Raw genomic sequence first — 144,179 nt, forward strand, 5'->3', positions numbered from 1 at the left:
AAAATCATCGTTCACATGAGTAACAAAAAAAAGTATAATGGCAAATCAAAGGAACTCTGTCTGACAAGCATTATATATTCTCTCTTCACCTGACTTTCAATCCTACCATTCTACCTTTTGGGGGGTATATACATATTTTTACAGGGCTTACCTTCCTTCTTTTCGCGTCCATCACAATGATAGGGTTGGAAATAACTTCATTTTGCGGCAATTGGCAACATCGAAAAAAGCCGAAACTTAGCTGAATTTACTACTTCCGGTTGTCTCGCAAGACTCAATACCGGACTTCAAAGGAACACAAGAGCAATAAAAATCTGAAAACTTTTTTTCCCATTCTACCGAATCCAACACATCACACCGTAATTATACGATGCTCGGTGAGAGACGCTACTCTTAAACTACCGCCTACTCTATTCTTACTACCAGTATTTCGAAATTTCATGAAACAATTTCAGCACCCGGAAACAAATGACGCCTTCATGTTATCGCCGACAACGGATTAATCGCGCTAGGCGATGGCTAACTTTGTTGATAACAATAAACAAATCATCTCGCCCCGTGCTGCTTCGACAATTTTTCCACTCAACGGACGAAAACAAAGAGATGCCAACACGATGATCCTGAAGCTGCACCATTAAATTGGCGCCATCCTCTCAGAAATGAAAGTACGCACTGACTGTCAATCATCTTCGCTATCCATTTATCGGGTGCGCTCATGGTAACAGCATCCGTGGTTTGACTCAGTGCAAAACTCCTCTTTTTTTATTACTATTTTTTTTTCAACATTTCATCCATACCATTGCTGTATATAATCCTCCACCTTCGCAGTGACGCGCGACTAGCGGAACGAAAAACCGACGAAAGGATTGGGGAGCTGCTGCAGACGGGTAGGACGCGACAACGTGCAGCTAACTAAAGTAATCAATCATATCCTGATCTACATGGAGATAGCAAAACCTGACACTGCTTCATGGCATTTGGGGATTGCTCTTCTGCTGCCCCCAAACCAAAACTGGCGAGACAGCACCACACCTGGTGCAGTAGCGTCTCTGGAAGTGGTAGCGAAAGAAAGGGCAATATTCTAAGATAGAACACGTTGACCACCACTGTCAGTAGGAATGCCATCGGATGGCTACGGCAGAGGCTGGGGATAGATTATATTTTCATTTGTTTTACCTTAGATCATTTGTGCGGATCCGTCCAGAAAGGCAAACACAAAAAACGGAACGTGGGTTCGGGGCATCATTCATCATAAGACGGACCAGCCCCCGGGGACAGACCGAGGTGACACAAATGTGCTTTTGATGATTTACTTGCTAGTCTATCACCATTGGTCAAAGGGCACCGTTGTAATGGGCGGAGGGTTTAGGAGTCAACGAGTTTATAGAACTAATAATTCCTCCACTTAATTGTTGACATCTAGGGAAGTCCTAGATATATAGTATGCAATAAAACGTTCGACCACTCCGCAATTTACATTTTTTTTATTTTTCTGGTGAAAATCAGGTTATTTTGATGAGTGTTCCTCCATGATTAACAATTTATGTTTATGTATCACATTGCCGTTGAAAATACGGCGTTTATATCTTTTTTTGAGATTTTATGTAATGAATTGTGAGAAAGGGTAAAAATATACGCAAAATAAGTTTATTTACCCTCAAACGGATACACCAAGGTTTTTTTTACGCGGGGGATACGTACCTCGTAAAAAAACGCGTTAATTGGAAAATCCGCGTAAAAAAACCATGTTACCTAATGATCGATATTAAATGGGACTATCCTTACGTAGAGCGGAAGTAAAAAATTGAGTGTTGCTCGCTTCCGAAAACCCGTAGTTTTTTCCTGCAATTTCGTTGGTTGCTGGTAGCTATAGTTCGGTATCCTCACGAATGAGGTCATCTGCTGTTGCTAGGAAATTTTTTTACAGAGTTTTAGTGTGTGGTTTGCAACTTTCTCGAATGTAAACATTGTGTTCAGCTGTCATTTAGTGCTATTGACGTTTTCGTGCTCAAAATTTTAGTTTAGCGTTCAAAATTAGAAGATATTTGTTGCAAAAAGCACAAAAAATCTCAAGCGTCGATCAGCATCCGAAATTTTGATTATTGAACATCACAAAACTGGCAAAAGCTACAGTGATATGGCCGATATTGTCCAGCTTCACAAAGATACGGTCGCTAGGATCGTGCAGATGTACAATCCGCTGGTTTTATCTCACCAGCTAAGCGATCGGACGTCCTTCAAAGACAACTGGCCGAATCGACAGAACTACCGTGAAGAAGGTGGGTGGGGGACTATCAACTCCGAAAACTGCGAAACAGATTGAAAGACTAACTTTCAACTGACATCACAATCCGTAAGAAATCGTCTTCATAAGAAAAGTTTTAAGGGCAGAGTAGCACTTAAGAATCTATGGTTGTCCACAAAAAATATAAAAAAAAGAAAAAGGCGGACCCAGGACCACATTTCATGGACCAGTGATGGCTGGAATAAGGTGATTTGGTTAGGCGAGACGAAGGTAAGGCTATGTGAGCCTTATGGTATCACAAGAAAATAGCGGCGAATCGGTAAAAGTTTGAAAAAGGAGTGTTTGTGGCCTACAGCCAAGCATGGCGGTGGTGAGTTACTTTACCAACACTGATTTTTTTTTAGAGTCATGGTGTGGAGATCTATGGCTACATCCGGCGTTGGAGAATTTAAGTTCATCGATGGAATCATGACCAAGGAGGTTTATTTGGACATTTTTAGGCGAAAACTACCAGCGTCTGCTCAAGAGCTAAAGTTGGGGCGCAGATATACGTTCCATCAAGACGGAGATCCGAAGCATACCCCAAAGCTGGCTTCGCAGAGGTTCAATGAAAAACTTATAAAGGTTTTGGAGTTGCCAGCACAATCTCCCGACCTTAATCCGATCGAGCGTCTCTGTTCAATTTTGAAAATTAAGCTGCAGGAGCAAAAACAAGCATCCAGCAATTGCGGCAGGTAATCTCAACTGAATGGGACAAAAAACGGGAAAAAACTACTAAGGTTGTTGAGTCGATAGTACCTAGTACCCAGAGGGGTGGATATACTTTGTTTTTCTATCTGATATCTGAAGCTGTTCCAGCTATTTCTCGCTTATCCCGGTCAGAGAGCTTCGATTTACGTGGAGCTCTCTCCGTCTTACAGTATCCTTGAGGATTCGTCAAATAATTGAGCACTACTTGATGGGATCGTCCAATCCGACGAGCTTTCATGGTAAAATGCATCTTCATGGTAAAATGCATCGATTTGTCTTCCTTCTCTCTCCGTGAGAACTTTTCCCTTCGGCATTTTCCAGATGTTTTGATCGAAACAACTTAAACAACGGAATATCTAACTGGTCTTACAGAAACTTGACACTTAAAAAAAAAATAAGAACATTCATTTACGCTCAGCGCTTGCACACACACACACATATGAAAATCATGCAATGTATGGTAGTCACCAATACCTACACACTAGAATATAAATTGAAGCATTGTTTGTTTACAATGACACAAAGCAGCAATATCATGCCCTGGTCTTATAGAAGATCGACAGAGTGTACATTTTTAAATTGTTCTGAAAACAGAGATTTTTTTAGTTGTTCCTTTCTTTTCAACCACAGTACAAAATTATTGAACGCAATGATGATGGGGAGTCATATTCGTGTGATATGAATGAACGAAGTTAATGCAGATACCAACTGAATACCTGAATAACTGAATACCAATTCAAAGAGAATTTTCCGAACAGTGCAAAGGTCGAAAAGGTCTGGTTGGGTTGGGAAACTGTGGGCCTGTTTCGGAAGCAAGATCAGCATTGGCTTACGGAATGTATGAACAAACTCATCACAAACAATAAACCGCCCGTTTTGTTTCGAATGAGAAGGTATACCAGTCACGCTTACGACTACACCACCGCCGCAGGCAACTGATTACTCGTGATGGCCTACGGTATAAAATTTTATCTTAAAGTTCTCGTTTGTTTCGCCTTACAGAGTTCCAGGATGAACAATTCTATGTTATGTATACTGAATGTTTCAGAATTTCAGTATTATCATAAATACAACAAATCACAGATTTACCGCAAAAGATTATGTCCAAGATTTAAGATGTTTCAGAAATTTCCGAACTACTCTTTCCTTCAGGTCAAACAATCTGTTTGATATAGTGTCCTTTGCCACCGAGTAAATCTAGGTTCTGCGTCGTACTCAAGGACTACACCAAATCGTAGCAAGCCGTCGAAATGTTGGCAATCTTCTAATTGGCCTTTTCCAAGGCTACAGGCGAATGAACTTAATGGTCTAAGACCTCTGAAAGTTGTAACAAAAAACACTTAATCTGTGTACAAAATCAAATCTCGATAGTCACCCCATAAAAGTGGGAGGGACCTCTTTGGCCCAATTTACTCGTCAAACCATACGGAGGCTGGATTCGTGCTGGCATCTCTTTCACATATTTCTTTTTCTGGTAATTTGGATCAAAAGTCAGCAATATGATAGCTCTTCTAACGTGTGTTTATCTTCGTGTTCGGTTTATCAGTGAAGCATCCGTTATCTCTCCAGTGTGAGATGTGTATCTACTGTTTTGTAGTTTTGTATAAATATTCTATGTATAAGTATATGTTTTTTTTTGTTTTGTTTTTTGTGTCGTAAATATCGGCGTATTCCCCTTACTCAAATATAATTATTTTTTCTATGGATCAGTGTTTGTCAGTGTGTTTACGTTATTTTTTCTTTTTCCTATCTGACCTTCCATTAGCAGCTTGTTTCGCCGACTTGCGCGCTCGTATATTCCTAAATTTTACACTAGTTAATAATAATAGGTTAATATAATCATAATAATGATAATATCCTTCAACAATGTGTTTCACTTTAAAAAGTAAAAAGTTTCAACAGCTCACGTGAGAAGCACATCTTCCCGCGCGATCACATCGGTTCAAATACACTTTTTTTTCTCTCATTCTCACGATCTAAGTTTTTTTTTCATCTAATTCTTACGGAATCTGTCTTTTTTGTCTATTCATTTACCCCGTGCTCCAATCAACATTACTTGACAACTAACCAAAAACAGTCATGCACTTTGCTCTTCTCTCCACCCGGTAAAAGCTGTTTGTGCTCGCCTTCTGTATCTTCTCTTTATCGTGTCGACAATCTTCATCTTCTTAATTGTTAGGTCATTTATTCGCAAATGGATATTTTTAGTGCTGTTTCGCATCGCTCTCGCCCAAAGCGCTTGGGTAATGTTAGAATGACGTATGTTTACATCTTGGAGTGTGCCGAAGAACTACCAAACAGTAGTAAACGAAACTTTACTGCCCCCTTCTGTCGAAATGCTGAATTAATATTTTTCTTGATTGGGCCATCTCATCAAATGGTTCACCACCACATTGATTTTCCTTCGCTCTTACATTGCTTGATTGTTGTGAAGTTTGGTTACTGCAGGTATCTCTACATAATATAAATATCGCTTTCTTTGCGCTGCGCTTTTGCATCCTTGCATCCTGGCTCTCCCGCAGCCAGTGGCAGTCCCGCGACACATCCTTGCATCTTCCTGGTGCGTGCGTTGAGGCGTTCCACCCTAGTTTTCGTCTCGTTCTGCGACCCGTCGTCAGATGCGAAAGTGTAATTTATGAAAAAAACACGGTTCCTCGTCGTCTTCGTTGCATTAATACCACTAAATTTGCTCTACATCCGCGCGCTCGGAGTTTCGCTAATTATACCTTCACGCTGCCCCCGCTTGCGCTTGGCGGTGCTACTTATTGCATTTATTTTTCCTTCCTTCTTGTTTAGTAGATTTATCTTTTATGCTAATGGATTTCTTTTGTCTAATTTATTTATATATATATAGATGTGTGTTTTTTTTGTAGTTGTTGTATAAATATTACTCATGATAATAAATAAGTTTCTGTTTGTCTAGTTTGTTCTCTTTCTTTTAACAAGGGTAGATTCCTGCAAGAGAGAACGATAGTCACGGGGAGAGAGGAAGAGGAAGCGTGGGAGGAGAAAAAGAAAAACAATGTAAATCGAATCCGAATGGCCAACTCTTGTTCCGGCTAGATGTGTGCTTAGGGATGCTGCCAAACCGCCGAGAAGATATTTTCATCGTTTGGGTGACACATGCACGATTGGAGCAATTAGCAAACACGGAAGTATCTTCTCCGCTGGTACGACGCGTCGGCATTATTGCTTGATGGAAAATTTTGCTTGCATTGGTTATTTATGTATTATAACAACGACTGATCTTCTATCTTCAATCCATGCGTTGTGAATAAATCAATAGTGCGAATTCGGAATAAAATGAAGCCTGATGCGATGTTGGAGTCAGGGTTGAAAACAGATTTATATCAGTGTAACGTGTTTATTTCTCTTATCGCTACTGCTGCCATTCATTGGACGTCAAACAAATTTACTACTGTGTTCATCCATATTCATTCTGTTCTATTTGAACTTATTTCAAAGTTCGAGACATGAGACTTCGTTTACATTTCTCCATTGCCATTGAATTGCCAGCAATATTGCGACTGTTTATTTTCAATATCCCGACAAGTGTGTAATTTTCTCATTGAGACAGTGTTTTGTTTATTCTGAACTTTCGAAGTTCCTCCGAAATGGCAACGCAAATCAGTAGTTTTAGTGGAAATGCCAACAAAAGAGCAAAATCTGCACGCACTTTCACAGAAATTGCTAAAGATTATGGGCCCTATTCCAGAAACCGAAACGAGCAATTCGTGTCGTTTCGTCTAATGCTTCTGTCACTGCCGAGACGAGCAACATATCCTATTCCAGTACACGAGTTTCATTGAAATGTTTTATTTGGTAGACTGGAGAGCCTTCTGTCACTCATTCTCGGTATGATCAGTGATGTCAGATGTGAAGACATGTTTTTATATCGAGAAAAACAACAAACATTTTTAAAATTGATCAATCGATACTATCTTTTCTCAGTACCAAAATACTAAAACATGACCAAAAAGAAAAAAAGGTTCATATATCTTTTGGTTGCATTGATATTTTTTCTACCAGCATAAGGTTTCATCACTCAGACGTTTTGTTATTATGGATTTATTGGGGCCAATGTTTGTTCACATAATCAACGATTCATCAAGAAAGGTTTCAAAATCTATATGTGCAATGTTTACGTTTGGGTGTGTTGTTTGGAAGGGGCCCATTTGAAAATATGTAAACTTTTCAATTACTGAACTATATTTGATGATTGCAGTTGAAAACTTACATTACTCATGCAATTCTAGTTTAGCCGTGAAACAATTTCTGCATATGAAAACGGAACGAAAGAATACCGATGTTTAAATAAACAAGGTGAACAATCACATCAAAACAAATTAGACGACGACGACTCGACTGATTCATCGACGAGCGCGACCGAACGGTCGAGTCGGACGAGCTTCTCCTCTGTTTTTAGTCGAGCTCGGCCTCTGCAATATAAAAACAATCGAGACGAGCGCTCGTCCTCCGGAATAGGGCCCACTTACACTTAGACGACAAGGAAGCACTTTGCAAAATCGACCCGACTAGCGAAAGCGTTCTTCGTCAATCGAAGCAAGATGTTGAAAATTTCATCCGCCATCTTCAATCTGATGTTGAGTGCTTCTGTATTTTTTTGCATCACACCATTTCTGCATCTGTACTGGGGTGTATGTTTAAAATTTCGAAAACGAGGGCCTTACGTTTGGGATGCAAGCAGGGTTGCCACATTTAATTCTGTAAAATTTTATGAAAAAATCTGTATCGATCAATGAAGGAAAAAATAAAAGTTTATTTCCATTATGAATTTATTTTTCTCATTGATGGGTTGTTGAAGACGCTAAAATACAACAAAATAAATCATAAAAAGATTTTCTCATAATTCTCTGATTGTATGATGTTTATATAAGGTTTTGTTGAACTTTACCTTAACATTTTTCATCAATTTCATGCTTGAAGTTGATGAAATGAGCCGATACATAGTTCTTCACTTTCGAAATAGAGTCTATAATTGTGGGTTCTAAGCGATTTCCGGACTTTGTTTTGTTGCGAAAATATTCGCTCAACACACGCTGATGAATGTGTCTTACAAATGACCTTAGCAATGGATACAAAAATTTCTCATCACGCCTTTTGACATCCAACAGCTGGGAACAAGCTGTGTCTGAGTTCAATTTCTCAATTCCTGCCTCATAAAATTCCTCTTGAGTAGCCTAAATTTGTTATGCAAGCCTTGTCTATTACCTGCTTCAACGAATTGAAAAAATTGGCGCATCAAATCGTTAAGGTTTGGTAGCTTGCGGGTTTATCAAGGCCGCAGTTTCGATGGCCGGATCGCTGAAATCATATCGCTTTGAAATTTGTTTCGCGAGTTCAATATAGAAGTCACGACAAATTGATTTGAATGTCAGCTTCCTAGCTAAAGGATTGGATCCTTTTTCAACTTCTTCTATATCGAAACCAACGTAGACATCCTTAGGCTTCTTCACAAAGTCTTCAAAACTTTTCATGAGTTACCCAAGTTATATTTATAATTTGATTGAACGTTATTGATGAGCAGTATTGATTAAATTTTTGATTGAATGAAACAATTTATGAACTCAATTGGATTCAATGCACGTCGAACGCATATTGTTTAATCAATAGAAGTTATCGTTAATTATCAAATGGTATGCGTAGAAATTCAGTGAGAAAAAGATATGAAGTCATATCCTCCAATGCAATCTTGAATAATCGAGCCAGAGCGTTGTGTTCGTACCCGATTTCGTAATCCGTGTTAGGAAAACACTTTCCGGAGTGCAAAAAAAACATGCGGGTACAGTAGGACCCCGGCTTGCATGAATCATTTACTTCAATTTCCACTTTTTTTACTATAGAGGCTAGAAACTTGAAAGTTCATTCGCCTCCAGAGTCTGCAAGATTCTCCCTGGTTTTAAGTTTAGAAGACCTCATGAGGGAAACATGACAAAGGCAAGCGAGTACAAAAGTACTCGCAGTTTGCATTTATTTGCAATGCCAATCACCCCACGCTCCATGGATTTGAAGTGTGTTAGGGAACACATTTCAGTGAGAATAAAAGTCCCCCTACTTTCATGCAGAGCTGCAATTTGTCACAGTCACTGCATAAATTTGGGCTACTATGACGACCATTGCAACATTACCACCAAACGACGTGCAATAAAATATAAACCGACAAAACAATTTCCTCACTCTTTGATGCTAGACAGTTTGTCAGAGTGTTTTGACCATCAAAGCATGTTGCAAGTCAGTGCACTATGATCGTCAAGACAAGACCATGTCACCTAATGAAAGTTTACACGTTTACCAGGATGCATTTGTTCACGTTGCTACCTGAATACCATTCTTATATAAAATGCTAAAACTTCGAGGAGAACAAATGATATAAATGAGTCTAAACGGACTTTCAAATGCGTGAATTTTGATATCGGGCAGAAATTTCAACGAAAAGAGAAATTTCGTCATTATTTCAGCGTGTGGAGATTGTTCAAGCTTTGGTCAATTATATATTCAGTTGCGCAATCGCTCACACGTTCTCGCGTGTTCGACATAGTATTTACTTCAGAAAATACAAGAAACAACAACCGGAATTAAAACCGAAGTTTTGCTCGATGAAAATAAAATGCAATCTGCGACAATCATCAATTCATTATGGACAATTTTACCGCCTACTTGATCGGTCAAAGCGTATTGACAAAACTCAGTAACAGGCAAATTGCTGCATCGTACTCTGTCAGTCACAATTTGATCGAGAATTTTGTCAGTAGGAAGTGACTAACGTGCCTCGTCAGTTGTCAGTGACATTGATGAAAAAATGCAGCTCTGCTTTCATGTATTTGCAATGCTGATTTCCTCAATGCTGCTTGGTTTTGAAGTCTGTGTTGGGGAAACCGTAAACCGGGCCAATCAAAACGAGGGAGTTTGGGCGTTTAGATAACGCTTAACATTTTACAGTTATTCAATTATTTATCTAATGAGAAATAACTTGTTATAACATGTTTATAAATCATGCATGTATGCACTGTAATAAATTAAATATTTCAAAATTAATATTCAAAAAATTTATAAATTTTATATTTTAGCTGAAAACCTGTAATTTTAAATTCTGTATCAGAAATTTGGCGAAAAATCTATGAAATACAGAATATTCTGTATATGTGGGAACCCTAGGTGCAAGGATTTGAGCGTTTATACCTCTGAACGAAGTGGTATAAAAAACTTCAGAATGATAAATAGTACACTTGGATTGATCAGCGGTTAATGCAGGGATGGTCGTGAAAACACTATAAATATTATGATCGTCCTGGCCAAGATTAGTTTATATTTTACATTCTCAGAATATGCGCGAAGTAAGCGTAGTGCAGAGCTTACACCGACGGCAAAACAGAAAATAAATATTAAATATGAGCTGCACCGTGTCTAGCACGAGAAAAATATTCACGATGCATACTGAGTGGAGATCTCGTGTCTTGTTCTCGCGAGCACAACAATGAATCATGAATCACAAATCTTCAACTGGAGGTATATTTCAGCGCTGAGAGCTGTGTTCCTCGGTGGAAAACTGAAGGTGAAAATTTGTAGGGCAGTGTTTGCTGTCGATGCCGCCATCCCACCACACTCCTGACTCGGTTCGGATTTCCTGTTACCGTTCTGAGTGTTCTATGTAGTGCTGTTTTTGGGAGCGTTGGAAATGTAATTCTGCTAAGAGGCACTGAAAAACTACTTGAATATTCAGTTCAGTGTTTCAGTGTCGCTCCAGACGGCGAGCAATCAACAGTACATGTTACATGAGTTAGTTTGAAAATCTGCTCAAATTGTCGTTTTATTGCTTCGCGAAACATTCGTGTCGCTGACTTGGTGAAAGCATTCATCGGCCCTTGTCAATGCTACCAAATAAAAACTAAAGATTATTGAATTTCTATGAAGTTCTGTTCTTGTTTCTTGAATATTTTCGTTTCTCAGTTTTAAAAGCATTCGGTTCAAAAAACTAATGAATAACTCTTTCATCGCTGGAATCGCACATTATGATTGATCGAAACACACGCTGGTGATTATTGTCTCTTTTGTCGAATCGCATTTAAAGAATCTCACATAAAATATGCACTCCCGCGGTCAAACCCAGTCAGGCAACATTTTCCATAAAGCATTCATTTGCGGGGCAATCATGCATAGCTGTCGCAGTTACTTCTTCCTTCCCAACCATCTCTGGGGGGTGTTCAACAGTTATCATCCCTGGCTAAAGCTTGTATATACACAGAAAAAAATTATACTAGATACATATACGTAAATTATAATATAATTTGTTTTTTTTTTTGCTTCTTTCTTTTAGCTTTGTTACACTTGTACAATATCGTAGCTATCGCGCGTGAGAGAGAGGAAACCCCAAAATAAATATACAGCTCACTAACCCGCTACACACAGTTCGCGCAGCACTGTCACAAACTAAAGGCAACGCAGTTGCAAAACGACTAATTTCAACAAAAGAGTGAGTTAAATAAATGGCTTGGCTGTTCTTGCTTGCTTTCATTCTTTTTTTTTGTTCGCTAGCGCGGCGAGCTCTTCTGATTCTTAATCTAAATCCTCACACAAGCTTCCTGTCTTCCCGTATTGTAAACTGCTACTACTTCGACACAACGAATGCGTTCTCCCACACATTTCGGCACACCAAATTTACATACCTTGGTAATTCTGAGGCCAAATAGTCGGAACATTCTGCAAGAAAGATAGTGCGTTAGTAGAGAACCTGTGTTCAAAGAAAGTATCATATGATACGGGGAGGGGGACCCTTACCATTGGCACGCTGTAGTACTGATAGAACGGCTGATACGGCATCGTTGGCGGATAGATGGTTGGCACTCCTGGCGGATAGACTGTCGCGAATTGCTCGATTGGGATGTTGTTGATCGTGGGGGTCGGGGGTGTGGCTGCGTAGTACACGGCACCATTCGTTGCACAGATTGTCTAGAAGTACACACACATAGCACACACACGAGACGTGTCAGAAAATGGCTGGCTCCGAAACATCAGTAAAACTTTTCCGTCTTTTCGGATACTAATTACTTCGCAAGGTTTATACAGTAGCTGATGACTTACTTGCTTCTTAATTGCAGGCGCTATGTTTAGCTTACGATCTCGCAGCACGATGCAGTCTCCCTTTTTGGGGGGTGGAAGATGAGTTATAATATTGTGGATGGCAGTCCAAATGCGCGGTGGTGGCGATGGTGGTAGTGATGGGGAATAGAAACAAGAAAACAGATAACGAAATTAAGCATCCAAAGTTTTGCGGAACTCTGTACGTCCATTAACATAATTTGCAGTTATTTCCTGGGGCGTTTATATATATACACATATTGGAGGTGGGGAAAAGTTCACAGCGTTTGTCCGATAGATGGCTTCAATTACAAGATGCACACAATCATCTATGCTTATCGACACTACAACTCTTATTCAAAATAAAAAGTTTGACCCCATTGTGTCCATGTGACATTGCTCATCTACGGCAATGGAGAGCGTAAATCGTGTTCAGTAAGCCGTCATATATCTCTGCGAAGCCAGCATAGTCATCGAGGAAGATGATGATGTTTGTAAGATCGATTGAGAAAGGGAATTTGCTGAACAATTTGTATTTTTTATGTTTTTGACATCTGTCTACAATATCCAATTCAAAATATCAGAAGCTTCTTCACAATGTTTGTTTTTGGTGTTAAAAATTATGTATTTTGTGTCTACGGACCATACTATACCATACTATGACTTCATTTATTTTCCCTATAATCATTCAAATACCGACTTCCGAAAGTTGCATAGAATGTAGATGGAAGCTTATGACGAGCATGCTCACTCGGCAAATCGCAATGTCGCTGACGGCCAAACTCAACAAGTATCAGAACAGTTAAATTTTGACCAATCTACCATTTCCCGACGATTTAAATCCATGGGAAAGAAGCTGGAAGTTGCAACATGGGTTCCACATGATTTGACAGACAGCAAGAAAACCGAAAAAACATTTGTGAAACTTTGCCTGTCAGGTACAAAAGAAAGTCATTTCTGCATCGGATCGTGACCGGGGATGAAAAGTGGATATATTTCAAGAATCAAAATCGCAAAATATCATATGTTGGCCCAGACCAATTGGTCACATCGATCGGAATATCTGAAAAAGCAACACAAAGTGATTTTTTTCTTGATGACAACGCTTCGTCAGTATCAGGATAAATCGAATGCATTCAAAGCTTTTCGGGAACGCGGAACCATTAAAAGTTTTCAAACGTATTAGGACCTTGAAAATCAATTTAAAAACATGATCAATGGGAAAAAAACGTGCTTATTGGCGAAATTTCGTGGGAGGTTTGTCACGAGAAACGTCAATGAAAAAATTATGGAAAGTGGCTCGAAACATGAGAAATCGCTCTTCAACGATTGAAAGCGAAGAATATTCACAACGATGGATTTTTAATTTTGCGCAGAAGGTTTGTCCCGATTCTGCTCCCGTGCATAAAATTGTTCGAGCTATACCACAAGATAGGTGCGATCTTGATTCCGAGTTTTCGATGGTAGAATTCTCTCTAGCTCTCCTTTCTTGTAACAATTCGGCTCCAGGAACGGATAGAATTAACTTCAACTTTTTGAAAAACCTCCCTGATGTGGCGAATTTATTCAGTCGGTTTCTGGAACATAATATTGCGACAGTGACAACTGTCTCACACAGAACTGCAGCCTAAGACAAATTGCAGATGATGGAGTGGTGTCTGTCGTAGGATCAAACGAATCCGACCTGCAAGGACCCTTACAAGATACTTTGAACAATTTTTTAACCTGGGCAATCGGGCTAGGGATTAAGTTCTCCACGGGGAAAACAGAGATGGTCGTCTTTTCTAGGAAGCATAGACTAGCAAAACCAAAACTTCAACTTTTGGGTAAATCGATCACTCATGCCATGTCATTCAAGTATCTCGGGGACTGGTTCGAATCCAAATGTACTTGAGGGGGCTATATTAGGTATCTGAGTAAAAAATGTCCACAAAGAATTAACTTTCTCCGTACAATTACCGGCACCTGTTGGGGAGTCCATCCCGAAGATCTTATAATGTTGTATCGAACAACTATTCTCTCAGTGATGGAGTATGGCAGTTTCTGTTTTCAATCCGCTGCCAAAACACGCTTCATTAAACTCGAGCGCATCGGTATCTTTGTCTCCGTATTACGTTGGGGTGTATGCCCTCAACGCATACCATGAGTCTCGAAGTTTTGGCTGGCGTACTCCAACTAAGAGATCGCTTCAATGTATTATCTCTTCGGTTCCTCATCCGGTGTATGGTTATGAACCCATTAGTGATCGGAAATTCTGAGCATCTGATCGAGCTAAATTTTCACTCTGGATCCATGAGATCATATAATTAATTCATCTCCATGCAGGTTGATCCTCCTTCGTATATTCCCAACCGTGTTTGTTTTCCTGACTACATCAATTCCTCTGCGCATTTTGATCTGTTTATGAAGGAGAAAATCCATGGAATTCCAGATTACCATCGATCGGGGATCGTTCCTACGATCTTCAATGTAAAGTATGGGTGTATCAATTGTGATAATATGTACTTTACTGATGGGTCCTCTATGAATGAGTCCACAGGATTTGAAATGTTCAACGAAATTTTCAGCAACTCCCAGTCTTCAGTATCCTTGCTCAGTGTATATTGCTGAATTGGCAGCAATTCACTGGAGGCTGGACAGCATTGCCTCACGACCTGTTAAGTACTATTACATTGTAACGGATAGTCTTAGCTCTGTCTAAGCGTTTAGTGAGGCCGGAAAAGCACTCGCCGTACTTTCTTGAGAGAATACGAGAAATTTTGAGTCTTTATCCAGACGCTGTTATGTAATTACCTTTGTCTGGGTCCCATCACATTGCTCAATTCCGGGTAATGAGTAGGCTGACTCATTAGCAAAGGTAGGAGCAATTGAAGGCGATATATATTAGCGTCAAATCACCTTCAATGAATTGTGTTCTTTAGTCCGTAAAAATTGTCAACATATCCTTATATCCCTTCCTTTTACTAAGAAAATATGTCACCCTTCTAAACTCGAGTAGACCGCAAGTAATCGGTTTTCTACATTTTTAACATTAGAATTAAGGAAAAATGTTCGTATATACTAGTGACAATACAGTTAGGAGTTTGGCTCCTTTAAATATATGTAAGTGAGTCTGTAAAAATAAACGATTAAAAAAACGCTCCGTCACGCCCAGCAAAACCGGACAGGGAAACTGTTGAGCTTTTCAACTGAGTTCAATTTCTGCAAGCGGCTTATCCACCAGACTTGGTTTTTTTTCCGATTAACGTTTTGTCTCAGATTCCGAATTTTGTTGGACATTCAACAGTGTCTCATTGCCCACTGATTGGGACTGTTTCAAAAAAAAAACTTACCCTCCCCTAAAGAGCTCATACTAGCTCATTCGGGCTTCATTTACTGGTGTCATAAACGTTAAAATTTGAGTTTTTTTTTTGAAAAACGAAAAAACACCAAAACCCGAGGTTTTAAAAAAAAATTGATGCCAAATGTCTTTAAATTGCATTACTCGTCGAGATTTACAGTTATCTCGAAAAAATTTTTCTGTCAATAAAAAAATGTTTTTTGGCCCTTGGTCCTTTTTTACACCTGAAAAATCGATTTTTGATAATTTTTTTTATATAACTGTAAATCTCGACGTGTCATGCAATTTTAAGACATTTGGCGCCATTTTTTTTAAACCCTAATTTCCGGTGATTTTCTCGAAAAGAGAATGTTAGATGCAAATTACATTTCACTACTTTTTAATAAAGTTGTTGAGAAATCGATTAATTATTTCGGTAAAATTACATTTTGTAGTAAAATAACAGTGATAGTGGGTCACTATCCGTTATCCGACCGGATAGCAAATATTGGCCGTATACCGGATATCCGTTTCATCTCTAGTTTTCATACAGTCAGATAAAAAGTGCTTGTGTATTACAAATTACAATTACATGTACAAATTGTTGTTATTTTTATACCTTGTCATGGATTGGTGGTGGATTAAAATGAATACCATCGGTCGCGTATAATTTATGAGACATGTAGAATAATGGTAATGGTAGAACAAATATATACCCGCTTGTGACCGAGTGTATGTGAGCTGCGAAAACACCTGTCTAACGTCTAATGTGTATCTTCCACTATTTGTTATTCAAAAATCGATTAGTTGAACGCTTAGAAAGATACTGAGCAATGTTTGGGTTTTACACAGTACTGGAAAGGTCCTTGGATTCCAGTGGAAGTGAATATCGGTAGACATTTCGTAAGTTTTCTTCCATTTTTACTATTTTGAATGATATTTCAAGTGTAAATTATTAAAAAATCATCCAAACCACTTCAATCTACCTGTGACAACGCATAAAACACACGTTAGATCTAATAATACACAAACACTTTCCATCAGACGGTATGAAAACCGACATGGTGGATCATTTCATCGAGCCATTTTGGAAGCAAAACCGCTGTATGGGACATCAGAATTCTGCTCCCGTGGCCGAGAGTTTAGCGTCAACCATCTTACCGGGGTTAGGATTAGATTTCCCATCTTGAAAGGGGGGGAGGGTTTTTGTACCGTCAAAATATTACTAGTGCTAATTACACATATAATATTTCAACGTGGAGGCGGGAAAAGTTCCTCTGTGAATGTTAGTGCCATCCAAGAAGACATCACCATTAAGGACCGTTGGCTGTTCGCTGGAGTGAGGGTATAATGAAAATAATCGCAAATAAAATTGGATTTATACTAAATAAAACGAAAGCCAAAGTTTAATTTCTCTTCTGATTTCCTTCGGCGCTTCCGTGCACTCTGCACGGAGTTTACTTCGTGCATATTCTGAAACGCATTCTGAATCAACAAGTTTACCAGTCCGTTCATAACGGTAGCACAACAGAAAATCACGGTTTGCCGCAGCAAAAGCAGTATTTGTTGGGCTACTTCTTATTCTAGCTATGATTGGGTGCTCGTTCAGGTCGGCACAGTTTAAAGAGCACAGGTTGGACCAAATCAGAACGTGGGAGTTTTGTTCCGGTAAAGCAAAAGCTCTTTGAGTGTTTTTTTGCCTCCAGATTTTACTTCCCGTAACTTGTACTTTCAAACTTCTCCAACCCTCACCGTTTTTAGAAGAGTAATTATTTTAGAATGAACGATTTTTTTGCCATATCCGAAGCACAGAGCATGTAACGCTTACAACTCAGACACAGGAGCCCCAGTGTTTGAGATTACCAAATATAAAAATAATAAATGAATATGGGAAATGAAATGGACTGATATTTGGACAGCCAAATACGCATCAAACAGAAAAATGACAACCCATTTACGAATATAAATATGGTATATATTTGGAACCAAGTATCACAGTAATTGATTTCAACAGACAATTGAATGTATAAAGACGCTTCGAACTTTTCCCCACATCCAATAATTAGAGGTCGCTTTGGTTGTGTTCAGGATGTTGACACAGTGATATGATCAATAGTTCGAATATGTTCAAATGTTGTTTGTATATCAACCCGGGAACAAAATATAACCATATGTTTTACAGAGTGTGTCGTCAATTGAGTTTCGGGACAGGTAGTGAAAATGACATTTGAAACAAGTTATTTTACCATTTGTTGATTTGATTAGTCAAAATAGTTTCCTACAGCTTCAATGAACATTTCATATCGATTTAACAATGAACCGAATTAGTGCTCTAGTGGAGAGTTCTGGTCGAGAAATGGTGTTCAACGCATCGGTTGAAACTGTTCGAATAGCCTTAATTAGTCGTCAAAAATGTCCCTTTTAGTTTTTCCTTAATTATTGGAAAAAGTTGCAGGATGTAAATCAGCTGAATCAGCTTTGAGCTAAAAAGTAACGTTCAAGTGATTCAGCGCATTATCATCGAGTGTATTCCTCGGCAAAAATGTCCCTTTTAGTTTTTCCTTAATTATTGGAAAAAGTTTCAGGATGTCAAACCAGCTGAATCAGCTTTGAGCTAAAAAGTAACGTTCAAGTGATTCAGTGATTCAGCGCATTATCATCGAGTGTATTCCTACCTTCCAAAAAAATTTTTTTTAATTATTGGAAAACTCTTGTCTTAGACAATCATTTCCGTACACGTTTTTAATCATAACCTACAATGTTTTTGATACAATTTTACCAAATTTCGCGTTGAATTTTAATACTTTCTCTTTCTTCTATGTTAATATTTCAACAATAAAGCAAAAATTTTGTTCCGAGAAACAGCCATATGTTTGTTATTTGCCAAAAGGAAACTTGAAAGATTATAAGGGAAGTGGAGGCATAATGGTCACCCTAAGGAATATGTCCATTTCCAGCGTCCACATACCGCTATAATTCCCGTTTTTCTAAGAATATTATAGTTCAACTCATTTTATTCAAGATAGCATACGGCTTTTACTATAAAAATTCAAAATAATACATTTTTCATCATTAGAAAAAAAGGTGAAAAATGAAACTTTTTTTTTTGCTTGGAGGTAAAGTGGTCACCTAGTGGGGGCAAAATGGTCACTCGCACATATCAAGCTAAATGGGATAGATTTAAGCGTTTTTTCGTCCTAATTTGTTCAAATCATATTCGATATAGTAGGTACATGTATGAAATAAGCTTGATCTATTCACCTAGAGTCTCAATTCAAATTTTCTCATGCATACAAAAACGTTGTAAGAAACACATAACGTTCTGCATAATGAGTCTTGATTTAGTTGGAGTGGCATATTTTTCCAGGGTCAAAGCCACAAAAGGAACCTTTTCAAGAGCAGAATGTGATGAGGTATATTAGCTTTAGTAAACAGAACATTTTTGTAAGTCGTTATGCACCTATGACCACTTTGCCCCCAAACATCTAAGTAATTTCTATTAGTAATTAATCGCTGAGATTAAACAATATATATGTTCAGCTCTCCTAGAATATGTGAACAGTCGTCCAAACTGATGATTTCTCCAACATATCAGATCAAATAATCTAAATTTCACGAGAAATTCCTTAGATACCATGCGCACAGAACTACGGCCGAATGACTATCGAGAGAGCAATTTCTGTTTTTATTTTTATTTCGACATGAGACAGCCCTACTGAAGTACAGGGTGTCTCAAAATTCATTAAATTCTTCAAACATAAGGTGCCTATCAATACGGTTTCAATAGTCAATAGTCATACTACTAAACAAGCAGGTGACCACTTTGCCCCCCATGACCAATTTGCCTCCACTACCCTTAATCTTACCCGAATAAAATCTCAATGACTAATGTATCAACACTGTAGCAACCCTAGTCAGTGAGCGATAATCCAGGATCTTGGATTCTTAATCCAGGATCTTGGAGAAGTAGTGTCAAAAATTTCAGCTTTTGTCACAAAATACACCACAAAATGTATGTGGGAACTCGGCAAATTCTTCAAATCGGTACTTTTTCAGAGTTTGCTTTCAATTGCTGACAGCAAATCTGACATCAATCCTATTTTGTTACATCCTGAACACTACCCACAGCTTGAGCAACACATATAAACCTACTCATACGCACATTCAAAAGAAAAGTAACAGTAAAATACAAGAAGGAAATAATAACCATACACACAGAGAAAGTGCTATCAAGGGATAGACAGAGAGAGCGGAGGAAAAAGCTTAGATCTACTACTGCAACTCTACAGCTGGAACGTTTCAACTGCTGCATCATACTTATCGGGATGGTCAGTGATTTTTTTTGGTTTTTCTTTCGGGCGGTGGGTTTTTGGCTTAATACATATATACACAGTATATAATTAATTGAATGTGAACTTGCGATTTCGGGCCGTACCTTCATACTTACATCGCTCTGCAGTCTTTGAGCTTCGTGCTCGGTCTCGAACGTCACGAATCCATAGCCTTTGCTGACGCCCGCCCGGTCGACGATGATCTTCGTTGATTTGACGTTGCCGTACGAGGAGAACAACCGGCACAGTTCTGCTTCCGTCGTGTCGCCGCTGAAAGATATGGGACGATAGAATCAATATCGACAAGAATATGAAAGAATCTAATTTGTAAATTGAAATACAGTAAAACCTCAATTATCCGCGTGTAGATGATCTGCGGTGCGGATTATCCGCGAAAACGAGTTCCGTAATAAATATATAGGCCTAACCGAAAATTTTCAGTGAGTGGTAGACTCTTGCTCTTTTGTTTTGGTTTAGTCATGGTTTTCACAATATCTGAACATTGATGTTCACGATCTTACATATGGATATTTTAATGATTTCTGCATTGATAAAACATAACCTATTTAGTTTTTTTTAGTTGCACCTCATTTTTAGTTCCTGATAGAGTAATCCGCGTTGATCTTTCCACTTGATTCCATCGATAAACGAGGTACTGTATTATAATCGTTATAATCGTTTTTTTGAAAGCTGAGATTTTTTTACATAACATATCCCAAAATTATATTATTTTTCGTTTTAGAGTTATGATTTCTCAAAGCTAACATGTTTGCAGTCCTTTAATATTTGCATTTGCTACGTCGATCATCTGAAACGGTTCAGTGGTTCAAAACTAATAAATTTATGATAAAAGTCATTCTTGATTGATTTGATTTTTCGAACAGCCCTAAAATAGAAATGGGAACCCTAACGAAAAAAATAAATAAATAAGGGTCTCATATTTTGCGATAAGGAGCAAAACTATCTCTTCTCACGAAAATCCGAGAATCACTATATATAAATCACTGAACTTGATTTTGTTTATTACCGAAATAAAATCTATAATCAAATGCTTCGAAATTATTGTCTAGTACAAGTGCAGGGTGGCTGCGAAAATGGTCATGTCAAAATTCAAAAACCGACCTTGTACATTTTGTTTATTGGTCCAAAAAAATTACCTTTGCAAAGTTTTAGCTCAATCGGACATGATTTAGGTGTGCCTCAAAGCGCTCAAACTTTTGATTTTATGATCCTCGAAAATCTTCCAAGAGGGGGAGTAAAGGAAATTTGGAAAATCGAATTTTTTTTTCGATGCCAAATTACTTAAAAATGCATGAAACATCGAGATCTGGTGTCATCTCGAAAAAATAATTATCGAATTTAAAGAACCGACCATGTACATTTTGTTTTTTGGCCCAAAAAAATTACCTGTGCAAAATTTCAGCTCAATCGGACATGATTTAGGGGTGCCTCAAAGTTTTGATTTTTTTTATCCTCGAAAATCTTCCAAGGGGGGAGAGTAAAGGAAATTTAGAAAATCCAAATTTTTTTTTCGATGCCAATTGACTTAAAAAAATGTCAAGATTTGGTGTTATCTCTAAAAAAAATTTTGGCCGAAAATCACCTTATTGGGACTTGAGTGGCCAAAAAATCAAAACTATGAGTGCTAAATCAACTGATGAAGCTCTCTATTCCGAAACGCTAAAAATCCATAGGCCGCTGTTTTTGTGAGATCAAATTAATATGCATTATTAGAAACAACTTTAAAACGATCTATTGGAAGAATGTGTAATCCAATCCAATTTTGGAGCAATCTTTATATAAGGTTTGGAGCATTCCAAAGGTATAAAGATCAACAAATCAACAATACATAAGGAAAAGTTGAAATTTCTATTTCTGAAATTGCGCGATCCTCGACGAATGAACGATTTCGCCTAGCGAAGCAGTCAATCTGTCACATTTTACCCAAGAAAAGCGTGTTTTCGTTGAATTTTTAAAGCAAGTTGATGAAGATGTTCCTGTGGGGGGAATTGGTCATAGAGCTTTGAAATTTTTCTTTGATCTAATCGATTCCAGATGCTGCGGAAATAGAAAAATTATAGGAGGTTGTGTCCAAGATACGACCGCATTGTTGACGTAGAACTACTCTGTTATTTTATATAAATCGCTTGTTTATAACTTCGGATATTATTTTAGAATGCTGTGAATTTTCAGAAATAACTGTTCAGTAGAATGTTTGACGACCCTTATATTTTTTTTATTGTAGAATCAGTTGACGATAATTTATTGATGATTCATTCTTTCCCTCGCAGAATAACACACTAGCTGACTGGCACGTGAACCCAAATAACTTATAACATCCCAGCACGGCATTCAAATATTCCCCGAATAATTTTTTGGCGCTCAACCTTAACGCCTGCTTCGCCATAGCGTCAGTTCAATGCATTGATGCAATGTCAAAGGCATTAACGAAGCCTTTATGATGCCGGAAAACGATCAATGTTAACTGCTTGGAAAAAGACTGAATATTTGCCTCAGCAGAGATTCATTACTAGTATCCCAGTGCAAATATTTCCCTCCCGCTATCTCCCATCCTTGTTTTATATTTATCATTACGGCTGCATAATTTACATCACCAAACAATCGTCAATCATAGCATCAAATTGGTCGCGTCCTAAACGAAGACATGTGATGGCGCAAAACAAGGAAGAACAAGCGATGTTCATTGCTTTGAATACAGAAAGACTGAAAGTTTGCCTCAGCGAGATTCACTGTTTATACTCTAGGCAAATATTCCCCTCCGTTCTTCTTCTTTTCCTTTGTTCATGAAGACTTTGAATCTCACCATTTCCCCTTCGTTGCTCGTCGATAAGTTGCTCGTTATAAACGGTACGGGTAGGACAGCTCACAAATCAGCAGAACAAATGTATGGGAAAATGGAACGCTTATAGTTTTCATGAATTTTGACCATTTACACACCAGGGGATTGTAATGTATAGCATATCAAACAAATCTTAGGGAATTTCCGATTCGTTTGGTACGTGAAACGCCAAAATCCGTTGGCGGCAAAAATAGTTATTACCGTTAACTTTATTTCATAAAAACGTGACCTGTTTTCAGATTTGGCACCCTTAATGAAAGACGTAGTTCTACGTCAAAAAAGGATAGACAGACAACGTTTGAGGAAGGAGGAGCTTTAAAGAGCAACGTAGGCTACCAGGAACGGATTTTTTTTTTGTATAACATTGATCTACGGGCAGAGACGAATACAACAAAATAAAGACGGCTCAAATCGGACCATTCCTTCCTCGTGTTTTGCGCTTGCCAACACATTTGACTTTCCTTTTTTTATTTTTATAGATAGAAGAAATAGGAGTGCGTTATTTCACCAGAAAATCCAATTTCACTTTCGAACAAAGATTAATTTCGTTAATGTAAACATCGAATAGCCTAACAATGCTTATCATGACGTAATTGCAGAACATATGGGAATTCAGTTTTTCGATTTTTCCAACCTTCGTTTATAATTTTCCGCTAAATTGATCTACAGAAAGAGACGGATACAACAAAATAAAGACGGCTCAAATCGGACCATTCCTTCCTCGGGTTTTGCGCTTACCAACACATTTGGCATTCCGTTTTTATTCATATAAATTTGGTAGTTTGAAGCTTCATTTAATGATTGAAAATTATTGATTGAAAGAAAACAAGTGTAGTTCAGTGTACAATGTGATTTTTTAGAGCGTATTGGTTTAGAAAAATTAGGCAATTTGCTTGGGGGTCCAAATTGCCAAAACTTACGCTACTACTTTTTTGATTATAAAAAAAATGACTTACAATATTTCAAAACAATGTTTTTAAGCTTGTTTAAAATTTTCTTCATAAAGAATTGAAGCAATTTGAGATTTTTTGACGTAGAACTACGTCTTCCAGGAAGGGTGCCAAATCAGAAAACAGGTCACGTTTTTATGAAATAAAGTTTACGTTGAAAACTATTTTCAATGTGAACGAATTTTCATGATTTGCATACCAATCGAATCGGAAATTCTCTAAGATTTGTTTGATATGCTATTCATTGCAATTCGCTAATCTCTAAACGGTTTAAATTCATGAAAACTAGAAAGACTTCCTTTTTTCCCATACATACTTCAACGTTAATTTGCCTGGGGGGAATCCGCTTTGCAAATACATGCAAGTCGGGGGTATTTTTTGGTGTTGAGTACTTTTGTACTCGCTTGTCGTTGTGCAGAACGGAATACGTTTCCCTAAAACGTACTTTTAAACTAAGAAGCCTGGGAAAATCGTCATTTTAGATACTAGAGGTGAATGAACTTTCGCGATTCGAGAACTACGTTAACATGAGATGTGCAATAATTTCACAGAGAAATGTAAAATACCATGATCGTTTGATAATTCTTCCGTTCACATATTTTGTTATTAAACAAGTGGATTGCATAATATAATTGCGTAGTTCTACGTCGAAAATATGCGGTCGTGTCCTAGATACAACCCCTTGCAATTTTTTTTTGATGAAAAAGATAGATAAAAAAATATTTTGCATGAACTTTGTAGGGCGAATTTTTATGAATTTTTGAAACTTAGAATTTGTGCATATGTGATGAAACTGAAAGGGACGTCGAAGCAATTTTTGTGGAAGGCCTAATAAACGTAGGATTTATGGAAATTTTGTTCTATTTAATTATATGTATACAAATTAATGATATTCTATTCCATTTCCGGAACTTTTCAAAAATAATTTTTGTTACAGAGATATTTCCGTTTGAACTAACAATTACTCCTACCTCTTAGATAATGAATATTTCATGAAGTAATGATCGCACAGTAAATACAATTCTGATTTTATTTTCTATCACTCTCGTATTTTTCACAATTTTATGGAAATCTACGTTTCGAATGTTAAATTTCGAGCGTTGAAGGATATCACCAAGGATGTCGGCCAAATCGTCAATTTTTGACCATCCTGTAATCGCGCACGGTTTCACAAACTGTGCGTGTCTCTGTAATATTGTTATTGTGTTATTTTAGGCGTTATTGGTATTTATTTAAAGAACAAAATATCATTGAAAGGAAAAAAACTCCAGAAAATATGTGTTCTTCAACTTCATTCAGTTTTAATGCTATTTGAAGAATGAATGAGTCATTTATTTCAGCCTCCTCAAAATAAAATGATTGATTCTCGGTCTGTGAGACCATGTGCGCGAGTATAGAAGGGTTAAACGGTTTTGTTTAGCTTGACCTGTTAGTTTGTAACGAGTTTAACGAGTTTGTCCGTAGCGTTTTCCTACATCAATAGAAACTTCAACCACCTTCCTGTTTTATTTTATTCACAAATATCAACAATCTTAACATGTTTGCAGGTTTGTTGACCGATTGTAACACACATTTGTCTCTGTTGTCATTATAAAACTACGTATTCCATCATCTTGAAAAAGATAGCGGCCGCTACAAAATGACGGATTAAATATTTTCTCGAAACCTCATCAACATGAGTATCAAATGAGAGAGCTTGACTAGTAGAACATGGTCTTGAAAAACCCAATTTGGCCGCCGCTAAAAGATGGCTGATTTCATATTATCTCAAAGAAATGTTGATTGGAGTATGTGCAACAAATGAATGGACTTGACTTGGAGAGCCGCCTCAAATTGATCGACTATGTATGTTTAGCAATCCCCTCTTTATCGATATAAAATGGAATGATTTGACTTCAAACAAATGATTACTAAGCCAACGGTAGTCCACGTCTATCTTGTTGTTTTAACACAGATATAATCCACATCTAGTTTTTTAACGTAGGATTACGTCTTTCGGGAACATATTGAGGGTACGAATTGAAAAAATAAATATTGGTCATGTAACGAAAATTGTTCATTTTTGAGCAATTATTGCCCGCTAATTTCTTGGTGGATCTACGAGATCAATTAATATCTCTTTTTCGGCTTTGTCGGTACCAAAATCATTAACAATCTATTGCAATATACATAACTAGCTGATCCGGCAAACTTCGTCCCGCCCAAAAATTTTTTTTGTTATCGATAGCAATAAAAAAAAAATCAATAAAGCAAAAGTTACCTCTGATGGGACAGATTACAAAAACTGTCTAACAGAATATAACAAAGAAATCCGTAAATGTAAGAGAAGGGATTGGAAGTTCACCTGTGAACAGGTAGAAAGCTTACCTGTTGTAGCAAGGCTTCATAAAGCCCTTTCTAAGGATCAACGGACTTGGTAGTCTGAAAAGAGGAAATGGTCAATATACAACCGATTCCCATGAAACATTTAGTATCATGATGGAAACACACTTCCCAGGCTCAATCCAATTGGTTTCCGGACACGCACAGGTCTTCAATACAGCTCAATCTTGTATAATCAGAGACGAGAATAGAGCTAATGAATTGGCTAGGGCGGTCTTTACGAAGTCAAGAGTTGAGTGGGCAGTGGATTCCTTGAAGCCCTTTAAATCTCCAGGACCAGACGGGATTTATCCGGTGCTGTTAGAAAAAAGCAAGGAATTCACTGTCCCACTTCTAACGGAGATGTTTAGAGCTAGTATGGTACTGAGCTACATTCCTAGTAAATGGCGAGAAGTCCGGGTTCTATTTATTCTCAAGGCTGGCAAACGTGACAGGACGACTCTCAAAGCGTATAGACCAATTAGTCTAACATCTGTCATCTTAAAAATGATGGAAAAGGTCATTGATCTCCATATCAAATCATCATATTTTAACAGGAGACCATTGAGCAAATTTCTATTTGCCTACCAAGCAAATAAATCAACTGAAACAGCGCTTCACACGGTAATTTAAAATATAGAGAAGTCTTTTGATGCTAAAGAAATTTCACAGTTTTTCTTAAGGGAGCATTTGACAATGCATCCTACAACTCTATAAATAAAGCTATGAAAAAATGTAGTTTTGACATGTGCATCTCCAACCGACTAAGGTAAATGATTTTGGTTTGTCCAGTCGAAAATACGATCATAGTTTGTCCACTGTTCTAATTCAGCACACCTTTGTCGAATCAGGTATTCGAATGTTTCAAACATATAAATAAAATAGTCTTTTCCATGACTTACAGTAGTTTTATAGTATATTTTTACGGATTAACATGCTTTAAAGGATAATAAAATACACTTTCTATTGATGTCAATGCGCCCCTCATTTGAGCAAACTTTTAATCAATCACCAGAAGATTATCTGGCACGTATTCCAACCTTTTTTTTAGAACACTCACAAATATTGTATACATCATGCTTGTACACCATTTGTATCAGATTTTCATAGCTGAAACATTAAATTAACACATTTCGATGACCTCAATTCTGATCATGAGTTGTCCAATTAATTAAAATTTTGTCCACATGATTTCTATGGCAACCGCTTGGCGCGCTGTAGTTTGGTTTATTGTGTCCTTCGCATATAGTAGAAATAAAGTTTCTCTATGGTGAATGTGCTGAGGTGAACACTTTTAAAATGCCCAATAAAAGGTAATATTTTGAAGGAAGCCTGAATTATGAATGGATCAATATGATGACAGTAAACTCAAACAATAAAAAATACAACATCTTGCAAATTCGAATTTTTTCATTCAAAAGTAGTGATTTCTAAAACCGGACAGACCATGATCATTTTTGGGACAAACTATGATCAGAGGTGGTCAAACCATGATCATAATTTCTATTTGAGGAAAATCGATAAAAAAACATAACAATTTGAATAATTTCAACGCCTTATGGTAGTATTAGCAACTAGAGACTTGGGTCTTTTCAGCAAACCTAAACTCGTATCGATTATATGTGATTTTCATGAAGAAAAATCGATTTGCATTTACTAGTGGCGTAAAAACACCCTAAATTGGACAAACCAAGATCATTTACCCTAATAACAGCTAAATTAGGAGGATCTACTCTAACAATGAAACCAACTAGAGGTTGACCTCAAGGAGGAGTTCTGTCTCCTTTGTTGTGGTCCCTAGTTGTCGACGATCTTCTTAATAACCTAGCCAATTTAGAATACGCAGTCATTGGTTTTGCTGATGACATAATCATCTTAGTGAGGGGTAAATCTAGGTATACTATTTCCAGTAGAATGCAAACAGCCCTAATTTACACACTCAAATGGTGTAACTTGAAGGACTTAGTGCTTATCCAGTCATGATTCCATTTACCTGAAAAAGGAAGTATAAGAAAGTATGAGATGGGAGATGTACAATTGGAGCTTTCAAAACGAACCAAATATTTAGGTGTCATGCTTGATCAAAAACTAAATTGGAACGATCAACTGGATCATGCAATATCTAAAGCCCAGACTACGCTCTGGAGTTGTAGTAGTATATTCGGGAAAAGTGGGGACTGAAACCGAGAATAATTCACTGGATTTACTCGGCAATTGTGAGACCCAGACTACCATTTGCTTCGCTAGTATGGTGGCCTAAAACTACACAAATATCAGCTAAGAAAAAGCTCGATAAACTACAACGTCTGGCATGCTTATCAATAACTGGAGCAATGCCCATCGCACCTTCCAAAGCCCTAGATGCTCTTTAATACCTTTACCCTTGCATCAATATGTGCAACTTGAAAGTGAAAAAGGTGGAAAAAGATCTCACAGAGCATTTACAAATCCTGAAAGATTTTCAACTGAACACTATAGTAAGCATTAATGAAGACTGGATGGAAACGAAGACTAACTTCAGTGTTCCCTTCAAAGTGATTGAATTCAATCGCAACGAATGGGAAGAACGAATGGGAAAATCGGTAAATCTACGGGATTACTGGACCAGGAATCAACATGTCAACTCCAATGGGACAGTGGCCTACAGTTTTTCAAGCAGAATTACAAGCTATTCTAACATGTACAAATATTTGTTTGGCTAGAAAATACAGGGATGCCGAAATCTGTATCTTCTCAGATAGCCAAGCTGCTCTTAATGCAGTAAAAGCATACACATGTAAGTCAAAGCTAGTTTGGGAATGAATTTTATCCTTAAAACAACTAGCTGCTACTAACGAAGTTAACCTCTACTGGGTGCCTAGTCATTGCGGTATAGAAGGTAATGAAAAGCCGATCTCCTAGCAAGATTGAGATCTTCAACTAAATTCGTCGGGCCTGAGCCATTTTGTGGATTATCTACATCATGCATGAAATCTGAGCTCAAAATTAGCAAAATTAGCTTTTTGCTCTAACTTTTCTGTTTTTGACGTAGAACTACGTCTTTCATTAAGGGTGCCAAATCAGAAAACAGGTCACGTTTTTATGAAATAAAGTTAACGTCAATAACTATTTTTGTCGCGAACGGATTTTGGCGATTTACATACTAAACGAATCGGAAATTCCGTAAGATTTGTTTAATATGCTATACATTAGATTCCCCTGATTTGTAGATGGTTGAAATTCATGAAAACTTTAAGCATTTCCATTTTCCCAGACATTTGTTCTGTCCATTTTGTGTGCTTTCCCAAACAGAGCTGTCAATAACGAGCAACTTATCGACGACCAACGGAGGGGAAATCGTAGGATTTAAAGTCTCCGTGAACAAAGGAAAAGGTAGAAAAATGAAGGGAAATACTTGCCTATAGTATAAACAGTGGATCTCGCTGAGGCAAACTTTCATTCGGCATCGGACTGTTGAGCAATCCTGTTCACTTTGCTTTCGCTGCGCTTCGATCTAAGATTGGACCCCACCAGTGGTAATCCAACTTGGATATCGTCGGTCGGTTTTTCTGTTCGTTTTTCGCGTTATTCACATCGTGTTTTTCTTTCCGCGTCATGAATTGGACGCTTCGCGTAGTGTGTGATGAGCAAGAAGAAAAGGAAGGCTGGCTCGAGTCCTGCAAAAACGAACGCATTGCCAGGGGCAATAAAATTCCGAGGCAAGCGTCATCTAATGCTGCACGCGATTTTGGTGCAGTGAAAAGCGCTCGCACTGAACCGAGCCTTCGCAAGTGACACCACATCGAATAACATCGAAGTAGGCGATTTCGGCGCGTCGGTCGAAAATGTAAACGCCGTTACCCAGGCAGCAACCAAAATCAACCCCCCGCTGGTGGTGAAGGCGGTCGCTCTTGACAAAGCCATCAGCGAATTCGCATCGATGGATGATACAGCAGAGAACAAGCTGTGTGACATAATTCAGTCTTTTTCCAAGCTGTTAACATTGTTTGTTTTCCGTCATCAAAAGGGCTTCGTTGGTGCCTCTGAGAATGCATCAATGCATTAAACTGACGTTATGGCGAAGCAGGCGGTAAAGTTGAGCGCCAAAAAATTATTTGGGGAATACCAAGCATCTTGAATGTCTTACTGGAATGTTATAAGTTGTTTGGGTTCGCGTGCCAATCGCAAAACTGCCTTCAACTAGGATTGCATTTGCACCAATATTGATCATAATGAAGCATGGCTACTGTTTTCGAGGTTGTTATTAACAAAAAAAGTTTATTTCGCTTGTTTAGTCACCAAGAAAGTAAATGTCGTTCTGGAATTTTGTATGTGATTAGGTTTTGCTTTCCAGTAGCAAAACCTCCTCTACTAAGGGTGAAAGCTGCGCTTCCCTCGCGCATGAAAAAGTAATGCCAGCAATATTAACATAAGCGTTTCTTTTGAGGATAGCGCAAAATGATGAGAAGTGTTTATATTATGCCTAACGAGATTTGGTCTGCTGAACCAAAACAGGTAAGGAACTTCATAAAGGAAGTCATACCTTCGTGGGGGGATATGCAAAGTCCTGGTGCGACTATCACTTATTCCCTGAGTGATAGAACGAACTGACACTGCATACATAGCAAACTGGAGTGCATTACAATAGATCAAACTAATGGTCGCAGTGGTACAATGCTCCTACAGAAGAAGAAGAGCTCTAGCAAACCATACTAAATATCATTTAAAACTTGAATTCAAACCGAATAACTAACAAGTTGTTCTAAGTGGTCGTAGTATGTTAGATGGCATGTACAGAATAACAATTCGCAAGGAGGATAAATTACAACGCTAGTTTCTTTGTAACAAGGGGTAATAAGGGATCCCCTTGTACTCCGATGTGTAATGAGTGCTGACGATTAATCGGATTAAACATTTTGCACTGCAACTATAAAGCGAGATCACATAACCCAACACTCTCCTGGACAGCTGCGCATGAGTGCGAAACCAACCCCTGTTGCGGTATCTGGTCCTAATCGTAATATTAAACAGAAGCATTTAAGTACAAACGCTGAACTCTGGAACCTACCTGATGCCACCGACGAAGACTCGATTTGGAATGAGCGTTCCGTATTTGGGCGCCGCCAGTGCGCCCTCGAGCTGCCCAGCAGCGTTTGGTATCGACATCGTGCCGTGGTGTGCGACGGCGAGCGATTCCGAGGGGTGTATGTGGGTAGCCAGCTTGCCCGCGATAAGTTACCTACAGAGGACGACGATTGAACACCAAAATCCACAACACCGACGAGAACCGGTGCTCCGGTGCTCTTTTGTGCTTTTTTTAAAACAGGTAAACTGCTGCTGCTTATGAACAACGAGGGGTGGTCAGGGGCGTTTTCCTTCGCCAAGTCACAACAGTTTGGATCCTTGCGACGCACCACCAATGTGTGTGTATATATAAGCGGGATACCTTTTTACTTGCGTAGCAAAATAACACTAAATTATCACTCCCACCTCCAGTAATGTGTGGCACTGCTTTCGTTTGTTTGTTTTCAACTATCACTTGTAAACGATCTTGTTTGCTTGAGAAACACGATATAACAACACACAAACAGTAAAAACACAGTCTTCTTATTCTTCCTTGTCGCCCGAGTGTAGCAGTTTCGGTTACGTAGCCGTTACCGCAGTTGATGTGGTTCCACTGTCACGCTCGGATGCTGTGCCTTGAAGATTCAGTAACCTTTTTCTTGAATTTTCCTCCTGCTTTTTCCGGGGACTCTCCCTCTCTCTTTCTCTCGAAAATACTTCTATCGATTATTTGGGAACACCATCTGCGAAATCAAAACGAGAAACAAGAGAAAGCAAATAACGGAAATGAGATAAAATGTCAATTTTCTTCATGCGTGGAAAATATCATCGATTGCTCCGTTTTTTGTTTGTTTGGTATTTGTGTATAAATTGCGCCCCATTTTTGCACCACTCATCGCACCGTGGGGTGGAAGGCACAAAGTAATAAATTCCAAAGTACGAGGTATTTCAGTGGCCTTTTATTGGCCACCGCTGCCAACCGCCGAGTTTGGTTGTCACGTCTACCAAAAACCGCTATACCCCAGGATAACAATAACAACAACTAGGAGAGAATAGGCGAGGGATATTCAGCGTAAAATGTCACGAGCGCGCGCGTTGCTGCTTCATCCTAGCTGAAGAGGAAGCTCTTTTTTCACACCGACCGCGACCAACATGAGCGCCCTAACCTCAACATCGAACGCAATAAACTAGAGCATTTTATGGGCTATGCTTGTGAGTAGCACGCTCGAGAAGCGAACCGAATGGCCGATTTCGATGAAAAGTGGCGGGAAGACCAATATCGGAGATATTGGACCGGAAACGTGATTTGCGTCGCGTTACTGTTCGCTAGATTTAACAAAAACCAGATACTGGGATTCGTGTATCAATAGCAAAACGGGGTGAAACAATTCATTTTACTGAAAAAAACTGAGAAAAATGGCATCGTGATATCTACGCGATGCAGGGACGCAAATTGATGGAGAAGCAAGGTTCTTGTTGATTAACGAACGTCTCCATGTCTATGATCAACGTGATTGAATCGCCTTAACACTTTCGTCGCCCAGCGCAATTCGGTCGAGTTTCATGCGAGACCCAAATTTAACTCTCGGTGCGTTAGAGAAATAAGCGGCCAATGATAATAATGAATTCGGGTTCGATTCAGGACTACTTTTCTGTTGAATCCGAATGAAATCAACCGACTGTTGATTAGATAACTTATAAAAAACAATTTTTCAGCCAATTGTACAGTGGTGCCAATAATAATAAAAATGAAATTCAACCGAACATGCTGGCTCTATAAACTATATTCGATGACAATGATTAACTACAATTTTATTGGAGAATATAGAATGTTCTGTTCATCCGATTGCGAAGATTCTGTGAATACATCATACCAAGAACATATGTCACTTTTGTGGAAAAATAATCGTCATAAACTATATCACATTTGGCAACCCGGCTTTTCACGTGATTCGTTTTCATTGTTCTTTGCGCTTGGTAGATAAAAAGATAAAAGAAGAAGCAAGTTACAAGTTTTTTTTTCTGAGAATGAGAATAACAATTGCACAACTCGGATAGGTGCCTATTTATTCCAAAAAAATTTTTTCTCTTAGACGCACGTGTTTCTTTTTTCATCCTCAAAATGTTCACCGGACGGCGTAATAGTAAATCTAAGAGCGAGGGAAGTAGTGACGACGAAATAGTGCGAAGCGTTAGAAGAAAAGTTTCATGTATTATCTCATCGAATTCCGATTCGGATATTGAGGAACTATACGCAAGTGAAGCCTTGAACGATATGTTAGAAGAACTCACTATAAACGACAAAAAAATAGTTTTGACATAGGACTACGTCTTTCATTTCTATACCGGGGTGTAAAATCAAAGTTTCGAAAACGAAAGCGTTACGCCGGAGACCGAGATTTTGAGCGTTAATAGCTCCTAAACAACTGAACGAAATGGTATGATAAACACTTCATTCGAAAGATAAAATGTCTACGCGTTCTATACTTGTTACTTTTTGATCCAAAAACAGGAAGTGGGTTATATCTATGGTATAACCGCAAGGGTGACGTAGGACTATCGTTGATTCAGAGATCATTTGTTGAATCTGAGTTCATTCTGAATGAATGAATATTTGAGGGACTTCGAAAACGAGAGCGTTACGTTGGAGGCACAAGGTTTTATGCATCCAATATTGGATACGGAAATATCCTACTGATGGGGAAGAATAATCTTCAGAAGCTATCCTGTTAATTGCGATTGATTGAAAAATCACAAAACCAAATGTATTTGGTCACAGTGTTACATGGATAGAAAACATTCAAATAAACTCCTTCACATGAATGTATTTTTAAATTCCCAGAGGAACTGGCAGATTATTTTCAGTAACGATTAGATATTTCCACATTTTTCTCGATACTGGAAGCCCACCAGTGGTTTATGCTAACTCGATAACCATCTGTTAATAGCACTTGATTGAAACATATTTGGTCACAGTGTTACATGGATAGAAAACATTAAAATAAACTCTTTCACATGAATGTATTTTTAAATCCCCAGAGAAACTGGCAGATTATTTTCCGGATCTTTCTAGATGCTGAATGGCATCCAAACGGAAAGAATTCCGTGCGTGTATGGGTGTGTGTAGCGGCTGCTTCGATGGTCACTTTCTCTTCTCCTGAAGGATCGGCTTCTCTGTGCTCCCTCACAGGATCAAACAAACTGCTTGCGTTTCAGGGCAGATCTCGATCTTTCGCCGTCCAGCACCCTCAGCAACGATGTTGTTTTGTCGATGTCCTCACGAAAAATGAATGCATCTCACTACCAGAATATCGCTTAAGTATGCTTCTTGTGCGTGATTGAATCGAGAGAAGGCGTGGTTTACGATGGCAATTTGGAAGGCAAACTAGAGGGGAATGAACTCTCTGAGCTCGGAACTTTCGGCGACTGAACAATAATCGATTGCGGGCGCATACAATATACGGAAATATCCTACTGATGGGGAAGAATAATCTTCAGAAGCTATTCTGTTAATTGCGATTGATTGAAAAATCACAAAACCAAATGTATTTGGTCACAGTGTTACATGGATAGAAAACATTAAAATAAACTCTTTCACATGAATGTTATTTTAAATTCCCAGAGGAACTGGCAGATTATTTTCAGTAACGATTAGATATTTCCACATTTTCCTCGATACTGGAAGCCCACCAGTGGTTAATGCTAACTCGATAACCATCTGTTAATAGAACTTGATTGAAACATATTTGGTAACAGTGTTACATGGATAGAATACATCCAAATAAACTCTTTCACATGAATGTATTTTTAAATTCCCAGAGGAACTGGCAGATTATTTTCAGTAACGATTAGATATTTCCACATTTTCCTCGATACTGGAAGCCCACCAGTGGTTTATGCTAACTCGATAACCATCTGTTAATAGCACTTGATTGAAACATATTTGGTCACAGTGTTACATGGATAGAAAACATTAAAATAAACTCTTTCACATGAATGTATTTTTAAATTCCCAGAGGAACTGGCAGATTATTTTCCGGATCTTTCTCGATGCTCAATGGCATCCAAACGGGAAAATTCCGTGCGTGTATGTGTGTGTGTAGCGGCTGCTTCGATGGTCACCTTTTCTTCTCCTGAAGGATCGGCTTCTCTGTGCTCCATCACAGGATCAAATAAACTGCTTGCGTTTCAGGGCAGATCTCGATCCTTCGCCGTCCAGCACCCTCAGCAATGATGTTGTCTTGTCGATGTCCTCACGAAAAATGAATGCATCTCACCACCAGAATATCGCTTAAGTATGCTTTTTGTGCGTGATTGAATCCAGAGAAGGCGTGGTTTACGATGGCAAATTGGAAGGCAAACTAGAGGGGAATGAACTCTCTGAACTCGGAACTTTCGGCGACTGAACAATAATCGATTGCGGGCGCATACAATATTGGATATTGGAAATGTCCTACTGATGGGGAAGAATAATCTTCAGAAGCTATTCTGTTAATTGCGATTGATTGAAAATCACAAAACCAAATGTATTTGGTCACAGTGTTACGTGGATAGAAAACATTAAAATAAACTCTTTCACATGAATGTTATTTTAAATTCCCAGAGGAACTGGCAGATTATTTTCAGTAACGATTAGATATTTCCACATTTTCCTCGATACTGGAAGCCCACCAGTGGTTTATGCTAACTCGATAACCATCCGTTAATAGCACTTGATTGAAACATATTTGGTCACAGTGTTACATGGATAGAAAACATCCAAATAAACTTTTTCACATGAATGTATTTTTAAATTCCCAGAGGAACTGGCAGATTATTTTCCGGATCTTTCTCGATGCTGAATGGCATCCAAACGGAAAGAATTCCGCGCGTGTATATGTGTGTGTGTGTAGCGGCTGCTTCGAGATCTTCCCAGGGAACCGTTTGTGGCATCACTCTCCTACTGATGGATTCCCTTCTGGCCTAAGGTGCACAAACAGGCTCTTGGTGACACCGTTCATCCGTGCTTTCATGATAAACGAAGACTTTCACCACAACAGCGACAACATGCTCCAATCGCTGTTCAATTAGAACTGAGTGGATTTCCGAGCGGCGCTTCACCACAACAGCGACAACATGCTCCAATCGCTGTTCAATTAGAACTGAGTGGATTTCCGAGCGGCGCTCGCTTATATACCGATTGGTGATTTCAAGAGCCTGTTTTGAAAACAATTTTAAGACTATTGAAACAAGTTTTTGGATCAGAAAGTAACAAGTATAGAACGTGTAGACATTTTATCTTTCGAATGAAGTGTTTATCATACAATTTCGTTCAGTTGTTTAGGAGCTATTAACGCTCAAAATCTCGGTCTCCGGCGTAACGCTTTCGTTTTCGAAACTTTGATTTTACACCCCGGTATAGAAATGAAAGACGTAGTCCTACGTCAAAACTTGTTTCAATAGTCTTAAAATTGCTTTCAAAACAGGCTATTGAAATCACCAATCGGTATATAAGCGAGCGCCGCTCGGAAATCCACTCAGTTCTAATTGAACAGCGATTGGAGCATGTTGTCGCTGTTGTGGTGAAGCTCTTCGTTTATCATGAAAGCGCGAATGAACGGTGTCACCTGTTTGTGCACCTTAGGCCAGAAGGGAATCCATCAGGAGGAGAGTGATGCCACAAACGGTTCCCCGGTGGTTATCGAGTTAGTATTAACCACTGGTGGGCTTCCAGTATCGAGGAAAATGTGGAAATATCTAATCGTTACTGAAAATAATCTGCCAGTTCCTCTGGGAATTTAAAAATACATTCATGTGAAAGAGTTTATTTGAATGTTTTCTATCCATGTAACACTGTGACCAAATACATTTGGTTTTGTGATTTTTCAATCAATCGCAATTAACAGGATAGCTTCAGAAGATTATTCTTCCCCATCAGTAGGATATTTCCGTATCCAATATTGTATGCGCCCGCAATCGATTATTGCTCAGTCGCCGAAAGTTCCGAGCTCAGAGAGTTCATTCCCCTCTAGTTTGCCTTCCAAATTGCCATCGTAAACCACACCTTCTCTCGGTTCAATCACACACAAAAAGCATACTTAAGCAATATTCTGGTAGTGAGACACATTCATTTTTCGTGAGGACATTGACAAGACAACATCGTTGCCTAACGTGCTGGAGGAGGTGGACGGCGAAGGATCGACACATACACGCGCAGAATTCTTTCCGTTTGGATGCCATTCAGCATCGAGAAAGTTCCGGAAAGATCTAATCATTGCTGGAAAATGATCTGCCAGTTCCTCTGGGAATTTAAAAATACATTCATGTGAAAGAGTTTATTTTAATGTTTTCTATCCATGTAACACTGTGACCAAATATTTTTCAATCAAGTACTATTAACAGATGGTTATCGAATTAGCATTAACCACTGGTGGGCTTCCAGTATCGAGGAAAATGTAGAAATATCTAATCGTTACTGAGAATAATCTGCCAGTTCATCTGGGAATTTAAAAATACATTCATGTGAAAGAGTTTATTTGAATGTTTTCTATCCATGTAACACTGTGACCAAATACATTTGGTTTTGTGATTTTTCAATCAATCGCAATTAACAGGATAACTTCAGAAGATTATTCCTCCCCATCAGTAGGATATTTCCGTATCCAATATTGTATGCGCCCGCAATCGATTATTGCTCAATCGCCGAAAGTTCCGAGCTCAGAGAGTTCATTCCCCTCTAGTTTGCCTTCCAAATTGCCATCGTAAACCACACCTTCTCTCGATTCAATCACACACAAAAAGCATACTTAAGCGATATTCTGGTGGTGAGACACATTCATTTTCAGGCATTCTTTGTGTGGACACCGACTGGACAACATCGTTGCTGGACGGGCTGGACGGCGAGGGATCGAGTGACACATTCATTTTCAGGCATTCTTTGTGTGGACACCGACTGGACAACATCGTTGCTGGACGGGCTGGACGGCGAGGGATCGAGTGCCTATCTCAAGGCAAGAGGGTGGAGATGGTAGCACTGGAGTAGAGTAGAGTTTTCAAAGGGCCTTTCTCAAGGCTAGAGACGAATGAACTGCAAAAGTTTAAAGTCTCTATAATACAAGACCTTCCTTTTTTGAGACACATTCATTTTTCGTGAGGACATCGACAAGACAACATCGTTGCCTAACGTGCTGGAGGAGGTGGACGGCGAAGGATCGACACATACACGCGCAGAATTCTTTCCGTTTGGATGCCATTCAGCATCGAGAAAGTTCCGGAAAGATCTAATCATTGCTGGAAAATAATCTGCCAGTTCCTCTGGGAATTCAAAAATACATTCATGTGAAAGAGTTTATTTGAATGTTTTCTATCCGTGTAACACTGTGACCAAATATTTTTCAATCAAGTACTATTAACAGGTGGTTATCGAGTTAGTATTAACCACTGGTGGGCTTCCAGTATCGAGTAAAATGTGGAAATATCTAATCGTTGCTGGAAAATAATCTGCCAGTTCCCCTTGGAATTGAAAATTACATTCAAGCGAAAGAGTTTATTTTAATGTTTTCTATCCATAAAATATCCATATAATACATTTGGGTTTGTGATTTGTCAATCAAGTACAGTTAGCAGGTTAGCTTCTGAAGATTATTCTTCAGAACAAGGTTTTTCGTATCCTATATTGGATGCATAAAACCTTGTGCCTCCAACGTAACGCTCTCGTTTTCAAAGTCCCCCAAATATTCATTTATTCATTCATTCAGAATGGATTTAGATTCAACTTCGAACAAATGGTCTCTAAATCAACGATAGTCCTACGTCACCCTTGCGGTTATACCATAGATATAACCCACTTCCTGTTTTTAATATTAAATTTAATTTTCGAGAATGATTTTAAACAATGCATTCAAAATGTGATTTTTCTCAAACGGTTTATTGATTTCCCAATAACTTTGTCAAACATCATATTTCATTCAGACATCTGATTTTTGAATAACAATTTTCTGAAAGAAAGATGAATCATTTTAATTACGCCCGTTTAAAGAATCAGTCGTAATTTAAATTTGTCATATAATTATGATAATTGAAATTTTAGGTAGTTTCCATCATTTGTACCAAGTTTAAAAAAATCGTAGAGGGTAGAGGGTTTGGAATGGAATTGTTCTATACAGGAGTTGTATGAATAAAAGTAATTAGTCATTTTCAATTTGGATGATCTAATGATGCACCACGTTAGATATGGGGTACAGACTAGGCGGGCGTTGCTGATTAATGGTCAGCTGCATCCCAATAGGAAGTATCCCGTGTCGGGCAAACGTACAGAGCATTGGAGACAGCAACATCCCAATTACGAGAACACTTGTAATACTAACCTCGAGCCGACCACGAGTAATCGGTTACATATTACTAACATAGATAATAAGAAAAACTGTCAAAATATTGAACTCCCGGCCCCGTCAGGCTAACGCCACATGAGCCTTGATAAAAATATATATTTTGGAAAAAAAATCTAATGTGTTCTGCTAGTCAAGTCTTCTCATTTGATATCCATATTGATGGGGTTTTGAAAAACAATATATAACGCCAATTTGGATTTGCATTTTCACAAACAACTATGTTCTACTAAACAAGCCATTTCATTTGATACCCATATTGATGAATTGAAAAAAAAAAGTTGCCATTTTGGATTTGCATTTTTCATAAAAAACTGTATCCTACTATTCAAGCCCTTTCATTTGATACCCACACCTTACAGAAAAACATACAAACATACTTACAATAGGTCATGCTAAATAAAACCGTTTAAAAGTATAGCATAAAAACTATATTTTTATGTTTTTTTATTCCTCTACATATCCCATATTTATATTTAAGTGCCTATTCTATCAAACTCCGTTTAAAAATTCTATTCAAATTGAACGAGAAAAGTGTCAATCACATTTGGGTGACGGGGCCTCCCACGAAATGAAAGTGTTAAGGGGGACCCCTGTCTGGAAGGTCGGAAAATAATGAATTTTCACGATTTTTTTTTCTGACGTTAGCTACGCTACGATGAAACCCCAATTGTATCTGCTCCCGTGTGCATTGACCCTGTCGCGATGCAATAATCACCTAATATTTTAATGCTATGATGGACGATTGTTTGGTGGTACAATTTATGCAGCCGCGATCATAAATATAAATAAAAAGGGAGGCAGCGGAAGAGCTAGGGTATGAATAATGGATCTTTGCTGAAGCAAATATTCTGATTTTTTCAGTTGATATCGCTCGTTTTCCGTCATCATAAGGGCTTCGTTGGTGCCTTTGACATTGCATCAATGCATTCAACTGACGCTATGGCGAAGCAGGCGTTATGGTTTTGCGCCACAATAATAATTTGGGGAATATCAAGCTAAACCATAGTGAATGTCATGCTGGAATGTTGTGAGTTATTTGGGTTCGCATGCCAATCGCAAAACTGCCTTCAACAAGGATGACATTTGCGCTAATGTTGATCATAATGAAGCAATGCAACTTTAAAATGATGATGATGGTCCCACCTCATACCCCTACAAAGATTTCAGCAGAACGATTTATCTTTTAGATAATTATGAATTCACGGATATACACGGATATATGGATTATACGGATATACGGATATACATGAAAACCAGTATGCAAAACAAAACGGACTGGTTTTGTTGCAGACATAAATTTGCTATCAATAGAACAATGGGCAATAGGCGAAAACTGAAAAATTGAATTGTCAAGGCTTGTCAAGAAAATTTCCAACCCGGGAAGATCCTTGACTGATCGGGAATTAAACCCGATATCTTAAAGTTTCTACCAGTAACTCACTCTGAGATCTGTCACAGTACAGAAAAAAAACTTGACATAACCATCTGCTAATGCGATAGTTTATGAGTATTCTGAGGGGCTATCCCGAGTTCGATTCCGGTTTCCACTGTAGATCCTAGAAGATTTCATTGTACACCGGTTTCGCCAGTGGTTCAAAATTTAGATTGTCTATGCCTACAGAAACGCACGCGTGGCTCAGACAATTGAAGACTACTCTTCTATGTATTTTATTCAACTTAATTTGAACAACAATAATGTAGAAAAAACATCCATCATCATCAATACGAACATAGGCTAATGCATCTGAAAAAAATACTAAACATATAAACACTTTTGCTAATTTATGACACAGATTTAACATGTATGATACACAATTTTTTGAACTCGCTATTGTTGCTGCTCGTTTAATATTTCTGGGCATCGAATTGAAGAAATTCGCTCCTTTCAACAAGATATATATATATATATATATATATTCATCTATATATACAAAAATGAAATATATATATATATATATATATATATATATATATATATATATATATATGTATATATATATATATATATATATATATATATATATATATATATATATATATATATATATATATATATATATATATATATATATATATATATATATATATATATATATATATATATATATATATATATATATATATATATATATATATATATATATATATATATATATATATATATATATATATATATATATATATATATATATATATATATATATATATATATAATATATATATATATATATATATATATATATATATATATATATATATATATATATATATATATATATATATAATATATATATATATATATATATATATATATATATATATATATATATATATATATATATATATATATATATATATATATATATATATATATATATATATATATATATATATATATATATATATATATATATATATATATATATATATATATATATATATATATATATATATATATATATATAAAATAGATTTCTGTCTGTCTGATTCTTATGGACTCGGAAAGGGGTTTTTGGGGCCGGGGAAGGTTTTCGTGATAGTTTGAGACCTCTCCCACCTCTTAAAGGGGGGGCTTCCATACAAATTAAACACAAATTTCTGCATTACTCGAAAATTATCCAAGCAAACGGCATATGTGGGTTTAAGGGTGCAATAAATGTTTCTATGATGATTAGACTCTACACTCCCCTCTCTAAGGGTGGGCTGCCAAAAAAATGAAACACAAATTTCTGCATTACACGAGAATTAGTATAGCGAATGAAACCAAATTTGGCATGTGGAGATTTTAGGGCGCAATGAATGTTTCTATGAAGGTTAGACTCCCCACCCCTCTCTCTAAGGGGGGACTGCCATACAAATGAAACACAAATTTCTGCATAATTCGAAAACTAATCAAGCAAATGGAGCCACATTTGGCATGTGAAGGTTTTACGGGGCACGAAACGTTTTTATGGTGAATACACTCCTCCCCCCTCTCTAAGGGGGGCTGCCATACAAATAAAACACAAACTTCTGCATAACTCGAGAACTAATCAAGCACAATTTCGGATTTGAGTGGTTTTTGGGTATGAGAAATGTTTCTATAATGGTATGACACCCCTCCCTCCTCTGGAATGGAGAGGGGGTCCCATAAAAATATTACACATATTTCAACCAAAAATATTCCAACCAAACATGACAATTGAAAACTGTCGGAAAACTCTGAAGGAAAAAGGGAAAATTCGGAAAATTAATTTTACGGGGCACGAAACGTTTTTATGGTGAATACACTCCTCCCCCCTCTCTAAGGGGGGCTGCCATACAAATAAAACACAAACTTCTGCATAACTCGAGAACTAATCAAGCACAATTTCGGATTTGAGTGGTTTTTGGGTATGAGAAATGTTTCTATAATGGTATGACACCCCTCCCTCCTCTGGAATGGAGAGGGGGTCCCATAAAAATATTACACATATTTCAACCAAAAATATTCCAACCAAACATGACAATTGAAAACTGTCGGAAAACTCTGAAGGAAAAAGGGAAAATTCGGAAAATTAAATTCCCGTATGTTCTACAATTGTGCTCCCTTGGCCGAGTGGTTAGCGTCACAACTAACATGCCGGGTGTTCGGGTTCGATTCCCGTTCTGGTCGGGGGAATTTTTCGTCAAAGAAATTTCCTCCGACTTGCACTGTGATCACGCGTATTCTAGAGCTTGCCACTCAGAATGCATTCAAGGCGTGTTACTTGGCATAGAAATGTCATCTAAGTACTAATAAAAATGACGCAAGTAATACTACGTTGAGACGGCGAAGTTCCTCTAGGAACGTTAGTGCCATTGAAGAAGAAGAAGATGTTCTACAATTACATAGTGGCAAGTGCTGTTAGTCCATTTGATGTTTGCGCTAGCGAAATTGATCTTTGTTCGAAACTGGAAATGGATTTTAATAAAATGGAGCCGATCTGGCGTGGAGGTAACATCCATACTTCTCACGCTCAAGATCACGAGTTCAATTCTCACTCCCGACATTCTTCCAAAATGGAAGGTAAAAGTGACGAACCAGCCAGAAGCGTTGAAAGTCACTATAATACAGAAAAAAAAAATGGATTTTAATGTGATGAAACGCACTCCTATATCTTCTTCTATCGATACCAAAAAAAAGGATCGCCGAATGTGTTGATAAGAGCAGAACGCGAGGAAGGAATTGTCCGATTTAGGGCTGTCTTCATTCTATCATATTTTCTGTATCAAACATTTATTCCATGTAACGGAGAAACATGTTATTTGCAAGTGATTGAAAAATCTTGAACTAGAGTTGTGTCTGAAAATAATCTGATATTATAATGATGTGTTTTGTTAGATATACAGTTCTGTGATTGGACTCATGAACTTGCTCATAGTAAGAAAATGGGGATGTTTGAAGGTATTGATAACAAAATACAAATTTTGGGCGGGACGAAGTTTGCCGGGTCAGCTAGTGTTACATAAAATATGTTTATTTATACTAGAGTGCCAATGAAAATGGCCATCTCGAATTTTCAAACGGGACTTTCTTAAAAATGTTGATTCCTACGAAAAACTACGCTATGCAAAATTTAAGCTCAATGTTTAGATTTAGTTTAGTTCCCAGCGTGACTGATTATCAACAACTCTTTTTATCAGTCTCCGAAATTGATAATCGTTTCGGCGGTTTATTACAAAAATACAATAACAAATTTTAATTTTATGCATACATATCGTTATATCGATATATAGAAATCGAAAAAAAAAATTTTGCCGCTATAGCGAAACATTTTAGGCCGTAAATCGAAAACGTGCCTTAATTGAAGAGGGTCGATATAGCGAAATGCCGTATAAAGAGCGACCGTATAGTGAGCTATGGGTGTAATTACGAAAATTAAATCCATATTTTCTGCAAGTTCGAAACTTTTTGATACAAGGCTAGCTTATTGTCTTCAATTTGATATGTCGATCATCGATCATCTGAATCGGTTCGGTTCAGTGGTTCGAAAGATATGAAAAAAGTCATTTTTGGAAAAAATAAAAAAAGAGATTTTTCGGACCACCCCAAAATGGAAATGGGTATCCTAATAAAAAAAAATACGGGTCTAATGTTTTGCGATAAAGAACAAAATTACTACTTTTGACGAAAATCTGGAGCCACTATATCGGTTTGGCGTGGAATGGGGGTATATTAGGGTGCCAATGAAAATGGTCATCTCGGATTTCTAAAAGTTATCCCATAAAAAATGTTCACCACCTCGAAAAAACACCCTATGCCGAATTTCAGTTCAATCGGACTTAAGGGAGAGTGGCGCAAAGCGGTCAAAGCACGAGTTTTTTGAAAATTTAAAAATCACCCAAGGGGGGAATTAAAGGAAATCGGAGTTTTCGAAAAAAAAAAATTTGATGCCAAACGTCTTCAAATTGCATAAAACGTCGAGATTTACAGTTATCTCGAATTTTTTTTGTCAAAAAATATGTTTTTAGGTACTTGATCGTTTTTCCGCCTGAAAAATGAATTTTTGACAATTTTTTTTGAGATAACTGTAAATCTCGACGTGTCATCCAATTTTAAGATTTTTTTAAAAACCCCGATTTCCGGTGAATGTCTAAGTTCGTTGGTTTGAGTTCACGATGGGTAGACAATAAACCGTCCATTGATGGGGTAGCTTCTATTTTGCATCAGAAATGTTTTCGTTTCTCTTTAAAAAATTCGTTCCTAGGGGAGTAGAAATGTGGATTGAAGTCAGTTGAATGAAGAGGCAGATTTGTATTCATTAGTCGTGTCAGTTTAAATAACCACTGACTGGACTAGTTCACCAGTCATCCTCAACGCTAGTCAACGCTAGTCAATTCATTTTCTAGTCAAGTCACTTTTTGTTGTGGGCGACTGCCGAAGCAGTTTTGGTCGAAGCGAAGCTACTGAGAGTAGAGTCGGTCTTCATTTTTCACCTTTTAAGATTTCTGACCCTGGTTTTGGGTGCCAATAAAAATAATTATCTCGATTTTTCATTCGGAACTTGCTACGAAATGTTGATTTGAACGATAATATACCCTATGCAAAATATTAGCTCATTCGGACTTCATTCACTGGTCACAAACGTTAAAATTTGAGTTTTTTTGAAAAATGAAAAATCACCGAAAATCGAGGTTCAATCGGACTTAAGGGAGAGTGGCGCAAAGCGGTCAAAGCACGAGTTTTTTGAAAATTTAAAAATCACCCAAGGGGGGAGATAAAGGAAATCGGAGTTTTCGAAAAAAAAAATTGATGCCAAACGTCTTCAAATTGCATAAAACGTCGAGATTTACAGTTATCTCGAATTTTTTTGTCAAAAAATATGTTTTTTTGGAACGTTTTTCCGCCTGAAAAATGGATTTTTGACAATTTTTTTTAGATAACTGTAAATCTCGACGTGTCATCCAATTTTAAGATTTTTGTTTAAAACCCCGATTTCCGGTGATTTTATGGTTTTCAAAAAACTCAAATTTTAACGTCTGCGACACCAGTAAATGAAATCCGAATGAGCTAATATTTTGCATAGGGTATACAGCGCGGACTCGATTATATACAGTTTCTGATTTCTTTTCACTATATGAAGGGCTTAGACTGCAAGGGGTGTAAGTGACTTGCTCGATTTCTCTCCATCAACTTTTTCTTTAGTGAATAATAACTCAACTGCAAAAACGTTCCAATTTAAGTTTGCTATAGTATCCGATAGATGTGGTTCTGACCTATCTTCCACATTGTCAAATACAGCTGGGAATGTATTTGCAGCTAAGTTATGACCAAAAGAGAGAGTCGATGTAGAGAATTCGATCAAATCACATATACCCCTTTCATTCTAAGCCCCTCATATATAATCGAATCCTGTATATAATCGAATCCTGTATATAATCGAATCAAAAAAAATATTTTTTTATTCGTCGTCTTAAAGTCAAAAAATACCTTTCTCATATGAAAAAAAAATCATCCAGATTCTCTCAGAGGGTGACAGACGATCATATTTGATGGAAAAAATCCTTCTACGCATATGTTCGAATTTCAACAATGACAGAGTTATAGAACTTTTTTTTTGTTTCGGACTCTGTTGCCTCGAACTGGCTCTACAATATAAAGTACGCTACGGAAGACGATTCTGTTGCTTTCATTTGAAAAATGAGAAAATTTGATACAGGATATAGTAGTGGAACATCTAAATTAATGGATTTTAATAACATTTTGGAAGTTAGTAATTGTTAATGTAGTATTATTAATGTCATCCTGATTTTTTTATTAAACTGGATTGTTTCTATCAATCAAATGGAAGCTCTCTAACCGCTCTACAATTTGTTCTTTGACACCCAACTTCTATCTATCTTAATTTGGCTGCAATATCGATATAATTAATTCTTGGTGAAAATTCAAGCAAAATCTACAAAAAAAACACGATTTTCACCACACTGTATATGAATTAGTCACTTAAATTACACCTTAACGTTGAAAGGTTACATTTCTTCTTGAAATAAGTCATATTTGAAACATAAAAAAAATATTTTTTTTCAAACTGTATAGGGTAAATGATCTTGGTTTGTCCAATTTGGGGTGTTTTTACGCAACTAGTAAATGCAAATCAATTTTTCTTCATGAAAATCACACATAATCGATACGAGTTTGGGTTTGTTGAAAAGCCCCAAGTCTCTAGTTGCTAATACTACTATAAGGTGTTGAAATTATTCAAATTTTTATGTTTTTTAACGATTTTCCTTAAAGAAGAATTATGATCATGGTTTGACCACCTCTGATCATGGGTTGCCCAAAAAAATGATCATGGTTTGTCCGGTTTTAGAAATCTCCATTTTTGAATGAAAACATTCGAATTCACAATTAGATGTTGCATTTATCATTGCTTGAGTTTACTGTCATTATATTGATTCATTCATAATTTAGGCTTTCTTCAGAATATTGCCTTTTCTTGGGCATTTTAGAAGTGTTCACCTCAACACAATCAACACAGAAAAACCATACTTCTGCTATGCGCGAAGCACACCATAAACAAACATAAACAAACTGCAGCGCGCCAAGCGGTTGCCATAGAAATCATGTGGACAAAACAACATTATTGAATTGGACAACTCATGATCAGAATTGAGTTCATCAAAATGCGTTAATTTAATGGTTTAGCTATGTAAATCCGATACAAATGGTGAGCAAGCATGATGTTTACAATATTTATAAGTGTTGTAATCCAGAAAAGGTCTGAATACGTGCCAAATAATCATCTGGTGATCGATTAAAAGTTAGCTCGAATGAGGGGCGCATTGACACAAATAGAAGGTGTATTTTATAATCCTTTAAAACATGTGATTTCGTAAAAATATACTATCAAACTACTATAAATCATGTAAAAGGCAATTTCATTTATATGTTTCGAAACATTCGAAGGCCTTCTTTGACACAGGAGCGCTGAATTAGAGCATTCAAAAAAGTCCAAATCGAGTCCAAAATTGTATATAATCGAATCACATATAATCGATGCTGTATATAATCGAGTCCGACCTGTATTATCGTGCAAATCAACATTTCGTAGCAAGCTCCGAATGAAAAATCGAGATAACTATTTTTATTGGCACCCAAAACCATACTTTTGGTTTCGTATTCCGAAAAAAAGTTAGTCCCAGTGTCGATTTTTGACAAAATTTTTTTTGAGATGATACTAGATCTCGACGTTTCATGCCATTTTAAGACGTTTGGCATCAAAATTTTTTTTTCGGAAACCCAGATTTCCTTTGGGTGATTTTTCGATTTTAAAAAAAACTCAAACTTTGACCGCTTTGCGCCACTCTCCCCTAAGTCCGATTGAGCTGAAATTTGGCATAGGGTGTTTTTTCGAGGTGGTGAACATTTTGTATAGGATAACTTTTAGAAATTTTAGGGTCGATTTTTTCCGATACATTCATTGGCACTCTAATATATAATATATATTCACATAAGTGCCAATATTCGTAAATACTGTTTCCTAAACCTGAATTCATCCTGTGGTTCTGCGACGAACAGCACCATATAACATCAATGGACAAAATGATCAATTCTAATTCAAAAATCCAGATTCATCCAAACTTTCAGAACTTTTATTCCTGTTGAGAACCAAATGTTCCGATCCGGAGCACACAAACCCGGGTGCTTCACATGAGTTTTCTTTTAACGATCCTACCGGTCAAAATGTCCTAGACCGTTCCGGAAAACATGACACAAATATTGTGTATACAAACCCCGCTGCTCCGAAAACCCCTTCCGTAACGTATCCCCCGGCTACATATAGTGCGAAAATCGATTCCCAGAGTTCTACTCTCTATAAATGGTACGGTTTGCCTCCTCTGCTGCTGGGACGCTGCTGACATAGTGGATTTTTTATCACCCTATCCCACATACGACGACCGGGCCGTAAGTCGAGCAATGAGAAAACATTCATGAATCTGTCCTCCTGCCTCACGTCTGTACCCTGGACCGGGGATGATGATGGTGGTTTGGTGGTGGGTATATATTTGCTCGCAAACTTCAGCTCATTAAAGCAAACACGTGCGGCAGCAGCAGCAGCGTAGAATCTGGCGGGGCTGAAAATGATTCTACTATGTGTGGATTCCACCCCAGATGGGAATGGGAATGGGGCTACGCTAGAATGTTGTGAAGAAGCAGGAATGGACACACAAAACCGTGGCAACATACGCTGCTGCTGCTGTTCTTCCGTTGGTTGGGTTTAATGTGTGGGAAAATCGGACGATGCGGGTGGGTATGGGATTCACTTGAATCTTTGTGTCCAGCGGCGGATTTTCCCCAATTTCACAATTGTGATATGTTGATCACGTCATTGTTATGGCTGTTATTTATTTGTTGGTGCGCCAATATCGAAGCACAATATGCTTCGTTGATACAAGATTGGACAACCCCCTTCTGGAGGCAACGGAACGGAAACGGTAAGACCGTATATATGGCGCGTTATTGAATTATTCGTTTTCATTATTTTCATCTGCAAACGAACGATATATCAGAGTATTTTCCATTTGCGGGAGCACCCATTAGTCGTATATTTTTACATAACATAGCACCGAGAAGAACTCCTTCTCTCTTCCTAAATTATAGTTTTTTCATGACAGGGTAAGATTTCCCGGAAAACTTGTGGAAATACATCCATGGCCTTGGGCACCCGATGTCTCGCTATAATTTAAATTATGCATCATCCCCTCGTTGAAAGCTCCCTGGTCCCCCCAATCAACAGAGATGAATTCCTCCCGATAATAAATAATTCATAAAATCAATTGGCAATGTTGAAGTTCGAATACATTTATGATGGAGTCCAGCGAAACGATAAAACGCCCGGCACGGGTTCGCGCAAAAAGTTCAATATATATGCATGCTGTGGTTTAATTTAAATGCAAACTTTTTTTTTCGTGAAAAATGCATGACTAGCTGATTGGGTCGCATCGGACGAATCAATTGAACACAATCGATCGCAATGCTTTTTTGGCATTGATTAATTGTGCTACACAAAAGGAAATCCATCACTGGGAAAGGAAGCATCCTTCAATTGCATCCATGGAAACTATGTATCGAACCGAACAATTATGTGAATGAGTAGGCAAACACTAATGTTACCCCCAATGCTTTTGCGTCTATTTGTGTTACGATCCTAGGAAAGAATCAAAATGTTTTCATTCTCGCAACGCCAGCCATCCATTTAGGGGAAACATTTGGAAATGGAAATATCCTTTACAAAAAACTAGAGTTGTGAAAGCAAAATGACTAATCCGCAAAATTAACGCTCGTTGCCCATATCTAGACCGCGGAGTAACTCGGCTTTGAATAAATCGATCTTGACACAAGCCTCCTGTGTATTGTGGCACGTGTAGACTCCGAGACACAAGTGTACACATATGGTTCCGCCATCATGACATTTGTACGGATTATAACTTGTTGGCACGACATCATTATTTTAATAACTAAACGAGTTAAGCAACAGTAAATAATAAAGTTTCTAGTACTTTACGCTTACATTTTGTTGCGTATATTTTGTGCACAGGTGTGCCATATATTAAAAATCTTAATCGCATACACACGTGATTTAAATTAATCACGGCACAAACCAGAACGCTCTGTTCTGCTGCTTCGTGCTCCGCATTCCACCCATTCACATTACATCGGAAAATTATTACATCATTCGACGTGGAAAAAGAGGGGAAATGCCGCCAACCGAGCATCGAGCACCCCTCTCTCCGGGACTGGAGAAAACAATACGTCAACGATAGAGAAGCAGCAGCAACAGAAAGGAATCCACACGCCCCCGCTCTCTATCTCTCTTTTTCGTCGTCATTCATCTTCGTCATGTACCCCGCGCTTATTATGATCAAGCGCGTCTGACTCTGCTGTGAGTGGAAATCACTTGCTCCTTCAATTCAGCTTCTTAACACTGGAAAAGGACCCGAGGCGGCGATAAAATGACACATTAAAATCCGAAACAATCATCATCATCACCATCAGAGAGTGACAAAGAAGGACCAGGAGAGAGAGAGTGAAGGAGAGACAAAGAAGAATGTTCCAAGTCTATTCATGATACGATTTCCGAAACATTGAAACAAATTCCGCTGAAAAGGTTTGTTCCGGTAGAGGATGTACCATGGGAAGGGGAAATATTTCTTTTGAAAAAGGAAAACTAAACAAACATGTGGAGCAGAAAGGGGAGAGATTTTCCAGTTTTCTTTATGTGGGGCGCGATAGGAAATATGTTCTCCACACGATCTGCCCAGGTTGCCAAAATTAGATGGTTTGAAAACTGAGGTTTTAACAGGTGTGCGAGTTGAAATTGTCCGATTCATATCTAAGATGTTGCAGGGTTGTATACATTCCTTCGTTTTGACATATTTGTCATTTTTTTTTACTTGACACTAGCTGATCCGGCAAACTTCGTCCCGCCAAGAATGGATTTTGACGCTGTTATGTCATTACCTTTGTCTGGGTCCCTTCACATTGCTCAATTCCGGATAATGCTGACTCATTAGCAAAGGTAGGTGCAATTGAAGGCGATACTTATCAGCGTCAAATCGCCTTCAATGAATTTTATTCTTTAGTCCGCAAAAATACTATAGTTAACAGGCAACGCAAATGGAACGAAGATGAATTGGGCCGGTGGCTCCACTCGATTATCCCTAAGGTTAGCCTCAAACCATGGTTCAAAAGTCTGGACTTGAGTCGGGACTTTATTCGCACCTTCTCCCGACTCATGTCCAATCACTGTTCGTTAGATGCGCTACTCTTTCGTATTAATCTTGCCGACAACAATCTTTGTGTTTGTGGCCAAGGTTACCACGACATCGAGCACGTTGTTTGGTCGTGCGAGCTGTATCTTATCGCCAGATCGAATTTAGTAGTCACCCTTCGGGCCCGAGGAAGGCAGCCCATGGTGCCGGTGAGAGACGTGTTGGCTCGGTTAGACCTTGATTACATGTCCCAAATATATGTATTCCTTAAAGCTATCGATCTTCGTGTGTGATTGTCCTTATACCCTTAGTTTTTCCTTTTCCTTTTCCTTTGTGAGAGATCGGATCCCTTCTTAAGAATAAGATGAAATGTAAATACATATTAGATATAAGATAGGTTTAAGAATTGAGTGTGATTGAGAGTGTGAGTGTGATCATTGTCAACATATCCCCTTCTTTTCCTGAAGAAAATATGTCACCTTCTAAACTCGAGTCGACCGCGAGTAATCGGTTTCCTATATTATTAACATTAGAATTAAGGAAAAATGTATATATACTAGTAACAATACAGTAAGGAGTTCGGCTCCTTTAAACCTATGTAACTGAGCCTGTAAAAATAAACGATTTAAATAAAAAAAATAAAAAGAATGGATTTTTTGTTATGAATAGAACTAACATTCATGGATAACAGAAGGGAACCCCTAGAACCCATAGAACTTCCACATGCCGAATTTGGTTCCATTTGTTCGATTAATTCTTGATTTATGCAGAAATTTTAGTTTTATTTGTATGGCAGCCCCTTCCCCCTTCGAGAGGGGAAGGAATGTCGAACCACCATATAAACATTTATTGCCTTTCTAGAGCCTCCATATGATAAATTTGATTCCATTTGCTTGATTAGTTCTCGAGTTATGCAATGACGTTTCGGACGAAAGACGATGCTTTGTGTGGGCAAGGTATGGTGTACCATGAGATACTGAAGCCGGATGAACTGGTGAATTCAAATCGCCACCGACAAAAGATAAATTTGAACTTTGCATTAATGGAAAAAAGACCGAAATGGGCGATCTTTATAAAAAGATCGATCTTGACGAATCGATTTTCTAAACGGCATAGGGATCGATCCACTGCTTTAAGCGGTACCAAAGAATCGATCTTTATTGAATCGATCTTCGAAAAACAAAAAGTTTTTTTCTAATTCATCTACTCATTCTGTATGAGTATCATCTTTTCTTGGAACTTTCAATAAATATTGTTTTTTTTTATTATTTTAAATATTTGTTTTATTTTTTAGCATGAGGACCGCGAAAAAATGAAGTTAAAAAACAGCATCTTCCAGTGCATTCATTCTGTACCATCATGGAATCATTTATTTGAATAAATAAGTTGAAAAAGCATTATTAGAAATTCAACAACTGGTATTCTATGAAATCATACACATTCAGCAATTTTATTTCAAAGAATAAACCATGCTTTGATTTTTTTTACATTAGGATTATGTTCCTTCAGAGGAAAGATATTTCTCCTTCTAGAGCAGTGGTCTGAGTCAATGGTTGCAGTAGTTACAAGATGGTTACTAGATGTCAATTAAATCGTAGGAGAATCAGACTCACTTCGCTAGTAAGCCAAATGTCAAATGCAAAGCGATTCAACTTTGACATTATGTAAAAATGAGTGGGTTATATCTATGATATAACCGCAAGATTGACGTGGAACTACCTTAGCTTAGCAATCATTCGTTTGTATTGATTAAATTCTTGATTGAATGAAACAGTTTCCAAATTCAATTGAGTTCAATATATTTGCTCTGTGAGTGAAAAAAATGAACAAATGCCGTGTAAAGTCAATTCATTTATTGTGATTGATTGATCTTCGTTACAAGTAAATTTAATGACGGACCTTTTACGTTTGGTATGATGACTAGAACAAAATATATGTACGGAAGAATTATCAAACGTTTGATGAACCAGCCTAAGGCTGAAAATCTTTCCAATAAAGACAAAAAAAATTATCAAACGATTATTTTATTTTACATTTCCCTCTGAAGTTTACATCCCAAAAGTGTACATACTTCTCGAATCTCGAATTTGCTTGAAACTGGGAAGTTCATTCGCTTCTAGTGTCTGCACGATTTTCCCAGGTTCCTAAGTTTTGAAGATCATGTTAAGACAGACATATTCCACTCTGCACAAAGGCAAGCGAGGACAAAAGTACTCGCAGTTTGCATTTATTTGCAGAGCCGATTTCCCCAGAAACCTCGGTTTTGAATTCTGTGTTAGGGAAACACATTTCAATCGGAACAAAAATACCCCCGATTTGTATGAATTCGCAATGCCGATTTTCCCACGCTCCATGGATTTGAAGTCTGTGTTAGGGAAACACATTCCAGTCGGAACAAAAATACCCTCGACTGGCATGAATTTGAAATACCGATTTCTCCAGGCACCTTGGTTTAGAAATCTCTATTAGGGAACACATTTCGGTGGGAACAAAAGCTCCCCCTACTTTCGTGTGTTCTTCTTCTTCTTTTTGGCTTTAAGAGGGTTTAAACTTTTCAATTCACTCGCCTCTAGGCTCTTTCGTGTGTTTGCAATGCCGATTTCGCTGCTTGGTTTTAAAGTCTGTGTTAGGGAACATTTTTCGATGAGAACAAAAGTCCCCCTACTTTCATGTATTTGCAATGCCGATTTCCCCAAGGCTGTTTGGTTTTGATGGCTGTGTTAGGGAAACCGTAAATCGGGCCAATCAAAACGATGCAGTTAGGGCGTTTAGATAACGCCTAATATTTTACAGTTATTCAATTGTTTATCTAATGAAAAACAACATTTTGTTAGTTGCGATAGATGCGTAGAAATATTCCCTATCAAGTGATGCAAACATCTCTCCTATCCAGTACGAAATGTTCGAGCTATAAGCATTCGAAATCTTTCATTTTTTCCTGCATGTTCTGTGTTTAGGTTTTCATTTTACCCTCCATATATTCCGGTTAGACGTAGTCCCACGTCAGAATTTGTCAGGCGAACGTTGGTGAGGTTTAAAATCGATGTGTACTGAAAAATACATTTTTTCCTAGATCGGAAAAACCGAAAGAAAGAAAGATTGATTTTTGCGATTTTGCGACTACAAAGAATCGATTCAAAAAATCGAAAACCGAAATGGAAAAAATCTTCTAAATATCGATCCAAATTCGCCCAATACTAGCCTGAAGACACGGTAAATGAATATTACAGCATGACAACGAACCGACACACATCATTGAAGCCGTGAAAGGACGCAATCAAAACTGGGAAACGTTATCGCACTGACCGTATTCTTCAGACCTGACCCCGTCAGATTATCAACTCTAAGCTTCAAAGGGAAATGCACTTGTAGAGCTTGATGTTGAAAGATGGGTCGGCGAATTACGAAATTTTTTTCCAAAAAATTTTTAGCGTTTTTTTTGTGAAAAATTGAACAATTTCCTACATTTCATCCTTTGACAAGAATTTTGTAGGTATCATAGTTTTAAAGTTATAAATTTTTGTAAAAAATTAAGAACAAAATTGGCCTTTTCCGAAAAGAAGTTTAATTTTTTTCGAATATTTCAAGTATGCAAAGTTGCTTAAATGACCCATGTCTTTACACCCACAACATTTTACTACTATCTGAGATCGTGCTGCCAACTCCGAAGACGAGTTGGCATGAAATCCGTCTATACTGTTTTTCTACCTAATTGGCCAAATATTTTACAAAAAAGTGTTTTTCAATGTTTTTTTACTGAAATTAAAACAGACCGATAAGTACAAAATTTTTTTCGATGCGGGTAATATGGACAGTTTTGTAATATATGAAGCGTAGAGGTTTATCGATTGCGAGAGAAATAATTTTATTCAACCAAGGTTTGAACTCATCACGAATGTCCGTTAAATGATGAAGTGATATCTTGCTTTTCAGCAGTATAAACGGACAGGCCCTCAACTATTTTGCTTTTGGTTCCAGTCAGCTTCTAAACAGTCCACATTTGGCGATTTGATATCCGTTTATAGACGCAGGGCAATCCTTAGAAATAGATTCAACAGACTTTTCACAGTCTATCCCACTCCTACTGCACTTCTCCACTTGTCCGCTTTAGATCAGTATTTTTTGCCATAAGTTGGCTTAAATATTATAGAATAACATGTAGAAGGTGTTCTCATTCACAGAAATCTGAATTTCAAAATGTAACTATACAAATCAACCACCTGTCCATATTACTCCCACTGTCCGTATTACCCGCGGTTCCCCTATTGGAAAGTTATCGACAATTTTCCTGAGAGATGTGTAGAAATGTATAGAATGAAACGGGGATTACATCGAATAAAAATATTTTGAGGCACTCCTGAAAGTTAGGCGTATTCTTCATCGTTACATTTACCCGGATGTTGTTCACCAAAATTTCATTGAACCGGTTGTAACATATACCTGAAAGAAAGAGAAATAAAAAATTGGATTATCATTTTTGCCACAAACATTAATTTAATAAAACAGAACAACAAACTTTTATGTTATTTTATTTGTATACTATTGTGTATACTATTGTGTAATGTTATCGCGTTTTTAGCCACCACAAATTCAATGCTCAAGGTGGTCGATAGTCAGATGGTGTCAAATAATAAATAAATAAAACAAACATCCGATGTAAAAAAAAAATTGAAATAAATAAATTTGCCTGTAATATCACTTCTGTTTTGTATTTATAGAAATTAGTGCGTTTCTTTCATTTCCATTTCCTTGCTGCTTTTTGACCTGTTCATGGCATGTCAGCCATGTATTGTAACTAATGAGTAAAATAGTACCCGGAACTCAGTCCTAAAAATTTGATTTTCTGCCAAAAATATTTTTTTCCAGTTAACACCAGATCTCCACGTTTTATGCATTTTTAAGTCATTTGGCATCGAAAAAGAATCGATTTTCCAAATTTCCTTTTTTCCCTCTTGGAAGATTTTCGAGGATAAAAAAATCGAAACTTTGAGTGCTTCGAAGAACCCCTAAATCATGTCCGATTGAACTGAAATTTTTCACAGATCATTTTTTTGGGCCAATAAACTAAATGTACGTGGTCGGTTCTTTAAATTCAAAAATTATTTTTTTCCATACCTTCATTGCCTCTTGACCTGTGCAAAATTCCAGCTGAGTCGGACATGATTTAGGGGTTCTTCAAAGCACTCAAAGTTTCGATTTTTTGGCCACAGGCTAAGTCTCAAAACGTCGATTTTCGGCCAAATTTTTTTTTTCGAGATAACACCAGATCTCGACGTTTCATGCATTTTTTAAGTCATTTGACATCGAAAATAATTTTTTGATTTCCCAAACTTCCTGTACTCCCCCCTTGTAAGATTTTCGAGGATCAAAAAATCAAAATTTTGAGCGCTTTGAGGCACTCCTAAATCATGTCCGATCGAGCTGAAACTTTGCACAGGTTATTTTTTTGGAACGATAAACAAAATGTACATGGTCGGTTTTTGAAATTTGACATGACCATTTTCACTGCCACCCTAATATACAGTAACGAAAGACCACAAGCTGGAAGAAATGTCATGGAGCGCTCAAATCATGCGTAAAATTTTTTGTTAAAATTTGTAAAAAACAAATTTAGTGTATTTTTTTAGACATTAAGTAAGCAAAAAATGTTTAAATGACCAATGTCTTTAAACCCACAAAGTTTTACTGCAATACGAGATAGAGCTACCAATGGACAGTCGAGTTGGCATGAAATTCGTCAAATATATTATAGATATAAGAATAGATTTAACCTATTTGCTGCCAAGCCTAAATTATATGAAGTCATTCCCATTGCCATTTATATTTTGAGTATTATTGTTTACCAAAACCCTGTTTACACCCAACAAGGGAAAAACCAGTGTTATTTCTTGATCATTGTCTATAAGAAATAGAGTATGATTTTTGTTAAAAAAATTATTTGTAGTATTTAAAAAAAAAATTGCACATTTATATTTATGTTTATGGCCACAAAAAATTCGCCAGTTCAAAAGCCTGATTGTTATAATTTAGTTAAAGTAGGACGAGTATACTCGTTCTTGGCAGCGAATGGGTTGAGAATTGAATGTGATCATCAACATTGTTACAATTCCCTTTCCTTTCCAAGAAAGAACAAGAAATTGCACAATTTTTTTAAAAGGAGTCAATGCGAAATTGAGAAGAAGGGTAAGATTCCTAGGAGTGTTTATATACGACATCCATATACAGTAAATTTGAATTAAATAATTTTTAATTCACAATTATTCACAATTCTTAAAAAACTAAAATGCCAGCGCCAACAATAAGGAAAGTACGGTAGGGCTTATAATGCGAACATTGAACATTACTAACAGGTTCATTGGCAATAAGACAGGGTTTCTGTCTGTTTGTATATATTTTAAATTTTTTTCATTGATAAAATTGTATTACTTAACTTACTTAACGATTTTTGTGTCGGTTCCCACTCCCAAAGATATTTATTGTATAGAAATAAAATTGTCAGAAATACGACTAGAAATTAGTCTCACGTCGTAAAACATTTGTAAACAAATCGTGTTCATCTTTGTTTCATCATTTTGTAACTGTCAGTCTCAGCGATTAAAAAAACTTATCGCACAAAAAATTCGCATAAAAGAACCGCACAAAAACAGGTTTTATTGTATTGTGTTCGCACCTTTAGTCTTTTGTTGCATTATCCGCGATGTTCGTTACCCACAGTAACCTTGATGAAATGAAACATTCAATCGAATAGCTGTGAGCGTAAATTCGCATGCGAGATGAAACCCGATGATAATAGAGGAAGCCCATTCGAGCAGTTTGCGGCTACTCAAAACCCCAAGGCCGTATCGTACATCATTGACCCTTTTCAAAGAATCGGAACCGTAAGTCCTGATCCTGATTGAAATATAATCTTCATCAAAGTTGTTCAGAAATTAATTAACTATTTGGAAAAAAGTCACAAGTTACCTTTTTAAATACGCCGTTAAAAATGTTACTCAAAAATAGCCAGACTCATCAAAATGATGATATGAATGCTTAGAAATTTATGAAATTTTAATATTTTGCGAAATTGAACCAAAAAAACCAATGACACCTAAGTTTAATATATAATTCTTAAACAGAAATTTCCATAAGGAAGGTTCTATCGAAAATGATTTACTCAAACCTCGTATTTTTTTCCGAAAACGTTTTTTTTAATTCGCCTTTAAAAGTGCACCGTCCTGAATCACGTAGGACTACGTCTTTCAGTAAGGAAGCCAATCAGAAAACGATTTTATGAAATAAAGATAAAGTTAACAACTACTTTCGCTACGGATGAATTGTGATCATATGCACACCAATGGAATCAAACGGTTTGCGTAAACGGTTTCAATAAACGAAAATTAGAAGCATTCCAATGTGCCCATTCATTTTTGTGCTTACCTACCCGTACTGTTAATAAGGTTTTACTTATTTATCGGTGAGTTACAATATTCATATGTGTTCATTCTACGAGTAATGTGGAGAAAGAGGGAATATTGCAATGCAATAACCAATTCGCGATTGCAAATCACAGTGTCTATCCAGGTAGGGAACAAGCAACATTCTTTTCTAATGCTGAGAGGTATTACAGAGGTTTTGCACGAAAAGTGGAAGAATAAAAGAACAAATGAAAAGATTTTGAAAGATTTTGTTCGATAAGAGCACCGGGTCATGCAGTCTGGTGACAGGCACACATTATTGTTTTTATGCGTTGTCAGAGGTAGATTGATGTGGTTAGGAATTGTGCAATAATGGTGCTGGGGGTACGAAAATATGTGATCTGTGATCGAATGTGTCACTTGCGAAAAAGACTTCCACGAGAACGTTCACTATGAATATTGCATTGCTATAAAGAAATAAATTGCGATATATTATCAGCTTGTGTATTTCTCTCGCGAGGGCAAAAATTATCCATCGAGCAACGAGCTGTGTTCTTCAGAAGAAAACTGAAGAATAAAGTTTCCGAGCCGAATCGAACCGAATATGAAAATCCAGGAATCAATAAATAGTCTCAGATTCAACATACGGTGTTAACAGATCGCTGTCTAGAGTAAAACCATAAATTGAAGAAAAAGAGGGATTGTTGAATTATAGAGGTTTTAGGCTTTTGCGCCCCTATTTTTCAATAAGGCCAATTTAGAAAACCTCACCCAAACTGTCTGTCTTGATAAAGTCCATTTTGGGCGCCTTCGTAACCGCTACCGACTGATTACTAGCCTGATGACTGTCGAAACGTAATTGCTGCTAAAAATGGAAGATTGCTAAGAATGCTTCCACTGAGCGGCGCGAGCAATCGGCACAGCACCAATATTCCCAAATTAACTCTCAGCTTTAACACATGGTGTTGGCTGATCGCTGTCCAGAGTGAAACTAATAAAGTAACACCAAAGAGCAGAACTATTTATATCTCTTGCTCGGTGCAACAGGATATCGAAGAAGGAAACCGTACCATGTAAACCGAATTGCATACAACAATGGTACTTGTTGCATTGTGGGAGAATGTGACTTGCAAGTAAAATCAGAGAAACCTATTTATTTTATTCGTAATATTGTTTACTTGTTTCACTTTTCCTACTACATATGTCTTAGGTAAAATATTTTTTTATTAATTTGTATTTTTGGAATCAAAACCCATCCATTAATTGTAGAGATATTAACCTATACATACTCTTTTACCACCTTTTTCCACATTTGAGGTTGTACGTAGTCCTACGTCAAAAAAGAAATCATGGCTGTCAAAAAAAAATTCAAAGAATATCGATGAACTAGGACTGGATCTCTTCATAGGAAGAGCCATGCACTCCATGAATAAGTGGAACAAATATATTCGACGTTATTTTTCGTGACCCATAAAAATCTCCCTTGACAAGGTATGCAAAAAACCGGCCCCAGCTTCCAGCACTGCGCGCGCGTTCCCCAATCCAAAAGTGTTACATAGTTGAGAGTGAAACAAATCGATATTTTAAAGGCGTTTTTCCTGCACTCTCCGCGGCCAGCCAACAGTTACACTGGTCCCTAGCACCATCCATAGGACACTGTGTGCTGGGTGATGGGGCTCCTACTTGCCTTTTTGTTGAAGCTTGACTCTTGTTCCAAGCCCGATGGAACGAATCGTGGCTGCCGACTCTATGTCTACTCAGATACAGCTGCTGGATGGTTACCGATCCTGTGGGATGAGAGCCCGCTATTTGTTATTGTTTTCCGTAGCCCCCCTGGTTCGCTTCACTTTTTCAGAGTTTGAGAAGACCAGGAAAATAAATGGAATCGGACTGGGAGGGGATTGGAGTTACACGCGGAAGGCCGACTACATTAAAAACCCCCGCGCTCTTGTTTATATCTCAAAATGAGAATTTTCGCATCTAGTCCAACAAACGACGGCGAGGAGAGTTTCGTACTGATGAAATTACTGTGATAAGATTTCAGCGCAGAGAACGGGATGCTCACGGTATGGGTGAATGATGGGGGGAAAGAAGGGAAAAGCAGCAGCACAATCAAGGACTGAGAGGAGATCCGCCATCAACATACCATAACAAAATGCAGGTATATAAGTCATCCGTGAAATATGATGGCGAGGTATACGACGTTCGGAACACCGGAAATACAAATCTTTCCTCTGTTCCAGAAGCTCTGTGAGATGGAAGATATGAGCAATTTTTACGAAGGAAAATTCCAGCATAGTAGTTTTAATACACCCCGTGGACAAGTAAATAGAAGGCGGAAAGCTGGAGTGATGGTGGAAGATAAAATAGCTGTTTCCATACAAACGGGTCGTTGTTGTTATCCCATGCATACGAGTGCACCATAATGTGCACAACATTGCCGATTATAACTGCATCAGAGGACATTCTGAAGCTTAATGTAAATTTATACCACTACAAGTTCAACTACTGTGTGCACTGAGAGGTACGTACTTATTTTTAATAAATGATAAATGAGCCGGAGCCAAAAGAATAGAGGGTTAAACTTTTCGTCAGAACATGTTGAGGAGCGTATGCGAGACCAATGTTTTCCAAAACATGTCGTACGGAGTAATGGAGTGTAAAACTTAAGGTGGCCAACACCCCAACATCACTATAAGATAAACTCACGAATAACGTGAAAAATAAGAATTTCGAATTTAGAGTTTTATACAGGGTTGAATGTTCAGAGTAATATTATGCTTATATCATTGCAGTGTACACGACAAACCAGCATTTTTACGAAAAAATGATTAACCAAAAAAAGGTTTTTGATTTTCCTCAAACCTCATATATGTATCCCTTTTCGGAACATTTTCGACACGTTTTTTAACATAGCGGATGTTCTACGCATAGTTGTCCCATGGTACTTTTAGGCAATTTCCGTTTTACTTCATCAAACGTTGTTTTTATGCAAGTCTTCCGGAAAAAACACAAAAGAAACCATATTGTTTGTTCCCAGTTAAAAAAAAAATGATAATACAAACTGCTGGGACAGTTTTTGACAGAAAAGAGGCATCCATAAACACACTTTCACTTTCACACTTTACACTTTCAGGAAAGGAGGAGGTTTGGTCAAAGAACACGATTTGTGAAAAAATTTAAAAAAAAGTATGCATCAGGATTGAAAAAGAGAAACACTGAATTGACTGAAAATGAATTTACGTGCTCTATGGACGGCCCGGATTGATATAATTTGACGGAAGTATGATGTGTAATTTGTGTAATGTGACGGTAGCATCATGAACATTGAAATATTTTAGTCTAGTTTTTTGCAATTTTCATTTTTAGGAGATCTTTTGATATTCTTGGCATAACTGCCCCGCCATGAATTTTTAAGCCCGTAATCAAGCTTGATTGATTCGATTGAGCCACATATCATTTAACTATACTTTACTGCTTATAGAAAACTGGTAGACAAATATGTAAAAACTTTAATTGCGTTTTTCTCAGTTGCTGATTTTGGAACATGGAACTGAGCTTGTATGAATAAGTAACAAGCATATAACTCGTAGACATTTTATCTTTCGAATGAAGTGATTGTGCTGCCAACGTAGCATTGTTATTTTTATACACTGTCAAAGATATATAATGGTGGTGGAAAAATCAATACAATCGTCAGTAAAAGGATTGGGCGATCTTGGATCGATATTTAGAAGACCGATCTTTTTACTCGAAAAAATCACAAAAATTGATCCGATTTTTCGATTTTCGTAAAAAAATCTGTAGATTAGTTTTTCATCGCACATCCATTCTAATATCATCAAAGACCTAAAAAAATCTATAAACATCTTTTCAGCATTTGGATCGCTTCATGAAGCTTGCTGACAAAGTCAGTTTGATTTTTCTATGATTGACATCCGTACAAGTGCTGCCAGGATCACAACTTGCGGCAGCGCGAAGTACTGCAACAAGTGACTCGTACGATCACTGAACTGGATGGTGTCATCAGATCCAGTCGAAAGGCTGTTTCATAGAACAGGTGCTATAATCAAGATTTATATTTAAAAAAAATATATATATAATTTGAAAAAAGGATTTCGATTTTCCGAAGATCGATTCTCTGGTAGCGATTTAAACAGTGAATTGATCCCTATGCTGTTTCGAGAATCGATTCGTCAAGATCGATCTTTTAATCTAAGAGAAGCACATTCACTGGAATGACAGTGACATCAGTTCCAGTCGAAACATTATTTTCTGGAACTTGCGTTACGGCTATGAACCGGTTTCGACTATATCCCAGACGTATGGCACGGACGGATTTTATGGGATTTTTGCTAGCTGAGTTCTGAAGAAATACTAGTTGTTGAATTTCTAATAATAAACTTCAATTAATTCATTTAATTGAATAGTCCCATAACGCTACTAGATGAATGCTCTGGAAAATGCAATTTTTCTGGACCTGGGCCTTCATACTGAAAAAACAAAATGAAACGTCTTTGATGTTTGAATAGAAATGTGAAATTTGTATACGAAATTTGCATACAAAAATGTCCACGCTTGTCCACGGTGAGGAAGGGGGGGTTTAGATAATGTCCACGTGGACACATAAAATAAATATTTCTGAAAATACAATATAATCAAAAATGAATGAAATTTGCTATACATTTTCATCGAATTTCAATCTTGCCGCTCCTTACGTGTACTCCGTAAAAGTCCATATTTTTCATATCATTGAAATATTTCATTGAAATGCGTATTATGTGAGTAAAGTGCGATTCACATACAACATCCACGTCACGTCACGTTGCGTCAATTATTCTTCCATGCAATTCCTACTGAAGCATTCACATACATCAGCAACGGCAAGTCAAAGTTGCCGTTGCCGGTGTATGTGAATGTTTGCATAACTGCTTGGAAGAATAACTGACACAACGTGACGAGGATGTTGTATGTAAATCGCACTTAACGCACATGAACTGAGAGTTAAAGGGTGTGTCACATCAAATTGCATCACGGAAAAAACGCTGAGGAAATTCACCCAGTAGACCGATCCTTTTGAAAATTTTAGACAGTAAAATAAAAACTATTAAACAACTTTTGGCATTTTCTTTTTATTCATACTTCGAGCCCAAGCCCGTATGCTCGCACCTTCCTCTTTACCCCGTCCATAAGGTTCTGTACAACGTCAGGTTGTAGTTTTTTTTGAACAGAAATCCATTTTCTCTTGAAGTCCGCCTCCGATTTGACAACTTTTGGGTTCTTCCGGAGGGCCTGCTTCATAATCGCCCAATATTTCTCTATTGGGCGAAGCTCCGGCGCGTTGGGCGGGTTCATTTCCTTTGGCACGAAGGTGACCCCGTTGGCTTCGTACCACTCCAACACGTCCTTTGAATAGTGGCACGAAGCGAGATCCGGCCAGAAGATGGTGCTGCTTCAATAATGGTAGTAAGCGCTTCTGTAGGCACTCCTTAAGGTAAACCTGCCCGTTTACCGTGCCGGTCATCACGAAGGGGGCGCTCCGCTTTCCGCAAGAGCAGATCGCTTGCCACACCATGTACTTTTTGGCAAACTTGGATAGTTTCTGCTTGTGAATCTCCTCCGAAACGCTGAATTTGTCCTTTGCGGAGAAGAACAACAGGCCCGGCAGCTGACGAAAATCCGCTTTGACGTAGGTTTCGTCGTCCATTACCAGGCAATGCGGCTTCGTCAGCATTTCGGTGTACAGCTTCCGGGCTCGCGTCTTCCCCACCATGTTTTGCCTTTCGTCGTGGTTAGGAGCCTTCTGAACCTTGTATGTACGCAGGCTCTCCCGCTGCTTGGTCCGCTGGACGAATGAACTTGACAAATTCAGCTTATTGGCGACATCCCGGACCGAACTTCTCGGATCACGTCTGAACTGCTTAACTACGCGCTTGTGAACTTTTTCACTGACGGAGCATCCATTTTTGCCGTTCTTCACCTTCCGGTCCATGGTTAGGTTCTCGAAGTATCGTTTTAGTACTCTGCTGACCGTGGATTGGACGATTCCCAGCATCTTACCGATGTCCCGATGTGTCAACTCCGGATTCTCGAAATGAGTGCGCAGGATTAATTCACGACGCTCTTTTTCGTTCGACGACATTTTTCCAAATTTACGAAAAATTGACAGTGAAGCATGGCCAACGTGATCTATACACTCTTATCTGATTATAAGCGAAAGCTGAAGATATAATTCCTAAAAATCAAATTTCTACAGCGTTTTTTCCGTGATACAATTTGATGTGACACACCCTTTATTTACATTCCGCTAGGACGAAGACACCATCAAAGAATTTTAGAATCTTGTAATTTGAATAATGTACGGCATAGTTTTTTTAGATACGGGTTTATTGTTGTATCTGTCTTTCGAGAACTCCAAAGGAAAATGAACAATTAATTACCTGGTGAAGCTTGGTTACTTAGAACGCTACAATATATCGGTTCCATACTATTGCATCTTGTGTCTGGTGAGATTGAGAAGGAATTCTGCTTTATGTGCTTCTACAAAGCTTCGATACATTCTAACAAGTACTGCTTATAACTAAATGAAATTAAAGTCAGCGATCCAGAACAAACTAACAGAACTAGCCAATATGATAGACGTCGTATTCCACCGGACAATGTCAAATTTCATTCTCTTTGACAGCCCGACCGAAAATGTTATGTTTCCCTAAGGTGTGCTATTTCACCCGTCGTCCTCACCAGATATTGCACCTTCCGGTTATCAATTGTTTGGGCTACTTTTCTTGAGCGCAATAATTTCGACTCATAGAATAGCATGAAAAATAACCTTGCCCAGTTTTTTACGAGAAACCAAACATGTTTTGGAAGGTTGGGCTTAGATGTTACGGAAGGATCGATTCAGCAATACCACACACTGTGTAAACTAGGAATAAAAACTAGGCAATCAATAGTTTGAACAAGAGGCCACGCAGAGAAACTCGATGTCTGGAAGCCACATGAATTATTCTAAAGGAAGTTGATCGACTTATTTTCATCAGCGAAGCACTGTTCAGTCCGAGAAGCGCACTGAAGAAGAAAACATATCAGATCGTAAGTCCCACCCACTTTTTCTCTTCGTGACGCAACAGACGAGCATAAAAGCAGCCACCCGACCGCGAGGAGGACTTAGAGGCGAATGAACTGCAAAGTTTAAAGCCTCTTAAAAACAAAGAAAGAAGAAGAAGCGAGGAGGACAGTCTATTATCAACCGTGTCGCAAGCAACAACTACAAGCAGCGAATGCAGTGCAAAAGTGTTCACATAGGCAGCGGCATCGTAAGAAAATAGTACCAGCAGAAGAAAAGGTAGCGCATCCGCATGCGCATCAGCATACAATGTATATAAGTGTCAGTGAATAAAGAGAGAATGAATCTAGTATAGAATCCACCATGTTTTCACTCTGCGCCACTCCAATCCGCATCCCACGAAAGGTTTTCCTAAAGCCAATCCAAAAGAGTTTACATGCTCTTTTCAGAGCATAGAGCGGAGCCACAAGGGGCTCCCACCCTGAAGAATAAAGCGTGAGGAACACAAGGGTTCCTTCCACGCACCCGGTTGTCTCCATGAGTGGAGCAACTCACCCTATACAGTCCACCCACAGTTCCCAGCAGACGGAACAAGCACAACTAAATCAACCCATTTTTGGAGCAAATAATCACGGGTGATAGAAATGGGAAAAATACGATATCGTTCGCAAAAGATCATGGGATAAGCAAGACAAATCACTACAAATATCATCAAAGCCTTGACTCCAAAAAAGGGACGCTGTGTGTATGGTGGAACTGGAAGCGAATCTTCGATCATGAGGAGTTACATAGAAAAAAGGTTAATTCATTGTTGTGCGGTTCACAACTGGATAGTTTTCACGCGGCGATTATGGAAGAAATCACCAAAATCGATCAACAGAAAAGTGTCACATAAATCTCTTATGACGCGCCAAAAAAATAGAGCGATTAGTTGGGAGGCTTTATAGTCCAGACCCTACAAACATCTTTGCGATCTATTAAGGAATGATCCAGTTATAAGCGCTCGAAATCTTTGATTTTTTCCTACTTGTTCAGTGCCTAGATTTTCATTTTACCCCCTAATCTTCCAGTTAGACGTAGTTTTACTTCAACAGAAAAACGCGGATACTTTTTAAATGACCCAATATATTCGAAAAATTGTGTGTCTATAAGAGTGGTGCTTTGGATTTTTTCCCTGAACCCTTTCACGGGTAGCGGTATCTATATTGCCACCAACGATTTTATTTTTTTTCTCTTCATTAACAATAAATTATTACTTCTAGCCTAACTGTGGTAACGAATTCTGATATCTAGCAACGCGCCTGATTTTTTTGGGCGCGAAAAAATTAAAAACTATTCATTTTGTAGTCATTCCGTGTTAACAACTCCCAATTTAGAGCAGTATGAGCAAATTTCCCGAAAAGTCATCGAAAAACAGTCTATTTGTTGAAATTTTCAATACACTGTGAACTGTTTAGGACCTGCTGAGTCTGATCATGAATTTTAATAATTGTTTTTGTTGAAACTAACATCAAAAATTCAAATATAAGAAAAACATTTTTACCATCAAGTGTTTACCGCTAGTCGGGCAGGTGGCAACTATATTGCCACCAATTTTTTCAATGTTTTTAATTGTTTTGTTTATTGAGAAAAATCTTTTGTCTATTTTAGCATGTAAACATGTCGCTGTATTGTAGTTTGCGTTGATTACATACCTAGTTCTCCCAATTCGTTAGAGAGTTAAAGCCGGCACGAATTCGGGAACAACCTAAAATTTTCCAAGACATACGAGGTTGAACAGAAAGATCATTGTTACATGAAGCCAGCGATCACGATGCAGGTTCATTGTTCATTTGAGCCGCCATTTGTGTGTTACACAAACCAACACTACATAATTGAACACGACATTCTTATAACTTGAATAGCAAGACCGATAGCGATTTTTTTTTATCACTGCTGCTTTGTTTCGTGATTCCAATAACCATTTTGTAATGAAGCCCTAGAATTCATTGTCTGATTTTTTTTTAAAAACATACAGCTCAACTAACTTACGTCGGTTAATAATTGAGTATGATGATAAAGAATAATAATAAAGAATTCCCGAGAATAGATTCACAAGTAATTTTTTATGTGGATTTTAATGGTGAAAACAATCTGACAACATAAGTGAAATTTAGAAGAAACTAAATAGCGATACACATAACTTTCTGGGGAATGTTGGAAAGCGAATAAATGAATTTAGAACAAACCGTTATTATTAATTAAGCTAACATTTTTATCCATAAAACTATAAAATAAAACACAGAAGCAATTCCAAAATGAAATTTAAGCGAAGTTCAATTTTATTTAGAGCTTTTTAGAAATAATTGGTGCAATGTCCACGTGGACAACAGGGGGAGGGGAAAAGGAAAAATCCACGTTTGTCCACGGTGGGGGAGGGGGGTGTTCAAAAACATGATTTTTCTGTCCACGTGGTATGTGGACAGCCCCTTAGTAAATAAATTGTAAAAAACGACATTTGGTTTTTCAAAGATCGATTCTTTGGTACCGATTTAGTCAGTGGATCGATCCCTACGTCGTTTAGAAAATCGATTCGTCAAGATCGATATTTTTTCCAAAGATCACCCAATCCTAGTCAGTAATCTCAGTGTGTGACGTGACAGTTGCGAAAAAAGTCGTCTATTCAATTCAATTCTTTGTTTTTAAGAGGTTTTAAACTTTGCAGTTCATTCGCCTCTATAAAGTCGTCTCGATTTACCTCGATTTTGACCTTCTAGAACAGCTTTTTTTCAGAGGGGCCACAAACACGTGTTGGTCAAGGTGTCGCAGGCCGCAAAAAATAAAAAAGGATAGTGTCCAAGACACGACCGTGTTGTTAACGTAGGACTGACGTTAGTAACGTGAACGAACATCTCGTGAAGCAATAAAATGCCAATTTGAGCAGATATTCAAATTAACTCTCAGAATTAAAATGTATTGTTGGTTGCTCGCTGTCTGAAACACTGAACTAATTCAATATCCAATAAGTCTTTCAGTATCTCTTTGCACAATTACATTTCCAACGCTTTAAAGAACACTGAGAACGACAACAGAAAATCCGAACCGAATTGGGTGTATGGTGAGGTAGTGGTGTCGAACAAATTTGCATCTCCAGTTTTCCACCGAAGAGCATAGCTCTTACAGCTGAAAAATATCTTCTTCACATCCGGCTTGAAATGCTCTGCACTTTGACACGGAAACAATGCTCGAATTCACGAAAATTAATTGATTGATCCGAAGAAGTCACCAATAAGTTATTTGCGATTTATCAATCATCGTGCTAGAGAACAGATGGTAGCGTCAGCGAGCCTATTCAAATGACTTTCTCAAGGCCGTTGAAGATGGGTGATTCATGACTCATTCTTATTCTCGTGAGAACAATATACGAGATTTGAGTCCTTATTGCTATTGCAGATGGCGTTTTCAGTAAGCATCGAGAATATTCTTACGGCTACATGTTTGTTCCTCCACCACTGTTATTTATTTGATAACTATTTGATAAAATCAAATATTCAATTCGTATATGTGGTTTAATGATACACAACCATAATCTCCACATAATGCCTGTCATTGCAAGCGCTGCACTATGCTTACTTCACGCATAATTTAGGAATGCATTCTTATGCGAAAAATATTGCACATCCGTTCAACACGGTAGCAAAATACTACTGAAGTTTTTCAGGGCGAGCACAATATTTCTAGTGCTTTCTGGCGACATATAACCGCTGACCAATCTTGACATCGATGGACTTTCAAGCATATTTTTTAGATTTTTATGATTTCACCAGCATTAATAGATGGTTGTGGTTCCAAAAGTTTACTTCCAAGCAGTTTTTGAGATACCGAAAAAAGTTTTTGGGTCAATAATTAAGAAACATCGCTCATAAATCTTTTATTTTTCGAAAGTGATTGAGAGACTATCGTATGACTTTTTTCAGCCGATAAAGAGGTATTAATGCTCAAATCTTGCACCCAAACGTTACGTTCTTGTTTTCGAAACTTTAAACTCACACCCCAATGTGGTACAAAAATACAGAAAACTCTCCATCGTGATAATCGACGCGGTGCCTGCACTGAACGAAATTGCACGACTGTGTGCGGTATCTATCTTCCATGCTTTCTTCGAATCAAGCGAAACAGATGTGCCTGACATCAGCATTGCGAAAGACTGTTGTCCGCTAACTGAAGCGACATTATGACATGAAAAAAGATAATCATGGTTTGAATTATAGAGGTTTTAGAATTTTTCAATTCATTCACCTCTAGCCCGTGAATAGGTTAATTTGGAAAACTAAACTAAACTCTCGGCTTTGAGAAAGGCCATTTGGAAATCTTCGCTGTCGTCTGGTCGTTAGTTGGATGACGGAGGAATTGTGAATGCTGTGAAATCACGAATAGCTTGTTTACTGTCAATTGTTCTCGCTTTTGTTCTCGCGGGGGCAAGAATGATTCATGATTCAACCATCTTCAGTTGCTCTAGGGCAAATCGTAAGCCTTTTTCTACTGAAGAGTTTCTCTAAAAAGTCGATTTATTGTAAAATAACATTCGAAGTGACAAACAAGTGCATTGAATAAAATGATTTCGTCTGCAATGTGATCGTGTATTGAATACTACATCCTATAATTTTTACTCCGCCCTTGAGGTGCATCAGCCTGAATTAGGCTCTAACCAGAATGCGAAAGATGGAAAAAAAAGTTAGGACAAAAATTAATTTTTAATACTTTTATATGTCCGTTTCTTGATTTTAAATTCCAATTATTCGAAATTAAGTTGATATTATCATTTATTGATAAATATATCTTTATTTTATTAATAACTGGCCGACCCGGAAAAATTCGTCCCGCCCAAAATTTATTTTTCGTTATCATATCCACGTTTTCTTACTAAGCGCACGTTCATGAGTCCAATAGTAGAAATGTTCATTGATTAATCTTCTAATCTACCCTTTAAAATTATGTTTTACTATAAAATCTCTGTACTTCTACCAAAACTCGACATTATAATATCAGGTTTTTTTCAGACACAATTCTCGTGCAAGATTTTTCATCCACTTACAAATAACACGTTTCACCGTTACATGGAATAAATGTTTCATACGGAAAATATGACAGAATGAAGACAGCTCTGAATCGGACAATTCAAATTTTTCAAATTTTTTTACATTATATTTATTTATATAGATAGAAGACGATAAAGAGTGCGTTTTATCACATTAAAATCCATTTCCACTTTCGAACGAAGATCAATTTCGTTACCGCAAACATCAAATGGACTAACAACGCTTGTCAATATGTAATTGTAAAAAACATGCGAATTGAATTTTTCGTATTTTTTCCGTTTTCCTTCAGAGTTTTCCAAAAAATTTCAATTGTCATGTTTGGTTTGATTATGTTTGGTTGAAATATGTGCATGTATTTTTATGAGACCCCCTCTCCTTTCCAGAGGAAGAAGGGGTGTCATACCATCATAGAAACATTTCGCGTACCCAAAAACCCTTACATCCCAAATTTGGCTCAATATGCTTGATTAGTTCTCGAGTTATGCAGAAGTTTGTGTTTCATTTGTATGGCAGCTCCCCCTAAGAGAGGGGGTGGAGTGTCTAACCACCATAAAAACATTCTTTGCACCCTAAAATCTCCACATGCCTAATTTGGTTTCATTTGCTTGATTAATTCTCGAGTAATGCAGAAATGTATGTTTCACCTGTATGTCAACTCCCCCTTAGAGAGGGGGGAGGAGTCTCGAACTGTCATAAGAATCTTCCCCGGCCCCAAAAACCCCTACATACCAATTTTCATGCCGATCGGTTCAGTAGTTTCCGAATCCATAAGAATCGGACAAACGGACAGAAATCCATTTTTATATTTATAGATAGATAGGAATAGGGATAGGGATAGGGATAGGGATAGGGATAGGGATAGGGATAGGGATAGGGATAAGGATAGGGATAGGGATAAGCTTCTATAAGACCAGGTGATGATCTTGCTGCTTTGTGTCATTGTAAAAAAACAATGCTTCATTTTATATGTTAGTGTGTAGGTATTGATGACTACCATACACTGCATGATTTTCATATGTGTGTGTGCAAGCACTGAGCGTAAACGAATGTTTTCGTATTTTCAATTGTCAAGTTTCTATAAGACCAGTTACATCTTCCGTTGTTTTAGTTGTTTTGGTCAATAAATCTGAATAATGTCGAAAGGAAAAGTACATTTTACCAAGAAAATGTTGGTATCAGAGAAATTGTCCGTAGGAATGGACGATCCCATCAAGTAGTGCTCAATTATTTGGCGAATTCTAAAGGATACGGTAAGAAGGGAAGAGCTCCACGTAAATCTAAGCTCTCTGACCGGTATAAGCGGGAAATAGCTAGAACAGTTTCGAATACCTCAAAACCGCTTATACAAATAAAGCAATATTCCAATTTAAATGTTACTCGGGTGACAATTCGTCTAGTTTTGGTAAAAAATTCTCACATAAAGAGAGCTTGAAAAGTTAAAGCTTCTCATCTTACACCATCTCACATCGAAAGACGTCTGCGTTTTGCCGAAGCTCACATGAACCGACAGTGGGACATGATATGTTGTGACAAAGAATGTTTCCAAAAAATATATTTAAAAAAAATATATATATTTCAAATATACAATATATATCATATATCATAACGAAAGGCTCTCTTCAAAGTATAGGTTATCTTCACTGACGAAAAAAGTTCAATTTAGATGGTCCTGATGGTTCCAACGGGTACTAGCGTGATTTACCGAAGGGGGAACAGTATTTTTCAGCCAGGAATTTTGGTGGAGGCTCGTGCATAGTTTGGGCGAAATTCTGTGCAACCGAAAAGCTCAAGATAGCTTTCACATCGTTCAAAGGATTACATACATGTTATGGAGTCCTGTCTCCTACCGTTTCTGCGTAGATATCGTTACAAAAAATTCACATTTCATCTACTATTCATACCAGAAAGGAAACTAAGCAAAGAATTAAGGAACAAAAACTAAACAGCTCCAAACTTGAATCCTGTTGAAAATCTTAGGGGGATCCTTGTACGCAGAATCTACACTGAGGGAAAATGGTACACCACGATTGAAGAGCTCAAGGTCGCAATTTCGGAAACATGGAAAAATATTGAGAAATCCGTTCAGAAGAATTTGGCAAATAGTATTCCAACACGAATTTTCCAGGTTATTAGCCGAAATGACAAGGTTGCCAATTATTGACATGTAAATCAGCCGATCATTTTGAATTTTTCATTAATAATACTTATGAATAATGAAATGTTCATATAGAAACTGGTCAGCTTAAATTATCACATTTAAGCACAATAAATAAACAAACAACTCTTCTGAACGAAATTGACGTTGAATATACTCTATTCTAAGCCATCGACAATGTATGAATGTATCTTGTTGAAATTCTAACTGTTTGTGTTGCAATGAACTATAATCAGGGTGGTCTTATAGAAGTTGGACAGAGTGTACTGATTGATATACTGACGACAACAGAGGAAAAAACTAACGTTGCAAGCAGCTGCGATTAGTCTTACAACAATAACTTTCATACAGAGTGATGGATAAATTGAATATTATGGGCATTATGGGATATCATCTAGAATAGTGGTCAGAATTCATCTTTCGCAACATAAAACGTCCCGAGGAGAGTGATTCATGAAAAACTGAATAGGACTGAGGCGGTCCGTCAGAGTTCTACACGCTGTGAGAATAGTTAAACTGCGGAACTGGTCGAAATCCTAATCAATCAGCACATGAAATGGCCGGGCAGCTAGGAAGGTACCAGTCATCTATGCAACGCATTTTGAAGAAGGGCTTAGGACTTACAGATTGAATGAACTAACAATGGAAGTATCTAGAAGAACATTTTTATGGGTTATTTAGATTCACCCTTTATAATATTCTAACATAATTGCGTATGAAAACAATTCTTCAACTGCCTAATTCGAAATTTACAAATCCACAAAGTATTGAAATATCATCAATTTTCGAATATATCTTCTTCATTGGTTGTGGAAGATTGTATTTTATTCAAAAAACATAATGGCAAAGGGGCAATTGCCAGAGAATGGAAAAAAGAGAAAAATACGTAGTGTCATGATTTGTCAATATCCATTAATCCACTCTATCATCTTAAACAATTGACTGTGATAGGGACTGCACTTGAAATCGCCACCACCTCATCATCACCGCTATAATCAGTGCCCATCGCCGATCGCCGATCGCTTAGATATGCTGCCATATCATTGCAACAACTTGAGGCGTCGAGAGAAATCTCCTCTCAGTGAAGCCGCGAAAACAAAAGCGGTGAAAAGAAGGAATCTTTCGTTCAAGTAGAAATCATCTACGCGCTTCAGGTATGACGCGAGTACACAGCTCGGCTCAGATGGTAATGTTTTGTAGAAAGGAAGCAAAAAAAAATCCACCATCCCCTAGCGCGCGGCGGCATTGAATTATACCGTGAGAGGGAAAAAAGCACAAATGAAAATGCTGGCACAATATGTGCACCAACAGCTCCCAGGATTAGTAGTAACTAAGTAACAGCATCCCAAAGATGGTGTCCATTCAACGAGTGCACATACGTACACATTTCACAACATCATCAATCCCTCTCGTTCTTGTTGTGGTCAGCGGTAGAAAATTTAATGTTTTTAGTCACTTCGAGAACTTTCACAGCCAACCCAACGATAATTATAGTAATAAAGATAGTATCTTTATAAATAATTACATACCAAGCGAAATCGTGTGACACAGCAGTAGCAACAGCACCATCTTGCGGTTTCGGAGATTATGATTCCCAACCACACACTCACACACAGCTCATTTGTTTTCATCCGACCAAGTCTCTTTTGGTCATTTTTTATATGTGATTTTTGTCGCCTGTCAGTCCGCCGCCGCCGTCGTCGTCGTTCCGCCTTTTGTTTTGCTTAAACAGTTTCATTTTCTAGCTAACTTTCATTTGTGAAAATATGCACGAATTTTGTGTGTTCGGTAGCGCAACATGCGCGCGAAGCTGAATAAAAAAAAAGACAACCACTCTGTGGCCGACCGGTCGGTAATGAGTTTCTCCACGGACAATAAAACAAAACCCCCCGAGAGAGAGATGGTGGCTTCCAGCAGGCGCAACGGCCTCTGGAAAGCCTTGGGGCGAATACTACCATAACGGTTGCCGATGCCTCGCGTACATCGAGAGGGCCCAAGACTTGGAGCTTGACCAAACTCTGAATACGGCTCTCATTCGTTTGTGTTGTATGTGTGTACTCAGGTTTAGTTGCTTTTGGTATTATCGCTGGGGGTATAAATGGTGATTTGCGGAATCACCCAGATGTTGACAAATGAGAACGGACATGTTTTTTGGCAAATTTCACTGGCTCACGCACCAAAAGAGATGTAGCCTGCCTGCATTTTCCCAGAGTTTTATGTACCAGTAGCAAGTGCGAGATAATTTTAGCAAATCATTCAACTTGTCAGTGTTTTTAGATAGCTTTTCATAGAGGTCTCATTCTGTTACAGTCTACTAAACTGCCAGCGCATTTAACTAGCATTAGAGACATTGTTTTTTTAACACAAGCATCACATCAAATTACATTTGCAGATATGCGGCGAAATAAATTTCAAATGAATCGAAATGTTTCCTCGTGACAAGATAAGCGAAGTGCTATAACAACTACAATGCCGGCCTACTGGTTGGAATCACTCAATTGGGACTCTATAATACCATTAGTGAACCAACCGAGTTCATATTCGTAGCAGCAACGAGCAGTCTATTTAGTTTCAAATTATTCAACCCTTTGCACTCGAGCGGTGCTGCAGATTTGTAATGTCAGTCATCGTAGCATTCGCTTGAAACAAAAATCGTCTGGGACCATGTATAGTAGGGTGCCAATGAAAATGGTCATCTCGAATTTCAAAAGGTTACCCCATACAAAATGTTCACCACCTCGAAAAAACACCCTATGCAAATTATCAGCTAAATCGGATTTAAGGGAGAGTGGTGCAAAGTGGTCAAAGTTTGAGTTTTTTGAAAATCGAAAAATCACCCAAGGGGGGAGTGAAGGAAATCGGGGTTTTCAAAAAAAAAATGTTGATGCCAAATGTCTTGACATTGCATGAAACGTCGAGATCTAGTATCATCTCAAAAATTTTTTTTTTTCAAATATCGGCACTCTGGGACTCCGGACTTTCGGAGTACGAAACGAAAAGTTTTAGGTGCCAATAAAAATAGTTATCTTGATATTTCATTTCACTTGCTACGACATGTTGATTTGCACGTTAATATACCCTATGCAAAATATTAGCTCATTCGGACTTCATTTACTCGTGTCACAAACGTTAAAATTTAAGTTTTTTTTGAAAAACAAAAAATCACCAAAAATCGAGATTAAAAAAAAAATTTGAAGCCAAATGTCTTAGAATTGCATTACTCGTCGAGATTTACAGTTATATCGATTTTTATTGTTTTTTTGCACTTCGTCGTTTTATCGATTTTCGATTTTTGGCAAAAAAAAAAATTTCGATAACTGTAAATCTTGACGTGTCATGCAATTTTAAGACATTTGGCATCAATTTTTTTATAAACCCCGATTTCCGGTGATTTTTCGGTTTTCAAAAAACTCAAATTTTAACGTCTGCGACACTAATAAATGAATTCGAATAAACTAATATTGGGTTGGGGAAAAAGTCAATATATGGCAACACTTTAACATATCTTGTGTTGTACTTATCGCATCGGGTCATACTATACGGCTATTTAAAGACGACAATCTGTGCTACAAGTGTCGTTTTGACTGTGTTGTGATTGTCCTTTTCAGTCTCAAGTTATAGCGCTTCAAAGATGGAGTCCATCAAGCAAGAAATTCGCCATATTTTACGTTTTTACTACCTGCGAGGTAAAACTGCAACGAAGGCGGCTGAAACAATTCGTGTAGTTTATGGACCCGAAACTGTAACGATTCGCACAGTACAGCGCTGGTTTGATCGATTTCGTTCAGTTGTAGTGGCTCTCGAAAATACACCCCGTACTGGTAGGCCAATCGTCGTTGAAATCATCCAAGAAGACCGGCATGTGAGCACTCGCTCGATTGGCCAGGAACTGGGTATAGACCATAAAACCGTTTGGAGCCATTTGCAGAAGATTGGATTCCAAAAAAGCTGGGTGTATGGGTGCCACACGAGTTGATGCACTGCTGAAACGGAACGAACTCGACCCATTTTTGAAGAAGATGATGACTGGTGATGAAAAGTGGATCACGTACGACAACCTAAAGCGAAAAAAAGTCATGGTCGAAGCGCGGTGAGCCGGCCCAAACCATCATCAAGGCCGGATTGATGGCCAGGAAGATTTTGCTGTGTGTTTGGTGGGATTGGAAGGGAATCATCCACTATGAGCTGCTCAACTATGGCCAGACCCTCAACTCGGTTCTCTACTGTGAGCAGCTTGACCGTTTGAAGCAGGCGATTGACCAGAAGCGGCCAGAAATGATCAATAGGAATGGTGTTGTTTTCCACCAGGACAACGCTCGGCCTCACACATCTTTGATGACCCGCCAGAAGCTACGGGAGCTTGGATGGGATGTCCTATTGCACCCACCGTATAGTCCGGACCTGGCTCCAAGTGATTATCATCTCTTCCGGTCCATGCAAAACGCTCTTGGTGATACTAAGTTGGCCTCAAAAAAGGCTTGCGAAAACTGGCTGTCTAAGTTTTCTGCAAATAAGGAGGGAGGGGGGGGGGGGTTTATAAGGGGGGGATAATGAAGTTGCCTTCTAAATGGCAACAAGTTTGCGAACATGTTATGTTAAATAAAGCATCAAATTTCGATCAGCAATACATTTCTTTTTCCCCAACCCTATACTTTGTAAGGGTATATTATCGTGCCAATCAACATTTCGTAGCAAGTTCTGAATGAAAAATTGAGACAACTATTTTTGTTGGTACCCGAAAACCATAGTTTTCGTTTCGTACTCCGAAAGTCCCAGAGTGTCGATTTTTGCCAAAAAATTTTTTTCGAGATGACACTAGATCTCGACGTTTCATGCAACTTCCAGACATTACTTTACTATTACTACTTACTATCAATTTCATTCAATTTTGTATAGCTTGCATGTGCGGAAACAAAAACCAAACCTGACAAAAATCAGAATCTTATAAATTGCAAAACGATGTAAACTTTTCTAAAGTATTACTTTGATAAAAGAACACACATTGTTATGTAGGAAAAAAAGCCATTGGATCGAACCTCCTACAGAATGAAAAGTGTAGGTTTATGGCAATGTTTTTGTTTGACGATTTTTGGTCATTTTCTGGAAATCTGAAGATCGGAAAAAAATTATTTTATAAGATTGGAGTTTCTGTAACGCCAATAATCAAAATCACTCCAATCGATTTCGTTCCGAGAGCAAATTTCCCTAGAAGTCATTGAAAAATAGTCAATTTTTTGAAGTTTTCAATGCATATGAACTGTTTAGGATCTGCTGAGTGTTTTTGTTGAAACTAACATCAAGTGTTTACCGCTAGCCGGGCAGGTAGCAACCATATTGCCACAAACAGTTTACGCTAGCCGGGCAGTGGCAGCTATATTGCCACCAATTTTTTCAATGTTTTTAACTGTTTTGCGTATTAATTTTTTTTTTTTGACGTGGGACTACGTCTAACCGGAGTATATGGGGGGTAAAATGAAAACCTAAACACAGAACATGCAGGAAAAAATGGAAGATTCCGAATGCTTATAACTCGAACATTTCTTACTGGATCGGAAAGATGTTTTTATCAATTGATAGGGAATATTTCCACGCTTCTATCGCAGGTCATAAAATACTATTTTTCGTTAGATAAACAATTGAATAACTGTAAATTGTTAAGCGTTATCTAAACGCCCTAACTGCCTCATTTTGATTGGCCCGATCCACGGTTTCCCTAACACAGCCATCAAAACCAAGCAGCATTGGGGAAATCGGCATTCCAAATACATGAAAGTATGGGGACTTTTTTGTCACCGAAATGTGTTCCCTAACACAGACTTCAAACCCAAGCAGCGTTGGAGAGATCGGCATTGCAAATACATGCAAGTCGAGGGCATTTTTGTTCCGACTGAAATGTGTTTCCTTAACACAGACTTCAAACCAAGATATCTGGGGAAATGGGCTCAGCAAATAAATGCAAACTGCGAGTACTTTTGTACTCGCTTGCCTTTGTGCAAACTAGAATATGTTTCCTTAAAACGGTCTTCCGGGGGTACTTCTGCACTCGCATGGTTTTTTTTTGCACTCTGAAAAGTGTTTTCCTAACACGGATTACAAAAGCAGGTACGAACACAACGCTTTGGCTCGGTTATTCAAGATTACATTAAAGGATATGCCTTCATAAAAGTTTGCTACGATAATGCCTATTGATTAAACAATATGCGATCAATGTACATGTCAAAATCGAAACTGAGTGCCTGAAGTTCATAAAATCAAGCAAATTCGCGGTTCAAGGAATACGTACACTTGAGAGATGCAAACTTCAGAAGGAAACGTAAAATAAAATAATCGTTTCATAATTCTTCCGTTCCCATAATTTGTCCTAGGCATCATACCAAACGTAAAAGGACTGTCATTGAATTTACTTGTAACAAAGAACATAATCTATCACAATGCATGGATTGACCTTATATGGAATTATACAATATTTTTACTCAAAAAGCAAATATATTGAATTCAATCAAACTTGGGAATTATTTCATTCAATCAAAAATTTAATCAATACAAACGAATGATTGCTACGCTAAGGTAGTCCCACGTAAACATTGTGGTTATATCATAGATAAAACCTACCTTTTTTTGTATATTTGATCATGTAAACATTCTTTGGTGATAGAGAGTGATAGATGATTATATTAGATGAAAACTATTTTTTGCGCATATGTTCGAATTTCAACAAGTTATTGAACTTTTTCACTGTTTCGGGCTCTGTTTGCCTTAAACTGACTCTAATTCAAAAATTACGCTAGGTACGACAATTCTGTTGCTGCCATTTGAAATATGAGAAAGTTCCATACAGGACACAGTTGTGAAACTTCCAAATTGGTGGATTCAAGTAACATTTGAGAAGTGAAAAACTCAATAATTAGTAGTTTTAAATGTGTTATTCTGAATTTTATCCAAAAAAAAAAAATAATCATATGAAACTTGAATGTTCCTATCAACCATATTAAAGCTCTCTAACCGCTCTACAATTTGTTCTTTGACACCCAACTTCTATTTTTTATAATTTCGCTGTGATATCATTTCAAACAATTCCTGGTGAATCTTCATGAAGAATCTACAAAAATCACGATTTTTACTTCACTGTACTCGTAATAGCCAATTAACTTTCGCTTTAACGCTGAAATATTTCATTTTCGCTTGAAATAAGTCATATCTGAAATATAAAAAAAATATTTTTTTATATAATTTGTATATAATCGAGTCTAAAATTGTATATAATCGAGTCCGACCTGTATTTATATTGGAAAAGATTTTTAATAAATTTTGACGTATTAGTGGTGACGTTTCGAACTCACCAAAATGGAGTTATGAATTATTTTTGAAAATATACGAAATTTCAATACATTGTAAAATCGTAACCATTTAAAAAAAAGAACATAAAAATAAAATCGACATCAAATTCAACATGAAAAACTATATACAACATTTTATTCTAGGATCAATCGTTCTCGAGATATAACCAATTATTGAAATTGAAAATAAAATAATTATCGGACAATAAACAGTCATTCTTGAGGCTAAGAGTCAATTTTAAAATTATTTTCTTAAATGTTACGAGAGTTCATTTAGATTTTTTAATTTGCCTTTTTCAAGGCTAGAGGCGAATTACTTTATAGTTTTGAACCACTGTAATTCAAAGAAGGAGAAGGAATTACAATTTTCGCCATTTGATTTGCTACCGTGCGGATTGTTCGCTCCGGAATGCATGCTCAAAGTTACGCTGGGAGCCGTAAGCATATGTGTATTCGTCAACTACAAGCAACTCTCGACCGAGTCAATGCCTGAGTCCAAGCCAGTCAACTTTTTTCTTTGAAGCTAAGAATAGATTTAAAATTTTTCAAATGACCTCTTTTGTCTAAACTACCGACTATCGTTATATATTATTCATATAAGCTCCGTATTAGTTCGTGAACAGGTTCACTAGACATTTTAATTAGTCTAGGAAAAGTGTGAATTATTATATGGTTGAATAATCATTCAGCGTTATTACTTGCAGTGATGGCTGAGAGCACACATACGACCGCAAAGAGTTAACACTGAAAAATAGGAACATAGAAAAGCAGTCTTAATTCGTCTACTTCTCCGGAAACGATAGAGCCATGACGGAAGAACAACCTTTAATTAAAGAAAATCCGATAAGGCAACCGTTTACTCAACATGTGATGAATTCTAATTCAGGTAAGTAATTCTACGAGTTATATTTTAAATGAAGAGAAAAACTACTAAAAGAAAATTTCATCTCATTGGAAAATAATGTCAAGTGAGATAAACAAACGAATTAAGTTTAATAGTATCGTAGTTCTGCGTCAATAATGCAAAAAAAAATCGAGATAACAATAAATCTCGACATTTCATGCAGTTTTAAGGCATCTAGCACCAAAACATTTTTTATGAGGTAACTTTTTGAAATTAAAGATGACCATTTTCATTGGCGCCCTACTGTATATACATAAGGAGCTACAAAAAAAAAACACCTCAAATGCTCTACATTATCGGCTAAGTCGACCATAAATATGATATAACCGCAAGGTTGACGTGGAACTACCTTAGCTCAGAAATCATTTGTTTGTATTGATTAAATTCTTTAAAAAAACACACAATTTCCGAATTTGATTGAATTCAATATATTTGCATTGTGAGTAAAAAGATTGAACAAATGTCATGTAAAATCAATTCATGCATTGTGATACATTATGTTCTTCGTTACAAGTAAATTTAATGACAGTCCTTTTACGTTTGGTACGATGCCTAGGACAAAATATGTGAACGGAAGAATTATCAAGCGATTTTTTTTTTGCATTTCCCTCTGAAGTTTGCATCTCTCAAGTGTACGTACTTCTCAAACCGCGAATTTGCTTGAACTTCAAAGTTCATTCGCCTCTAGAGTCTGCATGATTTTCCCAGGTTCCTATGTTTAGAAGATCGTGTTAGGGAAACATATTCTAGTCTGCAGAAAGGCAAGCGAGTACAAAAGTACTGGCAGTTTGCATATATTTGCAAAGACGATTTCCCCAGAAATCTTGGTTTTGAAGTCTGTGTTGGGGATACACATTTCAGTCGGAACAAAAATACCACCAACTTGCATGAATTTGCAATGCCAATCACCTTGGTTTTGAAATCTCTGTTAGGAAACACATTTCGGTGAGAGCAAAAGTTTCCCCTACTTTCTAGTGTTTGCAATGCCGATTTCTCCAACGCTGCTTGATTTTGAAGTCTGTGTTAGGGAACATTTGAATCATTGAGAACAAAAGTCCCCCTACTTTCATGTATTTGCAATGCCGATTTCCCCAAGGCTGCTTGGTTTTGATGGCAGTGTTGGGGAAACTGTAAATCGAGCCAATAAAAACGAGGCAGTTAGGGCGTTTAGATAACGCTTAACATTTTACAGTTATTCAATTGTTCATCTGACGAAAAATAACATTTTATTGATTGCGGTAGATGCGCAGAAATATTCTCTATCAATTGATGCAAAAACCTTTCTGATCCAGTACGAAATGTTCGAGTTATAAGCATTCGAAATCTTTCATTTTTTCCTGCATGTTCTGTGTTTAGACTTTCATTTTACCCCCCATATATTCCGGTTAGACGTAGTCCTACGTCAAAAGATCCAAGTAAAACAAGTATAGTCGCGGTATGCAAAAACAACGGCGAATCCAACTAGTTCTATCAGTAGAACTATCAAGACGTCCCCAACAGTTGACTACAATTTAACAAACGTGAATTGAAATTTGAGCGAAATCTGGCAACATTTCATTCAATATGCGCTTTACAAGCATAAATCTCGCGTAACTTTTGAAAAGGTCCTATGTAACAAATGTAAACAAATCGAGTTAATGGACGCACGCTATTAGTTTTTAATCATTGAATGTATTACAAAAACAATCGTTCACGTATCTATCTTCTTCATCTTTTTGTCGCCGATACAAAAAACATCCAATGTACAGATTCGGATTTTAAGCACCCGGCTGTTACTTCGGACGCCACTTTCCTCCGACGGTCGAAACGTCCGAAGTAACAAAGCAGTCAAAACAACTCGCAGTCGTACTTCGGTCGTTTTTAAATTTGTTTCTTACAGGTGTTGTTATCGATTTCAGTGCAATTCAACGAGCGATAACAATAATAATCAGTCTTTAGAACGAAATGCTGATATTTGGATTGTTGTTTATTAGTTAGTTTCAAAGTCTTATAGTGCAACGTAATATGTCCAATGTGCAATCGCGGGCAGTCAAAACGTCCAATGTAACATTTTTCGCTCCGAGGCTTCAACCTTAATCTCAAATCAAGGATCAACAGTTACGATTGGTTTTACGGAGTTATTCTGGACAGCTAGTGGTGAAAACAGTGATAAAGATCGATAGCTTTCAAGACAATTCGCAAAATAATGTTCGGGTCTTCAACTCCGTTTTTCTCAAGATGGCGAAAATGTTACATTGGGCCTTTTCAAAAGTTACGCGAGAAAACACATTTAGAATAACACAGCGAACGTAACGAGATGACGCGAACAAAGTTCCTCTTCCGCATTTTTTTTTTTCTAAATCGCTACAAAACTGAAATAAAATCATGAAATTGACAGCGTTTGTTGAGTACCACGGACCCCTCAGTGCGTTAAGAGGCAACACCCGAAAACCGAATTGGAGGAAAAAAATCACAAAATACACTATGCCACATGTCGTAAAACGGCTACCAGCAAGAAAAAAAACCAAGCAAAAGAAGACTAATCAAAAGAAAGTGAAAAGGTGCGACGGAAGACTGCTGGCGAGGAGGACAACAGAAGAAAAGTAGTCCACCTCTTCGCGGCTACCGTGAGCTGAAAGTAAACCTTCGGTGGCCACCATTAATACTCAGGGCACACATCGAAGAAGGGAGTGAATCCGGTCTGCGATTGTATCGTTTTTTTTTTCTCTACGGTATTCTTGTTTATTTAGTCTGTTTCTTTTTTGTTTTTCATTAGCCGGTCTGTGGGGTTTTAGGTGATCGCGTTTGGGTGAGGTATGCGCGTGTATTAGGAGGGGGGGGGGTGCACTCCGTGGATGTATGTGTGGAAGTGATGCTTAGAATGCACTGCGCTGGACGACGAAATAATGATATTCGCGGTTCAGTGCGGGTTTCGCTCCATTAACTGCTCGGAATTATATTATTTGAGAAATGGAATTTTATATATACGGTTAAGACCGGGAAACTTCTGTTGGCAAAATGATGAGGATTAAATTTGCCATTCAGGTAACGTTTTATAATCTTAATCTAGAAAACAAACATTGTAGTAAGTAACAAGTGTGCGCTGAGTCTAAAATAGAATCGTTTGAAATCTTCAATTTTGACAACCAATGCTTTTTTTTGCTACACATGCCTGTCATAATTGTTGACTCACAAAAACAGAGGAACTTACGCGAACGCACAGAACCGGCCCCTAAAATCGGCTATGCAAAGAGACACTGTTTTGTTGCGCAGAGAAATATTTTTTTTCACCGCTACTTTCACTGCATTTTATGAAAAAGTGAACAAAATACACTAATTAACCACCGACGACAACGAGTTAAAATACGTACGATGTGTACTGAGCTCAAGTAGAAGACAATCTCCTCCATTTCTCGCTTGCGATTCGTTTCAAAACAATTAAAAATAGCCGAACAAACTCGGTGTCATCAGAAGCAGAAGCCAGAAGTGCAGAGAAGACCGGACGCGCTGTATGAGAGAAGTGTGGGATTTAGCCACAAATCGTCGCATGCAAAAAAATATCCTCCGCTTGTTGTACTGTTGCAAGATTAAACGGTTCCCACCTCCCCTCAAAACAAACGGATGAGGCAATGGCAGCAGCAGCAAGTGAAATGGAAATCAAGTGGGAGTAATTGCGCGAGAAGGCAGTGAATGCATCGGTTGTGCAGAATTAGTTTTAGAATTCGTAATTGTGTATGGTGGTTAGTTGTGTACCGAAACAAAGTGCATCAGCAATTCATTATTTGGGGTGGATTTTCGGCCTGTCGAATTCCTGGTGTCTGTCTAAAAATTAAACACATTTGCATTTGTCTAAGAGTAAAGAAAAATGATGTCACCCACCATGTTACTCTTCACGATGATCATATTAGGTGGGTACAGTGGATTGGGTAAACTGTCCATATTTTTGTACGCTAGAATTACTTGAAATTACGGCTCTTGTTTGGAAGACGGGTCTTTGTGGGTCTCACAATTCATTTTTAGTTTCCTAGTTTTTCAAAACGAAGTTAATCTTAAGATGATGAATTTTTTTTTCAACTATTCCCAGTATCAAAATGATATACCAAACTGCCAAGTTGCCAACACTTATGATAAACAACGATTTTCGGTTTGATTTCGCTTATAATTTTTAAATGTACTCAGAAGCATCTAGAAAAGAAGTTCATATTTTCAAGTGAAGCGAAGTAAACTTTAAAATAAAGAAAATAATATTTTTGCAAGATTTGGGAATGTAGTTTTGCTACCAGATATTGATGGTCATTCGGATAGATGTTCCATTGCTGCATTCAGGTGATTGGATTTCTGGTGAATGTCTTTCGGGTAAATGTGACACAATTAAGAACACCGGATAATGCCGAGCTTCTCGTGTTTATAACATCTATGGTTATTTTGGAATTTCGATGCGTCCTAAGCAACAAAACAACGCAAACCATTGGCCACTAATAAAATCTCCCGAATAGTTTATTCACAAATTTTGGTTCATTCTAAAGCAATGTTCAGTGTAATGAATGATTGAATTGAATGAAATAATTTCGTGGTTTTCAGTATAAAATTTCGAATGTGGCGCAAAGGATGCTTTGCGTAAAATTGAAAATATCTATCCAAGAAGGGAATAAAATTGTTTTTTTTTTGCAATGCTTGGTTTAGGAATAGTTCAACTGGAGTACTTGTAAATTCATTCAATTCAACACATTAACACTAAACCTACCACGAGGGGCCCATTTGAAACTTTTAGTCAAAATTTTCTTGCAAATTACATTGTCCAAACATAATTTGCCTACACTACTTTTCTTAAAACATACATCGAATGTATTTTTCAGTGTTTATTCCTCTCTTGTTATTTTTTTTAACTGAAAAATATATGCAATCTACCCTAACTACCGCAACGGGTCATTTGAACCATGCAAACATTCAAATGATATCAGAGAGATTTGTATGTGTGGTTGTGATATAAAACTATTGCATTACACATTTTTGCTATTGCTTTATATATTGTGTTGTATTTGTGAATGAATAGTGAATGATTAGAATTAATTGTATTGCTGACTATCCAAGCGAGCTAGCAGTAACCATTCCAAGCTACCGTGCTATTTTGCGTGTGAAAAATTGCAATTTCATTATTTTGCTAATCATTGTTATTTTGAAAATATCAAAATATACAGAAGAAATATGGTATGCCACGTTTCTCAACAAAACTATATAAATCGAGTTATTATTCCCTAACTATTCGTAAAGGGTCACTTGACCCGTTGTGGTAGGAATAGGTATACTTGAAACATCAGTAGGTTTAGTGTTAAGGACCGCACATTTTGGGGCAAACTTGCACGCTTCATTTGTTCGGATTCATTCCACGAATGAGATCATTTCCTTCGATGTGGATGAGACGAAGGTGAGCCATCGGTAGACCTTGTTAGATTCTTGGCAGACCAAGGATTTAAACTCCAAGCGTAGAAAAGACGGGTTATTTCGTGATCCATCCGTACAGACGGAACGCGAAACACGAGAAATCTCGTGAGCGGTTCGCAATGTGTTAACAGATAATTATAACGAGCTTTTTGGGTTGTAGACCATTTATACTTTGGGTCGAATGGCGGGCCTGAAGTGTCGACTAGAATTGAGATTGAGATGGTCTAGCTTTCTGAACTCCAGAAAGCAGACCGTTATTGAGATCCTAGTAAAACAGAATATCACTTGCAATTTCGTGGCTAATACTAATATGAATATTGTGTTCTACCCAGCTCGGTGATTCGCCAGACATGTCGTAGAATAAATGCTTTTGGATAATTCCTTAACTTTTTCTTTTTATTCAGATTCTTTGTTCGTGGTACAAACGGTTCAGTTTTTGGTTCCTTACGACTAGCTTACAGGCTCCCATTAATCTATATACGAGGGCGGTCCGAAAAAAAATTTGCCTCATCGCCCGATGGTGTCAGTATCGCAAGCGAGATTACTTATCGTGTAGTAAATTCTCGTACACAGCTACTGTCAAAATTTCAGCCGATTAGGACTCGTGGTTTTGTTTTGACCGTGTGTGGAAGCAGGCGTGTCAGCGGATTTTAGAAAAATGGAAAAAATTGAAATTCCGCCGTCGCCACGGCCAAATTGGTGGAATTGCACTACGAACTGTTGCCCCATCCACCGTATTCTCCAGATTTGGCCCCGTGCGATTTTTTTTTTCAAACTTGAAAAAGTCCGGGCAGAAATTTGAGTCGAATGAGGTCATCGCCACCACGGAGGCATATTTTGCAGACCTCGAGAAAACGTATTTTTCAGATCGATTTAAAGAAGTTGGAGCATCGCTGGGTCAAGTGTATCGAGCTAAAAGGAGACTATGTTCAGAAAAAAATCGCCACTTTTCCAAAACTTTTGTTTTTTTTTGTAGGCTAAGTACTTATCGGACTGCCCTCGTATATAAAAATGGAGTGATGTCTGTCTTTCTGTCTGACTCTTATGGACTTGGAAACTACTAAACCGATCGGCGTGAATGGCATCTAATGGTATCTAATCGGACTTCATTTACTAGTGTCGCACAGCGGTCAAAGTTTGAGTTTTTTTAAAACCGAAAAATCATCCAAGGATTTTTCAGTAAGGAAATCGGGCTTTTCGAAAAAAAATTTTTGATGCCAAATGTCCTCAAATTGCATTGAAACGTCGAGATCTACTGTCATCTCGAAAAAAAATTTTTTGTCAAAAATCGACACTCCGGGACTTAGTTTTTTTCGGAATACGAGACGAAACGTATGGTTTTAAGTGCCATATTTTTATTTTCATTTTTTTTTTCATCTCGATTTTTAATTCGGAACTTGCTGCGAAATGTTGATTTGAACGATAAAATACCCTCTGCACAATATTGGCTCATACGTATTTCATTTACTAGTGTCGCAGATCTCAAAATTTTAGTTTTCTGAAAATCGAAAAATCACCCAAGGGGGAAATCGGTGTTCTCAAAAAAAGTTTTTTGATGTCAAATGTCTTAGAATTGCATGAAACGTCGAGATTTACTGCTATCACGAAGAAAAAACTTTCGTCAAAAACCGACTTTTCAGACAAAACGACCAAACGCGAAAAGTCAATTTCTGACAAAAAAAAATTCCCCTTGGGTGATTTTTCGATTTGCAGAAAACTAAAATTTCGAGATCTGCGACAATAGTAAATGAAGTCCGTATGAGTCAATATTTTGCAGAGGTTATTTTATCGTGCAAATCAACATTTCCTAAGGAGTGCCGTATGAAGAATCGATATGACGATTTTCATTGGCATCCAAAACCATACGTTTTGCCTCGTATTCCGAGAAAACGACTAAGTCCCAGAGTGTCGATTTTTGACAAAAAAAAAATTTTCGAGATGACAGTAGAATGATGATGACAGATGACGTTTCATGCAATTTGAAGACATTTGGCATCAAAATTTTTTTTTTCGAAAACCCCGATTTCCTTTACTCCCCCCCTGGGTGATTTTTCGGGTTTCAAAAAACTCAAACTTTGACCGCTGTGCGACACTAGCAAGTGAAGTCCGATTGAGCTGATATTTTTCAGAGGGTAGTTTTTCGTGAGAATCCACATTTTTTATCAAATTCGCTTTGAAAATTCGTGGATCACTTTTTTCCCATACATCCATTGGCACTCTACTGTATATAATCGAATCCGCCCTGCATATTCTTTTGTCTACCAATCTCGAAACGTTTTGAACTTTGGACTAGAGATCAAATACATTTAGCCAAGAAATTATCAATCAAAGTGTTTCATTAAGAGATAATTAATTGACTTTTGACTAATCGTGAGTTACCAGAAATGAGACGATTAATCAAATAAAAATGCCACATTGTTTGCCGGAGAACTGCTTTCTATGATGAGTATTTACAAAGGAAAGGCAACTCACCATGGTAAAAGCAGATTTTAAACGTTATTAACGAAAATTAAATAATTAAAATTGGGTAACCAATGCATCTGGAAGTATATTTATTATTACTTAACAATTTTCATGTGGGAAAATTTGGCACAGCCTGAAACATTTTAAAATAAAACACAAAAAGATACACACCTCATGTCGACAATAATTTGTAGATCTTATTTATGATTCAAAGCATAAACTGTCTCAAAATTACATGCCCACTATGAGGGAAAGAACAAGAGAAATGAATAATTTAATGTAATTTGGAAAGATTCTTTCACTTCGCCATCACACCACCCTTCCAGTGAGAGAGGGTTGTAAATCCAAATTCCTAAACTATACCCAATCAACAAAGCAAAGCATGTAATTTGCCCAACCACGAGGGGCTTCTCATAGAGATAAACGCATGCTCCCCGCCTAGCCTTTCATTAATCAGTGAGAAGGTTGATTCTCTGGATCTCCCGCTGGAAGATAAAAGAGCCCAAAGCCACTATACCCGGATCAAAACATCATTTTGCTAGGCGCAATCTTTCTGTGGTCCGAAAGCCATAAAATCGATTAAAATTTGCCTGTGCTTGAAACAGGGAAGCGCACACAATCGAGGAATGGGAGACTGCGAAAATATAGGTTACGGATAATTTATTTATTTTGGCTCACTATCATCTCTCCGGTGACTGCTGTCCCTTTTCGCTTCATTGTATACAAACACACGCACACTAACACGGTATACACCAACACTCTTAGCCATGCATATACTCTCTCTCTCACTCTGGATAGCACCCCGTTTTCCCGGATATTACAATGAGGATACGAGTTTTTCCCATCCAGATCCGCACAGCATCCCCACCACCACTCAGAATACACAAGTCGTGTAAACTTTACACAGACAAGCACAAATTGGCGAAGAAAATTCTGCCGTTCTTGGCAATTTTTATTGTACGATCTGCGTAGCACTCGAGAGCTTTGCTTGCGGTTGCATTCTACTCAACTGGGTAATCTCCTGTTAAAAGAGATGGATTGTCGATTTCAGCCGTATCAAGATCTTTAGAACATTTTTGCATCACAGGGGGAGTAAAAGATTGCTCTCCCTTAGTAAGAAGTATCCATCAGTTTTCGCTCTCACTCACTCACTGTGTACTGACTGTACAGATTTTTGCTGATGTTCTCTATTTAAAAATAGGTACTAGCGAAATTAACTTGCTTTTTTGGCTAATGAACGGCACCAGCGTATCCTTGCTCGTATGTGGTCATCGTTGTTCTCGAGAAGCTGACAATTTTCCCCTGTGTTCCCGTCAGACGAACAGACAACCAATTTCTCGAAACTCCAAGAATATTCAGGATCACACTGCAGCTCGGTACGATAGACGCGTACACTAATACACACCCTGAAGAGAGAAAGGAATCGCCTCACTAACTGACTCCTGACAGCGTGCACACAAGGCTGGTATCACAAAACACCGAATAAGCAAAAACAAGCGCTGCTGTGTGTACAAAAAGTTGCAAATTTTTCACTGTTTTCCGTTCGGATCTCGGCCTGCGCGTGGTTCACAACTGTGTCGCCAAGGCGATGGAAAAATGAGTACTGTCGACGGGTTGTCGTACTGCACGCTACGGAGGTCCCACTTGGTCTGCTAGCGCGCCAGCGGCGACCGTTCGGGAGCGTCAAGTGCCGCCAGAATTGCGGCAGAATTTTCCCCGACGAAATTTGGTTGTGAGCTTACTCGGATGGTTCGCAGTTGAATACAGTCAAGGGCAGGGTTGCCAATAATATTTTTCAAAATACTGGAAGATTGATCTTAAAAAAACTGGAAGAAAATTGGATTATATAAAATCGTTTTATTTTGCGAAGTTCGGATTTGATTTATCTAAAATCATGTTTTTGCTTATTCCAATGTTTTATTTCAATAATTTCCTTCGAAGTTTCATATAGTATGTATAAGTAGTTCAGAAAATAGCGAAATAAATCATTAATTAACAATAAAACTTGGACGTGCATGAAACAATGAAACAATATTTGATGATCTTTCTAGAATGTCTAGAGAATATGGTTTTATTTGGATAAAACTTGAAAAATCTCCTACTTTTTTGCTCGACAATGATATTAATTGACGTAGAAGGTTTCTGGTTATAGATCAATGCATCAAACCATCAGTGGCGTCTCGTCCGTCTGTTCAAACTGTCCATAGGACAGGTAGACAATCTCAGAAATTTTTCAAAAACAATTTTTTTTTGTCATTTTTTTCACATTTTCCTAGCTACGATGAGGAATGAAAGAAGGTGAATTATTTGTAATTTCCATATTTTCCCGAAAATCCTTATTATCTTCACTGTTTGGGTGAAACTCCTCCATCGTGAAGAATGTAATCTGAGAGCTACACATGACTACACCACACAATTCGCACGCAACACAACACAGAACTACGAAATGAGCAGTAATGACTTCCGGGTTCAAACCTTTCATCTGAAATCGTCGGCACTCAAACACTTCTCTGAATCTTCAAGTGCGATAGGGCAAACGCAGTCAGCTATGTATGAAGCGATCACTACTACTAATGCGCTGGCTTGCGCAAAAATGATATTTTGGATTCTAAGTTCTCTGCTGAACGAAACCGATGAAACGATAGAAAACACACATACACACCTTTGTTGAATGAACAGGTATCTCACTTGGTCACGCGTCGACTCATTTGTTTTTTGTGTTTGTGTTTTTTCTTCGTTACTATTTTTTTTGCACTCACGAAGGATCTATATAAATAGAAATGATTTGGTGTCCGTTCTTCACGATTTAACTCAAGAACGGAACAACGGATTTAACAGTCAGTATCAGGATTGATGCGACCTAGTCAGCGTCAGGTTTATATGCCAAAAAGGTTATGAAAACCATTCAGAAAGTTTGACAATTTGGAAGACATTTTTTAGCAAATTTTGTATGGAAGTTGAAAAACTGAAAATTCATTTTTTAGCAAATTTGATGATTTGATTTGAACAGTCAGTTCAAATTAAAGTTTGGTTTATGCCATTATGTGTGAAATACAACATCATTCAAATGTCCACCTAGGGCTTCCTCGCACACCTTGATCCGGAACAGGTAATTTTCGATTACTTTCGGCGCATATGGGGCGGTATCTTGGTCATAACTACACGAATGTTGTCTTTCAAATGTTCAAGAGTTTGCGGAGAGTTGGCATATACACGGTCTTTCGCATAACCCCCCAAAAAAAAGTCTAGCGGGTTCAAATCGCATGATCTGGACGGCCAATTGGCATCACCAAAACGCGAAATGAGGCGCCCCTCAAATTTCGTTCGCAATATGGCCATGTTCGGTCGTGTTGTGTGGCACGTGGCGTCGTCCTGCTGAAACCACATGTCATCCGTATCCATATCTTCAATTTGTGGCAAGAAAAAATCGGTTGACATGCAGCCATAGCGCTCACCATTCACAGTTACCTTCTCGCCGTCCTCATTTTCATGGAAATACGGCCCGATGACTCCACCAGACCATAATGCGCACCAAACAGTAACTTTTGGCGGATGCAATGGCCTCTCAACAATCACGTATGGATTTTCTGAGCCCCATATACGGAAATTTTGGGTGTTCACATAGCCACTGAGCTCGAAATGTGCCTCATCGCTGAAGAAAATTTGATGCGAAAATTCAGCATTTTGCTGCGGTTGTTCGTTCACCCAATCGACGTATGCCCGACGCATTCCATGGTCACCACGCTCTAATTTTTGTACCAGTTGGACTTTATATGGATGTAGGTGCAAGTCCAAATACAAGATTCGCCACAATGATGTGTTTGACAAGCCCAATTGCTGAGCACGCCGTGGAATCGAAACATTCGGCTCATCCTCTACACTGGCAGCAACAGCAGCAATATTTTCGTCCGAACGCACATAACTCTCCGCCGTCGCGATTGAAGTCCGATACAGAGTACGCGCGATTGACAACGGAAAATATTGGAATATTGATTTTAGAGGAGTTCCAAAAGGTTTCCAAAAGATGACTCCCCTCTTCTAGATTGGAGTTCGATATATCGACGTTCGGTTATGTTTTAGAGTTCTTCCGGTTATCTTTCCAGGTTTCCAAATAATAACTCTCCGCCGTCGCGAATGGATTTCTATAAATTGTATACGCTATGAATAACATAAGATATAGCCGGGACGATTGATTTTAGATTGATTTTAGGGCAGTTCTCTAGGTTACCTCGTCATGTTTTCCATAGTTAACTCTCCATCGTTGCCATTGTGTTTCGATTGAGAAATATGCGATAAATAATATAATATATAGCCGGTCCAATTAATTGTACAGGTTTTCCTTTTTAGATTACCTAAAGATAATCTTTCCCGAATGTTGTTCGGAGATTTTCGGAATTTCATTTTGTCGAATGGTCGATTGATGTAAACGGATGTAAACGGAAGGAAATTACATGGTTTTCATATTCATATCAATTAACGTTAATGGAACACATTGACCCTTTGATTATCTGAGCTTTGGAATGATTTGGAGGACCTACAACATCTAATGTTTATATAGACTCAAAGCCAGCATAGCACGCGGGGTCTATGATCAATTTTGGGTATGTTATGAACAATGCACCAGTCGTGGTTCAAATGGTAGATCAATTAGTCTGAACTTCAGAATGTTTTGGAGGACCTAGAACATATAATATTTATGTAAACTCAAAGACATAGTGGGTAGCCACCACACGCACTGCGTGCTAACCGTAGTGCAAGCATGAAAAAAACACTGAGAGTGTGTAAGAAGTACAACACCAATGTCCAAATTTAATACGACCGCAAAGGGTTAAAAATAGAAGAATTTTTACTTTGTAGCAAATGAAGTGTGTCTTATTCGTTTTTATACATATATTTTTGGTTTTTTTGAATATAAAAAAATTATTTTTACTTCATCCCCTTAAAGTCATAAATTACCTTTCTCACAGAAAAAATCCTATTTTTTTCAGTAGGTGATAAAGGATTATATTTGATTAAAAAAATTATAGGAGCTTGTGTTCAAGACACCGCATTGTTGACGTAGAACTACGCTGTAGTTTAAATCAAGTCGCTTGTTTAAAACTGCGGATATTATTTTATAATGCTAGGAAAATTTCGAAATAACCATTCTACCAGTTTGGTCGCCCTGAAATGTTTTTTTTATTGTAGAATCGTTTGACGATAATTGTTTGATTCATTCTTGTGCTCGCAGAACATTACATGCTCCAGATAAGCGCAGCTGTCATCCTTAGTGGAGAAAATTTTGCTACTGGCAAGCGAAACCTAATCACATACAAAATTCCAGAACGACATTTACTTTCTTGGTGACTAAATAAGCGGAATAAACTCTATCTGCACGCAAACCCAAATAAATTAATGACTTATTATAACTTATTGAATAACTTGGGATTCCTTTATGATGACAGAAAACACAAACAAAAAAAACAAAAACAAACAAAAAGGCTGAATGTTTGCCTCAGCAAAGATTATTTACCAATACCCTAGCGTAAATAATTCTCTCTCGCTATCTCCCCTCCTTGTTTATATGTATTATTACAAATGGGGTTTCAGCGTAGCGGAGATGCACTATTTTTACGTACGGGTTATGAAGCACGAAGGTACGCTCACAAAGCCATATATCGATGGCTTGAAGCAACTAAATATACACACATTTATCTCTGTTTTGCGCTCTTCTCAACAGAAGCCCTTTCTGTTAATATTTCCAGTCTAGATTAGCTTAGCTGTCATCCTTTGTGGAGAGAGTTTTCCTACTGTCATGCGAAACCAAATCACTGACAAAATTCCAGAACATTTATTCTCTTGGTGAGCTGACGATAGCCTAGCTTGATGACAGAGACATCAGCGAGTGAGTAATTTGGTCGCGACATCAGCTCAGTTCGAAACGAAGACATGTGATGGCGCAAAACAAGGAAGAACAAGCGATGTTCATTGTTTCGTATCTAGATACTGATACTGAAAGTTTGCCTTTCCTTCCTTTCCTTGTTGAATTAAAGAGACTATGAACTTCCTCAGTTCATTCGTCTCTAGCCTTCAAAAAGGCCCTTGGAAAAATCTACTCTTTTCTCATATTACTCCTCCACCCCATTGCCTTGAGAAAACCATTCGATCCCTCGCCGTCCAGCTCGCCCAGCAACGGTGTTGTCCAGTCGGAGTCCTCACGAAGAATGAAGTTGGCCTCAGCAAGATCTACTGTTTATACTTTAGGCAAATATTCCCCTTCGTTCTTCTTCTTTTACTTTGTTCATCTTTACAGACTTTACATCTTACGATTTCGCCTTCGTTGCTCGTCGATAAGTTGCTCGTTATTGATAGCACACAAATGGACAGAACATTTATGAGAAATGGGAATGCTTCCAATTTTCATCAATTTAAACCATATACAAACTATGGGATTGTAAAGTATAGCATATCAAACAAATCTTAGGGAATTTCCGATTCGTTTGGTATGTAAATCGCCAGAATCCGTTCACGGCAAAAATAATCATGAACGTTAACTTTATTTCATAAAAACGTGACCTGTTTTCTGATTTGGCACCCTTAATGAAAGACGTAGTTTTACGTCAAAATCCTTCTACGCATATGTTCGAATGTCAACAATCACAGAGTTATTGAATTTGTTCTCTGTTTCGGGATCTGTTTGCTTTAAACTGACTCTAATTCAAAAATTACGCTACGTAGGACAATTTTGTTTCTTCCATTTAAAATATGAGAAAATTTGATACAGGATACAGTTGTAAAAGTTCCAAATTAGTGGATTTAAGTAACATTTTAGAAGTGAGAAACTTAGAAGTTAGTGGTTTTGAGGTGTTATTCTTAATTTTATCCAAAAAAATACATAATAAACTTGAATGTCTCTACTTGAGTACTCAATTCGTTCCCCAACTTCCATCTTTTTAATTTCGCTGCAATATCATTTTAAGTAATTCTTGGTGGATCTGCAACTAAATTCTATCAAAATCACGATTTTACACCAATGTACTCAAAATAGTCAATTAGCTTTCACTTTAACGTTGAAATATTTCATTTTGGCCACGAGAAAGCTGTCGGCGCGATGGGTACCGCGTTTGCTCACTCCGGACAACAAGCGCAACCGTGAGACCACTTTAGAGCAGTGTTCGACGCTGTTGAGGCGCAATTCGAAGGAGTTTCTGCGTCGTTTCGTGACCGTCGACGCAACATGGATTCACTGGTACATACACCAGAGACCAAGGAGCAGTCCAAACAGTGGACTTCACCCGGCGAACGTTCTCCGAAGAAGGCGAAGACTGTCCTACCGGCCGGAAAGGTGATGGCCACCGTTTTCTGGGATTCACAAGGTGTGATCTACATCGACTGCCTGGAGAAGGACAAAACGGTCACAGGGCTCTACTATGCCGAATTATTGGGCCGATTCGACGCCGAATTGCAGAAAAAGCGGCCCCATTTGACGAAGAAAGTGCTCTTTCACCATGACAACGCACCGGCTCACACCTCCGCCGTCGCCAATGCCAAATTGGTCGAATTGCACTACGAACTACTGCCCCACCTACCATATTCTCCAGATTTGGCCCTGTGTGGCTTTTCCAATTTTGTTTCCAAAATTGAAAAAGCCACTCGCCGGGCAGAAATTTTAGTTTTTGTAGGCTAAGAACTTATCTGACTGCCCTCATATAACTTTTCAAAAAACATTAGGATGTTTTGTTCAATACTCACTAAGGTTCAATAAAGGGCCTGGCCGGGTAAGGGAGTAAAAAGTGCCCCCAAACCAAATCACTAGCTGTATGGCAAATATAGTAAAGGATATTAAATAAGAAATTTTGGTGGTTTATTTGAACCCCTATGTGGTTTGACGTAGGATCTATAGTGAAAAACGTACTTTTCGTTAATTTCACGCCATCCTCAAAAGATCCGAGATAAAAATTTGAAAAAAATACTGAATGTGCATCTTACTACGATGTATCAAAAAAAATTATCAAAAAAAAATTTCATCAAAAATTTTAGTACTAAAAAAAATAATGAAATCTTGAAAATTTTTTTTTTGGGATTTAGAGATTCAGTACTACTCTAATTCATATTTTAATGTGTTTCTACGGCTTTTCTAGATATGTGTGATTTTTTTCAGATTTTTTTCAGTGTTGCGCGGTATCAAAAAATTTTTTTTTTATGTTTCCAAAGAGTGGTTAGGTAAGGGAGTAAAAAGTGCCCCCAAACCAAATCACTAGCTGTATGGCAAATATTGTAAAGGATATTAAATAAGAAATTTTGGCGGTTTATTTGAACCCCTATGTGGTTTGACGTAGGATCTATAGTGACAAACGTACTTTTTCGTGCATTTCACGCCATCCTCAATAGATCCGAGATAAAAATTTGAAAAAAATACTGAATGTGCATCTTACCACGGTGTATCAAGAAAAATTATCAAAAAAATAATTCATCAAAAATTTTAGTATTAAAAAAAAATTATGAAAATTTGAAAATTTTTTTTTGGGATTTAGAGATTCAATACTACTCTAATTCATATTTAAATGTGCTCTTACGGCTTTTCTAGATTGATAAATATCGTCAAGCTGTTTTTTTTTAAATATCTAATAATAAAAATAAAATAATAAAAAAGAAAAATACACAGTACAAAAAAATGTTATAGATTTTCTGGCATTTCGAAATTTTGAAAAAAAATATAACTTTGAGACCACAAATTCGATTTGTTTTTTTATTTTAATCTTTCAATTGAAAACCACGAATACAATAAAATAATCGATTTCAAAAAAATAAAAATAATAATGCAGACGATGAAGAAAATTATTTTGTGTCACACAATGCTCTTAAAAATTCAGGAAAAATTACGCCACATGTAGAAAAAAGACACATACGAACGCATTTAAATAAAAATTTGAGCAGGAGTGGGTCTCAAAGTTATATTTTTTTTTTCAAAATTTCGAAATGCCAGAAAATCTATAACATTTTTTTGTACTGTGTATTTTTTTTCATTTTATTTTTAGTATTAGATATTTGAAAAAAAAAACAGTTTGAAGATATTTATCAATCTAGAAAAGCCGTAAGAGCACATTTAAATATGAATTAGAGTAGTATTGAATCTCTAAATCCCAAAAAAAAATTTTCAAATTTTCATAATTTTTTTTTAATACTAAAATTTTTGATGAATTATTTTTTTGATAATTTTTCTTGATACACCGTGGTAAGATGCACATTCAGTATTTTTTTCAAATTTTTATCTCGGATCTATTGAGGATGGCGTGAAATGCACGAAAAAGTACGTTTGTCACTATAGATCCTACGTCAAACCACATAGGGGTTCAAATAAACCGCCAAAATTTCTTATTTAATATCCTTTACAATATTTGCCATACAGCTAGTGATTTGGTTTGGGGGCACTTTTTACTCCCTTACCTAACCACTCTTTGGAAACATAAAAAAAAAATTTTTTGATACCGCGCAACACTGAAAAAAATCTGAAAAAAATCACACATATCTAGAAAAGCCGTAGAAACACATTAAAATATGAATTAGAGTAGTACTGAATCTCTAAATCCCAAAAAAAAAATTTTCAAGATTTCATTATTTTTTTTAGTACTAAAATTTTTGATGAAATTTTTTTTTGATAATTTTTTTTGATACATCGTAGTAAGATGCACATTCAGTATTTTTTTCAAATTTTTATCTCGGATCTTTTGAGGATGGCGTGAAATTAACGAAAAGTACGTTTTTCACTATAGATCCTACGTCAAACCAGATAGGGGTTCAAATAAACCGCCAAAATTTCTTATTTAATATCCTTTACAATATTTGCCATACGGCTAGTGATTTGGTTTGGGGGCACTTTTTACTTCCTTACCCGGCCAGGCCCTTTAATAACTAGATTTTCCTAAAATAATATCTTAACAATAACAACTAGTTATTATTAATGATAACAACCAGTTATTATTAAAAAGGAGGTGTCTAGTTTTTTTTTGTTTTCTTACATTTAACAACCCATTACTACATAATACAACGCGAGCACATTTTCGGTAGAAATGTCACTACAGTTCGCCTTCGGAATTTGTATCTCTGCAACGAACCGAAATCCTGCATACACTCGTCCGTCGCATACCACTGCACGCCGCACGCTTTTCCTTCCTAGTCAAATGTAAATTGTACTTTTGTGTAGGATTCCTCGAGAGAAATGCGAAAATGACATTCCTTCAAACTCTCACAACACAACACACCACCACCAAGGAGTCGGTTGGGCGCGCGTTATGTGCTCCTTCGCGCGAGATGATAACACGCTTCCCAACTGCACATGCCAACACTGTATAACGATGGCTCTCGCTCTCTGTCTCCTCTGCTTTCCGTCTCTCCGAGACGTATCGTCGTATCAGCGTCGTAGCGAAGGAATTTTCTTCACTCAGCTGATGGGTTTTGATAATACCCCACCACACGCTCATGAAGGGAGGAAAGAAGACGAGCGAGTGTGTGAGCGAAAGTGCCGGTCGTGTTGCGGAAAGTTTGAGAGAGAGAAAGTCTTTCGAACCGAAGAAGAGATTTGAGCAGTGCTGTCGCACAACCACTGACTGGTGGCCCAGAGCCAGAGAGCCAGAGCGAGATGAGTCAAAACGTCGGCTGACACTGGCATGTAAAATACAGTAACCCCGTCGTGTCACAGCCGGTTTCTTCTTCCCAGGAAGCGCGGCAAGTCGTGTTCAATTTAAAAGATTGAAAAATAAAATTGTGTCGGTTGGTATCGGCACGTTTCGGTTTCCGATGGTGTATGGGTATGTGTGTGCTTATAATTTTCGAATTTACATAAATTCGATGTAACCAGAATTTAGGCAAATTCACGGAATTAATATTTCAATGAAAACTGTAAGAATATTCGTATACCACTTACGATTATCATTGTGAATTCCAAGGATCAATATTATCAATATTATACAAACACACGAAAGAGCCTAGAGGCGAGTGAACTGAAAAGTTTAAACCCTCTTAAAACCAAAAAGAAGAAGAAGAACACACGAAAGTAGGGGGAGCTTTTGTTCCCACCGAAATGTGTTCCCTAATAGAGATTTCTAAACCAAGGTGCCTGGAGAAATCGGTATTTCAAATTCATGCAAGTCGGGGGTATTTTTGTTCCGACTGGAATGTGTTTCCCTAACACAGACATCAAATCCATGAAGCGTGGGGAAATCGGCATTGCGAATTCATACAAATCGGGGGTATTTTTGTTCCGATTGAAATGTGTTTCCCTAACACAGACTTCAAAACCGAGGTTTCTGGGGAAATCGGCTCTGCAAATAAATGCAAACTGCGAGTACTTTTGTCCTCGCTTGCCTTTGTGCAGAGTGGAATATGTCTGTCCTAACATGATCTTCTAAACTTAGGACCCTGGGAAAATCGTGCAGCCATTAGAAGCGAATGAACTTCCCAGTTTCAAGCAAATTCGAGATTCGAGAAGTATGTACACTTTTGGGATGTAAACTTCAGAGGGAAATGTAAAATAAAATAATCGTTCGATATTTTTTTTTTGTCTTTATTGGAAAGATTTTCAGCCTTAGGCTGGTTCATCAAACGTTTGATAATTCTTCCGTACATATTTTTTGTTCTAGTCATCATACCAAACGTAAAAGGTCCGTCATTAAATTTACTTGTAACGAAGAACAATCAATCACAATAAATGAATTGACTTTACACGGCATTTGTTAATTTTTTTCACTCACATAGCAAATATATTGAACTCAATTGAATTTGGAAACTGTTTCATTCAATCAAGAATTTAATCAATACAAACGAATGATTGCTAAGCTAAGGTAGTTCCACGTCAACCTTGCGGTTATATCATAGATATAACCCACTCATTTTTTGTTATCAATACCTTCAAAAATTCACGTTTTCTTACTATGAGCAAGTTCATGGGTCTAATCGCAGAACTGTTCATTGATTGATCTTCTAATCGACCCCATTCAATTTACCTTTTACTATGAAGTATTTCTAACAAAACTCATCATTATAATATCAGATTATTTTCAGACACAATTCTCGTTCAAGATTTTTCAACCACTTGCAAATAACATGTTTCTCCGTTACATGGAATAAATGTTTTATACAGAAAATATGATAGAATAAAGACAGCCCTAAATCGGCCAATTCCTTCCTCGAGTTTTGCTCTTATCAACACATTCGGCGATACTTTTTTTTGGGTATAGATAGAAGAAGATATAGGAGTGCGTTTCATCGTGCGTAGAACATATGGGAATTTAATTTTCCGAATTTTACCTTTTTCCTTCAGAGTTTTCCGAAAATTTTCAATTGTCGTGTTTGGGTGGAATATTTTTGGTTGAGATATGCGTAATATTTTTTATGGGACCACCTCTCCATTCCAGAGGAGGGGAGGGGTGTCATAACATCATAGAAACATTTCTCATACCCAAAAACCTTCACATCCATAAATCATGTTTTTTTTTTCTAAATTACTCGATGTTGAAATTTTTCCGTGAAATCATTGAGGTTTTCTCTAATAAATTTTCATCACAATCATGATCATTGCATTTTTTTTATAATTATGATCTTGTCGATGTTATCTGATGAATGTCTATTCCGTTTATCACTGCAAACATGTTCTGCATTAGAGAAAATTCGCTCACATGGCGCTGAGGTCGCTGAAATACAGTCTTTTGACGTAGGACTACGTCTTTCATTTCTATACCGGGGTGTAAAATCAAAGTTTCGAAAACGAAAGCGTTACGCCGGAGACCGAGATTTTGAGCGTTAATAGCTCCTAAACAACTGAACGAAATGGTATGATAAACACTTCATTCGAAAGATAAAATGTCTACGCGTTCTATACTTGTTACTTTCTGATCCAAAAACTTGTTTCAATAGTCTTAAATTTGCTTTCAAAATAGGCTATTGAAATCACCAATCGGTATATAAGCGAGCGCCGCTCGGAAATCCACTCAGTTCTAATTGAACAGCGATTGGTGCATGTTGTCGCTGTTGTGGTGAAGCTCTTCATTTATCATGAAAGCGCGGATGAACAGTGTCACCAAGAGCCTGTTTGTGCACCTTAGGCCAGAAGGGAATCCATCAGGAGGAGAGTGATGCTACAAACGGTTCCCCGGGAAGATCTCGAAGCAGCCGCTACACACACACACACACATACACGCACGGAATTCTTTCCGTTTGGATCGAGAAAGATCCGGAAAATAATCTGCCAGTTCCTCTAGGAATTTAAAAATACTTTCATGTGAAAGAGTTTATTTGAATGTTTTCTATCCATGTAACACTGTGACCAAATATGTTTCAATCAAGTGCTATTAACAGATGGTTATCGAGTTAGCATTAACCACTGGTGGGCTTCCAGTATCGAAGAAAATGTGGAAATATCTAATCGTTACTGAAAATAATCTGCCAGTTCCTCTGGGAATTTAAAATTACATTCATATGAAAGAGTTTATTTTAATGTTTTCTATCCATGTAACACTGTGACCAAATACATTAGGTTTTGCGATTTTTCAATCAATCGCAATCAACAGGATAGCTTCTGAAGATTATTCTTCCCCATCAGTAGGATATTTCTGTATCCAATATTGGATGCATAAAACCTTGTGCCTCCAACGTAACGCTCTCGTTTTCGAAGTTCTCCAAATATTCATTCATTCAGAATGAATTCAGATTCAACTTCATACAAATGATCTCTAAATCAACGATAGTCCTACGTCACCCTTGCGGTTATACCATAGATATAACCCACTTCCTGTTTTTAGAATGGTTTCAACTCTGGTCTCTCTTCAATTGTCGAATAAGAAAATAAAAAGAATGGTTTCGTAGAGTCGAGTATTTTTTTTCGTTTCTCTAAAGCAAAGATCGCTTATTCTTTGCAAATCCGGTTCCGCTAAATATGTGTCCAGCTTAACTGCTTAACTGCTGGAGCAGCTTCTGGATCATGTAAGGCTTGAAATTTGCCCTCGAACTCCTCCCATACAGATGACCGTGCTTAATCTGCAATACTATCAAATAAATTTTTATTTGTTAGTTAATTTTTTTCTGATGATGTTTTTCCATTAGATACCAATATGCGGGAGTTGGAGTTGATGAAAAGTAATTGGTCATTTGGTGACTGCGGCCATCTTGAACTTGGGTTTTTTATTATCTACTGTGTTCTACTAGTCAAGCCGTTTCATTTGACACCCATATTGATGAACTTTTGAATAAAAATATTGCGATTTTTTTACGGCAGTCACTTTTGATTTCAATTTTTTACAAATAATTGTGTACTACTAGTCAAGCCCGTTCATTTGATACCCATATCGATGTGCTTTTGAAGGAAGATATGCATCGCTACTTTTCATAAATAACTGTGTTGTATTGATTAAGACCTTTCATTTGATACCCATATTAATGTGGTTTTGAAAAAAATATATACATCGCCATTTTGTGGCGGCGGCCATTTCGAATTTGCATTTTTCACAAATAACTGTGTTCTACTACTACGTCACGGTTCCATGAACCATGGTTCTTTTACGAACTGAGCCTCTTTTAAGAACCGCAACTCTTTTTTGAGCCAAGACTCTTTTGAACCATGGTTCATTTGTAAAGAACCGTGGATCGTATGCTCGTTTTGACGAACCAGCTCAAATGGGCGGCTTGTAAGCGCTCGCCCATCCCTACGCACAAGTGTGTAGGACTAGGGCCGCCATTAAGTTTCAAAATGTAATGATATTACCCTTTGAGACAAATTACATCTAAAAAACAGGAAGTGGGTTATATCTGTGGTATAACCGCAAGGTTGACGTAGGACTATCGTTGATTTAGTGATCTTTGTTTGAAATTCTACTGATGGGGAAGAATAATCTTCAGAAGCTTTCCTGTTATTGGCACTTCATTGAAAAATCACAAAACGAAATGCATTTGATCGCAGTATTATATGAATAGAAAACATTAAAATAAACTCCTTCGATTGAATGTAATTTTCAATTCCAAGGGGAACTGGCAGATTAAAACTATTTTTCAGCAACGGTAACGTCTTTTCTTTTTTTTTAATCGATTGAAAATTATTTGATTTTCGCGATGCGAAACATTTTCCGTTGCGCGCGCATCCAATATTGGATATGAACATATCCTGCTGATGGGGAAGAATAATCTTCAGAAGCTTTCCTGCTAATTGCATTTCATTGAAAAATCCCAAAACCAAATGTTTTTGGTCGCAGTATTATATGGATAGAAAACATCAAAATAAACTCTTTCGCTTGAATGTATTTTTCAATTCCAAGGGGAACTGGTAGATTAATTTCCAGTAACGTAACAGTAACAGTCGCTGTTCAATTATAACTGAGTGGATTTCCGAGCGGCGCTCGCTTTTATACCGGTTTGTGATTTCAATAGTCTGTTTTGAAAGCAATTTGAAACAACTTTTTGGATCAAAAAGTAACCAGTATATTAGGCGTAGACATTTTATCTTCTCTTTCTATTTATTAATCTATTTATTAATTTATAATTAATTTATTAATTATTTATTTATAATTTATAATTAATTTATGATTTATAATTATCTATTTATTATGAAGTGTTTATCATACCAATTCAGCTGTTTAGGAGCTATTAACGCTCAAAATCACGGTCAGCGTAACGCTTTCGTTTTCGAAACATTGATTTTACACTCCGGTATGGAAATGAAAATCGTAGTCTTACGTCAAAATCTTAAGTGAAGTGTGTGCACATTTCATGATAATATCGTCTTTTGATCATTTTAAAGCAATGGATGAAAAAAAAACTCGTGCAAAAATGCTGTGGAGTCGAACCAGTTGCATAATGAAACAGAGCTGCAAAAAGCGTATGAGCTTTTCAAGTTACTTGACGTAATCCATACGTTTTTGGATGAACTGAGTTTGTAGATAGTTTCTTGAAATGTTTTAGCACTGCACAGAAAATGGGTTTGCCTCTTTTGACCTCCTTCGCGATCCTTGTAGTCAGTGTTGCCACATTTTAATCGGTACCAGAGGGGTTAAAAATCTTTCTCATCTGTACTTTTTGGTCCAAAAATCTGAACCATCGAAAATATTCGTTGTAGAAATTTAGCAATCAGAAATACTCATTTACTATAAATACAGGTCGGACTCGATTATATATAATCGCAATTTCACTTTCAGCGTTAAATTTCGAATGCAATACATAATCGAATCACAAAAAAGCTATTTTTTATTAATGTTTGACATTCATACATTAATGTAAAAGTTGTTTTCTTAAGATTCGATTAGGTATAGGATTTGAAAATAATTGTTGCAAAAAAATGGTCGACTATATATAATCGAGTCCAACCTGTACTACATTTACATTTGCAAGTTCTTCGTGTGTTTTATAATGCTTATACATAGTTTTTTTGGAATCTAGATTGCGTACTATCACGAATTAAAATTTAAAACAATCGCTCCAAGCGATACTGCGGCGTAAAAGTCGTCATGTACCTTAATGTTGCATTGTTCGAATGTAAGAAATTTCACACGCGGAAAAAATCTGTACCAATCTGTACTTTTTTAGGAATATCTGTACTCTGTACCGTACAGAATCAGTACCAAAAATAACGGAAAAATCTGTACCTTTCCAGATAAATCTGTACGCGTGGCAACACTGCTTGTAGTAGATTGTGAGTGGACGATCTCTCTGAACAATAGTCTACCATCATTGTAATGCTCCATTTTCACTGGTATCCCTTTTCCATCTCTCCAATATCTTGATAGAATTATTCACCTTCTTCACATATTTTCAGAATATTTGGCTAGGTGAGACTGGAGGGAACACACTTTCAAACTCATTATGCAACTTATTCCCTGATTTCAAGTATAACCCTATCTCAACTGCTTAATATATCCATAGTAGAACACGAAGGGTTCAATGATAGATCACTGAAAATCTAGAAAAATCCAAGGAGTACTGGTATGAATAGAGGAATACGAACAACCGACAAGCCACTACGTTACGAGGTATTGAAAAATTATGACAACTTCTTCTCTATATGAGTTCAACATTCAATATACTATAAGAACATCCGGAGTTGTTTTAGGGACCCTACATAATCTTCTATATTTGAAACCCTAGGCCACCGCCAAAGTGAGGAGCCGCACAGAATAGAGAGCCACAGAGTGACACGTCGCGGAAATGCATCACCAACACCGCAGCAAACTAGCGAATGCTTTCCACCGTCGACCAGACTACTGTACGAACGGATATACGAACGCGCGGCTTTTGCACCGCATCATCATATTTGATCGCGAAACGGTTTCTGTCGTTTTCTGATTTGCTTTGTTTTTGGTGAACCTGTCTCCTCTCTACCTCTCTTTCGCTGTGGGTCAATCTCAAGAAACTTGACTGAATGGAAGAAAAATAACCTGCTGCTGTTGTCTCCCAGGGTCCGAAAGTGAAAGTTGGGGAGAGTTTAACTTGTTTGATCGTAAGAGTTGTTAAGGCCGATCTTGTTTGCACTCTAGCGTGGTGCGTAGATTTCATTTAAGTCACAAATCATCGGCTTCAAACCGCGATATTTGTCAATTGCAGAATTTTCCCACGAATAAGCATGGGTTAAGACAACATAAATAGAACCTAGCAATATCCGAAACGTTGACTGAAACTAGTATCGAAAATTCCTGGAGACCCGCATCGGGAAGAGCATCGACTTGACACACTTTTATCCCCCTCTAGAAGCGATATCGATTACAGAGGTGCCGTCTTCTCATAATAGTGGGTATTCAGCATACCTCCTCCCGTTCGGTAGACACCACCCATGCAGAAATTAGGTCCCATCGGCTTCTCCGAGGCCCATACTAGACACCGAGACGATCGAGCAGGCATACGCGTTCCGTTCATTGGCAATGTATGCGCGATGGTTGGGTTTATGCCTTATAATAGCTTTGTTTTACAGTCGGAAGTTGGACAGGTCCAGTGTATGTAGTATGTACTGAGCTGCTGCTACTCACTGGGGCTCTGACACACAAACACACACGGGCGCGTGGCACAATACTCCACAATACAGAGCAGTAGCGGCAGACAGCCATTCGTCCATCTGTCCAGACTGAGCGGCTGTATATTTACATTAGAGAAAAACAGCTTTCGTATTTGCGTTTCTCCGCAAATCGCGCGAATGCAGCCTCGAAAGCAGCAAAAAAAAGCTCAAGCTAAACTAAACACAATGAGTTGAAGGTAGCTTTTTTATGTGCACATATTTGGTGCTCTCTTGTTCTCTTGAAGAGAGGAACCACTTTTTGAATAGGAAAAAGAAGTGTTGTCAGCATTTTGATCGATTTTATCAAATGTTATTTCACATGCTGTTTAATACAGCTCTTCTTACCAGAGTCTTAATTCATTTATCATTGAACTAGCCGTATATTTTACACTACATATCATAACGTTAAAATCATCTATTTTTTTTAGTCTCCGAAGATATATCAGAACTCGGTTGGAATGAAGTATATAATGTAGGATATAATAACTATCTTCGTTTATAAGACTAACCATTTGAACTTCATTGGTTTGTTCAGGCGCTAAACGTTATTCATGCCTTTGAGATTCAATAGTTGAGAAAACTATTTAAAAATCTGAAGAAATCCATACAAATTTAAAATGTTTTTGTAGTTTTATGGAGAATGGAACGCATTTTTTCAAAAAAAAAAACATTTAATCTATGAATAAACTCATTTTTATCTATGTGGGATATAGAAATAATATAATTTCTTTAGCTGGACGTATTGTGGATTGGATTGAACAGAAAAAGAAACCGACAATAGATGAAATATTATTAATTCGTATGATCAACGAAAATGTCCTTGATCTTTTCTGTTCCAATATTTCGAATGGTGCGTTAAATACCCGCTGACCTACTCTCTCTTTAATATGATGTTGGTATCGAACCTGGAGTTATAGCCCTTAAAACGACAATCCTATAGATATCCAAAACCAATACCTACGATTTTCTTTTCTGCCTTGCTCCACAAAGTTATGTTAAATCCCACTGCCAAATTTGTTTTCAAATATCTTTGAATAGTATAATTAACGCCATCTCTACCATTGCATAAATTGGAATTTGTATCCTTTGGATACATTACTACAACAAGAAATCCACTTAGCATTGAAGATCATATCTGCGATTCATTATTAAAAAATAAATGTTTAAAACCTCAAATTTATAGCTATTCAGCGCCAGCACTTACATGCGGAAACTATTATAATTAAAATAACATTACAAATCAGGCAATTATAATAATACTATATTATAAATTCAAAAAATTGATCAAATCAGCGACTATGTAACTATTTTGTTTACTTTTTAACAGAAACTGTTAATATACCATTCAAGGATTATCTTCGCTTTCATGCACTTTTGATGATAAACAGGAAAACAAAAGTATTATATTTCAATTCACCGTAATATTCACTGCTTTAAGCTTCAAGAATGAACATGATTATCTCGTTAACGACCAGCTGTTAGAACAATCGAACAACAACTTTTATAATTTTTAATGTCTTGGAAATCATATGGAAATATTTTTAACCAAATGATGACTAAACATATAGCTATCACTTATCATCAATATCATTTAATTTTTTATAAAATCAAATATTTATTAATATTTATACGTTACGTAGAGGCATTTAACGTTAAATAGGAGCATTTTCACGTATTCGAACAGCACTTTATGAACATCCCAAAATTATTGAAAATGAGTTGTAGTTGAAGAAAGTAAGTTTGGATGGATGCTTTTAGAAAAATCCGTTGAATGAGAGGTAAAAGAATAAATTAAATCATCACTATTTGGTAATTCCATGGAAGTTTCAAGAGAACCCGCTCAAAATTAAAAATGTTCAATAACTCTGTGATCGCTAGGATCAATAAACAGACGAAACTTTATCATCGAATGTAATCCTCTAGCACATCCGAAGGCGTTCACAATAAACCACTCAACAAACTGTATTACGAGAAACTGACGCATGCCAGTGTAATGATTCATAATATGATTTCTTTTTGGTTTATATGTATATACATAATTTTATAATTTTTAAAAATTTTATGAAGCTTTGTGATGTTTCTAGTTTGTATCGACGAGTCGCAGACGATTGATGCTATGGAAAATAACATTGGCCATGTAAGCACTGATATATGACTTCCATTGCGGTAAAGTGATCGAGTATTCGATTTCGCTATTGGATCGATCTCCGAGACAGCATATCGAAAGAAATAGCAAAGAATGTGCGTCTAAAATACATCCCCTAAAACAGTTCGAACCAAAGTTTCGTGGCTTTATTCGACCGTAACTAAAAAAGGTTATATAATTCTAAGAAAAAATTCGAGGGGTTGTATCCGAGACACGATCGCTTAGGACGTAGGACTACCCAATCTTTTTGACGTAGAACTACGTCTTTCATTAAGGGTGCCAAATCAGAAAACAGGTCACGTTTTTATGAAATAAAGTTAACGTTAATAACTATTTATGCCGCGAAAGGATTTTGGCATTTGCATACTAAACGAATCGGAAATTCCGTAAGATTTGTTTAATATGCTATACATTAGAATTCCCTGGTTTGTAAATGGTTAAAAATCATGAAAACTTTTAGCGTTTTCATTTTCCCATACATTTGTTCTGTACATTTGTGTGCTTTCCCGAACAGAGCAGTCAGTAACGAGCAACTTATCGACGACCAACGGAGGGGAAGTCGTAGGATTTCAAATCTCCGTGAACAAAGAAAAGTAGAAGAATGAAGGGGAATTTTTGCTTAGAGTATAAACAGTGGATCTCGCTGAGGCAAACTTTCATTCGGCATCGGACTGTTGAGCAATCCAGTTCACTTTGCTTTCGCTGCGCTTCGATCTAAGATTGGCTGTTTTCATTAGCCACAAAACAGGCGCTATTTCGCGCCAAGTTACTCGCGCTATATGCGTCTCAATTTGCGCCTTGCCTTACCCAGGCAGCAACCAAATCAAGCTCTCCCCGTTGGTGGTGAAGGCGGTCGCTCTTGACAAACTCATCAGTGAATTCGCATCGAAGGGTGTTACAGCAGGGTACAAGCTGTGTGGCATAATTCAGTATTTTTCCAAGCAGTTAACATTGTTTGTTTTCCGTCATCATAAGGGCTTCGTTGGTGCCTTTGAGGATGCATCAATGCATTAAACTGACGTTATGGCGAAGCAGACGTTAAGATTGTGCGCCAAAGCGTTATAGAATGATATCCGAAGATATAAACAATCGACTTATATAAAATAACAGCGTAGCTCTACGTCAACAATGCGGTCGTATCTTGGACACAACCTCCTGTAATTTTTTTAACATTGTTGGTTATTTGCGAATACGTCGAAAGTTAATAAATAACTCTTTAGTAAAATGTTCCGGGGACCCTGAAAACGTTTAATGGCTTGCGTGGTTTTGTAGAGTAATTTCGTGAAGCAACGATTTTTTCTTGCCTTTGCAGGAATAAAACAGTGATTGGTCATATATCGCAATTTGTTTCTTTATATCAATGTAGGCATTGCACTGAGTATTTAACGAGAGGCATCTTCCGTGCATTGCCATTCAACGAGCATCAAGTACGCGTCTAACAGATGCACGCAGTTGCAGCGATAAACTTCAAGTGAAATATTCGCTAGCGTTCACAGCTCGAAAGGAAACATAAAACACAAAACGAGCAGAATAAGCGACCTTTGTTGTTTCGGGCACAGAAAGATTCTTAGAAATTTCCTCAGAGGAGATGCAATACTTATACGCTAGCGACATCTTACTTCGCAAATATTCCCTTTTCGCTATCCCCCTTCGTTGTTTCTACTATTCTTCTTCTTCTTTTCCTTTATTTACGGAGACTTTAAATCCAACGATTCGTCTCCGACTGTTTCTATTCTAGCGGCTGCATTAGTTGCTCTGTTCGGGTAGGCACACAAATGGACAGAACAAATGTATGGGGAAATGGGAATGCTTCCAATTTTCATCAATTTAAACCATATACAGAATATAGGATTGTAATGTCTAGCATATCAAACAAATCTTAGAAAGTTTCCGATTCGATTGGTTCGCAAATCGTTAAAATCCGTTCGCAGCAAAAATAGTTATTAACGTTAACTTTATTTCATAAAAACGTGACCTGTCTTCTGATTTGGCACTCTTAATGTAAGACGTAGTCCTACGTCAAAAATTAGGACATGACTTCATTACAAATTTACAGTACAGTACTCGTTCGCTTACTGGGTTTAAAGTTCAACGCAATTATCGAATTTTACTCGCCAACTGGGGTGCAAAACGGCAAAAGCAGAACATCGAATTGAATATGACGCCTATTATTGATACATAAATAGGCTGCAGCCTAATTAACGTACAGCCTGTTAAAAAGCAGTCCAGTTAACCCTTCATAAGGCCGCGGTAACTATATTTCCACCCACAAAAAAATATTTATTCGCCGCTCTTGGAATATTTTTTCAATATTTTGACGTAGGACTACGTCTTTCATTTCTATACCGGGGTGTAAAATCAATGTTTCGAAAACGAAAGCGTTACGCCGGAGACCGAGATTTTGAGCGTTAATAGCTCCTAAACAACTGAACGAAATGGTATGATAAACACTTCATTCAAAAGATAAAATGTCTACGCGTTCTATACTTGTTACTTTTTGATCCAAAAACTTGTTTCAATAGTCTTAAAATTGATTTCAAAACAGGCTATTGAAATCACCAATCGGTAAAAAAGCGAGCGCCGCTCGGATATCCACTCAGTTCTAATTGAACAGCGATTGGAGCATGTTGTCGCTGTTGTGGTGAAGCTCTTCGTTTATCATGAAAGCGCGGATGAACGGTGTCACCAAGAGCCTGTTTGTGCACCTTAGGCCAGACGTGAATCCATCAGGAGGAGAGTGATGCCACAAACGGTTCCCCGGGATGATCTCGAAGCAGCCGCTACACACACACACACATACACGCGCGGAATTCTTTCCGTTTGGATGCCATTCAGCATCGAGAAAGATCCGGAAAATAATCTGCCAGTTCCTCTGGGAATTTAAAAATACATTCATGTGAAAGAGTTTATTTGAATGTTTTCTATCCATGTAACACTGTGACCAAATATTATACATTTGGTTTTGTGATTTTTCAATCAATTGCAATTAACAGGATAGCTTCTGAAGATTATTCTTCCGCATCAGTAGGATATTTTCGTATACAATATTGGATGCATAAAACCTTGTACCTCCAACGTAATGCTCTCGTTTTCGAAATCCCCGAAATATTCATTTATCCATTCATTCAGAATGGATTCAGATTCAACTTCCAACAAAGGATCACTGAATCAACGATAGTCCTACGTAACCATTGCGGTTATACCATAGATATAACCCACTTTCTGTTTTTTGCTTAACGAAAGACTTCTGAAGGTATGTGGCAATGCTTCAATTTTTTGACGTAGAACTACGTCTTTCATTGAGGGTGCCAAATTAGAAAACAGGTCACGTTTTTATTAAATGAAGTTAACGTTAATAACTATTTTTGCCGCGAACGGATTTTGGCGATTTACATACCAAACGAATCGGAAATTCTCTAAGATTTGTTTGATATGCTATACATTACAATCCCATAGTCTGTATATGGTTTAAATTGATGAAAATTGGAAGCATTCCCATTTCCTTATACATTTGTTCTGTCCATTTATGTGCGTTCCCGAACAGAGCTGTCAGTAACGAGCAACGAAGAGGAAATCGTAAGATGTAAAGTTTCCGTGAACAAAGGAAAAGAAGAAGAACGAAGGGGAATATTGCCTAGAGTATAAACAGTGGATCTCACTGAGGCAAACTTTCATTCTTCGTGAGGAAATCGACTGAACAACATTGTTGCTACGCGATCTGGACGTTGAGGGATCGAATGCCTTTCTCATGGCAATGGGGGTGGAGGAGTAATATTATGGATAATGTAAAGTTTTCCAAGGGCCTTTTTGAAGGTTAGAGACGAATGAACTGAAGAAGTTCAAGTCTCAAGCAAGGCAGTAAGCCAAACTTTCAGTATCGTTCTGTATTCAAAGCAATAAATATCGCTTGTTCTTCCTTGTTTTGCGTCATCACATGTCTTCGTTTCGGATTGAGCTGTGGACGCGACCAAATTACTCATTCCTTGATGTCTCTGGCATTGAAATCATTGCATCAATCTGATGCCATTGCATTAAGGTTCTGAGCTACACAATTTTGTGGAGATTCATCAAGCTAGGCTATCGTCAGCTCACCAAGAAAATAGATGTTCTGGAATTTTGTCAGTGATTTGATTTCGCATGACGGTAGGAAAAATCTCTCCACAGAGGATGCCAGCTAATCTAATCTAGACTGGCAATATAAGCAGAAAGGGCGCAAAACGGAGATAAATGTATGTATATTTAGTTGCTTCAAGCCATCGATATATGGATATTTGTGTGCGTACGTGCGTGCTTCGTAACCCGTACGTAAAAATAGTGCATCTTCGCTACGCTGAAACCCCATTTGTACCTGCTCTCGTGTACACTGGTGGCCCTGTAACGATGCAACAATCGCCTAATTTTTTATGCTATGATTGACGCTTGTTTGGTGTTGCAAATTATGCAGTCGTAATGATAAATATAAACAAGGAGGGAAAACAGCGGGAGGGAAATATTTACGCTAGGGTATTAGTAATGAATCTATGCTGAGGCAAATATTCAGCCTTTTTACAAGCAGTTAACATTGTTTGTTTCCTGTCATAAATGCATTGAACTGGCGCTATGGTGAAGCAGGTGTTAAGGTTGTGCATCAAATAATTATTTGGGGAATACCAAGTTATTCAATAAGTTATATTGAGTTATTAATTTATTTGGGCTCCCGTGCCAGTCGCAAAACTGCTTTCAACTAGGATTGCATTTGCGCTAATCTTGATTATAATGAAGCAGTGCTACTCTTTTCGAGGTTGTTGAGATTAACAGATAGAGTTTATTTCATTTATTTAGTCACCAAGAGAGTAAATTTCGTTCTGGAATTTTGTATGTGATTTGGTTTCGCTTGCCAGTAGCAAAACTTTCTCCACTAAGAATGACAGCTGCGCTTATCTCAGGCATGCATTGTTCTGCGAGCATAAGAATGAACCATCAAACAATTATCGTCAAATGATTCTACAATAAAAATCATTTCAGGGCGACCAAACCGGTAGAATGCTTATTTTAAATTTTTTTGTAGCATTATAAAATAACATCCGCAGTCATAAACAAGCGACTTGAATTAAACCACAGCGTAGTTCTACGTCAACAATGCGGTCGTGTCTTGAACCTCGTATATTTTTTTAGGGCTGTTCAAAATGTACGATATTAATTTGAGAGGTATTTTTATGTAGGAAAACCAGTAAAAGCAATAAAATAAATGTATGTATATATAAAAACTTTTTTTTTTCTGTACTAGAAATATTGTTTTAATTTTTGCATAACCAAAGGCGCAATAAGGCGAGCTTACAATGCAGCATCAGTATTTTGGGGTTAACGGGAATTGGCAAACATATTGCCACTAATTTTTTAAACTGTTTCAATAGTTTATTTTTATCAAAAGTAAATATGTGTTCTCCCTCATATAAGGATTATATTCTGCTTAGTGCTTAGTTTCCACAGCCTTATAAAGAGTTAAGGAGGCCCAACTAGCAAACGACTACTGTATTCAAATGACATAAAATAAATGGCAGACGTCGAAGAATTCTAAAAAATAGAATGCAAACTTTGTAAGTTCGCAAAAAATTAAACAGTTGCCATCACTGCCCACTGTCCCAGAGAGAGGGAGAGTGAGCGCGCAGAATATATGGACTCAGGTTTTTTTTACAAACTAAACACGATAGGCCAATTAAATGTGTAAGTGCGTCTCTCGTACTTTCTGTGTGTCGCGCTGCTTTTGGTGCTAAGGCGAACCAACTGCCGCAGTATGGGTGTGTAAGAAAAATTATCAACTCGATGCAGATTTTTTCACATTTAAATTTTCACCGACTTTATCAACGGAGTCACAAATTTTTCATTCTTTGGAAAAGGAATATTGCGTTCGACTAACCTTACGTGAAAGGGACACCTGCAAATTATATTCTCCTGGGAGCAGCTGACAAGCAATCAATCCAATAACCGTGGGCGAAAATCACTGAAAACACTGCTTTTTGTACCAATTTTGTGCTGTTACTACGAGCCAATGAGCACAGTTTTGTTAGCTTTTGGATTCGGCACTCGTCGAAAACACAATGTAATTACAAGTATACTGGGAAAATTCTCTTGAATCCTTTTTTTTTCGATTTGCCTCAATATGTAGGCATAGGCACACAAAAGAAGACCGAATTGAAACCAAAATCAATCGAACCGAAAAATCTCTTCTGCTCTTGTTTCACTTTACTGCAGTTTTTTTTTCTTACTTCGTCGCACTTATTTTTCAGTGCACGCAAAAAAACCACTGCGAACACTAAATTTGCCGATTTAGCAAAATGACACAGGTGAGCGATTGACGCTAGAAAACACCAAATTCACACCAGAGGAAGGTAATTTTTCCACCGGATCGGAACTGCGCGGCGGAGAAAAACACCTTTCGATCAAATTATTTCACTACTGACGACCAGTCGACAGTGAGAAAAAGCTGTGTCCCGAAGGGAAGGCGACTTAAAAAATTAAACTGGTTTTCTTATTGTTTTCTGCAGCTCGCTCGCAGTTTTCTTTTCTTCTCCTTTGGCTTTTCTTCCATACACTTCTTTTTCTTCTACTCTGTGAATCTGTTCACTGCTATTCGAGGCGGTGATGTGCGACTGAACTAGACACGGCACTGACTGGTTGGTGTATGACAGCAGAGCGAGCGAAAATGTACACATACGCAAGAGAGCGCCGCCTCGGGTCGCCTGCAACGAAGCAACGGAAGAGAGAGCGAATTGTGCATTGTGTTCACGCTGTGATTCCATCGCTGAATTTACGCAAGATACAGTTTTGCGTGAGTGACTGAGTGTTCACCAGAGTTGCTTCACGGTCGGTTCGGTTACCGTAATTTTATCTTCAAATTCACAGAGAATTCCAATTGGAATTATGAAAATAAAAACGGGAAGTGGGTTATATCTATGGTACAACCGCAAGAGTGACGTAGGACTATCGTTGATTTAGTGATCATTTGTTTTTAGTTGCATCTGAATCAATTCTGAATGAATGAATAAATGAATATTTGGGGGACTTCGAAAATGAGAGCGTTACGTTGAAGGCACAATATTCAGCAAAAGAAGCGGTCACACGAAAGTTGTGTAATACATAATACATTGCTTGTATTGTGATATTCCAATAGACAAAATATCTGTTGCATCAAATCAGTCTACATAATTTTTGCGTTCGCTCATCCTTTCTCACAACACTCATTTCTCGTTTGTGAAATTATTGAGTAAACATCGTTTGCCAGTGCGCGTAGAGCGGGAATTCCTTCTTAAGATTCATTGCACCTCAAATAAATTACCGAAAGACGTGGTCTTACATTGTTACGCACTTGATTGAAAAATCACAAAACCAAATACTGCGACCAAATAGTATTATACGGATAGAAAACATAATAAACTCTTTCGTTTGAATATAATTTTCAATTCCAAGGGATATGGTAGATTATTTTTCAGCAACGATAACCTCTTTCCAGATTCTCCTCGATACTCGAAGCCCACCAGCGGTTAATGCTATATCGATAACCACCTGTTCATTGCACTTGATTGAAAAATCACAAAACCAAATGTATTTGGTCGCAGTGTTATATGAATAGAAAACATTAAAATAAACTCATTCGCTTGAATGTTTTTTTTCAATTCCCAGGGAAACTGGCAAGTTTTTGGATGAAACAGTAACATGTATATAACGCGCAGACATTTTATCTTTCGAATGAAATGTTTATCATACCATTTCGTTCGGTTGTTCAGGAGATATTAACGCTCAAAATCTCGTTCTTCGGCGTAACGCTTTCGTTTTCGAAACCTTGATTTTACACCCCGGTATAGAAATGAAAGAGTCCTACGTCAAAAATTACAGGAGGGTTGCGCCTGTGACACGACCGTATAGCTGTATTGTATTTGTTTATTCATTACTATCAACAGGCCTGAACATGAGTGCCCTAATGATGCCTAATAATACTTAATCTACCTCAAACTATGCCTAACTGGAAAGAGCGGTCAAGAATGCCTTTCTTAAACTGGCGCGAGATAAGTGAGAGTCATAAGATAAGTAACAGCGATTAAATACACGAGACATACTCGATACGGGTTCGTTGTAACCGTAGTTTGTGCGAGAGTGAGGAAGGCAGAGAAATGTATGTGAACGCAGGATACGAGGGCGTATATTAAAATCGATCGACTGAAGAAGATCAGCACACTCGATTTTCGAGGAAATTAGATCGGATATAAAAGTTGTCCTCGCTACATCTCAACGTAAGCTCAACAAATCGAGTCCGATCAATTTACAACGATCCTCATAGCTGGGTAAGTTCGAAGGATCGCTCCAGGGCAAGTTGCGTAGGGCGAAACGTACGAATTTCCGCTGGATCACCTCAATTCGCTGGACACTATTTTGGTAGTAGGGAGACCATACTATGCACGCATATTCAAGATGAGAGCGCACTAAAGCACAATAAAGAGCTTTGATACAATGTGGGTCTTTGAATTGCTTTGTGATGCGAAAAATGAAACCTAACATCCTAGATGCCTTGGTGGTGATGTATGAGATATGGTCGCTGAACGTTAGCTTTGAGTCTAAGACGATACCAAGATCCTTAATAGTTACAACACGTTTCAAAGAGATATTGCGTATTTTATACGAAAATGTTACAGGCGATCGTTTCCGCGTGAACGATATGACTGAACACTTTGCTGGATTTAAAACCATTCTATTGGTTTCGCACCAATCAGAGAAAATATCGAGTTGTTGCTGTAGCAATATCGCATCATCGACACTATTCACAGTGTAGAACAATTTAAAATCGTCCGCATATGCAAGTTTGGGACACTTTAGACAAAGATTAATATCATTGAGGTGAAGCAGGAATATATAAGGACCGAGATGACTTCCTTAAGGTACGCCCGATGTCACCCGAAAAGGAGATGAAACGGTATCGCCGATTTTCACTGACATCACACGATCAGTCAGATATGAGTGTAACCAGTTCAAAAGAAAACTATGGAAACCTAGACGCTGGAGTTTGGCGACAACGATATCGTGATTGATTTTGTCGAACGCGGCCGAAAAATCTGTATAAACAGCATCGATCTGGTTACGAGACTGCAGAGAGCGGGCGATGAACGATGTGTACAGCATTAGATTTGTAGAAGTAGACCTTCTGGGCACGAAACCGTGTTGTTGGTCGGAGATGTAACTACTGCAGGCGTGTGAGATGAAATCCAAAACTATTATCTCAAATAGTTTGGAGATAGAACAAAGGCAAGCGATACCTCTATAATTTTTGACGTCCTTTTTGCTGCCTTTTTTAAAAACGGGGTAAACGAATGAATTTTTCCATGCCTTCGAGAAAACTCCACAGCGTAGTGAGCGACTGAACAATAGACTTAGCGGTGAAGAGAGTATGCTTGAACACTTTTTCAATACGATAGAAGGGATGCCATCTGGTCCAGGATTCGAAGATCTCTTAAGATCCAAACACGCAAGTTGTACTTTGCTGGAACTTATAGCAGGATTAATACGGATAGCAGGTAGGTAAGTTACACTACTGGCGGCTTCATTAATTTGCTCATTGTGAAGCCTTTCGCTAACGAAAACGCTACTAAATTGTTCTCGGAAGAGAGGAGGATGACATTAGGTTATTTATTTAATATTGGATACCTTTAAAAATTTACGCTATTAAACTTTTAAGGTAGGATTACGTCTTTCGGAATCATTTTGGGGTTACAAACTCAAAAACCAAAATCAATCGCATCGTGAAAAATGTCCTATTTCAAATGCTTATTGCTCAGTCATTGCATGATGGATTGATGAGATTTTTGCATCAATCAATTTCGGAACTTCATGACAACTTTTTAAATTGAATAAAATAATAAACGTCATGAAACTAATCATGATAGAAATGGAAAACACAAGCTTCCTCTCATACTTCAAATTATTGCTCAATCATTTTCTGATAGATTTACTAGAGTTTTGCATCAATCGTTTGCAATCAATTCATTACAGTGAAAATGAATGAAATAATATATTTTATGAAACTACACATTTCAAACCTAAGGTTCCTGGGGAAATTGGCATTGCAAATATATGCAAGCCGGGGGCATTTTTGCATTGCCAGAAAGGTGCTGAGTGATACAATTAATTTCACTAGAAAAAAAAACTAAATTTGGAAGTTTAATGTTGGTTGTTTCGTGAAATTTCATGTCAACGACCTATCATGCATTGAAAAACGTTTAGCACAAGTGTAATTGTAAAATTGTATATGATAGCGATTGTGTTTAAAAATGACTTGAAATATGAAACGATAAAACAATTTTCAATAAATTAAAACCAATGTATGTTCTCGCTCGAGAACGGATCGTCCGATTTAAACTGTTGTGTTGTGTTCATCTTCACCCAAGAAAAGCTCATGCGGCGCGAAAATTGGAAGAGTGGAGGAATTTTCGAGAAAGTGATTTCCCATATGCATATCGTATTAGGTGCTGCTAGCCCAACTGAAATTCACCTTGAGGTATATAGCATCATGTTTCGTTGGGTTTGAAGTGAAAATGGAAAATGGGTTGTGTGTGGCATCCATAAGTTATAAGAATAGCCTTGCCGATATGCCGCACAGTCAGAGTAGCAAAATCTCACACTCATTTTACTGACAGCGCAAGATATTGAGACAACTTCAAATTCAATCACCAATGCCCCTGCAGTTCATGACAAATGAACCGAACTTAATTACATGCAACCAACACTCCGTCACGTGTAACATTTAGTTTTAGCATTATTCCCCACACTCATTCGTTTCACTGTCTCACTGAGAATGAACACCCGAAATATTCATACGCATCTTCGATCAGCTCACAGTGGAAGGGAACAAATATTCATCCAGAGAAATATCATCTCACAGACACCGCATCAGACGTTTAAACGCGTGTTCGTGTGTCTGTTTTCCTGGTATGTTTCTAGCCCCGGTCCCATTTTTGTGCCGCTTATTACACACACATTGATGGGCAACGACACATTCGAGTGCTGAGTTTATAGGTGTATGACCAACAAAAATTTCACCAGGACGCAATGAAAGGTGATATTTTCGGCTTGAGCATTCACTGACATCGAGAATGAACTGGTATTTCTGTCGATAGAAGTTCCTTTTACAAAGCCACTCAAACCCATCGGCTCTTTTCAAGACCACCATCAAATTCGTAAGAGTTGAATTTTATGTTAATAACAATTCCATACTTATATTCATCCACCCACACACTAACAAGAAAAAGTCAGTAATCTTTCAAAATATTCATTCATTCATTCATTGAGATTTGATAAAATGTAATTAAGTATTACTGAATCAGCAGTAGTTTTACGTCTACCTTGCGGTTATATCACAGATGTAACCCACTTCTAATTTTTCTGGTGATAAGAATTGATGATTATGTTCGATAATTATAGTTATCTTATATTACGTTGGTGAGTTGTTTCTTTTTCTTTATTTCATCCATGCAGAACTCTGGAGTCATCTCGTCCTCGGCCACAGAGGGCGGCATTCATTATATCTCATTCCGCTTCGGCATCTTCAATCGTGATATGCACCATCCAACGATTAATCACCATTCTTCTGTCATCTTCTCGGTTGTAAGCCCTGGTGGAGTGAACAAACAATACGGCCCTTTTCGAAGACACCTAACCATTATTGAAAAGTTTAACGTTGTTTTTTTTTCAAACGCATCCAAAATCAGTATGCAACAGCTAGCCTACCGGAATCCTTGATCAATTATGCGGTCGTGTCTCGCACTCAACTCTGCTGTGACTTTTTTGACGTAAGACTGTGTCTTACATTAAGGGTGCCAAATCAGAAAACAGGTCACGTTTTTATGAAATAAAGTTAACGTTAATAACTATTTTTGCTGCGAACAGATTTTAACGATTTGTATGTCAATTGAATCGGAAATTTTCTAAGATTTGTTTTATATGCTATACATTACAATCCCATAGTCTATATATGGTTTAAATTGGTGAAAATTGGAAGCATTCCCATTTCCCCATACATTTGTTCAGTCCATTTGTGTGCTTTCCCGAACAGAGCTGTCAATAACGGGCAACCTCTGCAGCCGCTAGAATAGAAACAACAAAGAGGGATATCGAAAACTAAGCTGTAAGCTGTCGCTAGCGTATAAGTATTGCATCTCCTCTGAGTAAAATTCTCAGAAACAACAAAGGTCGTTTATTCTGCTCGTTTTGTGTTTTATGTTTCCCCTCGAACTGATTTGCTCTTGTGCGCATCGGCTGCAACAAGCTCCTAGCTTTGTTGATGACTTTGACCGAGAGTCGAGAAACGATTTTTCATTAACGGTTATTCTCGCGATGTTTCATTTTTATCGTTGCAACTGTGTGCATCTGTTAGACGCATGTTTGATGCTTTTTGAATGGCGATGCACGGAAGATACCTCTCGTTAATTACATATGACATATGACCAATTAGTGTATTGTTCTCGCAAAGGCAAGAAAGATTCGTTGCTTGTCGAAATGATTCTACAAAACCACGCAAGTCATTAAGCCTTTCCAGGGTCCCTGGGACTTTTTACTAAAGAGTTATTTTTGAAATTTCGACGTATTCGCAAATAATATCCGAATTGATAAACCAACAAATTTAAACAAATAGAAGGGTCTGAGCCTAGGGACACGGACGAAATTTTGACGTAGGACTGTGATTATTCAGAACACTTGGTTATTTTAAATGTAATTCTCTTCATTGTTCAGAAATCTGTTAGTTTTTCTCTTTTGAAACACTAAATAGTAGCCCTGAAAAGGGCCGTTGTACTCATAACCTTCAAACGGTTTGTAACGAACAAAGAAAGACACTAAGCTTCTGACATTTTCCTCGTTGCTTTGATAACCTTTTGCATGAAGTTTGAGTGATGCATGAAATCTTGCATTTGATTACTTTAACATCTTGTTAATTTGTTAGATAGAACGAATTATTGCCACAATTTTGTGTTACATACAACATTCATGGGAACGAAGTTGGAAGAAAGAATGCTTAATACATGATTTACCTCCGCATCCGCTCGCAAAACATTCCTCTTTTATTTGTTAAATTGCTCACTTCTTTTATTATTTCCACTGTTGATGTCTCAGGCGAAAAAAATGCTGGATAAATTTTCCGTCTAATGGTATATATTATAACATATATAGTAAGATCGATTTTGCGTGATATGCATTTGAAAACTCTTAATAAACGTTACATTTTCGCAGAATGACACCCCTATATAGAAAGACGTAGTTCTACGTCAAAAAAAAATTGCGTAGTCCTACGTCCAAAGCGGTCGTGTCTCGGATACAACCCCTCGAATTTTTTATTCCGATTTTTGGATCGATCTCTGTACTGGAAAAAAATCGAGAAAATAGTTTTTTTTGTTTTAGATTTTTTCGATCATAGAAATTTTTGACGTAGGACTACGTCTTTCATTTCTATACCGGGGTGTAAAATCAAAGTTTCGAAAACGAAAGCGTTACGCCGGAATCCGAGATTTTGAGCGTTAATAGCTCCTAAACAACTGAACGAAATGGTATGATAAACACTTCATTCGAAAGATAAAAAGTCTACGCGTTCTATACTTGTTACTTTCTGATCCAAAAACTTGTTTCAATAGTCTTAAAATTGCTTTCAAAACAGGCTATTGAAATCACCAATCGGTATATAAGCGAGCGCCGCTCGGAAATCCACTCAGTTCAAATTGAACAGCGATTGGAGCATGTTGTCGCTGTTGTGGTGAAGCTCTTCGTTTATCATGCAAGCGCGGATGAACGGTGTCACCAAGAGCCTGTTTGTGCACCTTAGGCCAGAAGGGAATCCATCAGGAGAAGAGTGATGCCACAAATGGTTCCCCGGGAAGATCTCGAAGCAGCCGCTACACACACACACACACACACGCATACACACGCGGAATTCTTCCCGTTTGGATGCCATTCAGCATCGAGAAAGATCCGGAAAATAATCTGCCAGTTCCTCTGGGAATTTAAAAATACATTCATGTGAAAGAGTTTATTTGAATGATTTCTATCCATGTAACACTGTGACCAAATATTTTTCAATCAAGTGCTATTAACAGGTGGTTATCGAATTAGCATTAACCACTGGTGGGCTTCCAGTACGAGGAAAATGTGGAAATATCTAATCGTTACTGAAAATAATCTGCCAGTTCCTCTGGGAATTTAAAAATACATTCATGTGAAAGAGTTTATTTGAATGATTTCTATCCATGTAACACTGTACCCAAATACATTTGGTTTTGTGATTTTTCAATCAATCGCAATTAACAGAATTGGATGTATAAAATCTTGTGCCTCCAACGTAACGCTCTCGTTTTCGAAGTCCCCCAAATATTCATTCATTCAGAATGAATTCAGGTTCAACTTCAAACAAATGATCTCTAAATCAACGATAGTCCTACGTCACCCTTGCGGTTATATCATAGATATAACCCACTTCCTGTTTTTTTATAGATTTGTTCTTAAGTATACATCGATTTTAATCTCACCAAATATGCTGACTGAGACAGAACTAGCGGCAGCTACTGAAAGGATGTACTATAACCAGTGGCTCATAGGATAACTGGACTGGATGTTGATATCAATTCCAGACGAGAGGTTGTTTTTAGAACTAGCGCCACAATCAAGGATCGGCTTTGACTAAATGACAGACGTATGGCACGATTTGTTTTTTTGGGTTCGTTGTCAGCTGAGTTCTGGACAGATATCAGTTGTGTTGACGTTAAAAGTTTTTTTGGGAACGTTATTGCTGTGTCAATTTTCGCGCCGCTCAAACTCTCAACGCTTGCGGTTATATCATAGATATAACTCACTTCCTGTTTTTTTTATAGATTTGTTCTTAAGTATACATCGATTTTAATCTTACCAAATATGCTGACTGAGACAGAACTAGCGGCAGCTACTGAAAGGATGTACTATAACCAGTGGCTCATAGGATAACTGGACTGGATGTTGATATCAATTCCAGACGAGAGGTTGTTTTTAGAACTAGCGCCACAATCAAGGATCGGCTTTGACTAAATGACAGACGTATGGCACGATTTGTTTTTTTAGGTTCGTTGTCAGCTGAGTTCTGGACAGATACCAGTTGTGTTGACGTTAAAAGTTTTTTTGGGAACGTTATTGCTGTGTCAATTTTCGCGCCGCTCAAACTCTCAACGCTCATCATGATGGACGGGGTTTGACTAAATGTTGTATCTTCCGCTCTTCTCTATACATGCATCGCGCTTCGATGCAACATAATTCTCTGAGCGGTGCGGAAATGGGCAAAGCATCTACATTCCCTGTAGCCATGCAATGTAAGCTTACTATCGAATTGAATGGAAGAATGCTGCTTGTTGCATAAGAAAGCATGTCCGACGTCACGTAAAACATCATTTTTCAGGTGTCATTTTTCCCTTGAAACAGTTCGATTTGCGTTACCAAAGATATGAACATCAGCATCTACTAGTGACACTTTTTAAATGGTATAACATGAACACCGTTTTATTCCACAATCTTTCTTCATCCTTCACGCAACTCGAAAAGCCAAACTTGTTTGGGTTGAGCCATAATGGCATAATGGCTCATTTCTTTCATCTCCCTCCCTCACCCCTCGCCAGAAAATCAATAATTTTGCGAAACAGTGTGAAGAAAATGATCGTTTTTGCACACTTCCCATCAAGTAATATCAACCAAACTCTAATCGATTACTCACAAGATATTAAATTTCCATCTGCTGTCGCACTGTATAGTGAAAAACATCGGAAAACTCGAGCAAGTGCTCTGAAAGTTAAATTTTCATTCTTCAATCTTCGGCAATGGTTTCGTTTGTATTAGTGAAAGCATCGTTATTTTTTCGACACTGATGCCAGACAACATCATCGAAACAGCTATAAAACCACTCAATAAAACATTATTCCTGAGTCATGAAAATCAATAGAATAAAATTGTGTTGATATCAATACAATCATAATTCTTAAGTTTAATGGATCTATAATGTAAGTTTTAGCAACTTTAACATTGGGTAAGAAAATTGTATTGCAGAGTTCGGAACACTGCCACGGCTGCCTAAGCTTTCAAAAACAGTTAACGGGAAAGTATTACATTCAATCAAAATGCCTCGGCCAAAGAACAGAAGGGTTAAAGCTCTTCAACGTGAATATGTGAAAACAATACGATCAACGAAGGAAAATATTAAGGAATTATCAACATCGAGTTACTATGCGGAAGAATTTGTTAATACCAAAAGAGCCCCAATTCGCATGTGTTATAAATTTGCTCACGTTACGCTCGCGTATAATCAGAATTTTACTTCATATGCAAATGCACCTTCTATATATATTTATATTTGCAATTGTTCATCGGAACATATCGTTCATACATTTTACTTTAGTATTTAATTGTTATTTTTTTTTTTCAAATGTATTCTAAGACTCGTGTCAATGAAGCGCAACACAAATAAGTGAATTGATCTATTTACGTGTGCTTTGCTCTTCTCTCACAAACACTATTACCCCATTTTACACGTGGGTTTACCTATACTACTACAATGGCTAGCTTCCACCTTCACCTTAACAACGTCATGTTTAATTTCGATCCGAACAACGATTTCTTTGCTTAAGCCAACGCTACACGATGCTACGATCACCCTCGAATGCTGGACGCTCGATGATTCGGCGCATCGTGTAGTCGACTGACGAGCTACGAACCTCCAATGCCGAGTGTCGAATATTCGCGTTGGAAGGTAATCCGTTCGTTGTGGATTACCTTCCAACGCGAGTGACACGAGTCAAAGGATTTTTGTCATTCGTTGATTCGACACTCGATTACATTCGATACACCGCTACACGATTCGTCCGAATCTATCTTTGACAGATTGGTTTGTTTACAAGTTTTAGGTGAAGGAACTGTGAGATTGATTCTCAAAGTTCAAAATATTCGGCGAAATATTGCATTCTAATATTGTTGATTTGAAGCATTTTTAATTTACAGCCCGATATCAGTACAATTGCTACGGCAGCAATTTGAATACTCGCATCGTCATTCAGTTTCCTAACGTTTTTGATGGTAAATAAAAACAATAAACATTCGATCCAAATACTCGCCGATTGTTTGGGCCGATTGCTTTGAATCGAACATTCACTTCACCGTCCAGCAGCACATTCGTCACAACATTCGACGATACATCGAGTCAAATGTTTGAGTCCAACATTCGAGTGAAACGTTGGACGAATCGTGTAGCGCCCGCATTAGTCTCGATCTGCTCTTCAAAACATTCGTCGCCAAGCGTGTTTCGACCGAGTTCCTTGCGGGAACAAAATTTGACTGTCGGTGAACTAGAAAGTAACCAGGAAAATGAGCGGGAAAGAGTAATTAATAGGGGGTTCGATTCAGGACTGCTTTTCTGTAGTTCACGGAAATTAGTCCTGCATTAACTCAAATTGCCTTCACAAATGCATTTAATACTCATAGCATATCCGAGATAGTAAAAATGAATAACATCGAACGTTCCTACTTTTGATAATTTAACATTGCAACGCTATCAATAAAATCATTAGAATCTACCAATAAACTTGCCAATTTGTGAAAAAGGTTAATGTAATTATATGGAGAAAAATTTACTTTGTTGCTGTGGGAAAAATATATTTGAGAAAATAAACAAATTGCAGTTTTGTTTTGAATACAATAATGAACAGAAGTGCAGGATTTTTTAGAAACAATTTATCACTACTGGTAAGCGGCAGAAATAGAAAGTATTGGATAATCATCTCTCAGTGCAGCACACCCATATCTTGGACGGCTGGGCAGAATTCGAAATCGAGTAGACAGATGCAAAGAAAGTGAAGTGGAAGGTAAAACGTAATGTCAGAATTGCCGTTTGGACGTATCCCGTAAGTTTGAACTTATTTACATAGATGGTATCCAAACAACACTAATTATTGACTACAGTTTCGTCGGCACGGTTGATTGCCGTTATGAACCAGCACAGAAAATAAAGCTGCAAATTATGCGCCAGTGGTGGTACCACGATCAAAGCATTCCCTGAATAAATCATATCGCATTAGCCGAGCCAGCTGGCGGAAGCATATGCATAGAGGTTACTAGGTCACTATTTTCAACGACAACTGTTGATTTATTATACTGCTTCAAATACCTTCGACGAAATCAAATGTAACCATACCAACGTAAGTAATAACATAAACAAATCCAAACTTTTCGTCTTGCCATTCCTCTTACGTCTTTTCTAAATAGTGTTAATTACGAGCCACCTGTTAACTCCACCACCTTGGACAGATGTAGAGAGCAAGGCGGCTAGAAGTATATCCTAAGGTGAGGCCGTTTTGTCACTAAGTTGGTAGTGGAGCGGTATATGAAAACAGTACGGAAGAAAGCAGAAGGGGAATTATTTGCATGAAGCGTGAAAGAGACAGACTGATCAGGAGCGACCTTCGGCACTTCGGGTGCTCATACACTGTTTGACCGAAGCCAAATATTTGACTCTTTTTGACAGATAAAATTTGGTCAACGTGTACTGATCAAATATATTCTACACAAAACACGACGAGCAAATATTCAATTATTGGATGCCTAAAATATTTTTTGACGTAGGACTACGTCTTTCATTTCTATACCGGGGTGTAAAATCAATGTTTCGAAAACGAAAGCGTTACGCCGGAGACCGAGATTTTGAGCGTTAATAGCTCCTAAACAACTGAACGAAATGGTATGATAAACACTTCATTCGAAAGATAAAATGTCTACGCGTTATATACTTATTACTTTTTCATCCAAAAACTTGTTTCAATAGCCTTAAAATAGCTTTAAAAACAGGCTATTGAAATCACCAATCGGTATATAAGCGAGCGCCGCTCGTAAACCCACTCAGTTATAATTGAACAGCGATTGGAGCATGTTGTCGCTGTTGTGATGAAGCATGAAAGTTATCATGAAAGCGCTGATGAACGGTGTCACCAAGAGCCTGTTTGTGCACCTCAGGCCAGAAGGGAATCCATCAGGAGGAGAGTGATGCCACGGTTCCGCTTGAAACATCGGAGCTGCCGCCACACACACATACACGCGCGGAACCCTCGTTGCTGAAAAATAATCTACCAGTTCCCCTGGGAATTGAAAAATACATTCATGCGAAAGAGTTTATTTTAATGTTTTCTATCCATACAACCCTGCAACCAAACACATTTGGTTTTGTGATTTTTCAATCAATCGCAATTGACAGGAAAGCTTCTGAATATTATTTTTCACCATCAGTAGATAATTTTCGTATCCAATATTGGATGCATAGTATGAAAAACGGAAAATTTTTCACATCGCGAAAATCATGTAATTTTTGAGCGATTATTTGCTTCCTACTCATATAATGCTGCGACCAAATACATTTCGTTTTGGATTTTTCAAACAAGTGCGATCAAAGTAAGACCACGTCTTTCGGTAATTTATTAGAGGTGCAATGAATATAAGGAATTCCCGCTCTACGTGCACTGGCAAACGATGTTTACTCAACAATTTCTCAAACGAGAAATGGATGTTGTGAAATGATTGAAAAGGATTAGCGAACACAATAACGACAAACGGGAGAAAAAGATGTTTGGAGGTTGAAGGAAATTGGCAGAAAACATCTTCATTGTATCTTTCGAATAATGTGATTCATACCACTTAGTTTTGCCAGAAAGAGATTATTAATGCTCAAAGGAGTCCTCCGAGGAAATTACCCAGCGCAAATTAGAGTCGACTATCGATTGCGGCATTCGTACACAAATAATTTTATAATGCAGTTTCATCAAAGTGATTTCTTCGATATGGGGAAATATTCACTACACCATGTCATGTATTTCATATTCTTCACTCATCGACTATCGGTATCGAATTATCATCGACACCACGATTTTCGCTAAATGCTCATTTCAATTCGGCCTGCAAAAAACTTTTCTGAACTCTAATCCATCAAATTTGGAGCCCTGAAAAGGGCCTTTTTTATATATGCTAAGCTTATATAGCACGCTCTCCTCGGATACGATGAACCAGCTGGATGTCCTTGGGCATGATGTGACGCGTTTTGCATGGATATCACACAAATTGGTATCTTCGAATAGGCCTCCTGCAGCGTCATAACCGCGGAACTTTGAAAGCGCAAGTTGGTTTTGAAGTCCTGAACAATTCCACGAACCAAATGCTGCAAAGGTAGCTTGAGGATCAGCAATTCGGTCGGTCGGTGATAGCGACGAATTTCACGCAAAGTTCCCGGTCGATAGCGATGTGGCTTTTTAACACACTTTCTGCGACTGGTGCGCTTATCCGAGCTGCTTTCGTGGTCCCTTACCACCGAAAGACTAACGAGCTGTCTGCTTGGTCCCGATGAAACGAGTCCTGATCCGCTGATCCGCAAGCTACCTTTGCAGCATTTGGTTCGTGGAATTGTTCAGGACTTCAAAACCAACTTGCGCTTCCAAAGTTCCGCGGTTATGACGCTGCAGGAGGCCTATTCGAAGATACCAATTTGTGTGATATCCATGCAAAACGCGTCACATCATGCCCAATGACATCCAGCTGGTCCATCGTATCCGAGGAGAGCATGCTATATTAGCTTAGCATATATAAAAAAGGCCCTTTTCAGGGCTTCAAATTTGATGGATTAGAGTTCAGAAAAGTTTTTTACAGGCCAAACTGAAAGGAGTACATTCGTTTGGATGCCATTCAGCATCGAGAAAATTCCGGAAAGATCTAATCGTTGCTGTAAAATAATCTGCCAGTTCCCTGGGAATTGAAAAATACATTCATGCGAAAGAGTTTATTCTAATGTTTTCAATCCATATAACACTGCAACCAAATACATTTGGTTTTGTGATTTTCAATCAATCGGAATTAACAGGAAAGCTTCTGAAAATTATTTCTCCATCAGTAGAAAATTTTCGTATCCAATATTGTACGCGCGCGCAACGGAAAATGTTTCGTGTCGCGAAAATTATATAATTTTCAATCGATTGCTTAGTCGCTGAAAGTTTCAAACTCAGAGAGTTCATTCCCCTCTAGTTTGCCTTCTCAATTGCCATCGTAAACCACACCTTCTCTCGATTCAATCACGTACAAAAAGCATACTTAGGCGATATTCTGATGGAGAAACGCATTCATTTTTCGTGAGGACATCGACAAGACAACATCGTTACTGAACGAGCTGGACGAGCTGAACGGCGAGGGATCGAGGGATTCATTACCTGGCCTGACTTGACTTGAAACGCATTCATTCATTCCCTTGGAATTGAAAATTACATTCAAGCGAAAAAGTTTATTATGTTTTCTATCCATATTAGAGATGGGCAAAACAGTTCACTTTGATGAACGGTTCAGTCACTAATCGTTCATCTAAGTGAATCAGTTCTTTTGAACCGTTTTTTCGTTCAGCGGTATTAAGAACAACATAGAATATTAGCTGGAACCCAACATCAATAGACACCTATTAATTGATATCGTTGGATTGAATAGTGTACTTGTGAGATTTATAGTTTGGAAATTTAATGGCTAGTGATCCCCGATTTTTGAAATTAATCGTTCATCAGCTAATCGAATAGTTTTCAGCCGTTTGTTATTCGATACGATTAATCGCCCCAAATAATCGATTAATCGATTAATCGTCACACTGAGAGAAATAATTAGTTAGACTAATATTTCTCATTTGCTAGAAAGCCATATGGAATCAAAAAAGTGTTCATTCCGCCTGAAAATCAATTATTATCTTTTACGCTCCCCTAAAGTCGTAAACGAAGCTTAATTCGCGTTAACGCTATTGAGCATCGTTATGAACTTAGTTGAGCATCAAAGATAATAATTGATTTCCAGAATAAAACTGCAGCGGCCGTACTTTTTTTTCTCTCTGGGTTTGGATCGATTAATCGACGTAAATTATTCGTTCGCTTCGATTATTGGTTGTGCAGTATTCGTTCGATTAATAATCGTTTTCTGTAGGAAGTATTCGATTAATCGATTAATCGAACGATTATCGGGGATCACTATTAGTGGCTGCTTCTTCTTTAAAAGCCGTTCATCGGCCGACAAAAGTATATTAATAATTTAATGCGCACAAAATATGTGCGCAGCAGCTATTTTCTCTAACAATCAATCATACAAACAATCGCGATAACACGTACACGCAATAGGCCAAACAATGGATTGAAAGCAACGAAAAAACTTTTTTCTCAACTTGCCTTCACTATAAGATTTTATGTTTACCTAATTCCAGCTTCCCCCAGATTTTTTCCTGATAATCAGGAAGTATATGAATGTTACACGGAATTGAAAGAATACATGAAATTGAAAATATAGAGTTTTGCCTTTAAAACTACGAAAATCTAATTCAATTTTTCACCCAAAATTGAGTATACATTAACAAAATAAACCCTGCGTTACATGCATTTTGCTCATAAATGACAATATCGTTTAATTTTTCTTACAAGCGTTCTCGTTATATTTATCCGCAAATCATTTATCATTTATCATATCCGCAAATCAAATCATTTAGCGCAAATCAGTTCAGCTGCACTCGTTCGTTCGCAAACAGTTTGTAAACACTTCGTGCTCAAACAATTCTTTCCCCTACAGTTCACTCGCAAACAATTCGTTCTGAATCAGTTCATTCACAAAGAGTTCACTCTCAAACAGTTCACTCGCAAACCGTTCTTTCGATATCAGTTCGTTCACAAACCGTTCACTCGCAATCAGTTCGTGGGAAGAACTGCCGTTCTTTGAGAAAGAACGACCGTTCGTTCACTCTTTTCGGCGAACTAGTTCTTTCGTACCGTTATTGAGCGGTTTGCCCATCTCTAATCCATATAATACTGCGACCAAATACATTTGGTTTTGTGATTTTTCAATCAAGTGCGATCAACGTAAGACCACGTCTTTCGGCAATTTATTAGAGGTGCAATGAATCCTAAGAAGGAATACCCGTTCTACGCGCACTGGCAAACGATGTTTGCTCAACAATTTCTCAAACGAGAAATGGGTGTTGTGAGAAAGGATGAGCGAACGCAAAAAATATGTAGACTGATTTGATGCAACAGTTATTTTGTCTATTGGAAATGGAATACAAATCATATCACAATACAAGCAATGTATTATGTATTATACAACTTTCGTGTGATTGATTTTTTTGCTGAATATTGTGCTTTCAACGTAACGCTCTCGTTTTCGAAGTCCCCCAGATATTATTCATTCATTCAGAATTGATTCAGAAGCAACACAAAACACATGATCACTAAATCAAAGATAGTCCTACGTCACCCTTGCGGTTATACCACAGATATAACCCACTTCCTGTTTTTCAGACTGTTCTTCGAACCTGTCGGTACATGGTTAGGTTACCTTGAATATTTCAGTTGATTTTTTCCATGTTCGGTGTTTGACATTGTTTACTACTGTTGAAAATTGAAGAGTGGCAAACAAAATAGTGTTTGTACAAATATCAAAACAAAACTTATCTGTCAAAAAATAACAAATATTTGACCTCCGGGCAAACAGTGTACGGCCTCCTTAAGAACAACATAGAATGTTAGCTGGAACCCAACATCAATAGACAGCTATTAATTGATACCGTATGGGATTTATAAATTTAGTGGGGAAAGATAAGCTGCTTCTTTAAAAGTCGCAAACTGTATGTGAAAATATGTTTATCGGTCGACAAAAGTTTATGTAATAATGTGCGCATCAACACAAAATATTATATATGCAATTTTTCATATTCTCTTTTTGGACAACACACAGGTTCCATGTAAGATCATATTTCATAATGTCCATTTAGGGAAAAATCAGCAGCGATTTTCACTAACAATCAATCAGACAAACAATCACGATAACACGTACACGCAATAGGCCAAACAATGAATTGAAAGCAACGAACAATTTTTTTTCTCAATATGCCCTCACTACAAAATTGTATGTTTTCCTAATCCATGAATCGCCTCAGCTTCCCTCAGATTTTTTCTGATAATGAGAAAGTATATGGTTGTTACGCGGAATTGAAAGAATACATGAAATTGAAAATATATAAGTCTTGATTCTTGAATACACTTCACGGTGGAAACGAAATGAACGGAACGCCATTGAACTACGCTTTACGAGTTAGTGAAGTGTCGAAGATAATAATGAGTTTTCAGGCAGAATGAGCACTTTTCAAATACAAAATCATTACTGAAAATTAACTTCTTCGTATCAAACTGGTATTCAATGTGAATGGAAAACTTTGTTTTCTTCGTGTGATAGAATAATCTTATATAAAAATTTCATCTGAAGATAATTTGATATTATAATGATAAGTTTAGTGGGAAACTAATCTCGTATCCAGATGTCGACACCGTACCGTTATCATCGCGGATACGTTCCATTCCGTTTCCACCGTGAAGTGTATTCGAAGTGTATTCGAGAATCAGGCCCATAGTTTTGCTTTTAAAACTACGAAAATCTAATTTAATTTTTAACTCAAAATTGAGTATACATTAACAAAATAAACCCTGCGTTACATGCATTTTGCTCATTAATGACAAATCGTTTTATTTTCCCTACAAGCGTTCTCGTTATATCAGTTCAGCTGCACTAGTTCGTTCGCAAACAGTTCGCCCGCAAACACTTCGTTCTCAAACAGTTCACTCTCAATCAGTTCTCTCCCATACAGTTCACTCGCAAACAGTTCGTTCACAAACAGTTCACTCTCCATCAGTTCACTCTCAAACAGTTCACTCGCAAACCGTTCTTACGGAATCAGTTCGTTCACAAACCGTTCGCTCGCAATTAGTTCGTGGGGAAAACTACCGTTCATTGAAAAAGAATGATCGCTCATTCACTCTTTTCGGTGAACTAGTTCTTTCGTACCGTTCGTGAACGGTTTGCCCATCTCTATTCTGCACTGGATTAGCAGGTCGGAGGCAGTTTGACATTGCTCAATTTTTGGATGGAAATATTTACTTCATTTTATTTGATAACTTCAAACATGGCGTTCTGATTCTTAGTTAACCATTTGTCGATACATTTTCTGATATTTCAACTAAGAAAATTCATTATAATATAGAAACATCATCAAACACATTTTTCTTCTAATATTCTTTCACAATTTTCAAAAATACGGTTCATTTTTTTTGCATTAAATTCATACTCGGAACGAAAAAGTTAATTTTGATTCATAATTTTTATTTCAAAAGTGTGTTAATTCCACCTGAAAATCCATCATTGTCTTCGTCGCTTCGCAAACTCGAGAACCGAAGCTCAATGCCGTCTAAGCGAATGAGAAGTATTTGCGTTAACAGCATTGACCGTTCTTCGTCTAATTTGGACTATACGTTTTGAGTAATCAAACAACATCAAGAGAAAGATTTAATTAATATTTTAACAATTGAAAACTGTCTTCGTGCCTGCTAATCTGATAAAGACTCATTGACGAATTTATGTTGGATTTACAACCAGATGGCGCAGCGAGTAAAATGAGGATGTTTTGTTTTGACGTAGGACTACGTCTTTCATTTCTATACCGGGGTGTAAAACCAAAGTTTCGAGAACGAAAGCGTTACGCTGGAGACCGAGATTTTGAGCGTTAATAGCTCTTAAACAACTGAACGAAATGGTATGATAAACACTTCATTTGAAAGATAAAATGTCTACGCGTCATATACTTGTTACTTTTTCATCCAAAAACTTGTTTCAATAGTCTTAAAATTGCTTTCAAAACAGGCTATTGAAATAAAAAATCGGTATATAAGCGAGCGGCGCACGTAAACCCACTCAGTTATGATTGAACAGCGATTGGAGCATGTTGTCGCTGTTGTTGTGAAGCTAATTTCGTTTATCATGAATGCGCTGATGAACGGTGTCACCAAGAGCCTGTTTGTGCACCTAAGGCCAAAAGGGAATCCATCAGGAGGAGAGTGATGCCACGGTTCCGCTTGAAACATCGGAGCAGCCGCCACACACACACACACACATACACGCGCGGAATTCTCGTTGCTATCATCGTTGCTGAAAAATAATCTGCCAGTTCTCCTGGGAATTGAAAAATACATTCATGCGAAATAGTTTATTTTAATGTTTTCTATCCATATAACACTGCAACCAAATACATTTGGTTTTGTTATTTTTCAATCAATCGCAATTAACAGGAAAGCTTCTGAATATTTTTTCCCCATCAGTGGAAATTTTCGTATCCAATATTGGATGCATAACATGAAAAACGGAAAATGTTTCACATCACGAAAATCAAGTCATTTTCGAGCGATTATTTGCTTTCTACTCATATAATGCTTCGACCAAATACATTTCGTTTTGGATATTTTCAATCAAGTGCGATCAACGTAAGACCACGTCTTTCGGCAATTTATTAGAGGTGCAATGAATCTTTAGGAATTCCCGCTCTACGCGCACTGGCAAACAATGTTTACTCAACAATTTCTCAAACTAGAAATGGGTGTTGTGAGAAAGGATTAGCGAACGCGAAAACGACAAACGGGAGAAAGATACGTTTGGAGGTTGAAGGAAATTGGCAGAAAACTTCTTCATTCTATCATTCAAATAATGTGATTCATACCACATCGTTTTGCCAGAAAGAGATTATTAATGCTCAAAGGAGGAATCGAGTCCTCCGAGGAAATTACCCAGCGCAAATTAGAGTCGACTATCGATTGCGGCATTCGTACACAAATAATTTTATAATGCAGTTTCACCAAAGTGATTTCTTCGGATATATTCACTACATCATGTCATGCATTTCATATTCTTCATAAGGAAATCCATATCCATGGCACCTATCGGTAACGAATTATTATCGAAACCACGATTTTCGCTAAATGCTCCTTTCAGTTCGGCCTGTAAAAAACTTTTCTGTACTCTAATCCCTCAAATTTGGAGCCCTGAAAAGGGCCGTTGATTATATGCTAAGCTAATATAGCACGCTCTCCTCGGATACGATGGGCCAGCTGGATGTCATTGGGCATGATGTGACGCGTTTTGCATGGATAGCACACAAATTGGTATCTTCGAATAAGCCTCCTGCAGCGTCATAACCGCGGAACTTTGGAAGCGCAAGTCGGTTTTGAAGTCCTGAGCAATTCCACGAACCAAATGCTGCAAAGGTAGCTTGCGGATCAGCAATTCGGTCGATATCTGATAGCGACGAATTTCATGCGAAGTTCACGGTCGATAGCGATGTGGCTTCTCCACCTATCCTGCTACTGGTGCGCTTATCCGAGCTGACTTCGTGTGCCTTACCACCGAATGACTAACGAGCTGTCTGCGAAAGACTAACGAGCTCGAGTCCTCACGGTGCGAGAGTAGAGTAAGAAATGAACCAAAGCAAAGGAAGCGTCATTTTATAAACCATAAAAGTATAGAATCTAAATCCCACCCTTATTATAGTCGTGAGTATACAGTAAGCTTATACAATAAAGAGGGTGGGGTTTACATTCGATTCTTTTCTGTTTTATAAAATGACACTTCCCTTGCTTTCGTTCATTTCTTACTCTACTCTCGCACCGTGAGGACTCGTTTCATCGGGACTAAGCAGACAGCTCGTTAGTCTTTCGGTAGTAAGGCACCACGAAAGCAGCTCGGATAAGCGTATCAGCTGCAGGAAGCGTGAAGAAGCCACATCGCTATCGACCGGGAACTTCGCATGAAATTCGTCGCTATCAGAAGTCGACCGAATTGCTGATCCGCAAGCTACCTTTGCAGCATTTGGTTCGTGGAATTGCTCAGGACTTCAAAACCGACTTGCGCTTCCAAAGTTCCGCGGTTATGACGCTGCAGGAGGCTTATTAGAAGATACCAATTTGTGTGCTATCCATGCAAAACGCGTCACATCATGCCCAAGGACATCCAGCTGGCCCATCGTATTCGAGGAGAGCGTGCTATATTAGCTTAGCATATAATCAACAGCCCTTTTCAGGGCTCCAAATTTGATGGATTAGAGTTCAGAAAAGTTTTTTACAAGCCGAACTGAAAGGAGCATTTAGCGAAAATCGTGGTGTCGATGATAATTCGATACCGATAGGTGCCATGGATATGGATTTTATAATGAAAAATATGAAATATATGACATGATGTAGTGAATATATCCCCATATCGAAGAAATCACTTTGATGAAACTGTTTACCGTTTGTCGTTTTTAATTGTTGGGAAAGGGCATTATTTCTGCTGACTAAATTCCAAGAAAAAATCCATTCCTTCTTTAAGCGTGATTCATTCTGCTTCGGATCAACGGAACAGTATGATAATCATTTCATACAAAAGATACAATGTCCAAGAGTTATATGATTGCTATTTATTGAGTCGAAAAATTGTTTCAATAGCTTAATGATAGCTTCGAAAACAGGTTATTGAAATCATTCGTATCCGTATGTAGCGCGCCCACTTGGAAACCCATTAATCTTATTGGAATGTGAGATGGGGAAGCTCATACTTACGTCTATGCATTATGCTGTACACTACAGACTTTTTTTCTCCGTACTGATTAAGAAGCCGACCGAACTATCGGTCGACAAGTCAGTCTGCAGTCGGCGGGGGCTCTTAATTTCGTTTTTGCAGGCCGAACCGAAAAAATTTCAGTCGAGTTAACTCTTTTTTACAGTAATGCTTTTGAATCCGGACACTTTGCATTACATTCAATATCATACCACAGCCATAACATTTTTTTCATGTTGAATTTATGCGATTAATAGTTACTAATATAGTTACTGATAGTTTCTTGATAGTTACTTATCAATCGCATTAATTCAACATGCAGGAAATGTTGTGGCTGCGGTATGGTATTAAATGTAACGCAAAGTGTCCGGATTCAAATACATTACTGTATACTTACTTCGATGTTATTCGTTTCTCTCTCAGGTTAAGCAACGAATATAATAAGGGTGGGGTTTAGATTCTATACTTTTATGGTTTATAAAATGACGCTTCCTTTGCTTTCGTTCATTTCTTACTCTACTCTCGCACCGTGACGACTCGTTTGTTTGGGACCAAGCAGATAGATAGTTAGTCTTTCAGTGGTAAGGCACACGAAAGCAGCTCGGATAAGCGCACCAGCCGCAGGATAGGTGAAAAAGCCACATCGCTATCGACCGGGAACTTTGCGTGAAATTCATCGCTATCGGAAGTCGACCGAATTGCTGATCCGCAAGCTACCTTTGCAGCTTTTGGATCGTGGAATTGCTCAGGACTTCAAAACCGACTTGCGCTTCCAAAGTTCCGCGGTTATGACGCTGCAGGAGGCTTATTCGAAGATACAAATTTGTGTGCTATCCACGCAAAACGCGTCACATCATGCCCAAGGACATTCAGCTGGCCCATCGAATCCAAGGAGAGGGTGCTATATTAGCTTAGCATATAATCATCGGCCCTTTTCAGGGCTCCAAATTTGATGGATTAGAGTTTAGAAAAGTTTTTTGCAGGCCAAACTGAAACGAGAATTTTCGTTTGGATGCCATACAGCATCGAGAAAATTCCGGAAAGATCTAATCGTTGCTGAAAAATAATCTGCCAGTTCCCTGGGAATTGAAGAATACATCCATGCGAAAGAGTTTATTTTAATGTTTTCTAATTATATGGCGAACACAGCGACCAAATACATTTGATTTCGTAATTTTTCAATCAAGTGTAATTAGCTGGAAAGCTTCTGAAGATTATTCTTTCCCATCAGTAGGATATTTTCGTATCCAATATTGGATGCATAACATGAAAAACGGAAAATGTTTCGTATCTCGAAAATTATATAATTTTCAATCGATTATTGCTCAGTCGCCGAAATTTTCATACTCAGAGAGTTCATTCTCCTCTAGTTTGCCTTCCAAATTGCCATCGTAAACCACACCTTCTCTCGATTCAATCACGCACGAAAAGCATACTGAAATGATATTCTGGTGGTGAAACCGATTCATTTTTCGTGAGGCGTCGTGCACAAATTACGTAACGCGATAAGGGGGGAGGGGGTAGATGTTGCGTTACTTTCTGTTTATTAGAGATAGGAAATTGCGTTACGAAGGGAGGGGGGGGAGAGGTGGTTCAAAATTCGGATTTTTAGCGTTACGTAATTTGTGCACGACGCCTGAGGACATCGACAAGACAACATCGTTACTGAACGAGCTGAACGGCGAGGGATCGAGGGATTCATTACCTGGCCTGACCTGACCTGAAATGCAATCAGTTTGTTTTAACTGTGAGGGAGCGCAGAAAAGCCGATGCTGATACTCTCGTGACCAAGAGAGTATCAGCATCGAAATACGGTTTCTCGGGAAGACATAGAAGCAGCCGCCACACACACACATACACGCGCGCAACTCTTTTCGTTTGCTGGTTATCGAGAGGAAACCTGGAAAAAAAATGATCGTTGCTGAAAAATAATCTGCCAGTTCCCCTTGGAATTGAAAATTACATTCAAGCGAGTTTATTTTAATGTTTTCTATCCATATAATACTGCGACCACATACATTTGGTTTTGTGATTTGTCAATCAAGTGCAGTTAGCAGGAAAGCTTCTGAAGATTATTCTTCAGAACAAGGTTTTTTGTATCCAATATTGGATGCATAAAACCTTGAGTCTCCAACGTAACACTCTCGTTTTTGAAGTCACCCAAATATTTATTTATTCATTCATTCAGGATGGATTTAGATTCAACTTCAAACAAATGATCTCTAAATCAACGATAGTCCTACGTCACCCTTGCGGTTATACCATAGATATAACCCACTTCCTGTTTTTTGACGTAGGATCACGTCTTTCGGGAACATATTGGGGTACAAATTGAAAATCGAAAATCGAGTACATCGTGAAAATTGTCCAATTTCAAACGCTTATTGCTCAGTCGTTTCATGATGGATTGATGAAATTTTTGCGTCAATCGATTTCGGCACTCCATAACATTTTTTTATATTGAATAAAATAATATTTATGATGAAATTAATTGTCGAACAATTGAAAAATCTCAACCCCTATCCTAACGGAAATACCCACTTCTGATTGGTCAAAATTGACGACACATGCGGCGGATCCCTAACAGAGGCATCAAAACCAAGCTGCCTGGGGAAATCGGCATTGCAAATACATAAAAGTAGGGGGAGCTTTTGCTCCCACCGAAATGTGTTCCCTAACAGAGACATCAAAACCAAGCTGCCTGGGGAAATCGGCATTGCAAATCCATGAAGGGGTATTTTTGTATTGCAAGTAAGGTGAGTGATACGATTAATTTTAGCAAATAAAATTCAAATTTGGAACTTTAATGTTGGTTGTTTCGTGAAATTTCATATCAATGACCGATCGTGTATTGTGAAAAATTTAGCACAAGTGTAAGTGTAAAATTGTATATGGTAGCAGTTGTGTTAAAAATGACTTGATATATGAAGCGATGTATTCCAATTTTAATAAATAAAAACCAAGGTGTGTTCCCGCTCAAGAACGGGTCGTTTGGTTCATGCTGTCTGTTTTGTTGTGTTCATTTTCACCCAAGGAAAATTTATACGGTTAGAAAAATTGGAAAAGTTAAGAAATATTAGAAAAACAATACCCAACAACCAAACAAAACGGCCCTCTTCAGGGCCACCAAATCATTATCAAAGAGTTTAACGATGTAATTCTACAAACATATCCAAAATCAAAAGATAGCCTACCGGAATCCTACGTCAACTATGCGGTCGTGTCTCGTACACAACCCTCTTGTGACTTTTTGGTATGAAATTCGTTCAAATTTTCTAGAAAAATCATAATTTATCTTCAAATTTCCCGGTTTCATGTATTCTTTCCACGCTGAAAAGGTTAGAAAATCATAATTTTACAATGTGCTACGTGTATTACAAGGAATGGCTCGATATAAGTATTGTAACTTTAATTTTTTTCAACTAAGTTAACGATGAATAGGGTGTTTTGAGCTAAAAATACTGCAAATCCTTCTCGTATCGGCCCCTACATAATCATTGATATCAGCCAATTTGATATGATATTGATTTCATCGCAATTATCCATAGTATCAATAACCGGTATGCATTGTCAAACTTAAAATTTTCGAAAATTATCTATGACTTTGGTCAAATCGCGTGTCGAAACCATCGTAAATATACAAAACTCCAACTTTCTTACCATATACTGACGACATTCAATGGCTGAAATGAATCTAAATTGAAATAAAATAAATAATCACCACCGAATCTTGCTTTTCAGTGCGTAAAATAAACAAACACCCTCACTTTTGTGGTTCTGAGCTCTAATGTAGATGTCGCATGAGCTGATTCAGCTTTGCGTAAATTCGTCAATTGGCGATCTAACGTACAAATCTACACCTAGGCGGCGCTGCGGTAAAAGTGATGATGGTTTTAAATTTTGCCATGTGAGCTTATGGAAGGTTTGTAGTTCTTTCCATAAATTACAATGTTATACTCATGAAAGATTATTTGATTGCGATGAGTTTATAAGAAATTTAATTCTGGGCAATTTTATATATAACATGTTATTTATTTACCTCTTTCAGTAGTGAAAACTATAAAAATGTTGACAATGGTTGAATTAAAGAACGAAATTCGAGAGCACAATGGGCGATCTAACGTACAAATCTACACCTAGGCGGCGCTGCGGTGAAAGTGATGGTTTCAAATTTTGCCATGTGAGCTTATGGAAGGTTTGTAGTTCTTTCCATAAATTACAATGTTATAATCATAAAAGATTATTTGATTGCGATGAGTTTGTAAGAAATTTAATTCTGCGCAATTTTATATATAACATGTTATTTATTTACCTCTTTCAGTAGTGAAAACTAGAAAAATGTTGACAATGGTTGAATTAAAGAAGGAAATTCGAAAGCACAATCAAACACAAGTCGAAAAATGCACGATTCCTGCATGTGAGAACTACGTTGGAAAGCCCGGAAGTAAAATATACGTGATTTGTTTTTGAGTTTTAGGTTACATTCACGATAAATACAATACGGTAGCGCGACTTATGAGAAAGGCCTTTCAGCCATCTTGGATTTGGTATGTAAACAATCTGTAATATTTTGCAATATATTTTTTGCTCTTTGTGTGTGCAATTGTTTTGATGGCAATTTGATCATTGAAAAGTTGAAAGGTAAGTCTTTTACGGTTAAAGATAGGTTTGTAATATACTCTATCTTATTATATGTTTCAGCTCAAGAGAATAAATCGACTCTCGGTGTCGGTTGGTGATGGAGATATTTTTCCCGCGTTTTGCAGTTAGACACGTCGGTTAATCGTGTATCGAATATTCTTTTTTTCTGTGTTTTTGGTTAACACAACCTTAATGCCTGTTTTTTATGGGACATAAAAATATGACAAAAGGATTTCTAGGAACTTCCTGCGACTTGCTTTATTGTCGATATTGTTCCCGAAGCCAGAAGCTGTAACTGTAAAAATAACCATAAGCCACCGATTAATTTACTGTTTATAGTTTACAATTCTTTCGCAAGGGCGATTCTTTCACAAGTGTGTATATGTGTGACTATTGTATTTAGTGAAGAACTATACGAATGCCAAACATTTGTACTTACTTTTGCACATATGAATCTAACGACGAGTACTATATGAATTCGTTCAATCCGGTAGCAAAATGGACTAAAATCAAATAAGAATAGTCCGAAAATGATATTATGCGTTTTATTTAATAAATATTCCACGCCACTGACATTAATTTATACATTTCATTGAACAATATTCTTAAATAGCAAAAAAGTCACTTTTCCAAAAAAGTTACTCCTATACTCGCGTCGGTATCTCAGACCAAAAGTGGTGAAAAAATTATACACGTCCCCTTCGTACCAACTCATACGATACGCTAAACGATGACGAACAACGAATGACGAAACGAGAGAGAATCGCAATGTCGTAGTGTTGATGTTTTCTGATAAATGAACGAATTATTGGTTTCTCGGTCTATCAGACCTATGCGCGAGTATAGTAGTGTTAACCGTCATGGTGTTTCGTCGAAATCCATCGAATACGGTTGAAGCATAAAAATGATTCCCTGGTGGTGGAGGAGACTGGGAAGAAGAATCAGGGTCTGCAGGAGTAAAATGCAGACTTGAAGAAGGTAACCTCAGCCCCCTTTCTAAAATAGTAGTATCCAAATTCAGAGTGCCAAGGAAAATATACTATACTAGTGGTCAATGATTCTATAAATATACTTCTTTTGAACTAGTAGCTATAGAGACCAAGCAGAAATATTAAAACAAAACAGCTATTTCAACAACAATCGAAGAATAGATAGTTTTGAACAGGAAAAAAAATGTTGGTGTAATAAAAATATTGTGCATTATTCTCATGGTGTGCTCTTTTTTCAATCGTCCTCAAAAAATCATGAAATGGTGAACTTATCAACATACTGAAATACCATTTCATTCAAAAACCATTATTCTGCACCATGTTTATTACAAAATTATATTTGATGTAACTTTTAAAATTATGCCATCATATATTTTATCATGAATGTCTGTTCTTTTTGATTACAAGAAATAAGTATTTGCTCTATTAATCGAATACTGAAAGACAATTATTCGAATGAATCGAATATTTAAGAATGACCCCACGATTAATCGACAATCGAATAAATGAAAAATTTAGACATCTCTATTTGCAGTCAAATCCCTTTCCGCAGTCCTCTGTATATTTA

The 144,179-nt window shown here is 37.7% G+C and overlaps 1 protein-coding gene across 5 annotated transcripts; it reads right to left on the reverse strand.

The window, feature by feature from the left end:
* Positions 1 to 4,582: 4,582 nt before the first annotated feature.
* LOC129770781 (protein boule) lies at positions 4,583 to 116,177 on the reverse strand. 5 transcript variants are annotated; one of them, XM_055773848.1, is made up of 8 exons: positions 90,764 to 90,988; positions 55,931 to 55,977; positions 30,960 to 31,698; positions 19,846 to 20,011; positions 12,095 to 12,154; positions 11,792 to 11,962; positions 11,680 to 11,713; positions 4,583 to 5,950 (listed from the first exon to the last, which is right to left on the reverse strand). In XM_055773848.1, exons 3-8 carry the CDS (start codon positions 31,055 to 31,057, stop codon positions 5,934 to 5,936), a joined length of 546 nt encoding a protein of 181 aa, XP_055629823.1. In that variant the 5' UTR covers positions 31,058 to 31,698; positions 55,931 to 55,977; positions 90,764 to 90,988; the 3' UTR covers positions 4,583 to 5,933. The 5 variants fall into 5 exon arrangements, with proteins under 5 accessions (XP_055629823.1, XP_055629821.1, XP_055629825.1 ...); XM_055773846.1 differs by lacking the exons at positions 55,931 to 55,977; positions 90,764 to 90,988 and adding an exon at positions 115,405 to 116,177; XM_055773850.1 differs by lacking the exons at positions 55,931 to 55,977; positions 90,764 to 90,988 and adding an exon at positions 115,405 to 116,176 and having other exon boundaries at positions 19,858 to 20,011.
* Positions 116,178 to 144,179: the final 28,002 nt, after the last annotated feature.

This window comes from Toxorhynchites rutilus, chromosome 2 (genome assembly GCF_029784135.1).
Source record: "Toxorhynchites rutilus septentrionalis strain SRP chromosome 2, ASM2978413v1, whole genome shotgun sequence".
In the NCBI taxonomy this organism is placed as follows: Eukaryota; Metazoa; Arthropoda; class Insecta; order Diptera; family Culicidae; genus Toxorhynchites; species Toxorhynchites rutilus.

Coding starts and splice junctions, on each gene's coding strand:
- LOC129770781 (XM_055773846.1), bottom strand. CDS start 31,057: ATGTCGATACCAAACGCTGCTGGGCAGCTCGAGGGCGCACTGGCGGCG. Junction 12,155..19,845: donor AGAGCGATGTAAGTATGAAG/GTACGGCCCGAA, acceptor CCCCCCAAAAAG/GGAGACTGCATCGTGCTGCG. Junction 11,714..11,791: donor AGTACTACAGCGTGCCAATG/GTAAGGGTCCCC, acceptor TCTTTCTTGCAG/AATGTTCCGACTATTTGGCC.